At 37.6% G+C, this 144179-nt stretch overlaps 1 protein-coding gene across 2 annotated transcripts; it reads left to right on the top strand.

Annotated features, from left to right (window-relative positions):
• Positions 1-59644: 59644 nt before the first annotated feature.
• ADAMTS16 (ADAM metallopeptidase with thrombospondin type 1 motif 16) lies at positions 59645-138858 on the top strand. Of its 2 annotated transcripts, XM_081952967.1 has the most exons (23): positions 59645-60103; positions 60402-60489; positions 68986-69311; positions 77173-77446; positions 78846-79045; positions 80671-80754; positions 85500-85659; positions 86158-86263; positions 87342-87479; positions 88530-88683; positions 90665-90760; positions 100222-100370; positions 102623-102795; positions 103801-103931; positions 106697-106820; positions 108774-109018; positions 112880-113018; positions 120680-120806; positions 129598-129799; positions 130537-130731; positions 132103-132321; positions 136411-136558; positions 137168-138858. In XM_081952967.1, exons 1-23 carry the CDS (start codon positions 60044-60046, stop codon positions 137281-137283), a joined length of 3654 nt encoding a protein of 1217 aa, XP_081809093.1. In that variant the 5' UTR covers positions 59645-60043; the 3' UTR covers positions 137284-138858. The 2 variants fall into 2 exon arrangements, with proteins under 2 accessions (XP_081809093.1, XP_081809094.1); XM_081952968.1 differs by lacking the exons at positions 59645-60103; positions 68986-69311 and adding an exon at positions 75746-75815 and having other exon boundaries at positions 60474-60489.
• The last annotated feature ends 5321 nt before the right edge of the window (positions 138859-144179 follow it).

Below are 144179 nucleotides of genomic sequence, written 5' to 3'. Positions count from 1 at the left end.
GCAGGGCAGAGGAATTTGGGAAATATCTGCAGGATAAAATCGCTCAAATCTGGAGGGAATGGGTCCCTTTCAGTGGTCTAGTGGAGACATCCGAGGCGAGTCTTGAGAGACCACTCTGGGAGGAGTTTGACTCGGTTGCCATCGAGGATTTGGACAGGTTACGTGGACGTCTGTGACCTACCACATGTTTATTGGACCCGTGTCCCTCCTGGCTTGTACTGGCATCCTGGGAGGTTACACGCGACTGGCTCCTGGGCCTAGTGAATGCTTCGTTGGGCGAGGGGTCTCTGCCGGCCGCCTTGAAAGAGGCGGTGGTGAGACCCTTACTCAAAAAGCCTTCCCTGGACACAACAGAGCTAGCCAATTATCGTCCTGTCTCCAACCTTCCCTTTTTAGCGAAGGTTGTAGAGAGTGTGGTGGCCTATCAGTTTCCACGACACCTGGAGGAAAATGATTATCTAGACCCGCGCCAGTCCGGCTTCCGACCCGGGCACAGCACGGAGACGGCCTTGGTCGCGTTGGTTGATGATCTCTGGAGGGCCAGAGATAGGGGTTGTTCCTCTGTCCTGGTCCTGTTAGACCTCTCGGCGGCTTTTGATACCATCGACCATGGTATCCTGTTGCACCGGCTGGAGGGGTTGGGGGTTCGGGGCACCGTTTTACGGTGGTTCGGCTCCTACCTCTCCGGCCAGACGCAACGTGTGTTGGCAGGGGAGCAGAGATCGACCCTGAGCCCCCTCACCTGTGGGGTGCCACAGGGGTCGGTCCTCTCGCCACTCCTGTTCAACACATATATGAAGCCACTGGGCGAGATCATTCGTGGTTTCGGGGTGGGATATCATCTGTACGCTGATGATACTCAGCTGTACATCTCCACCCCGAACCACCCCAACGAGGCCGTCGAAATGATGTCCCGGTGCTTGGAAGCCATATGGGTCTGGATGGATGACAACCGACTCAAACTCAACCCCTCCAAGACGGAGTGGCTGTGGCTTCCGGCCCCCCGGTTCAACCAATTGCTTCCATCTCTGGCCATCGGGGCGTGCAACTGGCCCCCATGGAGCGGGCGCGCAATTTGGGCATCCTCCTGGATGCCCGGCTGTCCATGGACGACCATGTGACAGCCGTGGCAAGGGGGGCGTTCCACCAGGTCCGCCTGGTGCGCCAATTGCGCCCCCTATTGGACCGGGATGCCTTACGCACAGTCACTCATGCGCTGGTGACATCTCGCCTAGATTACTGCAATGCTCTCTACATGGGGCTTCCCTTGAGATGCACTCGGAGACTGCAGTTGGTCCAGAATGCGGCCGCGCGGGTGATTATGGGGAGTACCAGATACTCCCATGTAACACCTCTCCTGCGCGAGCTGCACTGGCTTCCTGTGGTCTATCGAGTGCCTTTCAAGGTTCTGATTATGATCTTTAAAGCACTCCATGGCACAGGACCTAGTTACCTGCGGGATCGCATCCTGCCTCATACATCCCTGCGACCAATCCGCTCGCACAGAGAGGGACTTCTCCAGGTGCCGTCCACTAAACAGTGTCGGGGGGCGACGCCTAGGAGCAGGGCCTTCTCTGTGATGGGCCCAGCCCTGTGGAATGACCTCCCCCTTGACATCAGGATTACCTCCGATCTCCGCTCCTTCCGTGTAAAGCTCAAGCCCACCTTTTTCAATTAGCTGGCCTGGCTCAACCATAGTTTTATCCCATTCCTCCTGACAGTCTTTTTAAATTTGTAATTTTAACTGAGGGTATTTTAATTGTTAATTTTAATTCTATTACTACTATTGTATGCATTTAACGATTGTTACCTCCTCCGTGTATGTGTATGTGTTTGTATGTATGTGTATATGTATTTGTATGTATATGTATATATATATATAGGTTTTTATTGTACGCCGCCCCGAGTCCTTTTGGAGAGGGAGCGGCTAACAAATTAAATTTATTCTATTCTATTTATTTCATCAGCAGGGTGTGAACTGATGCCAGGCCTGCTCTGGAGAGGACTTCTGTGTCTGGCACCTTGTCCTGCCACCAGATCCTCAGAGGTCTGTGGAGGCAGGTCATGTGGAAGTGATTCAATTGCCTAGCGTGCCTTCTGAATACAGTCCAAGTGTCACTGACATACATCAGGGTAATTAGCACTACTGCTCGGTAAACTTTGAGCTTTGTAGCAAGGCTTAGTCCACAGCGGTCCCACACATTGATCAGTAGTCTGCTATATGCTATATGATTATGAGCAACTTGCCTTGGCGATTCTGCAGTTGACTTCAATGTCAATTGTCACTGCATGGGAAAGGGTACTGCAAAGGTATCTAAATTGGTGCACTGCTTGCAACTTTTGTCCCTTCACTCTGGTGGTGGACTCTTAATGTTGGGCTTTTGCAGCTGGTCGGTGCATCACTATGGTTTTCTTTGTGTTAATGAAGAGGCTAAAGTTGTTGCATGCTGCTGCGAATTTGTCCACGCTAGCTTGCATTTCCTCTCTGATCCAGCATTCAGGGCACGGTTGTCAGCAAAAAGGAGGGCTCATAGTACAGTCTTCTTTATCTTGGTGACAGCCTGGAGTTTTTGCAGGTTGAACAATTTCCCATCGGTCCTGTATCTCAGGCTAACTTCCAAGGAACTGTTCTGGAAGACGTCTGACAGCATGGCTGAAAACATTATGCTGAACAGGATCGGTGCCAATACACACCTTTGCTTGATGCCATTTGTAATGGGAAAGGCCTCTGAAGCTTCTCCGTCATCCAGAACACAAGCCATCATGCCATCATGGAACTGACGTACCATTAGGATGAATCTGTCAGGGCACCCAAACTTTGACATAATGCGCCACAGACCTTCGCAACTGACAGTATCAAAAGCCTTGGTGAGAACCACAATTCACGATTCATGATTCTGCTCTGGACACATCTCTTGGAGCTGTCGGGATGTGAAGATCATGTCCACACTCTTTGCGCAAACCACACTGTGTCTCGGGTAATAAACCCTGTTCCAGGTGGTCAATCAGGCGATTCAGCAACACTTGTGCAAGGATCTTGCCTGCCATGGAAATTATATATAAAAATGTGAATAGCTGAAGGCCTTCACAGCAAGTAAGATAGAAGCTACTGAGGCAATTCCCAACAAATCAGCACTGAATATGAAATATTAAGTCTGCCACGGCATAAAATGTATAAACATTGGTTGATTATGAGCAATCAATTTGCATTAGACTCATAAATATATTTTCTCCATGACGATCTATCCCTAACTCAGTCTTTCATGGCTTTCAATGGTGCATTTGTCACCATTGTAACTCATTCACTTTGCTGCTGGTCATCCACTTTTCTTTTTCTTCTACCTTTCCTAGAATTCAAGCCTACTCCAGAGAGCTAGGTTTTTATATACTGTATTTATCGGCATATAACACGCACAGGCGTATAACACGCACCTTCATTTTAAGAGGGAAATTTCAGGAAAAAAATTTAAATTTCAAATAAAGAACTTTGAAGCAAAATAAGGGTAGCTCAGAACTTTTTTTTATTAACTTTTAGTCGGGAGTCCGGGGAGAGGAGAGACGGCTCATCCATTCTCTCCTCTTCTCACCCACACCCCGCTGTCTAAAGTGCTTCCTTTCGCCCGCCCGAGCTCTTCCGCAGGCGAAAGAAAGCGTTTTAGTCGGGTGTCGGGGAGAGGAGAGACGGCTCATCCATTCTCTCCTCCTCTCGCCCACACCCCACTGAGTAAAGCGCTTCCTTTCGCCCGCATGAGCTCTTCCACAGGCGAAAGAAAGCGTTTTAGTCGGGTGTCGGGGAGAGGAGAGACGGCTCATCCATTCTCTCCTCCTCTCGCCCACACCCCGCTGAGTAAAGCGCTTCCTTTCACCCGCATGAGCTCTTCCACGGGTGAAAGAAAGCGTTTTAGTCGGGTGTCCGGGGAGAGGAGAGAATATTCAGCCAGTCTCTCCTCCTCTCGCCCACACCCCGCTGAGTAGCACTCCGCGATCCTTTTCTGTGCATCTGGCGTTTAGATAGATAGCCGGTAGATAGCCGGATGTTTTAAACGCCAGGCGCACAGAAAAGCAGCTGCTGTTGGGGCGAAGCGCTCCGCGATCCTTTTCTGTGTGCCTGGCGTTTAGATAGATAGCCGGATGTTTTAAACGCCAGGCGCACAGAAAAGCAGCTGCTGTTGGGGCGAAGCGCTCCGTGATCCTTTTCTGTGCGCCTGGCGTTTAGATAGATAGATATATCGGTGTATAACACGCATACATCATTTGCCCCCTATTTTTCGGGGGGGGGGGGAGTGCGTGTTATACGCCGATAAATACGGTAATGTGTCCAAAGTAGGATGATATGAGCCTGGGCATTTGTATCAATGAGAACTTTGGATTGATATGTTTGTTTTCTTGGCTGCCCACTATATTCTCAGGAGTCTTCTCCAATACCAAAGTCCAAAAGTATCAATACTCTTCCTTTCCTGTTTCTTCAAAGTCCACTTTTCACTTACAGGGAATGTCATGGCTTTCCCAGTTCTGATCTTTGTGATCTTTGTCTAAACTTAGCATAGCATAATAGCATTTGAATATCTTTTCAGAATAACAGAGTTGGAAGGGACCTTGGAGGTCTTCTAGTCCAACCCCCTGCTCAAGCAGAAAACCCTATACCATTTCAGACAAATGGTTGTTCAATCTCTTCCTAAAAGCACCCACAACTTCTGGAGGAATGTTGTTCTAACAAGCTATTGTTCTGTTAAGAAATTTCGCTATTGTTCTGTTAAGAAATTTCTCTTTTGTTCTAGGTTTCTTCTCTCCTTGATTAGTTTACATCCATTGTTTTTTTTTAACAAAATTTTATTAGTTTTTTAAAAAATTATCAAGGAAAGGGGTAATGGGTAAAATTACAAATTTTGACAGTTACATTATGCAGGAAATGGCCCTCCCCCCCCATTCTCATAACTTTCATTTCTTAATACATTAGATTATTGCTACTTAATAGTATTTTGTCAGCATAAACTTTTATCTTCAAACAATTTCAATCATTTTATATCAAACAGATTTTCTAGTTCATTTTTGTGATCTGAGTTTTCTCAATGTTGCCTCTTCTCCCCCCTCCAGCAGAGCTCCGGCACCTCCCGTGTCCTGTATGTCCCATATAGTATCATCAGGTTTATCTAGGAGGACTTTATTTTTTTCCATGAAGGCCTCAGCCTCCATAGTTGTGTTGATTCTAACTCTCGTGTCCTCCCAGAATATTAGCATACCTTCTGGAATAAGCCATCTAAACCACACCCCTTTCTGGTATAATTTCTTCGCTAAAAGTGAATAGTTTTTTCTTTTATCTCTAACTTTCTTTGGGATTTGTTTCAGAATGGCTATTTCTCTATCCTTGTATTTTAGTGCTTGCCCCCTTTGTGCACTCAGAATCTCATCTCTTGTGGTCTTTCTGAGAAATTTAATGTGTACCTCCCTTGGAACATTGTGTGTTCTGGCATATGCTGAGTTTACTCTATAGACCAGGTCCATGTCCCACCCCATCTGTTGTCTGTCTTTTTTAATATATTCAGCCAATAAGTTTGTCATAATATCCCTTAGATCGTCATCATCAGCCTCAATTACATTTTGAAATCTAAGAAAAAAAGACATTCTTTCAAATTCCACTTTTATCTGGTGGTTCTCAAGTTCTTGGTTTCCTTTCTGCACCCCCGTCACCTCCCTCCTCATCTCAGCCGTCCTCCAAAAGTTCCAATCTCCGTGAATTTTGGATCGCTCGGTCTTGGTTCTATCTGAGCTGCTCGTTCATTTCTTTCAATTGGTTTTTTAAGTCCTCCTGCCCCTTTAAGAGTTGTTGAAACATCTGTTGAAAGTCCACCTCAGGAGGCTTAGGCTGGAACAAAGAAGTTGGTGTCTGTTGTCCGCTGGGGCTGGACGTTGAAGATGCTGGGGCGGAGCCAGCAAAACCCGGTTTCCCCGGTGGTGGTCTTTTAGGTGGCATTGCAGTAAGCGAAGCTCAGAGATGACAATGTCAATACAGAGAGGAAACAATTGGGAAGGTGGATAGCCAAGAGAGATCGTGAGGCAGGAAGTCCAGACAGATAAGGACCTTTTCTCAATTCTAGTTCCAGGCAATAAAGCAATAAAATCCTTTGTTCCAAGTCCAGGGTAAAATGTAACAAGAGATTTCTCTGAGTATCACGGAGACAAAGACAAATGCCAGCAGTTTCTGTGGGTGGAGTCAAATTTCAAAGTACATGATGACGACGGAAGTGTGCCATCTTGCCCTGCCAGCTCCGGGATCAGAGAGCAACAAACCAAAAGTTTTCAAAGTTTTCAGAAAGAAACAGATCATCCCCTCATTTTCACAATTACAATTAAAAAAAATCTGTATTTGCTATGAGCATGATTTCATTCCAGGCTCCCCCCCCTCCTCCTCTGGGGGCAGAGAGCAGAACAGTTTAAAGCCGCTTGTCCAAGAGGGGGGGGAAATCCCCCTCCCTCCAATCACACTTCCCAGGAACAGGTTGAAAGTTTTTTCAAAAGGCTGACAGTATTTTTATTTTCCTTCACTCATGAAAGGGAATGGGGGGAATCTCCATCTCACCGCATTGCAACTGCGTCCTTAAAATCTTCAGTTTGTCCAGCTGCCTCTACGCAAAGACACCGCAGCACCTCCCCTCTTGCCTCCTGATGCCTAGGGCGACGCGGGGAGCCCCCCTGGACACCGCCGACACAGGGGGTCCCCCGCTATGCCGCCCCCTCGGCAGGAGCCCCTCCAAGGCATCCTGTGCCCCCCCAATCAAAGGGGAGCCCACCAGGAGTGCGCGGGGCGAGCAAAGCTTGCCCGTCGTGAACCGCAGCCGGAACCGGAGTTTACATCCATTGTTTCTTGTCCTCGTTTCAGATGCTTTGGAGAATAGTTTGACTCTTCTTTGTGGCAGCACCTGAGATATTGGAACACTGCTATCATGTCACCCCTAGTCCTTCTTTTCATTAAACTAGACATATCCAGTTCCTGCAACCGTTCCTCATATGTTTTAGCCTCCAGTCCCCTAATCATCTTTCTTGCTCTTCTCTGTATTCTTTCTTGAGTCTCCACATCTTTTTTATATCATGGCAACCAAAACTTGATGCATTCCATGGTCTTCAAGGGGGTTCTACCAAGAGCCATTCTGCAGCATGTTTCTTGACTGCTTGTTCCTTTACTGTGGATCTTTTGATTCTAAAAGGCAGATGCTATTTTCTATTTTGATATCTCTATTACCAATTCTACCACTGGTTGTTCTACCTGTTGTCATGAGTTTGCTTTTCTTTATGTTTTAGTTGTATTTTTTCACTGTGTTCTTTGACTTTGCATTTTCAGCTATCAGAATAGTGCCATCGGCATATCACGAGGTATTGATGTTTTTTCCTCCAGTTTTAAAACCACATTCATCCTCTTCCAATCCAATATATATAGATAAACAGAGAAATGCATTACTTCACAAAAATTGTGTCATAGGAGTACCTTATAAACTTTATAAAGGATATCTAAATTTGATTGTAGTAATATTTTTGACCTATGCCTATAGTTTTTAATAATCCCATGTAAACAAATCAATATTTGACCAATTTTGACAAAACATTTTTGTGGTACTTAAACAATATAATGAAGAAGAAAAACAATGGGTAGGACTTTAGTTTTCCTAAAAGTGACTCTTAGAATTTAAAGAGTAGCCATCGCATCAAAACCTGCTTAATTTTATAAATTTGTGTGCATAATTTACTAGACTAGGTAAATTTTCTGAAATTATTATTAACAAGTATTTAAAATCCCTTGTTTTGATTTTTCAACCTTACAGTTTCAACTTAAGTTTGTGTGTCCTGGATTGATTTGTAAGATAAGACTGTACTAAATGTAACTTTACTGTTCTTGGGATATATTATGGCTACTATGAAATCTTGTAATCCAAGCATTCTGATTTTTAAAATATTACTTTCTTTCACCATCCTTAAAGGGATCTAAGTAGTTTTATATGTGTCTTCTGCAGATGTACAACCTCATACTTTCCACAACCAGCAGGAGAAAAAGAGATGTTCTTGCCTGAAAAGGAATTGTTATTTAGTTCCCTTGCCCTGTTCCAGCCTAACCAGAAGAAAAATACCCTTTCTTACAGTGTATTGCTAAACAATGAACACAAGGCTCATTTGTTTGGGTGACCCTTTCCAAAGTTCCCTTTCTGTGCTCACTGCTGACTTCACAAGCCTAATGTCACAACATCTTCACCTTTTCCCTAATGCCAAGCGACAATCCAATCCCCCCCCCCCCACTGGAGATGCTTTTTTTCCCTCCACTTGCAGCCTGTGTGGCAGCCTCACTAAGTGCCCACACAAAAAGGCAACTTTTTTCATAGGCAGCAGAGTCAGATTCAAAGGCCTGCCGGCCCTGTGGTCTGATCCTCCGAGTTTCAGATCACAGCCCTTTGAATGAAGGCTTTGGGAAAGGAAGGAGGGGCGGCGTCCCTCTCCAGCCCAACAACCAGCTCTTTCCCTGTTGCCCCTTTTATTCCTTTGCTTGGAAAGTGAACTAATACCATAAGGGGTGAGGATGGGGGGGGGGGGAGGTTTGAGGCTCAATGGCTTGTTTTTGTGACTTGCTATTGCCCTACAAATGAAGGGAGGGGAATGAGAGGTGAGATATATTCATAAACTCAGTGTTTGTTGCAAACACGATTATTTTCTTATGGGATCTTTAAAAAAAAACTTAGTAAATACCGAGTCAACTATTATGTTAAAAAGTGGATATGGCCAATAAGGATCCTTATAACTTTTTAAAAGCCAGATATATTTTCACAATATCTTTCAAGGATGCTTTAAGCTTTTAATTAGTGAAATCAAGAGATTGGTCACTGTATTCTGAAGCAGCTGAGCAATTTTCAATTGGTTGGACTGCAGATGAGGGGAGAGTGTTCTGTTTTGGGGTTCTCGCTTTCCTCACAAAGGCATGAGGAAAAAGATTGACAGTCTGAGTTGAGGAATGGAAGATCTTAAGTATCATTTCACTCCTTCTGCCAACACACCCCCTCAGTTTCAAAGATTCCTCTCCCCCACCTATTTACTCTCAGCAAAGGAAATTTCCCCCTTTTTAAAAAGAAAAAGAAATCCTCCATGTGGGGGAAACTGAAGAAAAGCAACTCTGTCTGTGGAAAATAGAATTATTTCAAAAATATTTCTCCCATAGTATTCTGTGAGAAAATACAATCTCTCAGAGATGATGATGATGATGATGAAGAAGATGATGATGATGATATTTTTAAAATGTAAGGAGGGTATATCTATGGAGCTGCTTATCATAGCTAGTGTTATCTGAAAGACAGGTTTGTTTTTAACCAACTACCCAACTATGCTTGTTTCTCCCTCTTTAGTCTATTTTATTTAAAGTGTTTAGTCTTGCAAAAGCCTTAAAATATGTCATTATCTAATGTTTTCCACGTGAAAACTAGGGCTCAGCAGAGACCTCCCATTCTGCATCAAAGGTCCAATCCAATGCCCTTGTAATAGCATGTCTCATCATGCTTTGCCCAGGAAATGGCTCATCCTGTCATAGATCAGTCAGGGAGGAGAAGGGACAGCTCCAGAGGATGATTCAAGAAAAATACAACTCTGTCTTTCCAATATTATACAGCACAGAAAAACATTAATCCCTAATTACACCTATAACTTTTTTATTGAAATTTGCAGGAAAATTAAATTGTAATGCATTGTGGTATACCAAATTTTATAGAAAATTTTGCAAGGATTTTCAAATTGCATTCCATTAAACATCTCTTTAAATTTCCATGCAAAATGTTTGTTTTGAAATTAAATGCAATAAAACTGCCTATGAGTGGTTCACAAAGTGAGGGAGACATTTTGAGCCAAAAAGTTCAATAGTGTCGTTAATCAATAACTATGCCCCTTCTTAAATACAGCGGAGCTGATTTTCATGAGCTCAGAATTAATCTCACTAATTTTCTCTCTCTAAAAGAATACTCATTAAGCTACTTAGCTAAATAAAGTTCCACAAAATATCACTAAGCATCTGCTATGGATTATAATGAGCTAGAACAAATGGTAAAATTAAGGACCCTGTTCTCAAAGTCTCTCTGTTCCTTCAAAAATTCCATAAGATGGTTTATTCATGGTGGCCTGGTTTTTGCCTGATTTGAAGAGAAACTTTCCATTTCTGAATCTAATACGGATGTTTGTAATTTTAATAATTTTCTGGATATAAATCTATTTTTATATATAGATGATGAGGAGAACTTACTTCTAAAGTATATGACCTAGAAATACTCTCAGTTTTTCCTCTCTTTTTTATGGCAAAAGCACATAAAAGTAGTTCTTAAATTAATGCCGGACTTTTAGAGATTCCTCCTTAGCAGCCCTTCTTGGACTGACCCTGTGACTATACATGTTCCCAATTACATGGTTGTCCAATAAGTGACACAAAGAAGAATCAGCCTTTAGAGAACCTCCCTCGGGTTGTCAGGCATGCCTCCCTCAATAACCAAGAAAGAAAACTCCTAACTCCGTTGTTCGTGGAATTAAAATACTTTTACTGGCTATGAAAAGATAGCAACAAAAGTAAAGCAAGATCTGAGCCAGGAAGGCACGAACCAATACATATCAAATGATAACCCAGCCCCCTCCCTCACCCTAGTGTTCAATCTGCAACTCCCTTAGGTGTCATGTCGGGTGCATTTACTCCTGTACCATTTCCATTTACTCCTGTACCATTTACTCCCATCCCAAACACCATGCCCCCACCCTCCCCATTTCTTATGGCAGCCGATAGTAAGGAAACGAAGCAGAGGCTGCCACTCATGAGCTACTTTGAGCATGCAGGCCATGGTTGGTTTAAAAATCAGCTGCAGTATACTTTGTTTTATATGTATTTCAAAAATGAGATGAAATTTTCCCCCTTCTTGAAAGGAAAAAAAAGGCCATGTTAAACATATTCTTGATAATGTTTGTTCTGCCAGAGATCCAAAAGAAGTGAAAAAGTGGTAAGGTCTATGGTGAGATTATTTTTACCCCAAATTCATCTTGTATATTGCACCATTACTTTGACCTTCTGACAGCCACTCATGTTTTCATCACCACATTTGTAAAACAAATGTGCTCTGTAAGAGGAAGATCTTGAAAATCACCTGGAAACGGCAACTGGTCCAGAATGCAGTAGCACAGGCAATTATGGCTGGACCATATCAGCCCCATTGTTTTATATGTGACTCTGATTATCAGTACACTTCTGGGTGTAATTCAAAGTGCTGGTTATGATCTATCAAGTCATCATGGCATAGACCCTGACTATATGTTTTTTGGTAGTTTCTTTCTATCTGTACAATTGGGCAAAGCTGGCTTGTTAATGTACCATCCATTAAGCAGTGCCATCTGATGAGACCTAGGACATGTTTCTTCTCTATTGCTATGCCTACACCTGTGGAACAATATTTCCCCTGAGAGCCATCTGGCCCACATTCTGACCATGTTCAAAAGAGCCCTTAAAGCCTGGCTTTGCCCCTAGGCTTGGGGGTGGATTGAATGCCAAGTTCTTCACATTCATCAAAGTAATTTCTTACCTTGTATTATGGGGCAGTACATATGTAGAATTGAATTTTCTGCTGATCTCTCATATTCACTCCTCCCTTCTCTCAAAAAGAAATAAATCTATAAAAAATCTACAAGGTACTTTTTCTTCTGACCTATTAATTTTCTGTATGCATGAACATTCAATTGAGAGGACCATTGAAATTCAACCATATCGGAAGTCTCAATACTATCCTTGCTCTTGAATTCTTCTGGCTGCCTCATTCTACATCCACCGTTTTGTGGGCATGAGCCCTTGATACTACCGTAGAAATGTAATGTAATACATCATTATCATAGCATTTAAGTTATATTATAACTTTGTATCTTTAGAGCAGCCTCCAACCAGGGACCGGCTCCGTGGAGAGAGGTTTGTCCGCAGACTGGAGGGGACATGGTTTCATGTAGTGCCTGCATCTTGTGGATGGGGCTTCATTTCTTTCTGTGTCCCAGTTTCTGGCATGCCATGAACAGGGTATTGGTCACCCCATTCTAAGCATAGCATAAAAATATTCAAGTAGCAAATAGCTGATGGATGGGGGATGGAGTGGAGAAAAAGAAAAGGAGGCTATCAGAAACCCCCTTTTATTTTATTTTATTTTGTCTTTCTTTTAATTTTTAAAAGTATTTTTATAACCATCATTTATGTACGCATTGTTTTCCTTTCTCCCTTAGTATTTTTTTTAAAAAAAGATGTTCAAAATGCCAAAAACCTCAATGGATTGCTGATTACATCTTTTTTCAACATGAAATTCTATTGCAGAAATGACTTCATTGCATTTATATAGAAAAAGCCTGAATAGATGATTATGTAGCTGAATATGCAGTGAAATCAATAGTTTATTTAAATATATGTTTCTACAATGCCCAACAAATGTTCCATTTGGGAAAGAAGTTATTAAATGCATTGGCTTGGTTTTGAGATATAAGATGTTCATATTCTTTTGAAGTGTATTCCTATCACATCGGCGTTGACATCTGAACAAAGAAACTAGATTTTCTGTACCTTTCTTACTGTCAAAAGACTTATTGTTTAGCATTAGAAAGATAAACATGTGGCTCTAACTTTTAGTAAGCTGCAGAAAAGATGTTACCAGCAATTTACTAATAAGTTATCAAAATCAATAAGTTATGGGTGATTAAACAAATTATCGCTTCATACAATGATTTTTTTTTGGTATCCTACAATTTCATGAAGGTGTCCATGTGTGTATCTGAATATATGTCCTACATGTGTTTGTTTCCTTTTTGGCATTTCTTTCTTTCTTTTATAATGTTATTTTCATTAGAAGTTAATTATAATTCACTAAAAAATAAATCTATCCAAAAACAAAGATAAGGAAAAAGAGAATCCCGCAAAACTGAAGGAGGCATTGTGCTTTTTTACATACCTGTCATTGTTGTTGTTGTTTTTAATTAAGAACCACAACCCTCACCTGTTTTTGCATTCCGGAACCTCTCATATGGACAAAATGATCACACCCTGAATATTTCCATCTGTTCATTATGTAGCTTCTTCCAAAGTCTTGAAAGAGGTAGAAAATTATTTCATTAGTCTCCAAATGTTCTGCATATCAAAAACCCCAATTATGCCTTTGCTAATATAGCACTAACTATACAATGACTACCTTTTCTTGCAGTAGTCAGCCCCTCCTTCCCAGCTATCAGAGAGATGAATGGAATGGTTCATGTATTAGAAACATGAAGAGAATTACTTGTGCTTTTCATCAGAAACTCATGCAGGGCTATTCAATGTGATGACACCATATTATAAAGGGAAAACTATCATGGCAAAGAAAAGCCCTTTTGGTAAGAAGTATCATTCTAGCAGGAGGTAAGCATGCACATGATTCAGAGGTGTGAAAGAAATTTACTGAACCACATATGCTTTTAAATTAATTCTTAGGTCAGAAAGCTTCATTTTGATACAGAAAATCATCCTTCCAGAGATAAGCTGAGCAAGCAATGTTTTATGTTTTCTTTGACACATTCTCTACTGCTAAATGATATCTGAAGGAGAATACTTTTCTAAAATGGACAGACATCTACATTTGCAAATTAAACATGGTGGAAAGAGAAATAGCATTTCCTGGCCAACATAACCAGTGAAAAACTAATTCCAGCAATTGATGGAAAAGAACAATCAATCAAGTGAATTCCATTAAGCTGTCACTGCTATAAAGACGCCCACATTTTCTACTTACACTGATTTTACTAGAGCCAAATCTCTTCCATAATTGGTGTGTGTAGAAGAACATAAAGGAAAAAAGCAACATATCTAGTACACGAACCTGAAGCTTTCCAGCATTTCAAAGTCTAATGCCACCATGACGTTTCTACAAATATAAAGGTAGACCCAATAACACATACAGTAGCCCTTAATTTCAATTCCAATCAATTTCCTCAGCATCTGTCTTAACTAGTTGAAGCTCATCAAAGCTTTCAGCAGATTTCTTCTAAACCTGCTACCACAGAAAGGGATGCAGAACTTTCCCTGCGCAAAATATGTGTTGCTATACCACTGAACTAAATTGCAGATGTTTTTGATGTACAGATAGCTCTTGTAGAGAAATAAGTTACTAGTGAAGAATTATGTATGGTAGGTTGTAGCTTAGCACCTTTGGATGGCAGCACCATCATTGCACACACAAAAGTTCCAAAAAAGTCCTGGATCTCTGGCCATAGTTTGAAAACATCCAGCATGTGAATGCAAAATGTATGAATAATCTAAAGTAATATTAATGTGAATGAAATGAAGAGAGTAATACTTTTACTTTGTTTTAAAAGAGAGGTTTATGTTCTGAAGTTATTTTCTTTTTTAAAAATGACTTTTTTTCTCTGAGTGAAGACATTTAATTTCAGCTGTGGATTTTAATTACTTGCAACATTATCATCCTTGAATGCTCAAAAAGGGATGGCCAGGCTGACTTTTATTACCCAAATAAGAAATGAAGAAGCTGAACTCATTTATATGCTACTGGTGTGCAATGAAGCAATTGCTTTCTGCCAAGGTTTTTATGGAGAGGTGGAGGGCGAACTGCCTTTCTGCCTGAGCACCCAACGGAGAAGAAATCTTTTGTGCTGCCTCTCTCAGTGCCGGCCTGCAGAAAGAGATTCAGGATGAAGGTTCAACTTCAGCATGATGTCATCTTGCAATATATTCTCTTGCATGAAACACAGAGGGTTTCTTCTAAAGCAGTTTACGCTTTCAGAATGTCCACGGAGTTCAAGGGTTCAAGGGCTTTTTCATCCCCTTTTCTTTTTTATTACTGTCATGTCATTAAGTTTCTATCCATCCAATCTTTCCCTTCACCAAATGGACTGGGCTTTTAAAAACAGAGATTATAACAAACCATTAATTAAACACTATGTAAATCCACAATCTTTCCTGAGATGAATGGGCAGAGTGGAGCAAGGGAAACCTTTCTTCCTAACTCATAATAGCTACTAAAACATACAGAGTGGCCCAAAGGAGCTTCTGGACAGTAGTCTTAGTACTCAAAGAAAAGAAAGTGCAATGCAGCGCACAACTGACTTCAAGAATGCACTTCCACAAAGAGGTGGGTGATGGCCATTAATTTAGGTACATTCTAAAAGGAATCAATCGATGCATGAAAAACATGTATAATAGTACAATTTCTACATATTATAGAAAGCTAAGAGTTTGGAACTTGGATCCATTTCTGTACGAGAATTGCTTCATAATCTTTGACTATTCCATTTGTCCATTAAACTTTGCTTCAAAAGTCTGCATGTGTATGTGAGAGAGAGAGGGAGAGAGAATGTGTATGTGAGTGTACATATTTCCCCCCCCCAAAAAAATAGTATTTACATTTCTAGCACTCTTTTGAGCCTAATTCTGTTGTTCGATTTGGTATGTTCAACATATTTTTGCTTTATTAATTACTGAGAGCTGCACCACCAAATTTAGAGAAGTCAGAAATGCAAAAGAAAATTGTCATCTGAACTGCATCAGGATGTAGAGATCAAATCAATTTTCTTTGAAATGTATCTCAAAATGTTTTAAAACCTGCATTTGCAGTATATTACTTCAGTGAACATAGTGATGCTTACAGCAGACTTATGATTAACTAGTCACATTGATTTCCAGAAATTTACTTTAAGCATAATCAGGTCTGAATCCAAACCTATGAATATACCGATGTTATTTTTTCATGGATTCAAAGCGGTGGATCGGTCCAGCAATCCACCATGTGAAAATGAAATGTTTATATTATGAATCTTCAACATCAGAAGTGGGAACCAACAGTTGTGGAAGATCAACCCCTACTTGCTTTGTGACTAGTCGATCAGTCTTCTTCGAATTGGTACTTACAAAATATGTGGTCTATGGCTTATGATAGTGAAAGTCTAATCTATGGACTAGGTAATGTCAGGAAAATGGTGGATGAACTCCTACTATAGGGAAAGGGAGGGAAAAATAGTTACAAGAAGGTCATTCGCTTTCAAAGATATTGTTATAGGCCTAGTCATTTCTTAGTCACCGCCCATTTGGATTTTGGGTATATATGAGGTAGCCCTTGAAGAGCAGTCAGATGCTGCAGCGAGAATGTGGAAGCACAGGGAGTGTTAGGTCTACCACAGTGTCCCCACGTAACATCATTGCTCTGTGAGTTTCACTCACTCCCAGTAAGTTTCTGGGCACAATTCAAAATGCTGGCTGTCATTCATAAAGCACCACAAGGCAAAGGACCAGATGATTGGAGGGACCACCTATCCCCTTGTATTGCATTTTCTTGTGTCGAGTGAACATGGTCTGAGTTCCTTCTGTAACGTAGTGCCATTTAATGGGAGTCCGGAGACATGCTTCCTCTGTCACAGTCCTTCCTCTCTGGAAGAGCTTCTCTACTCTGAGATTTGAATGACCCTGACCCTGTCAGCCATTAAAAACACCATTAAAAAAAACCCTGATTCTTCCCCCAGGCACTGGGACCAGGTGTGGTTAGATGAGCCGGACCTGCATGGTTTCAATGAGAAATATTTTAGTTGGCATTGGCATAATGTATATTACATATTGTTTTGATTTTTTTTGTTATTATATTTCTTTATTTTTGTTGTTGGGTTTACAGTGCTTTGTAGTTTTTAATGTACAGGTAGTCCTCAACTTACGACAGTCATTCATTGACCATTCAAAGTTACAATGGCACTGAAAAAAGTGACTGATGACCACTTTTCACACTTATGACCATTGCAGCATCCCCATGGTCACATGATCAAAATTCAAGAGCTTGGCAACTGACTCATATTTATGACGATGGCAGTGTCCTGGGCTCATGTGATCCCCTTTTGTGACCTTCTGACATGCAAAGTCAATGGGGAAGCCAGATTTACTTCACAACCCTGTGACTAATTTAACTGGAGTGATTCACTTAACAAATGTGGCAAGAAAAATGGGGCAAAACGTACTTAACAAATGCCACATTTAACCACATAAATATGGGGCTCAACTGTAATTGTAAGTTGAGGACTACCTATATTGTTAACCACCTAGAGTTATGGGAACAAGATGTGTAGCCATATAAATTATTTAAATAACAGAATATAGAATAACAACTTCTGAGGGCAAGACATTGTTGTCCCTGTTAGGAAATTTCTGCTTAGTTCTAGGGTGCTTCTCTCCTTGATTAGTTTCAATCCATTGTTTCTTGTCTTGTCTTCTGGTGCTTTGAAAAATAACCTCCCTCTTCTTTGCTCCTCAAATATTGGAACACTGCTATCATGTCACCCCTTTTCTCTAGACTAGCTATACCTGATTCCTGCAACTTGCTCATAGAATTAGACTAGAATTGGAAAGACATTGATACAAATCTTTGCTTCTCTATCAAAGTTCTTTATGTAATTACAACTCAATTGTTGTATCTCAGACTAAGCCAGCAACTGATTTGGAGAAAATACTATAAAATAAGGTGGATTCTTGTTCATTATTGTACCGAAATAGTGGAATAAAAATGCATCAATAATGCAAATGTGGGAGGCGGGGCTGACATCGTGATGGTACGATGTGCAATCTTGAAGCTCCAGGATAGCCCTCGATATCTCTGCCATTGGACAATCCTTTTGAACCTAAACTGTTCCGTAGAGACGATGATAGAGAAGGGCACATCCTGCTGATCCCAGGAACATCGCAAAGTCCCTGGTAGAACCAGGAGAAGCCGTTTTTTTCAGCCACAGAAAAGCAGCCATTGAAGCTGCTGAAAGTTGGGACAACTCCAGAATGGAAGGAAAGCGGGAGAGAAAGTGTGTCAAATTGATGAGATAAATTTTATTACTAGAGAAGAGAACACCCAAAAAGATCAAAAGTAAAGTTAAAATTGAAGACGAAGAGGTTAAACAGCGAGATTAAGCCTGTGTCAAACTTAGCTGTGTTATTTTTAAAAAATCTTTTTATTGATGGAATTTTTTACAAAAGCTTCTTATTTTTTAAACTGGACTGATTTTTTCCCCTTTCTTCTAATTTCTTTTTTTAATACTTATTGATTAAGACTTTCTTTCTTTTTTTCCAAGACTCTATTGCATTTTCTTTTTAAGAATTTTTCTTTTTTCCCTCAAGTTTGGAATATAAAGAGGAAAGTTAAAGTAGAGGAAAAGAAGTAGCACTGCCACTTAGAGGCTTGGAAACATTCTTTTTCAAGGTCTCTGAGCTTGTTTATTAAAAATGATAGTGGGATGAGCACAGATTGTTTATACACGTGCTCCTCTGGGGTACTATCATAGCTGGATTGGAGTGAAAAGAAAGCTTTGATTTGAAAGAGAGAAGACTGCAGTGAATTTGTTTGGAACTTAATAAAAAAGCCTTGGATTATATATAGCAGCGATGGCAAATCTTTTTTGGCTCGCGTGCCACAAGTGGGGGAAGCGCAGGGGGGTCATGTGCGGGCGTGCCGCACCCATAATGCAATGCGTGACCCCCCAGTGTGCATGCGTGCACAACGCGCAACCCCCCCCCCATTTTTACGTGCTTTTTTCGCCCTCCCTAGGCTCCAGAGGCTTTATAGGAGTCTGGGGAGGGCGAAAAGAGCCTCCCCCGCCCCCCCCGGAGGCCCTCTGGAGGCTTCAGGGACCGTCCGGAGGCTTCCCTGAAGCCTTCGGAACCCTTAAAACCACCCTCCAAGCAAACCGGAAGTGACTTCCAGGTTGCTCAGAGGGTCGTTTTAAGCATTCCGAAGGCTTCAGGGACTGTCTGGATGGCTTCCAGTTTGCTTGGAGGGTGGTTTTAAGCATTCCGAAGGCTTCAGGGAAGCCTCCGGACGGTCCCTAAAGCCTCCGGAGGGCCTCCGGGGGGCGGGGGAGGCTCTTTTCACCCTCCCCAGGCTCCTATAAAGCCTCTGGAGCCTGGGGAGGGCGAAAAATGGCTTTTAAAAAGGTGAACTCAGCTGGCCAGCATGCGCATGGATGGATACAGGATGATGTAATGAAATGCTATAATAAAAATTAATTTAAATATAGTTAAACTTAGAATATTTCACATAAAAGGAAGTAATAATAGTTATAGTCAAATAAATGTTTAATAATGATAATAATTGTATACATATACTGTATATTAGATTGATAATATGAGATTCTATATAAATTATAAGTGAAGACTATGGTGAGGAAGTATAAAAGTTTTGTAACCAATCGACACACTGTATGTAACTGGAGGATGGTTTTTATGTTTTATGTTTGTTTGTTTAAGAAATAAAAAAAATTGCAAATCATTTTGGAGGAAAAAAGCCACTTCTGAGAATGGTAAGTGGGAGTGCAGTTTCTCCCTTCCAAAACAAGTTATCTCAATAGCAAAGGATATTTTGCTAAAACTATCATCCCAAAATATGGCTTTCAGGCTATTTCTACTCAAATGTAATTATCGGGCTATCAGTTCTTCTAAGGATGCTAAGTTTCTTCAATCACTGTTTTTCACAGGGATGGGAGTTTAATTGTATAAAGTCCAAAACATTTCAGAGTCTCTTCAGCATGCATATTAAACCTTCAGTGAACATTATTTTTACTGGCCTAGTAAAAGACTCCAGCTGACCTAGCCCTGAGAAATACTCAGCCCCCAAATCCTTTCTTGCAGTGAGTAATCAAATGCAACAGTATTAAATTAAAAGGTGTGCCGAGCCTCCCTCCAGAGTTTAGCTCTGTTAATAGAAGAGGGTCAGTCAGACTGCATTCTGGATGTGTGCCAAGATCACATATGTTTCTCCTTTGTGGCCATGTTGTCATTATGCACTGATATCTATCAACCTGAAAGCCAGACAACATAAAATGAAAATGTGTTTCAAACACAGATGTAACAGTTATTTTCAGAGGGAAGAAAGGAAAAGAGTCTCAGATTAGTTTCTGAATTATATAGAATTGTTCTAAGTATTTCTTTGGCGTTTTAGACTTTGGTCTAGGGTGGGAAGATCTTTTCCCAAACTGTCAGCTTTTAGATATGTTTAAGAAAATTGTACAGTTAATGCCTCCCCGCATACAGAAATCTGTTCAATGCAGCAGAAATCCTGTTAGTAAAATAGGATGGAAGACAATTCTTTTGTTAATTCCTCCTTCCCACCATGTATCTCTTTCCTTTGCTCCAACCTCTTTTGGTCTACAAAATGCTGTCTATCTGTAGAAAGACAATACCTATTCTACTCCTACCTAAAAAGACAATACAATGCAAATAAAAATGAATAAGCAAAAGAACAGTAAGGAAATCAGTACAAACCAATAAAACAATGAAAACCATGAAACTTTGCCTGCTGGAGAGTGCAGTCTATTAGCTTACCAACAATACAATTATTTCACAGGCTCCATACCTCCACCAGATTCCCAGATCCAGTAGCAAAGCTATGTCTTCATGGCCTTCCAAAATGCCCAAGGGCTGGGGGGCAGGATCTAACCTCGGGGGGAGGGGTGATGTTCCAAAGAATGTGTTCCATGGTTGTCCCTCAAATAATTCAGCGTCAATGCATGAAAGGCTTTATAACTCATTAAGCAACACTTCGAATTGAACCCAAAAAGCAAAACTGGCAACCAATGCAGATCACAGAGCAGAGATGTAGAATGTGCTAATCTAGGAATGCACATAACTGCTCACACCACCATATTTTGCACCAGTTGCACTTTCCAGGTGCTTTTCAAGAGAAGCCCAAGTAGACTGCATTGCAGAATGTGGCCAGGGGCTTTCTTATCAAGGAACAGGTGCAACTAGCACAAAACTCATCAACATAGGAATATTTTTTTTATTTTTATGTGCCCTAGTGAATTTAATAATGCAATGGTTCCCCCCCCCCCCAGGGAAATAGAATTTTCAACCCTTGAAGGACAACATTTTTAAATTATTGGGAGATATTGCACAATTTATTTTTTTAATCTACTGTCTATGTCAATAATTTTCTCAATTTTATTCATGTAAGGGCAGTCATGTTTCTTTATTTTTGCTTACTGCCTTGCTAGATGCCTGTGAGTTCCACTCATGGCATGATTACCATAGTAGATTGACAATGGCTAGCTGTTTTATTCTCTCTGAATCAGTGGTGGGATTCAAAAAAAATATATACTACTGGTTCTGTGGGTGTGGCTTGGTGGGAGTGGCATGGCTTGGTGGGCGTGAATTGGTGGGCGTAGCAGTGGAAGGTTACTGCAAAATCCCCATTTCCTCCTGATCAGCTGGGACTCGGGAGGCAGAGTCTAGATGGGGGCAGGGCCAGTCAGAGGTGGTATTTACTAGTTCTCTGAACTACTCAAAATTTCTGCTACTGGTTCTCCAGAACTGATCAGAACCTGCTGAATACCACCTCTGCTCTGAATGGAACCTTTTGCTAACTACCAATTGAGTTGATAGTTTTCCTCCTTAATCTGATTTTGAACTTCAAAGTTTATGGCTGAAATAAGTTTTTGAGGTTGGTTTTTTTCCCCTCACTCTCTGATTGTTATAATATATTGGTAGAGAAATAATTCTATAGAATTCAACCTTACATATTTTTCTATATCTGTGCAATATTGTTTAAGTTAATTTTCATATAAAAACTCTTGTCAAATAGTGAGGGAGGCAAAACACAAGAATAAATATTGCTCTGCTCTTAAATTCCATTATGGGAAACAAAGTAGAGTTGTAGAATGTCAAATCATAGCTCAGATCAGAATATACCTGGAGGGGGAGCAGAAAATGACATTTTCAGGTATTCTGCCTCTGATTCGTTTATTTCAACTTTCTGAGCTTCTGTGTAACCCAACCAGTTTTTGTTCCACTTTTTATTTTGCAAGCTGTTTTAAGAGCATGTGAGATTCTCTCTTGCAGCTGCATGTTACATTTAAAGATAAGGCCATTGAGATCAAACAGCCATGGGTCAGGGCAATGGGTAATAATAGCCCTAGACATTTTAAGAAAGCTACTCTCTCATCCGCATAAGATTTGAGCTATGGTAATGCAAACAACCCAATGCTTTAGCTGCTCTCCGATGTAATATATTTTCTTGATGGCTTGATAAAATCTCCTAAGAAGCGTGGGAGACTGCAGCATTCTCAAGAGAGTCATCCTTGTGGATTAGCACAAAGAAAACATCTTCAGTAAGAAGATACTATTAGAGAGAGAGAGAGAAAAAACCCTCTCCCCTTGATCGTAGATGTAGAACATTCAGGAGTTCATTTGGTTTGCTATAAACGGCAGCTTCCCAATATTGACTTCCATACTTATTACTCTTAACACAGTTTCCTTATCCTCCCATGATCAGATCAGCACAGATTAATTCATCTTTTATACTTCATATATCAGGAAACTAAGGCTGTAGTCCTATATCCATTGTGTTGGGTCTGGACACTGCCCACACTGAAAACTGCTTGATTAGTGTCATAAAACAAAAACCTTTATTATTTGAAAAAATGATACATGTGGTTTAACATGATGTGCAAATCCATGCTACACCAGAACAACTAGACACAATGACTAGTTTTTCCCTGAATGCCATCACTCTGCTGAACAACTAATTTCCACAACCCTGTCAAACTATTTACTAAGACTATATTACTATTATTCTTCTCATCCTTCCTATTACCTATCTCTTCCCACTTATGACTATAATCATGTTGCTTGTGTTTTTTATGATTTATATTGTTCTGTTTGTTTCCTAGTATGATTTGATTGCTTATTATTAACCTATGACTATCACTAAGTGTTGTATCTTATGATTCTTGATTAATGTATTTTTTTATTTTTTTCCTTTTATGTACACTGAGAGCATATGCACCAAAGACAAATTCCTTGTGTGTCCAATCACACTTGGCCAATAAAGAATTCTATTCTGTTCTATTCTAGCTTATTTAATCAATCATATTTAAACCAAGTATGGTTTGCATATCATATTAGAAATACTAACTGTGGTGCCTAAGACTGCCAGTTAATCTTAGGGCACCAGTTAATACAAGCAAAGGAGGATATAGACAATTAAAATAGGAGGAATTAGATAATTGGAAAGGAGGGTGGGAAAGGGAAAGGAAGATACACTAACTTTTCAACTTTCTTGGCATCCATGACAAAAATTACAAAGAAAAACTGCAAAAAATGTACTTAGGCAAATATGTACACAAAATTTCTTTTTCTAGCATTGAAAAGACTGTTTTTTTAAAAAAAAAGCACAATATTTTACCCTGCAAATCTTTACTTTAAAGAGCATGTGGTAGTAACAACAATTGACGATGATGAATTTTCTAAATTTTACCCCAGAAATGTATGACGAGTCCTGTGATCTTCAGATTAGTGACCATAGATTTGGAGGGACTATATTGAAGCCAATTGCTGGAATCAGGGAATAAATTAAATAACAGCTAGGCTCTTGTGTCTGTTGACAGACAAGAGAAAGAAAGAAGCAGACAATTTATAAGGTCACTATATACAAACATTTGAATGATGACTGTTGTGAAAACACTCCAAAACAAAAACAAAAAGAGGTTTTATGCTTTAGGTGGGCATTTGTCTGCAATAAATGGAGCTGCGTTAAAAGGATGTTGCTGGGTCTCATTGTAATGCACTAGTTTATTCTGAACAGCCATAACTCCTTCCAAAGGGGTGAAGTGCCTGCTCGTCTTTCAGCATAGTCTTTGAATGGGTGGGGGTGAGCAGAAAGCCTGGGCTAGACTTCTTGCTAGCTATTCATCAACCTTGTGCCCAATTTGTGCCCAATTTGTAAACCTTCCTATTGCCTGCCCACCCTCTCCCTGAACCTATCAGATTGAAATTTAGTGGAATTTCTTCACACAGTAGGAGCAGTCTTCTCTGTTATTGGTACTTTAAAAAAAGAAAATTTAAAGATGCCTAAAATTAGAAATTAAAATCATGTTTTTTCGGATATTTGGCAGCATTGACTCCTTCTGTAATTCTTAATGTCCTTGCCAAATGGATGAGATGGGTGGGATGGGATGAGATGGGACACCCACTATTTGTATGAAAATAAAATAAAAGCTGGTTCTGATTTTTTCCCCCTCTTAATCAATTGCAGGTATGACTTCTGCTTCAGATTGGTGCCTCAAGTCAAACTAGATCACCTCTGACTTTGTTTATGTTGAAGCATGCTCTGTTCTGACATATACATTTGAGTCCCAGGTTTTTTGGTTGGGCACACCTAGAGTTACCAGATGTCTGGCAAAAGGAGGACAAGTTCCTTCTTATGCTCATATCCTCTATCTGATAGGCAGAGCCTTAAAGTCCAATAAAGTCCAGTCTGGCTTTTTGAATGCCTCGGGGTTGTTGTTTTGTTGTTGTTGTTGTTCTGTTTTCACTGTTGAAGTCACCTTGGGATTGCAGATGTGAAGGAAATTTTGACACAAGTAACGTAAGGACAAGTTTCTTGCTCTCTTCTTGGTACCCTCCTTTATTCATCCCAACCCTAGAAGAGGATTTTAATGGGAGATCAAGTAATACTGACAAAGTAACCTAGAGTTGATTACTGCTACCTGTCTTTTCAATGCCACACTATTAATGTCCTAGAAGTTTCCTGACCCTTCTTCTCTTTTTCTTTCCTTTGAGCTATTTTTAAATTTTTCCTTGGCATCATTAACTATTGATTCCTTATCTAATTTTGACTTGGTAATACAATGATTAGCAGCAACACTGATTGAAGAAGATTTTTCTTGTGATGGAAATGCTGGAGGGTGACCTTTGCTGTTGTGTCTGAGCTGGGAAGGTTTCCCTTTGTTTATCCAGTGTCTCCAAAGCTCAGTGAAAGGCATGGGGAAATTTTTATAAGTGCACAAGGGTCAGTGATTCTCGAAAAGGACCTTAGCAGAGCCTCGGGGGATTGTATGTGTGTGTTTGTGTGTGTATGCGTGCCCGCGCACTCATATACACATACACAGAGGCAACAATAAACAATTTTATAAAAGTATATATTTTGGTATCTTTAAATAAACAAACTAATTTCAATCAGTGATTGGTCAGTTCATATGAAACCTTTTAAAGGGAATGCTAGCAGAGATATCTGCCCCAGATAAGAAATTAAAGAATGCCAATGCTTTATGGCTCCATTAGGAACAGAAGCTACTGTGAATTAGAAAAAAAAATGATTTAGAATGTCACTGACTGGATTCCTTGTTTTGCAGTCCAGTGTTGGCTGACTGCATGATGTTTCCAGCAGCTCAAAGGTGAGAGTTCTGATTTGTCCTCTTCAAAACATTTGGCAAGGTTTGAGAATGAAAATTAAGGAATGTGGAATACATATTATTTTCTGAATATCTGAGTAGTCTTTTAGGCCATCGATGGCAACAACTGCTTAATGCTAAGTAGCAGACCTTGCATATGCCTTTATAATTTCTTGTCTTCAGAACTATTATATGCTCTACTTGGGACTGCTCGTAAATATTACTCTGGAAGACTGTAATGCAGTCTTGCCAGGAATTATGGGTGTGCTTCAGTATGCTCATGTAACACTGTTATGCAAATGACAATGGTTATTGGTAGTCTTCCGGGTACACTCAAAGTGTTGGTATCATCTATATAGTTCTCATTATTTATGGGATTGCTTTTCTGCAAAAGGGTGTTGTTGTGGCTCAGCAGTTAGGATGATAGGCATGTTGTGAAAAGCTGGCAGCCCAGGTTTGAGATTTAAGTGCCATATGATGGAGTGAGCGCCAATCCTCACCCTAGTTTCTGTCAACCTAGCAGATCAAAATAATGCAAATGCAAGTAGATAAACAGGTTTCATTTCAATGGGAAGATTGCAGTGCTCCGTAATGTCATGCTGGCCACATGATCACAGAAATGTCTTTGGACAGCACTGGCTCAATGGCCTTGAAACAGAGATGAACACCACCTCCTTGAGTCAGCAAGGACTAGTAAATAGAATAAAAACCACAGGGACTCCTTTCCGCAATTATCTCTGCCCATCTTTTCAAGATAAGGCAGTCCCAAGATCCTTTCCACATATTTTGTTATCTTTTTATTATTTTTACCCCTGTTGTCCTTACTGTGAAGATCATTCTTAAAAATCTGTCAATTGTCTTCCAAAGTGCTAGTCTCTTCCACTTTTATGTGAGCCACACATTTGAAAATAATCCCTATTGCCTTGTGCCTGAATCACAGATAAAAAAAAAATCTTAAACATATCTACACCAAAATTAATATTGCCACTACTACAGATTCTTCCAGCTTGAGGAGGCATCATTTATAAGCATTCTTGGTCATAACTAAGAATGCTTAGTTATGCATTATGTAATGAATCTATTCTAAAAAAACAGAGACATCACCCTGCCAACAAAAGTGTGCATAGTATGGCTGTGAAAGTTGGACCTTAAGGAAGGCTGAGCGACAAAGAATTGAGGCCTTTGAACCATGGTGCTGGAGAAGACTCCTGCGAGTCCCTTGGACTGCAAGGTGATCAAACGGGTCAGTCCTAGAGGAGATCAACCCTGACTGCTCTTTAGAAGGCCAGATCTTGAAGAGGAAGCTCAAAGACTTTGGCCACCAAATGAGAAGGAAGGACTCACTGGAGAAGAGCCTAATGCTAGGAAAGATTGAGGGCAAAAGAAGAATGGGGCGACACAGAATGAGGTGGCTGGAACTTAAATGGACTCCAGGGGATGGTAGAGAACAGGAAGGCGTGGAGGAACATTGTCCATGGTTTCATGACTGTGTGACTAACAACAACAATAATGAATCTATCTGACATTATTATCTAGCATGTAGTTAACTCTAGCTTTTAAGAAATGAAATGAATCTAATATCATTTATCTAGATACTTGTATCTGTTTTACTGTAACCGTCAACTGGGCAAAACAGTGCATGATAGGGCAACAATTTTTGAATCAATGTACCATCAACTGCCAAGAAAATCAAGAGATTCGGGCAGTTCAAATGGATATAAAGATTTTTTGCAAGCTTAAGCTCTCAACAAGAATCTGAACTACTAATGGCCAAAGAAAATTGGTGGAAGGAATTCAAGGTAGGCTAGACTTAGATCTCTTGTGAGCACAAAGGAAAACTCATGATTGATGATGCATTTTATCCCTTCCCTTGGTCTCAACCTGGTCATCTCCTACATGTACCTCAGTTATGCTAAGTTAAAGAATGTGTCCAAAATCCGGGATCCATGACTCCTGTGGAATTGAAATTTGTGAAAGTTGTAGCAGCTTCAATGCTACCATACTGTCAAAATTGGCACAGTCAGACACAGCCAGACATTTCCAGTGCTCCCTGACATCTTCCCTCAATGAAACTCAATGGGAAAGCCAACCAGAAGTCAGAAGGCTTTCCTGCTCGAACTGCTTTTTTACCCACACATGGTCATTCTGTTTCTCTATTTAGGTAAGGAAATATCTCTAAAATGAAGACTCAATGGGTTGTGTTTTATGTAGTTTTTAATAAAACCATCTAGGATTCCTTAATTAAAGTCTGTTTAATGAGTATATATTAGTAACCAGTTATTTCTAAATTACTTATTATAAATTAGTTAATATAGGGGAAATATATTTATAATACATTCCTGCCTAAGTTTCAGGATCTCCTTTCTTTTCCAATTTGACAATGGGAGCACTTCTTTTTCAGTCTTTCCGCATCCTATTTTTTTAAGTTCTTCCTGCAGAAAACACAGAATAATCAGTCCAAAGCTTTTTTGTGACAGAAACAAGCATATGCACACACATACTTTAGACACATCGCATATGTTAATATGACAGATTGAATATATTAGGCAATGATTACTTCTATGATTAACTAACACTGAATTTAGCTGGCTTATAAACTCTCATTTTATTTCCACAGGGAACTCTGAAAATTAGAGACTTTAAGAAGAGGATGGGCAGCAAGGAATTGCTAACTGAATTCTCAGCACCTACTCCATACTCTTAATTCCCAGGGCTTTTTAGATGTAGCCATGATAATTAAGCTATATTTGACACGTACTCACGTGTTTTGCATTGATATTTTTTGCATGTTGTAGTTTAATTCAAAGCTATATTTCTGTAAACTCAAAATTAGTCAAGATGCAGTGGGAGAGAAACTGCTGGATGATACTGCAGTAATGGGAATTACAATGAGTCATTCATTTGATTTACATCTGGCTTTATCATCTAATACCAAGTAGCTTGCATACTTTAAATATCTAATAATAAAAGAACCTCATACAAAATAATACAAACTAACAATTATGCACTCAGAAAAAATGCAGTTAGATTCGCAGGAGTCAGTTTTGACTCCTAGTAAATGCCTGGATAAGTCCTTGCAGTTTTGTTGGCAAGTTTTCAGAAATGATTTAGCCATTGCCTCCTTGCTAGGGTTAAGAGGGAGTGACTGGCCCACTAAACCACACTAAGATTGTCAAATCCACTCCAAAAAAGAAATAGTTTCAGTTATGAATCAGTCACAGACCTTAAGAATGACAGTAATTTATGAAGCACATATTTGCAATACTCTTAAAGTCTGGATTTTAGGACAGGATTACTATCACATTTAATTTTTTAACTTTTCCACCCCAGAATGCTTAGGAAAGGAGTGAATGAAAGGACTAACATACAAGCAAGCAAACTCCCTCACTTACACTGGTAAATTCATTAACCATGGAAGTAATCATAGAAATTAATCATAGAAATAATCATTGCCTAATTTGTATTTACATTTTTCTGTTTTGCCTGAAGATTTCATCAGATGCAGAACTCGGGTTCAGTTTACTTGTGGGTTTATATCACTGCCAGTTTTTCATCAGTGTTGCTGTAATTTTGCTCTTTCCAGCCAGGCCATTCATAGCCAATTCAGTCTTAATGTTTAGAAGAGAAATCCCTCTGCTCAAAACTGCCTACATAAGACCAAAGATCCAAGTTTTAAATTAAATTCTGGTTTTGTCTGCTCCCCAGAGGGATACATTCTGCATCATTAAGAGTCTCTAAAATAAATTAAAAAAATATTTTTATCAGCAAATAAAAAATTGATAATGCCGCAAAACAAAATTAAACAATGGACAGATTTATTAGATTCACATTTTCTTTTCTGCTCCAGAAGCAGCACCTGGCCAATCTTGGTTGATAATTGAAAACTTATCAGGATCAGATCTGGCTCCTTTCATGATTAGAGACCACCTGAAAAATTCAGGACTACATTAGACCTATTGGAAACAACCTGGAAAAAGGTAATATCAAAACCTTCCCATGTTGCTACCAAAAAATGTTCTACCTTGAAAGAGGTGGGTTCATTTTTACCATTAGACATTGAGGAATTCAAAAGCATATCCTGTAGGCAATTTCTGCTGTTAAGATAAATTATAGCCTACAGTACATATGGTCTGCCCAGTTCTGCCTACTTTGCTTGCAATTGTAACACAATACAATGGTAATTTTTAATTACTTCCATTTTATGTATTCAGTTGGGATCCCAACTGACTTCCATCAATTCTGGACAGGTCCCCAAAGTTTGTTTATATATATGTTGTATTTGTACTGATAAATAAATAAAGGGAGACTAGTATAGATCTATTTCGAGCTAATTAGCTCTCATCAGCTAGCCATACCCTTACTGGGATTCGAACCTGGGCTGTATTATATCTTAGGCAGGAGTCTTAGCCACTAAGCCACAGGCTGTCCTCCTTATCAGTTGAGCCAGGGAAATAGGTATGTATTTGTGTTACAACCCCTGGTATGCCTAAATATGGGAGGAAGGTCACTACTCCCTCTTTCTGTCCTTCGGCTTATCACAGAAGACCATGCAGGCAGAAAACCATATTTTTTATTTTTAATGTTGCCTTTTTATATTTGTGTTGCATTTGTACTGATAAATAAATAAAGGGAGACTAGTATAGATCTATTTCGAGCTAATTAGCTCTCATCAGCTAGCCATACCCTTACTGGGATTCGAACCTGGGCTGTATTAGGCAGGAGTCTTAGCCACTAAGCCACAGGCTGTCCTCCTTATCAGTTGAGCCAGGGAAATAGGTTTGTATTTGTGTTACAACCTTTAACCTGCCTGCATGGTCTTCTATGATAAGCCGAAGGACAGAAAGAGGGAATAGTGACCTTCCTCCCATATTTAGGCATACCAGGGGTTGTAACACAAATATATATAAAAAAATGGACACTTGATTGGATTATAGACATAAAGAATGCTGTTTTTCTTTCATTAATACAGTAGAGCTACACTGTCTAGGTTATACAAATCTGGACAACTACTAGTGAATGCGTAACCCACAAAGCAATACTTATATTTAAAAATATAAATATATTAAAATATAAATATTTGGGAGTGAGGCACAGCTAAAAGTGCCTTGGAAACAAAAGAAGCTCCAGGTGTTGATCCTTCCTAAGTAACTCACATATCAAAAACATTTTATTAGAGTGAGCAAGGGTGAAAAGCGTATATGCCTGAGGTTGCATATTTGTTCTTTGAAGCTTTACATTCTTTCTGTCTGAGATAGATTTTGAAGAAAGTAGGAATACTAACTTGGAAGCATTAATATCATTCCAAAATATTCCTTAGTGTCCTAGAAAATGAGAATTGTTCAGAACAATGTATCATTTTCTTGAGCTGGCTTTAGTATAACAAGGTATTAGGATGACATCATAACCTTCCACAGGAGCTTGATCAAATCTAGGGTACACAGATAGAAATAAAAGCTTGTCCTGGGACTGCTTGGATTATGTTTGATGCAATGGTGGGTTGCAGGTGGTACGCACTGGTACGGGCGTACCAGATCCTGCCTGGAGCACTGGGTACCGTTCCAGTATGGTGCTCCGGAGGGCTCACCCACCAGCCCGCACTCCTTATCTGTGCTTTAAGCTTTTGACGCTTCCATGCATGGCACATACAGTGCCTGCGCGATGCTCCGCCGAGCAGCTGGAGCATTGCAGAGGCTTGCAGGAGCATCATTTGATGCTACAATGCATGCATGCATCACACGCGTGCATGTGGGGGACTCCAGGGCCGTTCCAACCATACTGGTTGGAACAGAATCCGGAACCCACCACTAGTTTGATGTAGTGGTTAGGGCACTAAGTTGGAAACTGGGAGGCCACGAATTATAGTACTGCCTGAGGCATAAAGCCACCTGGGTCAGTCACTCTCTCTCCCTTGGAAGTAGGCAACCATAAACCATTTCCAAATATCTTGCTAAGAAAACTGCAGGGGCTTGTTCAATCAATTGCAGTGATCAGTTAATGACACAAAGTCATTATGCATATTCATACTCTGGAATAGATTTCTTAATATTACAATCTGTTCACCATTTTTTATCATTCGGGATGGAAATTTCAGTAAATATTCCAGTGATAAGGTTAGCAGACAGGGTCTCCAAAACCAATCAGCTTGTGCTTTTGTGAAGAAAGATTGAGTTCCTACATCCAGTTGAATATATGTAGACTTGAGAAGGCAGAAATTGATAGACACAAGTCCTATCTCAACATCCCTCTGTGATCCAGTTTTACATCCACCCTTAAGATTTTCTTTATGAAAAGCTGAAGGAGAAATACAATTTAAAAGTTTCTCAGTCTGAAACACTCAGGATTCCCAAGCTAAGAATATTTTTTATAAGATGAGCTAGGTTAATATTTCATTTCTCATAGTTCATGGAAGACAAAACTAATGAATATCTGGATGTTAGGAAAGAGGTTTATTTGCATATTTTTAATTTCCTCCTCGTGTTAATTCCAGACATTTCACCTAAACATATCAATAGGATTGCTTACCTGAATAATAACACAAGTCAAACTAATATCATTATTGCATGGAAGTGACAATGGTTATTGCCTAAGTAGAGTCATCATTGCTAAATAACCTTAAGATACAGGGTTGGAGGAATAACACAAGTTGGAAAAAAAGAATTTCAGATTATCAAGTAGCCAAAGTAGAGAGGAAAGACTACTAAATGAGTTTGCAACTGTGTCCCTATTTGTTTGATTCCTGTTCCAAGATTTTTCTCTTTTAGAATTTAATATAGGCTATTCATCACCTAATTGCTCAAAATGGGAGGTAAGGTTAGCATGACTCACTAATTCTTCAACTCAGAAAGTCAAAAGCCTGCTAGGATATCCCGAAAGCAACAAAGACACCATAGCCCAGTATGAAAAGTTTAGGATAAGAATTACAAAAACTTCAAACAGAGCTTGAGGATGGAGGCAAAGAGTGGAGGGGCATATCAAATCGAAAGACTTGACCTCTGTGGTTTTCCTTCAGACTCGTGTAACTAAAAGACCTGGGAACAGCATTGAATCAAAAGGCTTTGCAAAGCTCCAGGGGTGAAATTCTGAGACAATGAAAGAGTTCTCTCTCCCCCCCACCCCTCTCTCTCTCACACACTCACACACACAAAATCTATTACAATGTCTAGGGCATAAACTAGTATTTTCCAGCTGTTGGATTTTCCAGAAGTTGGACTTCAGAACAGACCCTTCAACACACAAGGAAGTTACTGGAAAGAGGGAGTTTAGTTTTAGTTCTTGCTTCATTTTATGGTTAACCTTTTGTAGGTACTGTAAACGTATTTCTTGAACCTTGCAAAGCAGGTGCAAATCATAGGAAAATATTGTACTTCAGTTTATTGAATATATCAAAATGTACTAAATCCATACAATATGGTTAGTCAAAGTGAAGCAAACCATATTCCAGTATAGTCTTGCTTTTCATTATTAGTAAGCTGACACTGCTGTTATATATGTATTTACTCAGATGTAAAATACACTCATTGTTCTTAACACCAGGTGATTTTTCCACAGGTAAGTAATCTTTCTCTCACCAAAACAAAATCTATCTACATCTATTGTGAGGGAGGGGGGAGAGAGAGAGAGACAGAGAGAAAGATTGCTCTTATGTGCACAGCTACAAATATAATGGCTTGTTGACAAGCTGAGTGATTAATAATCCAAGTTTTGTCTAGTAGATATCAATAGGATTCTAATTGCCTCAGTCCCAAATATGTTATTGGGTTCAAGTCCAAATATGTTTGAAGTGGGAGAAGGCTGAAGCTAAGAGCCCTTATGTCTTTCTCAAATCAGTGTGTGAATCAGCTTTCCTGGGAAATCTTTAGCAGGCAGCAGGAGCCAGTGAGAAGAGGCTGCAATTGGCATGCTTAAAATTTCCCCAGGAAACCAAGAGATGCTAGCACTGCCCATTCTCTTCAGGCCTGGGTCCTGGGAAAGACTGCCCTTTCCCACTCGTTCCCCTTGTTCCAAAACGTTCAGTGGCATTAGGGATTCTTAATCTAAACCCCTGTGGATTACATTCATATTAAATTGTTTCCAGTCCTGTTCATCACTGCAGAGATATTCATAAAAATGAAGCTTTGTTTTGTTTTAAGTTTATTACAAAACATGAATATCTGTTTTCACCTGAGAAGGAAATATAGTTTTAAAAAACAGAGGGTGAATCCTTTACTGCATTCCTACAACAATGAGGATAGGTACTAATCTTTATAATAGCCAATAAATAGCAGCTCCATAACAGAATAACAGAGTTGGAAGGGACCTTGGAGGTCTTCTAGTCCAATCCCCAGCTTAGGCAGGGGATTCTATTCCATTTTTTAAAAAAGACTGTGCACTCTCTTCTTAAAACCTTTAGTGGTGGAGCACCCACACCTTCTGGAGGCAATCCATTCTCAAGGAATCGCCCTTAACTTGAAAGAGACTTTTAAAATCTTCCAATCAGCAGAAAATTACAACCACCAGTTTTAAAGCATGCAGCACCAGTGGACTTAAATTTGGGGAGGAAAGGAACATGCAGCAACCATTGTAATGCTTCAATCTAGTTGCTTCTCTGCTTCTACACTGTGAAGGAAACCAAGCAGCCTTACTTGCTCTCAGTCTCTCCTTTGACCTGTCCTCAACTCAAATGGCTAGGCCAAATGAGATCCCTCAATCCTTTCCTGTCCTGCTTAATAGCTGACAGAAAATAGAAGGTATCCTTTGTTCCCATGAAAATCCCCAGGTAAGACCATGCTATCCTCTATTAAGGAAAACAAATAAGCAATGAAATACAATAAGACTTGTTCTCTAATTGACATCCAACTGGAACACACTCCTAGGTGAAGGATAACAGGATGCCACCTTGGTGAGGACTAAGGTATTTCACACAGTCCTTATTTAACATTGAATCCATGCTATCACCCTAGTTCAAGAGGAATCATATGAGCAAAATAATAAGCTTAAAGGGTTGTATCCATATATGCATTTGTCTAGTAAATATGTATAAATGGCAGCTGCCATGCATACCAGGTTGCAACATCTATTTTAAATGAACTTTTAACAATTGTCTTGTCATTGCCCTACTCTCCCTACCTCATCCCTTCCTCCTCTCCTTCTTCTCCTTCACCGTTTTTAATGTAAGATTTAATTTGAGATGTTCTGCAGTTGTAATGTACATGCAAAAAAAGTTTAAACTGGGAAAGCAATTCTGGTGTTCTAGTTTGTCTGGGCTTGGAAAGAGAGGCTGGGAAAACTGATTTAGGTTCTTGAATTAAAATATTCTAACTCGGGATGAAAAACTGAATTGTTTCATTCCTGCAATGAAAGAAAATGGTAGAGTACTTTTGGGAGAGAACTTTTTCATTGTTTTCATTGCTTTTTAACCATCTCAGAGGTTACTGAATAAATCAGAATTTAGATGTGATTTGTTAAATGAAATACTATAATGTTAAGGATTCAGTTTTAGATTTTGGTTTTCCGTATAGGTTCAAATCATTAATATATAATTGGTGAGATATTTTCCCATTTTCCTTCAACAATTTACATCTAAGTTTTGTTTTATTCAGGATATAAGTAGAGGTTCTCACTGAGATGGTTTAAAAGCAATGAAAACAATGATTTTCTTCACTTAGAGGTTTTTTTTATCAATCAGTAACCCATTTTTTTGTTCCTTGTGAATTTCAGCTGTTGCTTTTTTGTTCAAGTGGTACAATGAATTTTTAAATTTCAATATACTAATTAGAAATTTGAACACAGTTGCCAAGGATGTAATTGACATGTAATTGCTTGTTCTACTAATTCTGTCATCCATTTTTCAGCATTTCCACTTTATATTTCATTAAATTGATTAGCCATTCTTTTGTGGGGAGTGATAACACGGTTAAGTTAAAATTTATATACATCATCTTTTCATGGTGCATTCTTTGAATTCTCTGCTTGTTTTAAAATCATTTTCAATGTTATGGCTGTATCATCCATTTTTGACCAAGTCACCGTTTCTCCCAATTTTTTGTATCTATGTTGCATCTTTATGTTCTTTTGGATCATTTTAGATGACCAAAATTTTAATGTTTCATCTTTAGCAGGATAAGCATCTGTTTATGTACTATTTCTCAGTAATGCTTTAGAAAACAAATGTTGATCTGTTCAAAACTGTTGATTTTCTCTACTGTTCATTCATATTACACTCATATCTTTAATTTTCTTTGAAATAGTCATGAAGCATTTTAATTCTGAAATTTCTTTAATAGTCTTAGTACCAAGATTGTATTTTCTGTAAATTTACCTTAATCTTTTACTGAGGTAAATCTTTTATTATCTTTATTTATTTATATCCCACCTTTTTTATTTTTGCATATAATTCAAGGTAATGAACATTTCTAACACATGTTCTCCTCTGATTTTCTCCAAAACAGCAACCCTGTGAGGTGACTTGGGCGGAGAGTGAGTGATCAGTCCAAGGTCACCCAGCTGACTTTCATGGCTAAAATGAGACTAGAACTTATGGTCTTCTGCTTTGTTGATCTTTCTTTTCAATCAAATTTTCCATTTTGGTGACTGCTTTTTTGCTTCTATATTATGGGGCATGATATTCCAACTCTGATGTTATCAGTATGACTGTGCAATAAATTATCATATTAATTACATTCAATATGTTCATTTTGATATTTTATGCCACCAAATTTGCATTGTTCAGAATTTTTAATTGCTTTTTTCTACTGGTCTGTTTCAAAAGCTTTTTCCTATGATCTGAATTTTTCATTTGTTCAGTAATTTTTCCTTTCAATGCTAGATGCCAGTGAGCTGATGTTCACCATTCTTTTGCTCAATGTTTTCATGTCTTTCATCATCATCATTTGTTCCCAAAGTTGATATAATTTGGTATTGTTATTCAGCAATTACATTTGTTTAATAATCTTCTGTTTCATTTCTGCTATTAACAATACTGTTAGAATTCTAAGCTAGCTTTTCCAGTTCTTGAAGTTTGATATTCATAAATGCTTTAGTTCTAGGAAAAAGTCTTTGTTAATCTAACAATTGATGTCCATCAGTTTCTAAGTCCAAGTCCATTGAACCTGGACATAGAAAGTCCATTGAACTGGCATAGTATGCATACTTGCTTGATTTATTCAAATAAACCAGTTATATAAGATCTTCCAATGGAACAAGTACCCATAAAATTTTGGTGGTGGTGGTGGTGGTGGTGGTGGTGGTGGGGAATCTGATCACATACTCACTGCAACACAACCCTTACAATTCATGGAAAGGATAATGCTTATGAACAACAAAAATATTTCCAAGATAACCAACAGATACCTAGACATCTAGAATCCCTCCAAAGCATTTTAGGCAAAATAAAAATAAAAATATAATGTAAGGACAACAACAGCTACTATGTAGGACAGAGTGGCAATTTGCTATCCACAAATTGCATCCATAAATTCTAAGTGGCCTTTTGTCAAAATGCATGACAAAATCCTTAATTTTGCAAAAATGCAAATCCAACCACAGTTTCCATTGGGAAATAGTGAACCTTTTAGATCAAGACAAATCCAAAAATGCTAGTAAATTCTTGGACGTTGGTATTCAGACAAATCAACTGTTAATAGACATATGCATTAAACTGCATTTAAACAACAGGGCCCAGGCCACATCACCTCCAGCAGCCCATACCCAAACAGGCAGGAAACAGCATCAGACAAACAATAAGGGAAGAAATTAAACTCTAACCAAGGAGAATTTTTCACCCCACCAAGCCACTACTACATGCCATTACTATAGCAAATTCCACTCTCCTTTGCAATGATGATGCCACCTAGCCTGGTAATTAAATGTCTGCAAACAACAATTAAATTCAAAAATCACCATGAACCCAGAATGTAAACACTGAGTTATTCACTTCTATTGGAACATGTATCCTTGCTGCAAAAAACACACATACATCTCTTTCAAAAGAGTGATTAAATTTGTTTTTATAAGAATACTTGATAAAGATTGGTATGTGTTCTGAAAACAAACAATCATTGCATAGATAGAAAATGAAAAATATAATGGAGAGATGCTGCTATGGAAGCCATGTGTCTGATTTATTCTGGGTTCCAAGAAGGAATAACCTTAAAAGGCAAGTCCCAGCATCAGGGGGAAGAGGCTTACTTACATTACAGGAGATGGATAGAGCCAATCCCTGACCAGATCATCAAGCATATAGCTAGGTCAGATTCAGCAATTTGTGTATGTGTGTGTGTGTGTGTATACATACATACATACATACATACATACATACATACATACATACATACATACATACCAGAAGTTGAAGGAAAACAATAGTTTAAAAATGATGTACATGACTTTCAACTGCTTCCATTGTGGTCTAGCTATGAAGCTCATGGCCTAAAAATGTTACATCACTTCATGTTGGAGTAAAAGGAACATGAGAAGGAAATGGTGACTGCCAAGGCTCCAACACACAGAGAAATGTTATATCTCCAGAAGAATCCTCAAAATAAAGAGGAGCCTTATTTTGCCTCTTGCTCTTCCCCATCATAATTTTTTACATGTTGATTTCAAAATATATTCAGTGAGAGAAATATAACTATCGGGCACATCCACAAACAAGCATAAAAAACCAAGTCAAAACAGCACTCTGTGGGTAAAACCTGAAACTGAAAAGAAAAAATAATTAGTAAGCTGACAAGAGGAAAAGCCAAGACTGTGTGCAAAACACACCAGTGCAAAATGTCACCTATGATAAAAGTTCTTTCTGTAACAAGACTTCGTCATACAGAGGATGAAAACCTAGCTGCATTGCTACAAATGGGGTTTTCAGTCTCCTCTGCTCCTCTCTTCAACACAGCATTTTATATAACACAGTGAAGGGCCAAGTTGGGGTTAAATCTGACCGACCAGAATGATGCAATGAACAATTGAGCTTCTGTCCTGAGCCAACCAGCTCCTACTAAGTGGTCCTTTTTAATTAGCTGCCCAAGATTTCCAGAACCTGATAATTTCTGATGGCATTCAGCCAATATCAGAAAGCCACATGGTCTGTTTCGCTCTGGCATTTGCTCAGTCTCATTGCAGGAGGATTGTGCTTAGGTAGCAACCTAGAACAACATTCAGTCTTAGGGGTGGAAAAGCACAAACACATCTTCCTATATCTCCCCCATTAGTCCACCCGTTATTCATTCCTCCTTGCAAGTGTTAACAACAAGCTTCTTGATAAGTGTTGATAAAGAAGGATTAGTGGGTTAGTTCTTTACTAGCACTCTTGTGTTCACATACCAAATATCTCCAGGAGTAATAGAATGGACACTTTGCCTAGAGAGCTCTGGCACAGGACAGGCATACAGCAAACTTCCCATGAGCAAAATCTGAAGAAATTTGAACTCCCAAAATCTGTCTGAAACTATAAACGCCCACAGTGGTTTGAAGATGTTTTTCCGACGGGTAGTAGAATCTAATTTCAGCCAAGTTCAAACATCATGAGGCATTTCCATCCTCTGAGAACACACGGTTAACTTATTTTAGTTCTCTTAATCTGGGCAGTTCGATATGTACATTATGCAAATTAGTAATTATGTAAATCAGATTAGGCTTGGGAAAGTATTTGCCAATCCATACACACATACACACACTCCCATATGAGTATGTACATGCACACACACACACATCTGGCTCCAAATCATTCCTTTCAAAGAGATTTCTTTGTGAAGAAAAAAAAAGTTTGTATTTGTGTTCAAAGTCAGTTTGGGACAACACCAAGCTGCACAAAGCGTGCAGATACAGTCTGAGGGCCATTTTCCTTTCATTATCCCTGCTGAACTCAGTGGGCTTCACTTCTAAATAAGTATCTATAGAACGTCAGTGTTTGTTTGATAACTTTATGCTTAATTTAATTCCAAAGACTGCAGTAATTCTTTAAAATCTGCACCTCCTATTTTATGCAAAAAAATTCCTTACTGTATTTCTCTCTGATGACATTTTTTGGTATTGTCTTTTAGATGCCTGGTTTATCTTCAATAATGACACTGTTGTACAAAACAATTCTGTTATTTGACTACATGCAAACATTTCCCTAGCATTTTCAGAAAATCTTTTGTTATTGTTCAGTGCCCTTTTGGATATTGAGAAGAAACAGCTGACATCAGGTATTAGCAAATGGGAAAAACAGTGAGATTATATGCTAGATCTCTGGCAAGTTGGATAGGATCTGTTGGGATGTGTAAAGCTGATAATGGTTGACTTATCTCATGCATCTGAAGAACCAAGCTAATTTGAGGATTCATAAAAATGATTTTACACTGGCCTTCTTTCACTAGATGGAAAGGAGGTTAAGTTCTTTGCTCTCTAACTAAAGAGCTTTAGCAAAAGATAAGACTGCGTATTTATAGGATTTTTGTTATGAAACTGACAGTGATGTGAATGCTTGAAAATATGAGCAGGGATAACCCAAGGAAGATCAGTGATAAGCACAATGAACTTTTACCCCAGGAAGGCAAGATGGCTACCTGCATGAAAAAACTGCTAAATAGAGCAGATTGTCATCATACATAGAAAATGATTTTTTTCCCTCAAGTAACACAAGTAGTAGAGTAGTGAGAAATCTTGGAAATAAATACCACCCCTAGCAATCTTCTGAAAACCACCTTCAACTCCCATACAAATAGAAATATTTCCAATGAAAGAATTTGCATAAGAAATGATAGCAATGATATTATTTTTTCTCACCTGGTCATTTTGAATGCTTTCATAAACAATCCCAAACTGCACTGAGTAATAATGGTTTATTTTTAATCAAATACCAAGTTGGATCATTATGAATGAGAGACAATAAACTCTGAGAGCTGGGAAATTACGAAGGTATTGTTTGTTTAAAAGAGGCTTTAAAAATCACATCCTTCAGCCAAAAGTGTTGCAAGAACAGCTTTCAGAAGACCCTTGTCTGAAGGATTACAATTCAAGACATAGCAAAACAAAAAAGTTGCCAGACTTTGCAGGGCAGAATGCAAAAATCAGGCAAAGGAAAAGAGCAACTGAACCTGGAGAGTCAGAAATGGCCAAGTCTTATCCATTTATTCTTGGATACTTATTGGCCCATTGAAGGTTTCATCTGTTGGGGTATACCTGCCATCTCAGTTACTCTATTCTTCTCAGGTTGTACAGGGAATTATAAGTGAAGTTTAGAATCCTCAAATGCTATCTGCATGCTTTCATTGCTTTATTTGTCAAATTTTATGGTACCATTTTCTAATTTGCTAATCTTGATTGCTAACAATCCCTTATCTCTTTTGCAGCATATTAGAGCACTCTGTTTTTAATGTTGTTTTAAGTCAAAATTCTTTGTGTGCAGTTGTCCTATTCTGAAATTGTTGATTCAGCTTTGGATATTTGCATTTTGTTTTTCTTTCTGATGTTTAAGGTACCATAAACAAGTCTTTGTGCGGGGGGGAAAAAGAGAGGGTAGGAGGAAACAGGGAGGAAAAAAGAAAAAAACAAACAAATTCAGCATTCAAAAATTACTGAGAGAAGGCGATGGATGGGACTTCCTCCTTGAAAAGCTAATTAAGTAGAATCCACATTTGAGCTTGTTCTCTGCTACACCCAGCTAATATTTGTGAACTTCACTATGGATTTTCAGTGGCTCTGATGCAAAAATTTCCATTGGCTTTTCAACACAATGTTATCTTCTTCAACACAAATAATAACACACATGAGGAAAGAGTCCACCCCAACACATGATTACAAAAGCCAAATTTGCATAGTCCCTTTTTCTAAGGGAGAAGACCCTTACAATCTGTGGTTCAGTATGTATCACCCCCTTTTACAGGGGCTGTTCTTCCCTTGCACTACAACATAGAAAAAACAGAGTTTTAAATTGTATTCTTTTTCTCTATCACACACTCAAATGAGATAATGGGATAATTGACTCTTGGTAAATGCCAGAAATTGACTGTTGTTTGCAAACCTAGCCTGATAAAACTGCCTCAAATAGCAAACAATGTTGATTTGGGGGATACCAATATTGTCAGTTTTCAGAGCTGGTTTTTAAGGATGCCTAACAGTACAGTTCCTAATAGTGACGTATTTTTGGACACTTCAGTGGATAGCCTTTTTCAGAGTGCCACACACTGTGTTTTGAAAGGCTCTGTCTTGTAAAGACTTATTTTCATGTATTAATGTAAAGTCATGATTTTGGTACACTTGGCAAATCTCACAGTGTCAGCCATCAAGTAGTCTTAGTGTTAAAACTGGAGGTCAGCCAAGAATCCTTCAGTTGTTTGGAAGTGCACTCCTACCAATTTACAGAGACTTTATTCCCAAGCTACCACAAAATGGGGATCAAAATCTAGCTCATAACTTCCCTGGGTTGGCACAGCAACAATACCAGCAATAATATGGAATGGTTCCGAATATCACTGTGTGTTCTTTACGTAGAGAAGCATTTCATGGGGAGCCAAAGAGGTTTAATTTCATTGGATGCCCCCTTTGTTGGAACTAATGACTTTTACAATATTTGGTCACTGCCTAGACACTTTAAGAGCTAAAGGAATAAATAGAATAGTAATGTCTGTAACTTACATAGGCTACACTAGAAAGATGGATAATAACTGTCTATTTTTTTCTTGCCTCTTTATCATATAGTTAACAATCTGGCATCTATTTTGGAACTACATCAAAATCATGAGACAAAGAATATTTGTGTCCAACTTTCCAAACTAACACTCTGCCTACTGACTACTAGGTAACCAGAGGGTAAACTTATCATGCAGCATTAACACAATATTTAAGTATACATTTTCCTCTAAGGAGAACAGTGCAGTCACACATTTTATTATCTCAACGAACTTGATAATGATTGTTCAAAGATAGCCAAGAAACTTCTGAACTGGTCCAGACAACTTTATTTCAGGAAAAAAATAATCCTATCCTCTTACCTTACACTAGCTCTAGAACAACGGAATAGTAATAGCAAACATTGATCTAGACAAAAATGACTGATCTAGGAGGGGGAAAATCCTAAATAATTAAAACTGGGCAAGATTTGTACTGAGTATATATTTCAATGTCATAAATGCTGTTCATGATTTTCCTTTGATAATCAAATAAATATTTTAAGAAAATTGAGGTTAAGATAAGTTTGTCAATTCTCTAACACCCAAAAACATTTTATACATGAGATATCATTTCCATCTTTGTGTTTCTGTAGGAAAACTACATGAGGCAATTCCTTGGCAGCAAGCAAATGTCTTAAAGTTTAGTTCCAGTTTACTAGCAGGAGGCAGTCTTTCTATATGTCTTTCTAACGAAAACACAATATGAACCATTGCTTACTTTTTCTCTGATCTTTGTATGTTATCTAAATCTCTAAAACAGACTCCCTAGAGTGAAAGTGACCAAAAATGTTTATTTCATGAGGAACACTGGCAGATTCCATTGTAGAAGGCACCTGACTAAGACTTAGTTTTAGGTCCCTCTTGAATAGCTGGAGACTTATACTATAATAGAGGACAGTGGCTTCAGGAATTCAAAGCAAAGGCATAGGTCAACCAAAGAATGTTCCCACATTTTGCTACTTATTTTATATGTTCCAGGGCATCCAGTGATGTGAGAAATATATTCTAGATCATTCATCTGAAATAGGAGAGGAAGTGTTTGTCTGGTAACCCTATCTAATTGGGGTATAATATTGTTTGCTTTAGCCCTATTCAAACATTCATCCTCATCATTTAAATGATCACATTTCCCAAATCTAGACCCTCAATTGCATTCATACTGATTGGACCTACTGCCTTTCAGTTCCAGTGTAGAGTAGGAAATTGCAAATGTTCACCATCATGTGGAAACAACAAGGCCATCCCTTCTACCATATGCTATCATTAGGGCTGACGTGCTACCATTTAGGGACTACTCATTCCAAGTCTCTGCCATGTTATGTTAAAAGTAGATATATAGAACAGGGGTGGGTTTCAGCCGGTTTTCACCGGTACGCTAGAACCCATTCGTGAAATTTAGTGTACCTTTTGGAACCCGTTCGTCTGGTGGCACAGTATCGGAATGCTCCCTCCTGCCTGCCCCCACCCTCACTCGCTCCCAGTGCCCATCCAGTCACCATTTGCTTGCTCCCCCTGCTCATTTGCACCATGCTTTCCCCGCCTGCCGCTCACTGATTGGCTGGATCACCAATCACCCTGCATCTGAGTGGGAGGGGGGGGCTTTCTCACACACCTTCTTTCTTTCTCCGAAGGCATGCCAGAAAGCCCCCCCCCCCATTGCCCAAATGTGTGAAGGAAGGACATGAAAACAGTCGCAACTCGGGCCTCCTGCGTGCTTCCAGCGGGAATGGGAAGCACAGGGATCTTAATGTAGTAGGGCGGGGGAGGCTGGAGTGGGAGGTTCCCTAGTGCTTGCCGCCGCGGCCACTGCTTGGGAGAAAACCAGCTGGAAACTCGAGTGAGACGCAAGCAACAAAATGGGTCACCGCAGGCATAAAAAGCGCCGTCAGATCACCTCCCACAATCTGGGAACCAACCAACCAAATAAATAAAGTTGGCTTCGCTTCCTTGTGCAGCAAGAGAGAAAGTTGCCTGAGACACTGCTGGGAGAATGTCCCCTTCGGGTTGCCAGAACAGCAAATTTCAAGGCAAAATGCAGCTTCCTTGCATGGCAAGAGAGAAAGTTGCCTGAGACACAGCTGCGTTTTGCCTTGAAACTTGCTGTTCCGGCAACCCGAAGGGGACATTCTCCCAGTGGCATCTCAGGCAACTTTCTCTCTTGCCACGCAAGGAAACAAAGCCAAATTTGTTTATTTAACCTTCTGCTCCAGTATCCCCCACCCTACTACATTAAGATCCCCATGCTTCCCATTCCTGTTGGAAGCACACAGACCATGCGAGTGAAAAGGCGTGTGAGGCCCCTCGATGATCTGAGGGGAGCCAGGAGGCACCCAACTGCTCCCAGCCATCCTCACTCCCTCCTGGCTAAGGGTGGGAGTGCCTGAGACACTGCTTGGAGAATGTCCCCTTCGGGTTGCCAGAACAGCAAATTTCTAGGCAAAATGCAGCTGCTGGAATCAGAGTGCCACTGTTCCTGCAACTTAATGCTCTCCAAGAAGCCTGCATTACTGGGAGCAGCAGAAGGAGAAGCAGCAGGCACCACCCCACCACCCGTGGTGTCCAGTGTCCTCCTCAGGAGCCTCGAGTTGCGGCTGTTTGGGCATCTCTCCCGAGCTTCTCTTGGGAGATGAAATGGCAGGTGCCCCACTGGCAGAGCCTCCAGGTGAAAGGCGAGTGAAAGGTGCAGTGACGAGAGAGGCTGGCCATCTCCGAAGTCAGCTCTCAAGAAGGAGGCAGAGATGAGGTCCAGGGCTCGCTTCCCTACCTCCTTCCTCCGAGAGCTGCAGGCGGCAGGGAAAGCGAGGCTTCTTTGCCAGCTTTTCAGATGGCAAAACATAAATTTTCACCAACTGGAAGGTGTGTGTGAGAGAGAGAAGGGGGGTGAGAGAGAGAGAGAGAGAAAGAAAGAAAGAAAGAAAGAAAGAAAGAAAGAAAGAAAGAAAGAAAGAAAGAAAGAAAGAAAGAAAGAAAGAAAGAAAGAAAGAAAGAAAGAAAGAAAAAGTAAGATAAAATAAAAGGAAGGAAGAGGAGAGAGAGAGAGAAAGAGAGAGAGAAAGAGAGAGAGAGAAAGAAAGAAAGAGAAAGAAGGAAAGAAAGAGAAAGAAAGTGGGGGAGAGAGACAAGAAAGAAAGAATGGAAGGAAGGAAGAAAAAGGAAGGAAGAAAAAGGAAGGAAGGAAAGGAAGGAAGGAAGAAAGACAGAGGGAGAAAGATATATAAGAAAGAAAGAAGGAAGGAAGGAAGGAAGGAAGGAAGGAAGGAAGAAAGAAAGAAAGAAAGAAAGAAAGAAAGAAAGAAAGAAAGAAAGAAAGAAAGAAAGAAAGAAAAAGAAAGAGAACTTATTATCACAATTGAGACCAAAATTTTGGTTGCTAAGAAAGAGCGTTGTTAAATGAGTTTCACCACATTTTACAAATTGGCCACACCCACCTGGTCACATGACCACCAAGCCATGCCCACAAAATAGGCCACACCCACAAAATGGGTTCTAAAAAAATTTGAAACCCACCACTGATATAGGTAGAGAGAAGGGGAGAGGGAGAGAGAGAAAAAGAGGGAGAGGGGGAGAGAGGGAATATAAAGAGACAGGGGGAGATTTTGTTGCTAAATGATATATTAGTTTGTTTCCTCTTTTTATTTCCCTCTTAAAAGCAATTTAATGAGATTATAAATATGAAAGTAATTAGAATAAACCTATACTGAAAATATATGTCTTCATGATATAATTATATTATTATTGTCAAGTTCAAACATTTATATATCCTAAATGTAAAAAAGGATACAATTATGAAGTCAAACTGATTTAACTATGATCTCAACCATGTGCCAAACCCTTTAATTTAAATCAGCTAAGCCTAATCATATTCTAATTTTTATGAGATTGAATCCTTAAAAATGAATGTATACATTTATTGTTTAAATCATTTCCTTCTTCTATTTCTTGCAAAGAAGTAAGCATTGGAAGTATGCTAAAAAGAGGTTCTGAGCAAGTAGGAAAACAAAAAAACAGAAAAATTTGTATGGCACAGCATAGTTGCATAGATTCCTTTTTAAATTCATTATTTTATTTTGAGGAAAAAAAAGTTTAAAATAGCATGTTCAGTAGATCTGAAAATGTTGTAAACTGAAGCCTGGGAAACAAGTCCCTAAGGAAATGCTGTGGTTTTTAATAATCATCCTTGTCAATGAAAAACTGTAGATTACTTGATTCAATTTAAAATTTAAAATATTTATAATGCAATTTATAGATTTTTTTTAAAAAAAAATCAGAGTAGCCCCATAGATATAATGAAAATGAAGAAGAGGGGAAGGGAAAGGAGGATAGGGGATGAGAGGAGAGGAGGAGGAGAGAAGGAGAGGATTATATTATATTGGAAAGGAAAGGAAAGGAAAGGAAAGGTCAAGGGATCCTCTAAACCTTTACAAGTTTCCAGGTGAAGAGGGATAAAACAGATTGTTCACTTTTTCTTCTAAAGGAAAAGGATCAGGCAGAGATATGTAGATGTCAGATAGCTGTGTGTGTGTTTCTGGATTACCAGTTGCAATACATCTGGTGCCAGGTGTGGATTCATTCAGGTATTCCCCGAAGCAGGCAGGTGTGATGCAACTGTGTGGTATAACTTTTGGTTCAGATTGCCTCGGAAGTAATGGATCAGGAGCCACTCCAGCCAGTATCTCAGTTTCCCTGCTAGACTCTGGAATTCATAAATGTATTCAGCCACCAGTCTATTCCAGGAGAAAAAGATGAATCACTGAGATTTTGCGCGGAATTTAGAGGAATAAATGGTATATGTGTAGAGAATATGTACCCATTCCCCCAGGTTGTCAAGGGCCAGCGAGAACTCACCAGACACCGCTGGAACCACGACACTTTCCAAGGCATAGGCCCCTCTTTTGGGGTGAATCCATTCCAGGGTGCCCTGCCCTTCATATATCCTTCTGGATATTCCACCCCTCCATTTTTCCCTCTGTCAATCCTTACTATTATTTTTCCTTCTCTCCCCTACTGCTCATTCTGCTTTTCCCTCTTTCCTCCCATCCTACACAAGCTTATTTCTTCCTCTTTTTTACAACTTTCTAAAAAGTGGAAATGGTAGTAGGATAGTGCTACACAGAACCTTTATTTCTTCAAAGTGTGTCTAGGGGAAGGAATAAGCATGGATATTTGTTTGGTGCAAGGTGGGGAAATGATGCAACTTGTGTACATGTGTCCACTGTTATGGTGTAACTATAAAATTGTGCCATTTGCAAGATAATGTCATGACATCTGTGTTTTTCTTTGAAATGATAATGCCTTGTTATAAATGCCAATGAGTACAACACAGGGCTTTTGTTACTGTTATTATAAGTTTGGCCATGAACCTGGGGGAACTGGACTGATGCCCGATGGCCAAAATCTAGCATCACTACTCCACATAGGCAAATATTTTACCTGCTCAAATTCCCAGGAATCAAAAGGAGTGACTTGGAATGAAGTAATAGAGAGAAGGTCAATCCTTAGAGGATAGCAGAGAAGCTTACTTTAAACTCTGTAGACCAAGCCAATAATCCAATACTTATAGCAGCATCAGAACAGGACAATATAGGAGACCACCATAACATATCAGAATGATAAATTGGGAAGAAGTTGAAAAAAAGGCATTAATGGCAAGCCAAGATAACTACAAGAACATATTCATCTAGTCACCAGAATTTGAACTGAAAGGAGAACTTTCCACATAGATGGAATTCCAACCTTTTTTTAAAAAAAAAAACTAATCTTTTGAAAATAATCCAGAAATGACCTGCCTTTTGAAAATTCCAATATCTTTGCCATTTCCAACCCTCTATGGTTTGCTTCTCGGGGTTTGTTATGGTAAATTGTTTTATATGGTAAGTGAAAAATAGGAAGAACCACCATTTAGTATTCTTTTCATTCTGTTTTGGCTTATTTAAAAACTCAGCTGCATACTTCATGAGACATTTTTTTAAAAAAAAGTGATAAGAGAACTCTCATTAGAAAAAGGTCTGTTGTGAACAATAAATTTCTTTGAAATATAGCCATCATCCAGCATTACTTTTTCTGCTACACAGGATAGTTACAAAGATATGTGGATCAAGGATCCCATTTTATTCATGGTCCGATAGAACAACATTTTGTGCAAAACATTAAGCAACAAACTATTAAGAGAAAATGCAACTAACTGTATTTTGACATGGAATAATCAGAACTTAACTATAGCCCAAATTTCATTAGAAGCAATTGTGCCTGAGTAGTATTGAACTTTGGAGATGAATTCAAATGTTAGCATTGCAGAGGTTTTCTTTGAATGCTATGGGCAAAGAATAAAGAGTTGGCTCATCAAACAAATGAATTCAGAGATCTCACTGGGCTATAAATGACCAGGCTCAAATTATCCTACTTTAGATACATAATGTGAAGATCCAGCTCCCTAAAGAAGGCTTTAATGTTGAGAAAGGTAGAAGGAAAGAGAGAAGATAACCAGCAGCAAAGTGAATGGGTTCAGGTACAGTAGTAATAAGTATATCATTGGAGACCTGAAAGACAACATTAGGGGTAAATGTATTCACTTTCATGGTACAGTTGGAGGAACTGATAATGATATTAGTTCAGAGTACTGTGAATAGTATAATGGGCAGTTTAGCAGAATATACAGTGCTGATTCAGTCCCACATTTTACCCAAGAACAGATTTGTCAGGGAATGTTGCTATATCTTTCTTACAAGTATCACCATTCCTAATGCCTCTTCTGTTAGGAATGGAGATAATGTTATATAATACTTAAGAATACATAAGGGCCTGTTTCAAAAGTCCAAATTACAGTGATCAAAAATTCTGTTCTTGTTTTTCTAGAAGTCTAGATTGAAGATACATTGCTTACTCAAATACTCTAGTGTTCCCAGTCATTGAACTGAAAATCTACACTAGATCAAGGATAAAGCAGTGGTTTTTCCCATGAGTCTAATTCACACAGGATTAACTGCAATAGAGATCGATATGAAATAAATAAATTTACTTAATACTTCAATTGGAAAATCCCCATGCCAGTTTCTATTGATATCTAACATAGCTCTAGCCTTAAGCTTAGATTTGACATTCAGCAAGGAACATGCAACATTGCTCTTAGAACTTGAATTGAATTACTTCCAATTTTTTACAAGTTTATAGGCACAAATTTATGTGACATAAACATTAGGCTTAGTACTTTGGCCCTGAAAAGTATGGTTGCAATGGGAATATAATTATTCCCATGACAGTGGACAAATTAAGTTTTATTTTGAATAAATTGTGTTACAAAGTGGAAAACATGCGGACCCATCAATTACTGTTATTTTAAATTTGATTTGTTTTTCAAAAAGCAGCTAAAAACAGTAAAGGAAAGCTCCTTAAAACTGTTTAGAGAAGTTCAGTGAAAAGGTCAGGTGTGGACAATCATGTCCTTGATATATAGCCTGCTCACTACCAACATTTTTTTCTCTGCATAGGTTGTAGGATGGATAGAGTGGAGTGTACATATACTCAGAATGTGTTCACACAATGTGCTTGATCAGCACATGTACAGACATGCTAAATTTAATGACCGTTATCCATTCGTTAGTGTGTGTGTGTGTGTGTGTGTGTGTGTGTGTGTGTGTGTGTATGCTGGTTTTGTTGTATTTGGGTCCCGTGTAAGATTGAGATTGTCTTGGCAACATTTCGGCAAGATCTCACCTTCAGGCTGCTGTCGGCTAGGCTTAAAAGCCACTAAGTCACAGGTTCTCCTCCTTATCAGCTGAGCCAGGGAAATAGGTATGTATTTGTGTTACAACCCCTGGTATGCCCAAATATGGGAGGGAGCTCACTACTCCCTTAGTCTAGAGAGCTTAGACTTAGTGGCTAATACATCTGCCTAATATGTAATACAGCCCAGGTTCTAATCCCAGTAAGGGTATGGCTAGCTGATGAGAGCTAAATAGCTTGAAATAGATCTATACTAGTCTTCCTTTATTTATTTATCAGCACAAATACAACACAAACATAGCAAAGGCAACATTAAAAATAAAAAAATATGGTTTTCTGCCTGGATGGTTTTTTGTAATGAGCCGAAGGACAGAAAGGGGGAGTAGTGAGCTCCCTCCCATATTTGGGCATACCAGGGGTTGTAACACAAATACATACATACATATATACATACATACATACATACATACATACATACATACATACATACACGTACGTACGTACATACGTACGTACGTATGTATGTATGTATGTATGTACATAGTATATCTAGATACATACATAAGGGACGCGGTGGCTCAGTGGCTAAGATGCTGAGCTTGTCAATCGAAAGGTCAGCAGTTCAGTAATTCGAATCTCTAGTGCCACGTAACAGAGTGAGCTCCCATTACTTGTCCCAGATTTTGCCAACCTAGCAGTTTGAAAGCATGCAAAAATGCAAGCAGAAAAATAGGGACCACCTTTGGTGGGAAGGTAACAGCGTTCCGTGCACCTTCGGCATTTAGTCATGCCGGCCATATGACTACGGAGACATCTTCAGACAGCGCTGGCTCTTCGGCTTTGAAATGGAAATGAGCACTGCCCCCTAGAATAGGGAACGAGTAGCACATATATGCGAGGGGAATCTATACATACATACATACATAAATGTATATGCCTAGTAGTACATATACATTGGTAGTAGTTTATACATACTGTATACATATGGTTTGGTTATGTTTCTGCAAACCAAAACTGTGAATTCATTAGCCATCTGTGTGAACACAATCTTCATCTATTGTGGGGGTAAATATGTGTGTCCTAGATCCTTTTCTTAGAATTCTCTGTAGAGTTCAGGAATTTAGTATCAGATAAGCAGGCATTCCACTGGCATTTCCTACCAAAAATTACTGCCTGTAATTTTTGTCTTTGCCTCAAGCATGCTAATAAAACAAAATAAAAGGTACACTGAAGTGAGAAAAAAAAATAACCTGATAGAAATTTTAATAGAGAAAATAAGTCAGAAGAGGATCATAAACCTTACTCCTACAAACCACAGCTCTAATCAGTTTTGCGGTCTTAAGCCACAGTTAATTTCTCCAAGAGAAATAAGCCTGGAAAAGACTGTACAGTAAATACTGACAGAAATATTCATTCTCCTGAGGAATAATCACAATAGTACCTTATGCCTCCAGTCCATATGTAAATTGCTAAGATAAAAAAATAAGGCAATAATCGTTATGCTGATTAATAAAGAGTTTTTAAAAAAGAGGAACCCTAACATGTAACTTGTAAATTGACTTGTTACCAATGGGGAAAGGTTTTTTTTATATATTATTGTCAACAACTAGATATGGTTACTCGATACAAAACAGGGTGTTTTTCAGCATGTCCTACCTTGAGCAGAGGCAAGATGGGGCTGGGTGTTTTCTTTCAAACAATGCATCTTTGTTAGATGGCTTTAACTGCTTTGTCACCTTTGACAAAGTAGCAAAAACTAAACATTCATCAGATTTCTTTTAATGGGAGGAGGAATGTGAGTACTTTGTTTAAAGATCCAAATATATTTGTTGTTGTTATTGTTGCTAGTTGTGAAGTCATGTCCGACCCATTGCGACCCCATGGACAATGTTCCTCCAGGCCTTCCTGTCCTCTACCATCCTTTGGAGTCCATTTAAGCTCACACCTACTGCTTCGGTGACTCCATCCAGCCACCTCATACTCTGTCGTCCCCTTCTTCTTTTGCCTTCAATCTTTCCCAAGATTAGGCTCTTCTCTAGTGAGTCTATCCTTCTCATTTGGTGGCCAAAATACTTGAGTTTCATCTTCACGATCTGGCCTTCTAAAGAGCAGTCAGAGTTGATCTCCTCTAGGACTGACCAGTTGGATCGCCTTGCAGTCCAAAGGACTCGCAGGAGTCTTCTCCAGCACCATAGTTCAAAGGCCTCAATTCTTTGGCACCCAGCCTTTCTTATGGTCCAACTTTCACAGCCATACATTGCAACTGGGAAAACCAAATATATAGCACTAATTTATTTATTGGTATTTAAATGATTCATATAGCTCCTTATCTCACAAAAGTGATTCAGTATTTACTATGTTGTTCATGGAAAAATGCAGAAATATCTAACTTCCTTCTCATTGGCTGCTCACAAACCAGCTACTCTGGGTTGCTTATAGGGGGTTAAACAATTTGTTGGAAACCTACATTAAAAGCAGCCATGCTGGGAACAAATCAGATGCATTGCAGCATTGTTGGTGCATAGTGGGAACCCACAGGAATCTCACTTGAAGCCTGCAGGATTGGCCAAGATTGGGCAAGAAAAGACACCTAGCATCCTCTCAAAACATGTGATCAATTTGTAAGGGTACATGGCCATAAAATTATCTTAGCTGGAAACCTGTTTATTTCACTCAGTTTAGGCATAGCTATCTTTATATAAAGCTGGCCTATAATGTACCTAACCATGTGAGTAGGGAAGCATTACTGAAGTCAAGCTTTTCATGGCTATGCATACTCCCACTGACATACTGCTGGGTTTCCAAATGTAACCTCAGGAATTACCATAACACAATACATAACACAAGTGCTATCACACCATCAGTCAAGCCAAAAGTTCCACATCAATAAAGTTTCCCTCTGACACTGGAACACTGTGGCTTTACATGTTATTTTAGACTTGCTGGGAAGGACAAAAGCAACCATACCCACATGCCACAAAAGCAGGATAGTCGAAGGGAATTTGTAGAGTTATAACACATCTGGACAACATCAAGTTGGGGGACTTGCATTACATTGTAACATGGCAGGGGGTACAAGTCTAGTCTCCTTCTAGCAATAAAACTAACTCCAGGAAAAATGGTTGTAGCTTTTCTTTCCATGGGGAAAAGGAAATAAAAGAAAACGAATTATCTTCTTTTGAATTCAGTTTACCAATACTGAACAATTCCCTCCACAGAACAAGCTGTCTGAGGAATCATATATCAGTTGCAGATATTACCTAATGTACAGACTTTCCATAAAGATAAATGGGAAACTCCCTGTCTTCAGCCCCTGATTTAAGTGTAAGACCACACAGAGAGTTGGGAGTGGTGGGATTAGTTTCACATAATGATAAGCTTCTAAAGTTCCCATGGCTATCACAACCAGTTTGTTACACCTGGCCTTTGCAGAAATCCTGGGAGATAGTGATCTGTTTTGCTGATGTTGGCTGATATTGGTGTAGCTTGTTTCTTATCTAATGAATAGAATAATTTGTCCACTCACAAGGAATTGTGTGTGTGTGTGGTGGGGGGTGGGGGTGTTTCCACATCTGAAAATGAAGCAGCTGCAAGATGAGTTCAGTGGAGCAAATGGGTAACTGAGATCGGAAATTGGCAAATCGGTTCTACACATTTGTGCATAGCTGTGTGATTTTAAATAATGGTGACTGTTCATCTTCAAATTGTTTTTTTCTAAACAACCCTCTTCAGGCACTGAAGTCAGAAAAAGGTGAATATGCTTTACTGAATAACTGAGAGGTGCTATGCTTGCATGAAGTGTGAAACCCTTTTTTTAAAAAAATCAGAATAGCTTTATTTCAAAATATAGTCAAGATTATTAACTATAAAAGACAAATCTGTGGAGGAAATAGTCTTATGAAAGATTACTACCCATGATACCTCTAGCCACAAGTAACTTACACTTTCCCAAGCCCACATTCTGAGCCATTTATGCATCTGGAAATCTCACACTTCTCTAACCAGCATGTAATAACAAATGCTATACGTCTTCTCTGTCTCTGGGTATTTTCCAGGTAACTAATATAATAATGTTAGAGGATTAAGAACAGCAATATGCAATGAGAGAAATGAAGCTACTGGTTTATAAGATGCAGTTTTATTTCTTAGCAGTTTTTGAGAAAGAAAAATTCTCACCCAGTTTTGCAATTCAATCAGTAGGATTAATTTTTATACAGAATGCACTTGTAATGAAGAACCTTTATGATATTAAGAGATTACTTTTTTCCCCTTGTGTTCAATTGTGTCCAATTATCAGACACTGAGTCTTCTTCCTAAGAAAAAGTGACAGGTCCAAGGTCATTCTGCTGGCTTTGTGTTTAAGGCAGGACTAGAACTCATAGCCATCGGTTTTTTAGCCTGATGCCTTAATGACTACACCAAATTGGCTTTCTAAGAGAAACCACTAGATGGCAGCAAAGAAAACTAGAACCCTTGTCTTTCATGTAAGGGGTCTAAATTTTTTGGGGTCCAAAGATGGTAAGTCAGGCAAGCTCTTCCCTATCACAGCCATTCTGTCAGAGAAGATCTCAACATTCCAAGTGTTCTTTCTGATTCCCCTCAAAATTGTGTAATGCTTTTTTATTATAATTATTGCTACATTTCTTCAACAATACAAATAATAACAAATAATACAAAAAGGGTACATTTCATTTTAACCATACAAAACTCAATTAAAAGAAAAAAGGAAAGGAAATGAAAAAGCCAAACAGTAAAAACTTTTAAATGAGAATAAAATTGAGGAACAGACACAAAAAAAGAAGAAACAATAAAAAAACAGATAATACTGGAGAGCGGGAGATGGATAAATGGAGGGAGGGAGGGAAGGAAGGAATTCTCTATAATAGAGAAAAGTCAACCATCTTTCAAAATCTGGGAGAACAGCCAAGTTCTCAACAATTATCTGAACATCACCAGGACAAGAACTACATCCTTGAAGAGGATGTTGTTCTACAGAGCAGCCGCTGTAATAGAAAAGGCACATTTTCTTCATCCCCACAATAACAGTGTTTAATCTAAAGAACATGATTAAACCTGAAGGGATCCATTGATATATCCAAAGTGTTTTATTGACATTCAGGTTTGAGGAACTTAATTTAACCCTACATTAATATTTTTAATTTTGCATTCCTCCCAAGAATACTGCTGTAATAATAACTAACCATAAAAGAATTGCCAATAGAAGTAACTAAAGATATACATTAACTTTCCTTCAGATTTGTTACAACTCGAGCATACTGTAGGAAAGATTCAGCCATTTTTAAATATCTGCAATATACTCAAACAAGTTTTTGTTTATTTGATTAACCTAATTTTTAAATCCTCAAAAATGTATTTAATGTTCCTTAAAATTTGAGAACATTGTCATTGTTATATAGATTATAACAATTCACTAGTCTAAATTGCTTACATATTATCCAGACAGAGAGATAGATAGTACTGAACTGTAAATTTAGCTCCTACAAAAACCTTTTGTAATATATTCAAAGGTACCAGAGTTTCACACTCTGCAATAGTATCTGGGCCAAACAAATATTTCATCTGATATATAGCTATTCAGCTATTTGGGGGAAATTATATTCTTTTTAATATTTTTCACAGATTTTCATTCGCAGTACTTATTAATTAGGAGTAATCATCTCATTTTCATTTCATGTTTAATTTTTGTTTGTTTTTCAACAAACAAAATAGAAGTAAAATAGAAGTAAAGTAAGTTATTTACTTATATTTTTAAATTATTCCAGTGTGCCATTTTCTCATAATAATTAATATCAAATTTTAATTTGTTTTCCAATAATGCTCAAATATGTCAAACTGCCTTAAGGATTGGAAGATCTCTAGAGTTCTTATTAACATTGGAACCAAACACTTGCCAGCATTTCAAGAATGTCAAATGTAATTCTTAAGTTAGTCCCACAGTAGTATATATTTAATATCATTTTTATTCTAATATGTTATTGAAGTTAATAGCCTTGTACAATGATATACTTTAATATCAAGAAACTAACATCTCATCAATAGTTTATCAATTTACTTAAATATTTAAGGGAAACCAACATAGGAACAGTTCTCAAAATAATGTATCAATTTTGAAGCCTTATTCATTTTCATTATATTTATTCTTCCTCATAATCTCATGGTTCTTTCATCCATCATGTAGACCACTTTTATCAGTCTGAAATATTAATTTTCACTGAACATTTATTTTCTGAATATCACGAGATATCATTAAATAGTCTTATTAAACTTGCCAAACTCTCAAACCTTAAATTAAGTATTAAAGATCCTCCTTGGTGCAAATTTCAGTAGAAGAGAATATAACCCAGGGAAGGATAATGTTTTCCTGGTCTTTATTTGGTTTCTAGCCTTATAGTTTATTTATTTAGTTAGTTAAAACATTTATATAACTGCCCATCATCTAACCAACTCTGGGGGCTCCCAATCAGTTAGATGTTATATGACAATTTGGATTACTTTTGTTTGCTTCTTCCCTCCACTGAAGGCATAGAGAATATAAATTGTTCTGTAGCTGTAATAATAAATAGGAGTTATGCTCCATCTTAAATGCTTTTAGTGTGAGTTTGGGGAAGAGAGACTACTGAAGAGCAATTCTAATGCTGACTCAACTATATGGTCTGTACAGTTCCCAGCTCCCTCTTCTGGGTGAGCTCTTGCTCCTACAAGCAGCCAAATACCATGTAATTTGTCACAGTACTGAAAACTATGTCATGCATTACAGCATGCCAATATTTTTTATTCTCATGCTTTTGGTTTAGTCAGCTAGCAAATAGGGAGTTTCATAGTACATAGCAAGTTAGCATCAATGCTTATCTTATAGCTAAACATTTTTTTACTATTGTCTAGAGAAGTAATAGGTGGATGAACAAGGAATTTTTTAAAATCCTCGAAAACTTTTTTTTAAAGAAAAATAAAACAGGAGGCAAAAAAGGCCCAAAGAGATACTGCCATTCACTGCAACAAATGTTGTACATGAGTGTTACACTGATTCTTTAATGTGCATTTGGAAATAAGCCTCACTAAAGGCTTTGAAGTGGGATAGGACAATTGGAATAGCTAGACACAATCCATTTCCAGCTGCCTTCATAATAAATTCTTAAATCTAGCTCATACTAAATCAGATTGACCCCCAAATCCCATTGCAAAGCATTGGAGCATTCCTTTCCAATTAGTTTAATGCACTTTATTGTATAATTTCTCCTTCTTGTCCCAATGCACTGCAAGCACTAGTGTATGGGAAAGGTACTGTCCAAATCTGGAGACTTCAGATTTACAGGAGATCCTGCATGGCCATTTATAGAGACCTCTTCATGAATAAACTGGGACAAAGGCAGAAATATTGTAGTCAATAATTCCCAGTGTCTGGTTATAGGAAGAAAGATAAACTTGCAGAAAGATTATCTTCTGTTATTTTGCTATATTAGTCCACAGGTCTACAACTTCTAGTTGCAGAGCCACAGTCTGCATGCAGACAAGGATCTCTACATTCTCTGTTGAAGAAACAATGATTATTTCAACATAAGTGTGTCTTGAAATAGTTTTGATGCCTGTAACTTCGGGCCATTTTTAGAACTGTCTTTTCAAATAACTAAGTACAAACGGCCAGAGAGAATGGCAACTCATAACAAATCTTTGCTGATCTTGAAAATGGCTTGTCCACATGTGCCCTCACTGTGGCACAAATGTGTGCTGCTAACCATTCTTTAAGGATATGTGTTCATGATGTAGTCCTTGCCTCATATCCAGCCCACAGATGAGCCTCTTGCCTAATTCTATATGAAGCTGATTGAATGTCAAAGTGGCATTTTCTATCCAGACACATGCTTTGCTGTATGTTCACTTTTCAGTGCTTTGGTGATGTCCATGGTGATGATCTAGTCATGGACTGGGATCTGCCCAGCTTCTATGGCTACTTTCAACTGCAGCACAGACACTGACACTTTTCAGACCCAGTCTGTGTGGTTTATTCTTTATTTGGAATAAACTGCGCAAAATCATCTCTTCACATTTGTTAAATGCTTCTGTGAAACAGCTTACTGGTCATAGAATAATACAAGAATAATAGAATAATACAAATAGTCCAGTGGTAGGTTTCAAAACTTTTTAGAACCTCTTCTGTAGGTGTGGCCTGCTTTGTGGGAGTGGCTTGCCGGCCATGTGACTGGGTGGGAGTGGCTTTCCAGCCATGTGACCTGGTGGGAGTGGCTTGCCAGTCATGTGACTGGGTGGGCGTGGCCAACTTGTGAAATGCGGTGAAAATCACTTAACAACGTTCTTGCTTAGCAACCAAAATGTTGGCTTAGAAACTCTGGCATTTGAAGCACGCAAGTCTTAAAGCTGTCAAGTTACAAAACCCTTGCACCCCTAACCCTTTAGAAAAAAAACCCAGGGGTGTTCAAACTTGACAGCTTTAAGACTTGTGGACTTCAACTCCCAAAATTCTTCCCCTCGCTCTTCATCTTGATGATGTGCGGACGGGCGGGGGAGGGAGCTGGAACCGGTTCTAAACGGCACTGTAGATTTGTGGAACCTCTTCTATAGAAGAGGATAGAACTGGCAGGAACCCACCCCTAAAACAGTCCTACTTTTCAAAATCCTTTTTTTAAAGTGAGTGTTGCTGCTGAATGCTATTCTGGCAGCAGAAGTGATGGAAAAGACAAATTACAATGATAGAGCTAGGGATATGGCTGAAGTAGCAGGGAGTCTACCTTCCAGTGCCTATTAAGAATCTACCCGTCAGCCATATTTAAAAGAATGAGCAAGAACAAGCCAATGAGAAGTGTGCAAGAGAACAATCAAGACAGTCCAAGTAAGAAACCAAGATCAAGAGAGACCAAGATCAAATGGCAAGCAAGAGGGGTAATCTGCAGCTAATCTAGACTAGAGGATGAAAGTTTGCTGTAGCTCTTGATCTGTGGATGAATGAAGGCTTCCTGGCAAAGCAGGAGATAGCCATGAGTCTAGACTTATGGAAAAACTCATATTTTACACCAACATCTCTACATTTGAGTGACAGATCTTTTCCCTACTGGTGGGAAAACAAGCAGATGATTGTCTTAATGGTCCACATGGATGTTGCAGCACTGTACTGCCTTGTTTCTGAGGAAGCAGTGGCTTTTGGCATGTGGAGTCCCTTTGTGATGTCCCTTTGAACATGCATGCAACACCGGTACATGTACAGAAAGGTTGGGGCCTGCATCATGATGCCACTTCTGCCATCTTACTCATTTTCACACATACAATGGATGTCACTGTCAAGCAAATTAGTATTTAGCTATCAGGACAGAGCAAATTATACTGGCATATTTTACTGATCCTTTAAAGATGGGAAGGAAGCACATTAAAATGGCTGCCAGTACGAGGCCCTACCTGAATTCACCAGGAAGAAACTGAGCTCAATTATTGACAATAAATTAAACTTTTGTGCTATCAATGACTGGGTCTTTATCTTATCAACAATCAGGATGAGATTTTGAAAAGCTTCAAGAGATTCTCAGTTAAAACAAAGTACAAGGACCTCCCTTCAAAAAAAAGAGAGAATTACTTCACCTTGATTTGCTTTCTTCTGCGCTAGTTTTATTAATATTTTTAAACAGGGTAATTTTTAAAAAGCGCATTTCCTCCCAGCACTCCATACCCCGTACACATTTACATCCAGGAATGGCACATCTGAAATCTATGAATCTGCCACCTTTTGGGGATGGGGGTTTCCAGGTGTATATATTTGTCCTTTCTAAAGGATAGAAGACATTTGCCCTCTGCACCTGCTCGAAAGCTCTTGCAGGGCTTTCGAGCAGTCCTCCTCGAAAGCAAGGGCTGGAGAGTGTTAGCGAGCCCCGGGGTCCCGAAACTCCTCTCTCGTCCGCCTTTTCCCATACCTGCCTCTTTGGCTCAGCAGGACAAAGGCGAGTTAGCCGGACGGCTGGAGCAAAGCTCCGCCCACTTCCCACCTCTCCATCCGAGCGCGCCGCTTCTCCGCGGCAGCTGCAGGTGCGGGAGGGGCGGGGCCGAAGTGACTGTCATTCAGCGGGAGCCGGCTGGTTACCCTCACCCGTGCGGCAAGCAGGAGGTCCTCGCAGAGGCTCGCATGGGGCGACGGGCTGGAGAGATACACCTGTTGCGCCAAGGAGCCTCCAACCCTTCCACGCCCGCTGCCGTCACCGTCAACACCACCAGCCCCACCATCAGCCCCGCCGCTTTTGGTCAGGCACTTTTTAACAGCCGCTGGGCGTTCTCCTCGCCGCGGAACCTCCGCCGGGAGAGAGATCTGTTCGCTCCTGTCATAAAGTCGCTTTAGGCTGCCTCTCTGCACAGCTCCCCCTCGCAGATGCAGGTCTTTGCCACCCTGGAAGAGGGCTCCACTTCCCTTTCCAAGCCAGGAGTCAGCCTCCCTCCGTCCGATTCACCCCACAGCTTCCAATTCATCACTTCTCCGGAGGATGCCTTCAAAGGGCTTAGCGGGGCTGTGGTTTTGGCTTTTCTTTGAAATACAGGTTAAGGTACGTTGGCCCAGGGATCAACTGGGCTGAAGCCTTTGCCTCCCGCATTTTTCTCACCCTACCCGACTCGGTTCCCTTACCGCCGCATTAATGACGTCAGCGCGAATGGCTCGGGGATTTTCTCTGAAACAATGTTAAAAGTTTTTTTTTTTCTTGTCTGTAAAATGTGACTGCATTCCCTGAGCCTTTGCAAAATATTGAGGGTGGGGAAAAGATTGCCTCTCTTTCAAATTTGCTTGCTTTCTTGTATTCTGGTGTTGGTGTTGGTGTTGGTGTTATTGTTATTATTATTTCATAGGGATGTGTGGGTCAAACAGCTGAAGGAAGCCAACATCTCCCGTTTTCCTCTTTGCATTCAGAGTTGCTGCACTTCACAGATAATAATGGTAAGTAAACAGAACTTGGAATGTTTGTCAGGGCACCTGAATTTTACTAATTTCCTAACTGCTCAAGTTATGTAAAAAAAGAATAGCATTACTGTATGTAAAGTGAACCATACCCGAAAACAACCTTTTGAGTTCCTTTTTCAATCTTTTGCAAATGCACCATCTTTTCACTGATAGCATCCATCTCCAGAGTGTAAAAGCAGTGCATGTTTGCTTGGAAGTGAATGCCATAGTATTCAGTAGTGTGGTTATAAAGACTGCAAATTTAATGTGCTGTACTATTTTGTATGAACTTTCAGAGAAGTTAACTGAGATTTTGTACATTAATGTGATCCTATGAGCAGTCCAAAAGCTCCTGTTTCAGAGCTAGGAGAACTGTAAAACTGAGGTTGTTTACATTGTTTAATCTTAAGCATGTTTGGAAATATATTCCACTGAAATCACAGAGGGAAGTACACTTTCTTGGAATTTAGCCCCACCAAAATAATGGGACTAGCTGTCAATTAAACTTGCATAATGTTGGCTGTATCATTCTGTGGGGATTCAGATAAGAATAAGCTAAACATTTAAATCATAAACAATTAACCTGTTAAATCTAATTTATCCAGCTGTAAACCCACATGGGAGTAAATGATATTGAATTTTGAGAGACTAATTAAATGCTTACAAGTAGACTATTAAGAAATCTTGCTGCTTTTTATAGGTGCCAAGTTCTGTGTTTTATTAGTAAGACTGAATTATTGAATTTATCTGCTGATATTTGGCATGGTAATAATTGTGAAATGTGGGCTATATTTGATGTGTTTCATTACTCTGTGTCAAAGGATTGAACATGACTTTCTTAAATTAAACTGATATATTTGTTACTGGCTTTCTTCCAGTCTAGAATTGCTGCCCTGCAACTTAAAACCTAACAATAATAACTTAATGGATGAGGAAATAACACCCACACACATTCAAGCTAATGAATAACTGTTGCTCTCAGTGAGGTCTTATCACATAGCAATAGGAACCTAATAAAGATCAGAGCCAATCAGTGACTCGCGCTGTTTGCCTTGCAAATATTTCAGAATAAGTGAGCAACTGTCCTGTGTAAGAACACAAACATATCTACCCTTTTCTCACAACCAGGTTAACAGGTAGTCCAGCTTTTATTAAAATCATAAAACAACCAAGCAAGTAAAATCCAACAATAAAATTATCCCAATAATAACTGTAAATAACAAATATAGTAAACAACACATATTAATATTTTGAATGCTTAGTTAATATTAATAGTAATGAATAGTAATATTTTGATTACTCATCTAGCCACTTTTAAGTGCCAAGGAGTATTAATCCAGTGAGTGAACATACTTCCAAAGGGGAGAGTGATTCTTGGCCCCTCTTCTACTGAATATGCAAGAGAAGATCTGTGTCTTCCTTCTCTGGTGTAAAAAGTGTTGGGATATTCTGTCCTCCTCTAGCAAGTCATTTTTAGATTAGACAGAGAAGAGTGGAATCTCCTTCTTCCCTGACTGGCCTAAATACCTAAAGCATTTATCTGTTGATGGCACATAATATCTATAATGTTATCTGACTGTATTTTTATAGTGACCTGCTCAGTTAAAGTCCTGGCAACACATAGTATAAGTATGCATTACATCTGACAATGAAACAATGCTTTAAAAAAAGTTCACCCAATCTGTGAACTATGTTTGCCAATTTGTGGAAGGTCAATAAAGAAGGAGCAAGCAAGTCTCCAGAGCAAGGAGTTCAAGAGTGTGAGGCTAACCACAGAGAGGATTACTTTGGGGGCCATGTGTCTTACCCTTCTTGAACTCTATTCACACAGGGGTGGAAGCCACAGCAGCCCCTCCCTGCTTCAAGGATGATCTCATCCAGACCTAATTGTTGTGAACTGGGGTGCCTCTGGATCAATAGCTACAACATCTTTTGAGATTTGTTCTGAGCTTATTTCTCCCTATCCAGATCCTTACAATTCTAGACAGAGTTAAGCTGTCACAATTACTAGAGGAGGAGATGATGCACAAATGAGGATTATCAGCAAATCAATAATTCCTCAACCAGAGCTGGTGGAAGAGCTTCCCTTACAGTTCCATGTGGATATTAAAATGTAGTAGGAAGCATACCAAGCCTGTAGTATCCACATTAGAGCACTCACTAGTTCAGTTGCTTTCCCCTTCAAATGGAACCACCACAGGCTAGCATCTCCAACACCAGTAGGCAAGGTAACATGGTCAATGATAACAAAAACCACTGAGAGATCTAATAGCACAAATGGGTCATATTCACATCATCGAGATCCTGGTATACTTTATTGATTTGGTTTGGTTTGGTTTTTGGACTGCCTTTATTATTGTTTATCAACAAGTCAAGGCAACAAACATACCTAATATTCTTTCCTCCGAATGCTTTTCCCACAACAACAATCCTGTGTGGTGGATTGGGCTGAGAGAGTGTGATTGTCCAAAATCACCCAGCTGGTATCCACAAGTGTAATCAATACTGTTTCTGTCCTCATCTAAAACCTGGCAAAAGCCCAAATGAATCATTTTCATTTAGATTCTTCTATAATTAAGGCACTGCAACTTTTTCATCAACATTCACCAAGGGGATTTTTGGAAACCACATATATTGAGATATGGCTTCTTTGAAAACAAACTTTTTTCAAGGCTGTTGACATGACATCTCCCCACCCTGCAAAAAAAGCATCAAATATCTCTTGAATTCAAGCATGCATGCCTTTCCAGATGCCTGAAGAGCCAGGAGGATGTGGGTCTAAAGACATGTTGATTCATGCTGCAGATGACCCTATCCACTTCTCAGCCTCCACAAACTCAAATGAGTCCTATGAGACAGTGGAAGACATTGCCCCATGATTCATATTAGATTCTGTCCATATATCATTTAATTGCCAATGAATATGAGTGATCCTGTCTTCAGAAAACTTTGTCTTCATTCATTTCATTCCATTTCATTCATTTCATTCATTTCATTCATTTCATTCATTTCATTCATTTCACTCATTTCACTCATTTCACTCATTTCATTCATTTCATTTCATTTCAATTCATTTCAATTCATTTCATTTATTGCCTTCAAGACAGTTACCAATGCCTTCACCAAACGCAAAGCACCCAATTGGCTTAATCTCAGACACTCTTGTCCTTCTGTTTTGGGAACCACCAAACATCTGATCCTTCTTTATTAAGCTACCTCAGTGCTTATTAGTGTTATGATACATATAAATTCCCCTACCTGGGGAGAGTACATCTATCTGTGTAGACAGTACATCAATACATCTTGAGGACATCAGTCTTAAAAATATAGGACAAGAGGGAAGATCAGAACCATGAATCATGGCATTAGTATGTTATATCAACATAGCAAGAATTGGGGTTCAGCTAAGGATCCCTAATGTGAAAAGTCTCCAAGAGGGAAATGTCTCTTTTTCTTGGCTACCTATCTGTTCTGCATTTGTGTTAAATATAACAACTTTAGCAACAACTTTAATAGGTGGGACTTTAACTCCCAGAATTACCCAGCCTGGGTTGGGAATATAAATGCACTCATCTTAAAGTTGCTGAGGTTGAGAAACACTAATAAAAACGTCTTTCATAACTGATGATAAAAGGATAATATCTTCTGCATCTTTACTCTTCCTGTGTGCTTGGCATGAAAAGCAAAAAAGTTGGAAAGAGCAGGAATACTTGATTTCTTGCCTGAAAAAAGAATGTTAATCTGACACTGCTTTATAAGAGTTTCTGGAAAATAGGATGAAGTCCCTGATAAAAGGAAAAGGCAGTGAAAAAAGTGTGCAGTCCTTTGGGTGATAATTTACTAGGGTGTATTAAAGGAATATATATACAAATGGAGAAGAAATGAACACTAGAGGGTGCTAAGTGTGAATTTGGGTTAATAAAAGGAAAAAGGGAATGACATTGCCACAGGTGTCACTGTCATACTACAGACCACTCTACCAAACAGAGGAAATAGAAGAACCTTTTGCTAATCAATTAGCTGAGGTGTGCAAGATGCACCCTATAATAGCAATAGGGGACTTTAACAATTCTGACATCAACTGGGAGAAAAACTTTACACGCAGTTGGAGATCAAACTGATTCCTGATTCAGTTACTAGAGAACTTTGTCTACGAAAAAGTAAAGAATGGAAGTAGAGGATTGGTTGTACTGGACTTAATTCTCACTAAAAGAAATAAAATGAAGGAAGGGGTTGAAGTTATGGGAACTTTGGGAGAGAGTGACCATGTGATATTGGAATTCAACAAAATGCAGGCACAAGCAATAGAACAAAATCAAACTCATATCTTAAGTTTTAAGAGAGTAGATTTCAACAAACTTAGTGAGAGCTTGGACAGGATTCCATGAATGGAAATATTTAAGGGGAAAGCAACTCAAGAGGCTTGGGAAACTCTGAAAAATGAGATTATAAAATCCCTGTCTAGCACAATACCACTGAAAAAAAAAAATTGATCCCAGAAGAAACCAGCATGGTTACATAACAAACTCTCTGATAAACTAAAAAACAAAAAAGACAGGTATAGGACTTCCGGTTCCGGCGGCTACGGCGACAGGCAGATCGCTGCCTGCTCCAGCTCTCCCGGTGGGCTTCCCCCGCTTCTGGGGGGGCACAAGACGCCTTGGAGGGGCGTCTTGCCGAAGGAACGGCTCGCGGAGGGTCCTGGCGTCGGCGGCGGCTGGCGGGGGCTCCTCCGCTTCGTTCTAGGCATCGGGGAGCAGTTTTGGAGGACGTGCGTGCGCACGCGTCTCGCCCCATGCCGATCGGAGAACACACTTCCGAACGAAGCAGCGGCAGTATGGTGAGAGGCTTCCTTTCTGCATTCCTTCGCTTTTGAATTGATGAACTTTTCAGCACTTTTAAAAAGTTAAACTTTCGGATCCCTGCTAGAGGTGCGGCTAGAGGGAGGGGGATTTCCCCCCCTCCCTTGGACAAGCGGCTTGAAAAGACTTTCCTTCCATCCCCAGAGAGGAGGAGGGGGGAGAGCCAACTAATGATGCCTCACCCCTATAAAAGTGATTTTCATTCGACCTAGCTCCAGAACTAATGGATGAACTGAGAACTTTTTGAACTTTTAAAAATTTTACTATGCCTCTGAGCCCAAAGCTGGCAGGGCAAGATGGCACACTTCCGTTGTCTTCATGAACTGTGAAACCTGACTCCACCTTTAAAATTCAGGCTTCCGGTCTTTGTCTCCGAGTCACCCAGAGGAATTTCTTGTGGATTGCTACTTTCTGAACTCTTTGGAGAAAAAAACTTTCATCTACTGCTAGAGTGACTAAAGAAATCCCCATCTGTTTGGATCCTCTGCCTTCTGAATTCGCCTGCCTGCTCTACCTCTCCAGCTGCCCAGTCTCTACTTTGACTGATCTCCTTGCTTCATAAACCATGTCTCCAAAAAGACCACCTCCTGGAAAGCCTGGCTTTGCTACTTCTGCTCCAACGTCTGCAACGTCTAGTCCAGCTACACAGTCAAAGATATCAGAACTGATGCAACCCAAGACTACAGAGATAGACTTCCAACAAATGCTTCAACAAATTTTACAAGGCCAGGAGGAAATTAAGAAACAGTTAAGGGAAATGAAAGATGAAATTAAACAGAATCAAGCCCAAATCTTTAAGAACTCACAGAGACTGGACCTTGTGGAGGGTGGGGTGGCGGAGGCGAGGGGGGGGGTAGAGGCCTTACAGAAGGGGAACAAAGAACTTGACATCCAACAAATGAAAGCAGAGTTTGAAAGAATGTCCTTTTATCTTAGATTTCAAAATGTAATAGAAGCAGATGGGGAAAATATAAGGGACATTATGACTAACATTTTAGCTGAATACATACACAAAGATAAACAGCAGATGGAATGGGAGATAGATCTAGCTTATAGAGTGAATTCAGCATATGCCAGAACACATAATGTACCCAGGGAGGTTCATATTAAATTTCTTAGGAAAACCACAAGAGATGAAATTCTGGGTGTACAAAGGGGGCAAACACTGACATACCACGATAGGGAGATAACCATTCTAAAGCAGATTCCCAAAAAAATTAGGGAAAAAAGGAAAAGCTATTCGCAATTGGCGAATAAACTATACCAGAAGGGGGTGTGGTTTAGATGGTTGATGCCTGAAGGTATGCTGATATTCTGGGAGGAGACAAGAATCAGAATCAACACACCCATAGAGGCACAGGCCTTTATGGAAAAAAACAAAGCGAACCTAGAAAAAACAGATGACACTACAACGGTTATACAGGACACGGGAGGGGCCGGAGCTCTGCCAGCGGGGGGTGAAGGGGCAACACCAAGAAAGCTCAGATCACAAAAATAAATAAGAAAACCACAATGTTATAAACAGACCGAAAGTATTAATGAATTTACAACTAGACTATATATTATAATTATATAAACTGATTGAAAAGTATTTTTTCTAGAATTAATATGCTGATTTTTTTTATGACTATGTAATAAGGTTTGATATTTTGATGTAACCTAGGAGTCTGGAGGGAGGGGGCGTCTGCCATACTTGCAACTGCCAAAATTTGTAACTATTCCACTTACCCTTTTCCGCATAAATGTTTTTAAAAAAACCAATAAAACTTCTTGAAAAAAAAAAAAAAAAAAAGACAGGTATAAAAAGGAAGAAGAGACACATGTAATTAAGACAGAATATCAGCATATAGTTCAAATCTACAAAGAAGAAGTCAGAAAAGCTAAGGCTCAGAATGAATTAGATTTGCCTCAATTATCAAAAATATTTTTAAAAAAAGTTTCTTTCAATGTAAAAAACAAGAAAAAAGTCAGAAAAATGATTAGTCCAATAATGGGAGAAGATGGCAAAGAGTGACAGGTAGCAGGGAGAAAAAAGAACTGCTTAATTTATTCTTTGCAGGGAGAATGGATATGTTCTTGATCCCCTGTCTGCACTGATGCCTACTTCTCCTGCCTCAGTACACCCCAAAACATTGGCACAAGCAAATTGTTTCATGGGCTGGATCTTATCCACACATTTCTTTGGGACACTTAATAACAGTCAAGTGCACCCTCCTGAACTATTTTGAAAAGGGACATAGAAATGATTGAATTAGCAACAACATACATGTGTACTGAGATGTAAGCCATGTGGAATTTATTGGGACATCCGCTAACATAACACTACCTAAAACTATGGCCTAAATATAAATGTCATACTATTTCTTCTATTATTTATGTTGTTTGGAGTGAGATCTTGGCCTCTTTTGTCTTACATTTTTTGGGTTAGAGCATTGTACTGATTGGTCAAATTGTTCAATAAATGGAAGCTAAAATTACTTCAAATACTAAAATAACCTGTCAGGAGTAGCATTGTCTATTTGGTAAAAGATCACCTGGGAAACCTATTTGTACTCACTTTGTTCATTTCGATCTTTGGATCAAGAGGCATTTGACTAGTCAATAAATTGCTTTCAATTTTTAAGTCATGATTAAACAGGGCACAAGTTTGGACTTACATTCTCTTCCACCCTTCCACCATCTGTGATTCTGTGATTTTTGTTGAACCATACTTTTTCATATTCTTTCATATAACATGCTATATACAATCAGTATAACATACGGTAGAAAATGTTTCATCCATTATGCAGGATTTTTTCCCCAATTTTTCATCCAAAATGTTCATCCGGTTCTGTTGAAAACGGCTCAACTGCAGGTAATTGCCTATTTTCTAGATTATAACCTCTGGTTGCACATCTAAGTGAATCTCAACAAAAGTTTAATGAAATCTTTTTGCCTTTGAATTTTGAACCTTGAATATTAGCAAGATAGCACATTTCTATTAACTTCAAACAGCTTCTTTAGGAAAACAGAATATAATTATGGGAGTTCTGAATTAGAATTATCTCTTTATGAAATGGAATGAATAAGTAGTGAACCTGAAGATACCGTAATGCACCTAGTGAAAAATAGTTTTTAATATATCACACATAGTTCTTTTGAAACCCAAGTTAGTATATGAATGATTTTTAGTATCTCCTACTTTGGGATGGATGTTTTTCAATATAAATAATATAACACAAGAGCTTATTGCCTTTAAATATTTACACTAATGGTATATATTAACTAATATATAACATTATTTAAACCAATTTGTTGTGGGTTAATACTTTTGTCCTCTATATTTCAATATAGGGTACATTCCAAATGAAAATTTTCTTGAAGATCTGCATTGCTGATTGCAGCTGAATAATAGAGCTGCATGAAGCAGTCAGTTGGCCTCACAGCCTTAACCAAGTCACTTTTTTCATCTTTAGCCCTTACATCTCATTATCACCGTCTTCTCATGGATATTTCAATGATAGTTATCTGGAGTTTTAATTTAGTTGAGGAGCTAAGTTGCAAATTGAATTATATTTGTAGATGGTTGGAACTGTACCTGAATTTTGGGCCTGCCATTTGCAATCTGATTCTATGCCTTGACTGATTACAGAATATGACATTGTGACAGCATATGAAGTAGACCAAAATGGAGATTATATAACCCATGCAATTGCACACCATGAAAGAAGGAAGCGATCAACTTCAGGGAGCTCAACTGATTCATTACATCTCCATCTCCAAGGATTTGGCCATGACTTTCAACTTGATCTTAAGACCTCCAATTTTCTTGTGGCACCTGGATTTACAGTACAAACTCTGGGCAAGGGGGGAACCAAGACAGTACAGACATTCCCATCTGAAGACTTTTGTTTTTATCAAGGCATTTTGCGATTGCACAAAAACTCAACTGTAGCACTTTCAACATGTGGAGGCTTGGTAAGTAGAGATGTGACAAATGTTACAATTTAAGTTATGTGGAAGTCAAATTGGAAAGAAAATGTTCTATATAGGTAAAATATTTGTGAGCATTTCAGTAGCAAATCATGCATATAATCATTTGTGATAAATTAAGAACTCTGCTGTCTTGTGTATGCATCCAACTAGACAAAGAAGGATTTGGATCATGAAATGGAATAGAGTAATATTGAATAGATCTTCATTTACAAAACATAGTAACGAATCCTCTGTGAAACTCTGCATTTCAGAGTTGGAAACAAGACTGCATCCACTTAGATAAGCTCATCATCATCCTACCAAAAAAGTTTTTTTAAAAGCAAGAATTGAAATTTAAAATTAACCCTGTTTTAAAGCCTTCATTTAGGTAGGGTTTTTTAATATCCTTGTCCACTCATTATCACTGTCTTCTCATGGATATTTCAATGATAGTTATCTGGAGTTTTAATTTAGTCGAGGAGCTAAATTGCAAATTGATTGGTGCCCTCTTGTAAGCAAGCTGGCTCATTTCCATTTTATCTATGTTTAGACAATAATCAGATTTGTTCATTCCTTGCTTTTTACTGACAGTGTGAGGACTAGCTCACAACAGCTCTGTCTTTCTGTGAAGAATGATCCTGTGATAACCATGCCAATACATTGGGGGGCAGGAAGATTTGATTAGGTATAATACCATACTAGGAAGTAGAAGAAGGAAACATATTGAATTTGTTGCTCAGTGATGACTCAAATCAGGGCATACTTTGTGTATCAGACCTCATTCATTCATTCATTCATTCACCTTATGTGGGTGAATGAAAGAAATATCAGTCATTCCATCTTATTATTACCATGCTGAGCCCTTTTGTGTTGCAAGCCATCTGATCTGATTTGTTTTATGGAAAAGACAAGTGAGTTAAGTTCCTATTCCAGCTTTACTAGGGAACCACGAATTTCAGATAATTTCTCATAAAAAATATTTGACCACCCAGAAAACTTATAAATAAACAGAAATGTTCTGTAAACAGTCTAGCTTTCATAATTTCTGATTTAGGGTTATTAACTCCCACTGAGACCAGTCCTGGAGATTTTATTCCTCCAATTAAAGTGTGCATGTGACATACTTGCATTGAGCTATGCATATACACCCTTACACTTGCCAGAATCCATGCTCCCAAAAAAGACAGGGCCAGTACAAAAATATTAAATTACTATGAATTGTACTAATCACTGTCAGTTAAGATTAATTGCTTGTAAAATATAGCATTCCATTTATAAAATTAATTTAGCCCCATTTTCATATCTACAACCATTCATTCACAGGAAAGCTATCCTCTCAACCACAAGTATAAATATTCTCAGAGGGACTGTAGAATTAGAGTTCAGGAAAGCAAACAAATCTACATATGCTTACTCTTTGTTAAGTCATATTGATCTCAGCAGTTCTTATTCTCATTTAAGTATGGAAAGGGTTCTGCTATATTGGCTGCCAATCTCTTTAAACTAGTGAAAATTGGGAAAGAAATCAGGAGGTTTTTTTTGGTACAGTTCCCCATCCCCCCCCCCCCCCCCGTCCCAAAATAAGTAAGGTCAAAAGAGGCATTAAGTGGGCTTTCCCAATGCTGGATTATGAGCAATCTTAATTTTTAATTTTTACCAGTTCCCACTCTGTATAATGTGTTGAGTTAGAGGGGAATATCTCTAGCATAACCCGGCCCAAATATGGCCCACCATTTAGATTTGGTTACTCATAGCAATTATTTAGACAAAGTTCTATATTGACTAGTTAAGAGGCTCTTATACACCATGAATGCATAACTCCTTATTTTGCTTTTTTACCCATAGCATGTGATATATTCTATCTACAATACTGATTGAAGAACAATGCATTCTGGTGGAAGATTATGGCTGTATTCTTGATCCGAGTAGATTGATCCTAAATGGAGCTAATTCTTGAAGTTTCTTTAAGGCAATTTCCATCACAGGAAATTGAGTATCTTAGATACAGATTAACAGAGTTGGAAGGGACCTTGAAGGTCATCTAGTCCAACCCCCCTGCCCAAGAAGACCCTACACCATTTTTGACAGATGGCAGTCCAGTCTCTTGAAAGCATCCAGTGACAAAGCTCTTACAACTTCTGAATGCAAGCTGTTCCATTAGTTGATTGCTCTCACTGTTGGAAAATTTATCCTTATTTCCAGGTTGAATCTCTCCTTGATCAGTTTCCATCCATTATTCCTTGTCTGGCCTTCAGGTGCCTTGGAAAATAGCTTGACCCCTTCCTCTTTCTGGCAGCCCCTCAAATATTGGAACACTCCCATCATGTCTCCCCTGGTCCTTCTCTTCACTAGACTAGCACCATTCATCTTGTTTTAGCCTCCAGTCCAGTTCCCTAATCATTTTGGTTGTGCTTCACTGCACTTTTTCTAGAGTGTCAACATCTTTTTTTATAGTGTGATGACCAAAATTGGATGCAGTATTCTAGGTGGGTGCATTTTCATTATTTGATGACCAGAGACATCCAAGAACCAAACTGTGGTTATAACTATGCAATTTAAGGCCTTGATTGATTGCCTGGCACTTTTTAACATGACATGAATATAAAAAGGGGATTATGTTTTTGAAGATGCAATCGTGACCACCATCCTGACTTGTAGATGATGACTAGAGCATCAAACAAATATGATGTAATTTTACAAGCTAAGTAAATAGTGCATCCTAGTGGGGACTCAGCTGATACATTTGACTAGCGAGTAATAACAAATTAATTGAATAATATAATGTTTTGAATATTGTGTTCATATTTTATTTGATACTTTGATATATGGTTATTGAAGATGTTGGCTAAAGTATTTGTGCACATCCATTTTTCACTCTATGGGCCAGCATTGTGCTACTTAGTAATCTTCTGTTAATGTGTTTTCAACCTAATTGAAATCTAATTGAAATTCTCCATTTCATAAAAATAATATTCTCATTCTTCTGCGGAGATGGGGAATTTCAGAAAAATATGTTGAGTGGGGAAAATTATTATAATATAATAATTATATCATGATAATTATGAATTCATTTTAAAACCAAAAATGTTGTCCCCTTTCAGTCTCCTTGCACTGCATGTGTTTCCTGTAATTCTGGTGGAAAATATAATATCAATTGACCCCCATGGCAGCCAAGGAAAGAAGTTGGTGCTCTGAAAGTTACTTCTATTTTAAGTTCAAATTTTTTTAAAAAAAATACATTAAACTTTTTTTCTTTGCTAATTCATCTTACTTTTAGAATGCCCAAGGAATGGCATTATAAAATGGGCAGTGCAAAAAGCATAGATGAGAAGAGATTCTGAAATTATCCACATTATGTAAAAAAAACTAACCCTTGATATTAATACATGTCATTTTTCAGCGTATTTATGAACTGCAGTAAGCATCTGTATATTAATATTAAAAACTTGTGAATTGGATTTAATGTTCTATAGGGAGATGACTTCACTTAATTACAGATATATTTTGTAATGAGATAACATGATGTCTCTTTATTAGAATGCCAGGATTATGCTATTTATTTTTACCAAAATCCCACCCATAGGTTCCACCCAGGAAAGAAAGTCTAATTTATATTCAGAAGTGCTTAAGTTTTAGCTTATTATTTATTGAAACATAAATATTCAAGATGATTAGAGACTTTTTCCACTTTCAAAGTATAAAAACAATGATACGCAATAAAGGTGAAATCAATTAATTAGCCACCCCTTCATACTCTTGGAGATTTGTTTAACAAGTTTTTCCTCTTCTTTGGTGACTATAAAATAGCAAAATAATTTCATGCTCCCAGGATTTATATTCTCAGTTTGACTACTTATACATCTCAAGTTGTATTAATTACAAGACTAACACCAGGAACTGACTTATACATGTTTAGTTGTACATGTTTCATAGCTTAGTAAATGAGTGCCTTCATTTTGGATAGAAAAAAAAATCTGTCTGGGAATCTGTGATGAGACATCCTCATAATGTAGTAATCAGTATTTTAGTAGTAATAAGGATTTTGTAGCATATCAAAAATTTAGGTAGTGAAGTAAATCTTTTACAACCATATTTGGGGATGGAAAAAATCATCATTAAGCAGTGTGGTCATTAAGTGAGACATCATGTGACCGCACCTGATTTTACAGCCTTTTTTGCCCCAGTCATTAAGCAAATTACCCTGCTCTTTAAGGAAGATAGCACATAACCACAATTTTCAACCTTCCCTGATGACTTTCCAGTGAATAAAGGCAAACATACAGGTACCAGGATAATGTTGCAAGATCCAGCCTGGGTAAGTCATCGGGAATAGAGGTTTTGTCTTCTGAGTTTTCAGACTCAGGCTGGAGCCCATCCTCAGGGAACTTCTCTCTACCAGAATATACCGGACAGTTCAGAAGACTAAACCTCTGATCCCAGTGTCAGGGTGTGAATTAAGCCCTGTAAATTAACGAGGTATGAAATCGTGGCATTTCCTTGAAGCATACTTTTTAAATAAGCAAAATAAACCCAAGATATATTCTAAGAAACACATTTTATTGTAAAGAAAGTAAAAATACAAACTTACTAAGTTAAATAATTACATCTTGGTAAAATTCCTGTCTGCCTTGGCAGACGGATAAAAGAAAGGCAAAGTGAAGGTGTGAAAGAATGTGTACATGCGCAGTGAAGCTGAGATAAGAGTCAATTCATTCTACCGTATAACTCAGAATGTAAGCACGGCTGGGAAACCAAATAAACGCAGTTACACCCAGTGACTGACCCAGATTGGATCTTACTTCTGACTTATCTGACTTATCAGAAACCAACTGGAAAGGTTACAGATGACCCTCAGGGCATGGCACGGCATGGCACTGCAATTGTCACAAATGCAGAGCCCAAATTGTGTTCTTGTGGCTGCAGTGGTCTGGTTATGTCACTTTTTCAGCACCAATTTAATTTTGAACAGTCAGTAAATGAATAGTCATAAATGGAGGACTATCTGTATGGGGAGAAAAACCTAAACAATGAGCATAACATGGCTCTATAAGGACCAAATGAAACATATAGAGCAGAAAAAGCTTCTGAGTTCCATAGAAGTCGTCTTCCTTAAGATGAACAAAATGAACCAAAACAGGAGGAAGAAGAGAAAAGGACAGAAAGGAGTTTCAAGACTAACAATTTGGGTTTTCAGCAAAAAAAAAAAAAACATAGAAAGAAGCAATGAATTTGAAATTATTTGGATCATCTCTAGCACTACCAGAAAGTAAATTCCTTTGTACATCTAGCACCTTATGTTCTAAAATGTCCTTTACAAATTTGACAAACTATTTTTATTATTTACATCAAATCAACCACTCCTGTGTCCAGATAATCTTATTCTTGGTCTATTTGTACACCAATCACATCTTGTCATTATTATTTTTGTTAAAAGTGAATTCCTCAAATTTTGGACAAATATTTATGTATATGACATATAAGCCTAGAAATATCTGAGCTATCTTAATATCTTGTCACAAGAACTAATCCAGTACTTCCTGAAATCAAATGGTCTTTGGTTCCATTTGAAGCATATTTTGTCAATCTGGATTTTAGGTTCAATTTTCTTTTTCTCCCTAGTCATATTCTCCCTGAATATGGAACTGTCACTTAGGGTTCCCACATCATCATCAGGTGTATATAATAATGCAGCATATTGAGGTCCATGATGTTTTGTAAGTTGTTATGGCAACACAATAACAAGTAGGAGTCTTTCCTGATAAACAAAGCTTGAAAACTCCAAAAACTACTACAGGTTTGACCCAGAAGACAAAAGAATACTTGACCTTATTATTATGAAATATAAAGTCATAGTGGTCAGTGGTGCAAAAGACCTATTAGCCGATTCAGTCTTCCATTATCATATTTTCCTTTGATAGGATTTTAAAAGTGTCATTTTGGAATTTCCTAATGAATAAATTTCTACACTTTTCTCACTGTTTAAATAGCCCTGTGCAGTGCTTCATATTTAATTCCTTAAATAATCCTTTGCATCATACAGGGACACAAGAAGAGTGTTTATCTGCTATACTTCAAAGCAATTGTATTTTTTTCCTGGACCATATGGCAGTGCATAGCTGCTTTTAAGAGATATAGACAGGTGGTACATTTGGGCCCCCACTCATTCTGGAAGGCCTCTTGGCAATCAAATCTCAATGATTGCATAACCCCAACATTACAGAGGTGGGTGCCTTTATAATATGAGGAATTATTGCCACTACAATTTTGGGAAACGATTAAATAACATTTTACAGTAAATCTTACCTGCTCCTGTACATTAAAGTGAGAATAGATCTGCCATCAAAATTATGTTGCTCTGCAGAGCTTGTTAATGTAAGTATGACCTACAAGCCTGAAAATGATGTTAGATAGTGTTCCTTTTTCCTCACTATCAACAGGCATTGATATGGAATGAAGACAGAGAAAATTTATAATTCTGGAGAAAATATTATAGTCAGTGTGTAACTGGTGAGTTCTACACAATGAGCTTTATTCTTAAACTGTTCTGATTGCAGGTTAAACCCAAGAAATACTACTCTGAAATGTTCTCATATTTTTGTGACATTTGCCGAAATCAGGGCACTATAAGAACAGACATGATTACACTTAAGGCAGCCTTCGCTTTGGTTTTTCCTACTGACAAATTTATTTAAAAAAACCATCATTGTGGCCTTTCCTGTATACACTATGGGGAAGTTTTCTCCTCCTCCTCTACCATTTCTGAAGCTGCATTTCAGTTCCTTTGCAATCTGGTGTTCAGTTACATTGCAATCTGGAATATAATTGCTGGGAGGTAGTCGAGGGCCTTACCTGAGGATGGGGGTAGGGTTACCTAACATCATCATCATCATTACCAAAGAACATCTTCATCATTACCAAAGAACAACTTCATGATTACTAAAGAACATCACCCAGCAACTTGTATTTTGGAACACTGTAAGAAGCTAAAAGCTTACAAGAACAAACTTGCCAAACTTTGTTTTCTCCATTACACAGCTAAGAATCAATGGGCAAATGTTTGATACATATGCTGTAAATCCACTTAGTTCTTCAGATAGAACATATTAGAAAGAGGCTAATATCACTTTAGAAATCATCCCAGTATCTCCCAGTATCTGAAAAAGGCTTTACCAATGTTCATATGCAAGCCATGCCTTCAGCATGACTTGGAGAGAGATTTGTAAGTGTCCTGTTGAACAATGTTTCTATCCCTGTGGTGCCAGTCAAGTGGAATATATTATTCACTACATCCTCCACTCTCCTATTTACAATAAGATTAGGCACCAAATTATTCATGGTAGGTGAATGCTTCACTTATTCAAAGAAATGGCCCAATGAGAGCTTACACTTGTTTGGCACAAGCAAGACTTCCTGTCCCATGGAAACCTATAAATGCATTCAGGTGAATGCAGATAGTCTTCTCTCAGACCTTTATCCTGAAAGTGCAAAGATTAATGACTGAACCCGAATTTTGGTCTTAAATGATGCTCCAGATATCTTACTATACACCTTGTTCAATCTAATCCTTGTACAGAGCTACTGAAACCTGTGTTGATATAAATTGTGGTTAGCACTGGAATAAAGATACTCGGTCCTTGTTACAAGTGACAAGATAGTGAGAAAAAAGTAGCTTAGAGAGGAGGCAATATTCATCTCTAGTCTTTCTGCTTTGAAAATATTGGTTTGCATATAATCACCATGAGATGTAGGCAAATTGTAAAAGGGGCAGCTGAAAGCCCAGCATGGGAAAATAATTGAAGGGACCTTTCTGTAGGATTGTTAGCAGCCATTGCTCTTGTTCCTAACTGTTCTTCTCTTTTTCTAGTCAGGCTTGATCAGGACGCAGGAAGCGGATTACTTTTTGAAACCACTACCTCCAAATATTGCACTTAAACATAACATTTCTGTTCCTGGTGGTCACCATTCCCATGTACTGTATAAGAGATCGACTGAACCTAAACTAGTGATGGATAATAATGAGGTAATTGGGACTGATGAGAGCCAGCAAGAGCCTCACAATTATGTCTTTCAAGATAGCCAAGCATCTCACAATTCTGAGTGGCGTCAAAAGCAGCACTTTTGTGGAAGGCGTAAAAAATGTATGTAAAGATGTCTCTTCCTCTGTTTATTACTTAGTGTATTTTAAGACTGCCAATTTAACATTCAGATCTGCTTTTTCCAGCAAATAAATGTTTTCACACATAAGATGTGATCAAGAAATGATGTTCAATTGAACATTTGTTACTGCTTTGTATAATGTAATGTGTGAGAGGTTGCTTTAATGTAATTCCATATCAAATGTACAAGCAAATTGACATCACAGTGTTTGTAGTGTAAATGTATTATCCTGTTAGGCTTCACTGTTCAAAATTCTCTTTTCCCAATGCTTTAACTCCTTAACTTGGAACAATCAATCAATGATGTGTTGTATTTAATGCTTTCTTCTATTTTTTTCCCATTATTATTATTAGGATGCTGAAATGTATGTTGGCTTTTGACTACATCTGCATATTTCCCCTTTTTTAATCTTAGAAGGAAATAACCTGATATGAAAGATGTTTTGGGTCCAAATCCCATCAGTCCCCCGCCAATGGGCAGAAGATATAGTTTAAATCACCTAAAAAATTTCAGACTATCAAATTATACTCAATCTAAGCATCATTGGCCCAACCCAGACAAATGAAGAACTCTTAAGCTCATTGATTTAACTAGGGAAAATTAATGCACAATTTAAATCAATAATCCCCAGGTTACGAGCACTCCCTTAATGAATGTTTGAAGTTATGCAACAAGCAACCCCTAGCGTTTACAAACAAGTCCCAAAATTACAAATGTTGCAGCACCACAGCAATTGTTCGCCCTAAACAACTGCAGAGGCTCTGCAACTTTCCTCCTGCACGTTACAGGTCAAAATGGAGCTTCTGAGAGGCGGATCCACCCCTCAGAAGCTCGTTCAGGCCTCCAAGGGCTTCCCCCGGCACATTGCAGGCCAAAATGGAGCTTCCAAGGGGTGGAATTAAATACATGACAAACAGTATGTATTTAACAACCGTTGTAGCATCCCCAGGTCATGTGATTGTCAGTTGCAACCTTCCCAGCCAGCTTCCAACAAGCAAAGTCAATAGGGGAGACTGGATTTGCTTAATAACTGTATGATTCATTTAAGAACTGCAGTAATTTACTTAACAACCATGGATAAAAAGGTTGTAAAAATTGGTATGACTTAAGAATGCTTAGCAATGAAAATTCAGGACCGAATTATAGTCATATGTTGAGGAGAACCTATAATAGGAGGGAGTATCATGTTAAAAATTGTAAGTTAGTGCAGCCTCAAACTTGGGAGTACACGTAGATCTCCATATTATGACACTGGAAATTATAATATCCTTGACTTTAATTCTTGCTTATTTTCAGTTTGTTGGTTTGGTTTGATTTTGTCATTCACGTGAACCTATATAACTGAGTGTTATTTGAACATCTTTTCTCTTGTTGTTGCAGATATGCCTCAGCCTCCAGGTGGAGACACCTATATCTTGCCAGATGAATATAACCCTCTGCTGAGAAACAAGCGGTCGCTTCTGAAAGCCCATAAGACCAAAGAGTTCAATGTTGAGACTTTGGTGGTGGTTGACAAAAAGATGATGCAAAACCACGGCTATGAGAATATCACTACTTATGTTCTAACTGTACTTAATATGGTACGGATGTTCCTTTAAGCTGATTACTGAACATTTATACAGAATCCATAATATAATTGTCTAAGACTCCTCCAACGAGAATGTATCTCCCCTTGTTCCCAGACAAAAGTTTCTTCTTCTTGGGTTACTGAAAACATTTGATTTCTATGCTGTCTTAAATAGAGTCCAACATAACAGAGATGAAACAACATTCACGTCTTGGATATGAGTGACATTTAGCAAGTATGTTAACAAACCACATCTTTGCTTGAATACATAGCCCCACACCAGAGGTGGGTTGCTTCTGGTTCAGATGAACCAGTAGTGGAATTCAGGCCTGCCACACCCCCGAACCGGTTCCCTCACTGCCGCTGGGCTGCCACCATTTTGTTTCTAGTGACTGTGCATGTGCAGTTCACTGTAAATTGTTCTGCGCATGTGTGCAGAACAATTTACATTGAATAGTGCGTGCTTAGGTTGCAAACTGGCAGTAAAACTGGCAGCAACCCACCCCTGCCCCACACTGATGCCTCACCTGTTCCTCACTCATTCCTCAGTAGATTCTTGCAATGACTCTTCTTAAACCTCAGCTCCCCTCCTATTTTTCCCTTTGACAAATTTTTTTCCCATGAGCATAGCCACTTCAAACCATTAGAAATCTTCAAAGCAGAACCTGCAGGGTCACCTTGACCAAAAGAAGGCGTCATGTCCCTAGGACCTTCATAACATTTATGGGTAGAAATGAGTATCAGAAAAAAGGAGGGACTTAGGTTTTTCATCTGTAGCTATCATTCAGCTGGAAAGATACATCTTGTTTCCCGTTGCTGACCTCAGTGCAAATGTGCTTCTCTGTATACCTGTATGGGCAGGTGGATGGACACAAGCACATGCAGGCATATTCTCAAATGTCTTTCAATGCATAGAAACATCGAGATTATGTATGAATAATTACCATGAAATATGAACCTTTTTCACTGAAACTGCTGTGTAAAACTTTACAAATACACATGTTTAAGAAACAAATAACAGACAATATATACTATCACACACACACACACACACACACCTTGCATGACTTTTTTTTCTTTTTCTGTGCTATTTAAATAAAGACAAAAATAGGAGACTGCATTATAGCTATGGATGAAAATCAAACCTTGCACAAGTAGTTCTCAACATATGGCCACAATTGAGTCCAAAATTTATGTTCTTAAATGAAACATTTGTTAAATGAGTTTTTCCCCATTTTACAATCTATTATGGTCTTTCTAGCCACAATTATTAAGTGAATCCCTGCAGCTGTTAAGTTAGTAACATGGTTGTTAAGTAAATCTGGCTTCCCCATTGACTTTGCTTGCCAAAAGGTCGCAAAAGATGCTCACATGACCCCAGGACTCTGCAACCATCATAAATATGTACCAGTTGCCAATCCAGATTTTGATCATGTGGCCATGGGAATATTGTAACGGTCATATAAGTGTGAAAAATGGTGGGTCATGAGGCACTTTTTCCAATGCCATTGTAACTTTCAATGATTAGAAAATGAATGGTTGTAAGTCGAGAACTACCTATATTTTCATCTTAGTTTACTGATGGCACTCATTTAACAAGGTCTAATTGCTCCATGATTTCTTTAAAATATGTTTCAGGTTTCTGCTTTGTTCAGAGATGGAACAATTGGAGGTAATATCAACATTGCAGTTGTTGGCTTGATACTTTTGGAAGAAGAACAGGTAGAGTATATTCAATATTTTAAAGTAGAATAATTAATCTTGATTTTTAATCTTGCTCCTGGATTCAATTCTTGACATCTCAGTGCAGAAGTATCTTAGTAGCATTATGAGAATAAACCAATCTTTCCTTAGCTTGGTGCCTGCCAGATGTGTCAAATCACAATTTCTTGAAATGCATGCTGTAAGACAGCTTCAGAGAAACTACCGTTTATCATTGTAGTATTTGTACACTGTTGTAGTTATCTTTATGCAAATGTAAATTTAAAGAGAATAAACATATGAAACAGAATGTTCAGGATTGAGCTTGTTGATTTAATGCCCCAATTATGTTGCGTGATTAATATCTATGTTTCAAACTACTCATTCTCAACATAAGAACTTGTCTTCTTTTTTATAAATGTACATCCTGAATATTTGGTATTGAAACTTGGCCCTAGTTCTCAGAGAAGCTGCAAGCTCAATGCCTCATCCTCTGTCCCAATTTGGGCTAAATGTAATCTTCTCAGATCAGAGGCAGAGTTTCAGGTATGGTATGGACATAACTTCTAACTGCTTGGCTACATTAGATCATTCCTCTGAGCAATGGACAATTGCAAAGGAAGAGGACTGTAGCCTGGAGCACCAGGTTTGTCACTTAAAAAAATATTTTTAAGTGCTTTCAAGGTAAAGGAGTTCCATTATAACAGATCAAATTAAGCTGCTTGGCTCTTCTCTCAAAGAAGTCTGGAACTATAAGCAAAATTGCTTAATGATGTTCAAAGGATCTGGGCCAGACAACAGCATCACACATTGGCTGCTTCACAGAAGTGTTTAGCCAGAATATTTTTAACCACAGGTCAACAAATAATTAAGGGCTGATTCACACCTCTGGCTAAACTACAATGTGTGATATTTGCACATCCAATCAAGCCAAGAACAAACAAACCTCAGTATGGCTTTGTGTCTTGTATGAAGAGCCATTCTCTCAAGGGTTCACCCAGGTCAGATTCTATGTAGCCAAAGTTCAGAGAGAACTAGATCTCAATCCAGTGAGGCCAGAGGTGAATAGGGCAGCCCATAGCAAAAATAAGAGTTAATTTGTGTAAGTAATAACTGGCAAGCAAGGTATCAAGTGTCCAAAGCTGCAGCTGAAATTCAGCATAGCTAGAGGGAAACAGAGAATGCCAAGACAGGGGTCAAGTTCCAAAGGGAGTGATAATTTGGAGAAAGGGAATGTGCATTTCACCAGGTAACACTGTTTCTTTGAGAAGACAAGAAAATGCACATTAAGGTTGGAATATCGTAGAGTTGATAGAATCATGTTATGATTTAGAATTGGTTGACTGAATGGTTCAGACTGATAGGCCTCTCTGGCAGAAACTCTGCATGATTCAAGACTTCTAGCTCAATTCCCTCATAGTTCCTCCTCATTTCAAGGACCATTCTGGCCTCTTTCATTCTCGGTTATGAGAGATTGTCATTTCTGGACTGGTTTGAACCAAAATTGTTAACTATGTTCCATAGTTGTCATGAATCATGATGAGCCACAGTAGCATCACAAGCATGAAGGAATTTCAAATTTATTGCAACCCTGAAGCTAGGTACAAACTTGAAGGAAAAATCTGCATATTAATGAGGAAATAATAGGTTTATGTCTACCACTCAAGGATCATAGCCCCATATATGCATAGCCCCTTCAGGAGATGTGTTTTACAGTAAAAGAAAAGCCAGATCTTTTTATCTTCTTCCATTGACTTCAATGAATATTTTTATTCTGAGTTCATTTCTGGAGTATTTAATGAAATACTTGAAGGCACTTAAACATGTTAGCTTGAGGTATCATTCTTTCTTTCTTAAACCATGAAATAAAAACTCCAGATTATCATCTCTCCAGTTGTTACAACTATGTTGATGGTATATTTTCTACTTTCCCATCAATTATTTCCCTCCTTCCTTTTTTTTTTTAAGCTTTTGAATTGATTCCAAACTCCTGTGTAGTAGAAAACTCTACTAGCAATGTAATGCTTCATTTTATGTGCTGAGCGATCAGGGCTCCTAACGTGACAGCTTAATTACACTGAATGTTTAGATTTTCATGCTTGGACTATGTCCAACCTGAAAGAGTAGGAAGAATAATCTTTTGATCTTACACCTGTGACATAATTTTCCTTTATATCTCTGGCTTGGAAGTGCTACTCCTCTAAATGAGACTACCCATAACCATATATGTGTGTTATTGATCATATAAACAGAGCAAAAGGGGCTAAAAATTAGCTAGTGAATGGGGGGAAAGTAACAGTTCAAAACTAACTATATTTTACAGTTTACAGTTTAGTTTTGGATTAATTAATCACTTGGAATTGTACATAAGAAAATGCCTTTGGCAGATCTTTCCCATTGTTTTCCCCTAATTTTTGTCCCTACGCATTATTCTAAGAGAAAGTAATACTATTAGACAGACATAATACGATAATCTCTTCAGAGATTTTTCTATCTCCCTCGCTGTAAAGACATTAAAGATTTTTTTGACATTCTTTGTTAAAGTGAGGTGTGTTTTCTGGATTAATTTATTATCCAGTGTCCATGCTTAAGTTTAATGTTGAGAAACCATACATTTTGGACTTGATGCTTTGGTAGTTGACACATTTGGGAAGCAACTGATTTTGCTGTATAAATTACATTCTGGAAATATTGTGGACAAGATCCAGCAGTAGCTATGGCCAACTTTTAGGCACTGATAGCAACTGAAATAGACATATATCGTCATGTTCCACAAAAGCTTATTTCATATGTATCAAAGTCTTGAATGGCTACAAAAATATCAATAAAGTGTCCATTCATGTCAATCTATCTTATTGGAATTCTAGCCTTTAAAGTTAATTAACTGTTCATAAAGTCTTTTCTTTCTTACAAAGTATTCATAAGTGCAGACATTAACCCCATTTATGCAATAATGCTTTCCAAGATATTTGAACAAAATTCCTAGATAAAACCAAGTTCACTTCACCTCTTCTCCAATTAGTCAGTCATCTTGCTTCAGTATTAGAGAAGAAGATGAAAATGGCTTCATATATCCTCTCTGTGTTCAACACTCTTCTCTCCTGATAACAGATATTTTAGGTATTTAGATACACAGAACAGCAGCAAAGGTAAAAGAGAAGAGATAATATTAAACCTAGTATGTTTTCCTTCCAGAGTTTTTTGAGTGAAACGTGAATGGCTTTAGTTACCATAGTCAGCCATCAGGCAAGCATAGAGGAATTAGCACCAACCTTTCTAGCAGTCCTAATCTCAACATTTCTATGCCACCCAGCCATATCCAGGATACTGAGATACTCCATTTTTCAGAATATGGTCCCTTCTCCACTACTATAAAAATTATGGGTGACTATTAGAAATTCCTTATTGATCAAAAATGTATTACTTAGACTTTCAAGGACAAGGCAAATAATACATTGCAATCCAGGTAAATTGTACATATCACAAACCTCACTATTCATGTACAATTAACTAATGAAGAATTAGAATCTGTTGGAGGCTGGTAATTCCAAGGAGGAAATTGGAAAGTCAGAAAATATTTTGGAGGAAGTTTCTAAAAAATATCAGAAAATGGTAAAAAAAAAATTAATTAAGAAAAATGAAGATTTGCCACTAATCTTGTAAAAATAATAAATTTCATATCTCTTGTAATCATACTTTTCATAATCTTTATTTGCACTGGGTGACACAAAGGCTCAGTGGTTAATACGCTGGTCTTGTTGGCTAGAAAGTTGACAGCCCAGGTTCGAGACCCAAGAGTTGTGCAATGGAGTGAGTGCTCGTCTTTGCCTAGCTCCTGCTCACCTACCAGTTTGAAAGCATGCAAAAGCGAGTAGCTAAATAGGTACCACTTTGATGGAGAGGAAACTGCACTTCGTATCATTCTGACGACATGACCACAGAAATGTCTTCGGTCAGCACTGGCTCAACAGCCTTGAAAAGGAGATGATTGGAACCGCCTAGAGTCAGCAATAATCAGTGGAGTAAAATCTGCAAGAACTCCTTTCCTTTTCCCTTTCCATTCCTTATTAGCACTGCATCATTTGGTGAAGTAAATAACTGAGATTTAAAAACAGTACTCTATACTTTTGTTTCTCTATTTCTAGTGGGAAATACTGTTGCTAACTTGCAATTTCAGAAATTATTTTGTGTTCCAAGGTGCCATATCGACCCATTGGATGTGCCATAAAAGAATCAGTTGAAGAGAGTTTGTGCAATAATAATCAATGCTCATTATTTACTGATCAATTGACAGGATGCAAACCAGGTGTCTAACAACCAGGCCTACCAATCTAGGTACATCCAAGCCAAATATTTTTGCTAGGCAAGCCTGGTACTTTGCTGAAGGCTTGATAAATATATTGGTTTTCCAGTCCTAGAAAGAACTCCTGTATGAAGGTTCTGATGGATTACCTGGCCTTGGCTGGTGAGTTGCATTAGGCAATACAACCCTTTCTAATGAGTTTATATTAACAATGGGTCTTTGAAGTTCTTAAAAATGTCAAGTTGATTTTGCAAAGTAGACCAAAACATCAATTTATTTTGTCTAAGCTGCTTTCATAGAAGAAAAATATTGGTGTTCTGTTGTTTCTCAAATCTTGCCCCGAAGTGCTGGTCTGTTTTTATTCAGTTACAAACTGCATTTTTTAAAACATCCCTGCTCATTTTTACTTTCCAATTTTTTAAAAAACTGAGCGGAGGTGTTCCTTTGTTTGACTTGTCTGCAGCCAGGCCTTGTGATTAATCACCATGCTGACCATACCCTGAGTAGCTTTTGTCAGTGGCAGTCTGGACTGATGGGAAAGGATGGCAGCCGCCACGACCATGCAATTTTACTAACTGGCTTTGACATCTGTTCCTGGAAAAATGAGCCTTGTGATACTTTAGGTAAGTCTTTGCATGTACTGGGCCACAAATGCACCAAGGAGCCTTTGGCAAGACTGATATCTTCAAATGCAGGTACTGAATACCTGCTTAGATGATGAGAAAAGCAGCATTCCCATTATTTAAAATATCCAGTGATTGCAGATCCAAACAGAGACTAAATAATAACAAGTACATAGAGATTTATTCATGTTCTCCTTGTAATGTTACTTGGAGTAGGAAAATAGGAGTAGGAAAGTTCACCAATCTTATTAATGAATGAGAATATTCTATGCCAGCATCTTTCTTTATGCATCCACGGGACTTGTAATGCATCTCACTGAAGCTTCTAGGGATTACAGGAAATAAATATGTGACTCAAGCACAACAGCTGTATGCTATCAACTTTTACACTTTTTTGTAATTAAAATACATCTCTTCCTATCTTATTTTAATTGTCTAATCCCATTTTTCCCTGGAAGGCATGCTCTTTATCTTCCTTTTTTCACTTAAACACTCCAGGATTTGCACCAATAAGTGGCATGTGCAGTAAATACCGCAGCTGCACTATTAATGAAGATACTGGACTTGGACTTGCTTTTACTATTGCTCATGAATCGGGACATAAGTAAGTTTGTCAACCAAAAGAATGACCAATAGATGATTCTTTTAGATATCCAACCATGCTGTGTGATTTCCATTAAGTAGGGTTACTGCTTACGTTTTAATCACCGTTTGATATTTAAGTATAAAAGGAAACATATTGGAACTGCAGTGACATCTGTTATAAACACCTCAGTAACGTATCATAAAATGTTATACTGAATATATATATATATATATATATATATATATATATATATATATATATATATATATATATATATATATATTCAGTGCGTGCATGCGCATTTCAATAAACATTGTTCAGAACTAATAATCAAGATGGCAGCGGCGGCAGTGGCAATTAGGGAACCAGTTCAGTGGCATGGCAGGCTGCCATACACTACTGGTTCGACCAAACTGGGCCGAACTGGTAGCAACCCACCACTGAGATATATATATTCAGTTGTTATACTTTGTCAATATGTAAAATCTCTCTCTCTTACACCCACAGATTTATTGCAGAACAAACCAAAAAAAACTATGATAATTTGTAGTTGTATGCACAATTCATGTGCCATTGTATTTGTGCTAATATAAAGAAAGTGTTTAAAGCCATAATCTGGTCTGTTAATGTATTTTGCAATCACCAGCAGTGATCATCCTCACTGAATACACCATTGGATATCAGTGGCTAGGATCCAGTGCATATTATTAAACAAATTAGGCCAGCCCAGTTTAATGCAGGTTACAGTTGTATAGGGGCAAATAAATCAACTTGCTTTTATCAATCTGCTTATCTACCTAAATTCTTTTCTGCCTAAAATTATTTATAGCCTGTAAAAAATGCAAACATTGATAAGCATATGTGAAGCTATGTAGTCTAAGCTCTATGTTTATGCTGAATAAAATTATTTACATAGAATGTTTAAAGGGGCCCTTGAAATGTGTTGGAAAATCATTGTGTTTCAGAAGTATAACCAGATTAAGATTGTGCACAATACTGAAAACAGTAGTTGAGATTCCTCTTCTGCTCAATTTAAATTCTGGCATTATGAGACAGTATTTATAAAGGTATAAAGTTAACATTTTGCCTCTTACAGCTTTGGCATGGTCCATGATGGAGAAGGAAATATTTGCAAAAAGTCTGAAGGTAATATTATGTCACCCACACTAGCAGGACACAATGGAGTCTTCTCCTGGTCAGCTTGTAGTCGTCAATATCTCTACACATTTCTAAGGTACATGTGCTAAGTGAGTGATTTCAGTGAGGAAAAAACATAAGCTCTGAGAAAGTTGCTTTTGTCCCTTAAAATGGGAAAGTTTCGTTGCAGAAACCTGTAGGTACCAATATACATGCAGTAAGATCTGGTGAGTTTCAGACTCAGCGTTTCAGATTACACATGGTGATAAATCTAGTATGATCTATAGGGTTCATAAAATAGCTGTTGATAGATTTCATTTCCTCTGTTTATTTTTTGGGAGAAAAGAACATACTGCAGGAATTTGGTTAATGCATTCAAGGACATATGAGGGAGGAGACTGCATGCTTCCTATCTTTCCTGGGAACTCTCCAAATGAGTTGAAATACAAGTGTAAATGTCCTCAGCCACCCAACATGGGACTTTAGTCCCTGCAGATGGAGAAGACTCGTGTACATAAGACTCATGTCTTACTGTATATATTTTAGCACCAAGTTAATGGCAGCTGTGGGTGTGAGTTTTATAATAATTGCAAAACAACTAAGAAGTTTAAATCGAAGTTCTAGCTTCTCTTTCTCATATTTGGAAAATTCCATCATTGATCTGAGTCATTTAGCAGAAAAAACATACATCTTCTACATGTGCCTCATGATCCCAAGCTTGGCTGCCTCATATTCCTGCTTCCATCCATTTAATGGACATATGTAGAAAGCAGAAGAAATGTCCTTTAAGGACAAGAGAAAGGCAATGGTTAGATAAAAGTGGATTGAGCTTGAACCAAGAAGGTAACATGAGTAATGTCTCAGACAAGCCCCTCCCTAGTTTTCACAAGATAAAAAATTAAAGGGGAAAGCACACTCAGACTTGCAAGATTCTCTTACTAAAGCTTTACAGTAAAATTAGTTCTGATCCAAATGTCATTGGTTTCCTGGACTAGTCTATCTTGGAAAGCTGATATCATGTTATACAGAATTTCTATGAGGTCTGTGATCTAAAACTGTCCTCTTTCAGAAATGAATAGCTATTACAAATGTCACTTTTAAATCTGAATTCGATATAACCAAAGATGTCTTGTTTGGATTTCTTTAGCTCTCCTCAATCCTTGTGTCTTGCTGATCAACCTAAGCCTGTGCAGGAATACAAGTATCCAGAGAAGCTTCCAGGCGAGCTTTATGATGCAACTATTCAGTGCAAATGGCAGTTTGGAGAAAAAGCTAAGCTATGCATGATGGACTTCAAAAAGGTTTTAAAAATATTTTATTTAATCTAGTTTTAATCTAGATTAAATTTAATAAATTATTTAATCTAGGGGCTCTAGATTAATGTATGTGTATTATTATATCTTCTTCCTCATTTTATTCCCACAGGAAAGTGTGAGATGCATTAATTTGAAAATAGTGAATCTCCTAATTCTCATGAATTTAGATTAAAATTCCACCTAGATTAAAATTAATAAACTGATTTTAATTTAAATAACTACATACATACATACATACATACATACATACATACATATATACATACACACATGCATACTATCATATTTCATATGACTTCCCCATTTGAACTAGTTTTCAGAACAGTTTAGAATAGTGCAATAAAAGAGCTGCTAGAGAAAATAAAAACTAGCTAACTGTCAGCATTTCAGATAGCATCCAAAATTAAATTAGAGTCCAAGGCAACATGCTCCTCAAAGTTCCAATTTATTAAGAGAGCCATGATGGCACATCTGTGGGAAAACCCGAATCTGAAGCTTCTTCCATTTTCCCCCCAAGTTAAAGTTCATGATCTTGCCCCCACACCCACAGGTCCATCACATGGTCCAATCTTCCACTGCCATGCTGGCAGTTCCACCCATCCAGTTCTGATCAAGTGCAGAGGTGCCATGACAAAGGATGACCTTAGCAATCTAGAAAGGAATTTTATTACATCACATTCTGCTCCTTACTATTCCCCCTCCCATTTCCCTACTATAGAAACAGCATAGTAGATAGAAGTGTGGCAGGCCAAAGATCCAAAAGGAACATGGCTGCAAGCCTGACACTAACAGCATGAAAATTTCAAAATATTCATTGGGATACTGGAAAAGACCTTTGAATGAGAAGTGTCCTGGGAAAGAGCAATCCAAAGTTGGATTGACATCCCTGAAGAAACCTCTTTCCTAATAGCTTTGAGGATAGAAATCCAGAAAAGAATCTCTTGGTTTGATGTGAAACATTTGTATTGATCCCATATACAATATTTCGATAGAAAACTCAGTTACAGGTAATTCTCACTTTGCAACCACAATTGAACCCAAAATTAATAAGCAAGACAATTGTTAAATGAGTTTTGCCCCATTTTATGACCTTTCTTGCCACCATTATTAAGTGAACACTGCAGTTGTTAAGTTACTAACATGGTTATTAAATGAATCTGGCTTCTCCATTGACTTTGCTTGTCAGAAGGTGATCACATGGCCCCAGGACATTATAACTGCCATAAATATGAGACAGTTGTCAAGCATCTACATTTTGTCCAGGTCAGTAGTGGGTTGCCTGTGCCTGCCCAGAGCACCAGATACCATTCCGGTACCGTGCTCCAGAGGACCCACCTACCCGCCCGTCTTCCTTACCTGTCTTTAAACTCTTCAGCGCTTCTGCGCACGCACACAGTGCACACAGCACCTTGCGATGCTCCGCTGAGCAGCTATAGCGTCGTGGAGGCTCGCGGAGGTGTCGCTGGAGAGTAAGATGCAAGCGCATGCTGGGCGCGTTCATGTGGAGGACACCGGGCCCCTTTGCAACTGTACCGATTGCAACAGAATTCAGAACCCTCCACTGGCCCATGTGATCATGGAGATGCTTCAATGGTCATAAGTGAGAAAAGCAGTCAAAAGTCACTTTTTCCAGTGCTGTTGTTACTTCAAATGGTCACCAAATGAATTGTTATAATTCAAGGACCACCTGTATTTGAGTAACATTTCTTGTCATTCCATGGAATTCTATGGATGTTATACATGTAGAAGTTCTGTCATTGTCATTGTTGCCCCTCCATGTAGTTCTTGTCCTGTTCTAAGATAGGCAAAAAACCCAACTCTGTATGTAGATGTTGTATGATATGTAGCTACTAAGAGCACCACTTTGCTTTCCTCCTATAAGCTATTTTTTGTTCTAACTATGGATATATTTGGAAATAAATCATTCTTAATGCAGTACTTCCCTTATTGCTATTTTTCCATCCAGGATATCTGTAAAGCATTGTGGTGCCATCGAGTTGGCAGAAAATGTGAAACCAAATTTATGCCAGCTGCAGAAGGTTCAATCTGTGGTTATGATATGGTAGGAAAATATTTGATAGATATTACTTATATAAATGTGCATACAAGTGGGAGCTATAAAGAAAGTGAATTGAAATGGAAAATAAAATGTATTGCATCACTATTTGAATTGAACTGAACTGAATTGAATTGAATACTTTATTTTGCCAAGAGTACTTAGATATGCAGACATTCAGTATCTGTTAATCACTTTTAGTACATCTGAATCATTTCCATTTAGATATGTATTTGTTCCTTTCCTTACTGAGGGTTTTTTTTCATATTATCCTATGCATAATAAGTATTCTTTTGATTATTTAATGTATTGAAGAGTCAGACTTGCATCCTCTTTCCTCAGTGATGCCAGTATTAAAACTTAAGAAGCTGATCAGGCTTTCCCACAGCTGATAGAAACTTTGGTCATCCCCAAAGGTTGCCTGGGAAATCATTTTATTAGAATCGCTGCACCCTTGGGATCAGGTTATGGTCCTGAGTGTCCTCATGTGATCTTGGAAGTCACATAAGAAGAAAGTTTAAATATCCTCTTAACTCCATAAGCTCTAGTTGGTTTCCGGTCATTTTTGGTGATGGCTGTACCAGGAAAGACACATCTATGAATATCATATCACTGATTAATCCTAGACCTTGTGGAACAAATAATAGTATTTGAAAGAGAAACTTCATGAGAAGAAGTCTGGAATAATCAAGTAATCAAGTTTTTGTTTTTATTTAAACCTCTGATATTCTGGTCAATCCATGAGCAGTTCATCCAGAAATGTACATGGATTTCCATGCTGATTGCAAGGGTGGGCAGATGGTGAAGCTTCATAGGGTTTTATAGGTCAGTACTTTGAGTTGCACTTGCTAGGAACCAGCATAACACCTGCAATGAAAATGTAATGCTGGTGAAAAAGCTTTAATCTCTCTGTATAAGATCTATACGTGAAAGCAGAAATTGCTCACACTTTTTTATTTTATGTTGGACTCATTTTCTTTACTTCCTTGCTATGTCCTGCTTCTGCTCTCCTGTTTCTTCTGCCTAGTTTTCTCTCTATTCCCACATTTGTTTAAGAAAAATGTCTTCAGATCACTGAAGATTCTTTTTTATATATTGTTTATTCAAGAGGGCTATGTCACAATAATATCAGTGAGAAGCCTTGTCTCTTTCTTCCATTTAACAATACTTTACCTCTCTTTAATCCATTCAGTATTAGTAGTTGGTCTTCCAACTTCTTCTCCCCATAAATACCTTTCCCTCTACAGGCACATTTTGTCTTCTTTTGGCACCATTACAGATCTCTCTGAAGTTATTTAGCCATTAATTCACTCTTCCTTTCCCTAACCTATCTGCATCTAATTTTGTACCCTATGTCCTCCTTTTTTTCCACAGAACCTTATATCCCACAAACTCCATATCCTCCTCCTCTTGCTTTAGCATAGGGCAGTGATGGCGAACCTTTTTTGGCTCGCGTGCCACAAGTGGGGGGAGCGCAGGGGGGTCGAGTGCAGGCATGCCGCACCCATAATGCAATGCGCGACACCCCCCAGTGCACATGCGCGCACAACGCGCCCCCCCCCCCATTTTTACAATTTTTTTGCCCTCCCCAGGCTCCAGGGGCTTTATAGGAGCCTGGGGTGGGCGAAAAGCGCTCCGAAGGCATCGGGGGAAGCCTCGGACAGTCCCTGAAGCCTTCGGAGCGCTTAAAACCACCCTCCGAGCAACCCGGAAGTCACTTCCGGTTTGCTCGGAGGGTGGTTTTAAGCGCTCCGAAGGCATCGGGGGAAGCCTTGGACGGTCCCTGAAGCCTTCGGAACACTTAAAACCACCCTCCGAGCAACCCGGAAGTCACTTCCGGTTTGCTCGGAGGGTGGTTTTAAGCGCTCCGAAGGCTTCAGGGATGGTCCCTGAAGCCTCCGGGGGGGGGGAGGCTCTTGTCGCCCTCCCCAGGCTCCTATAAAGCCTCTGGAGCCTGGGGAAGGCGAAAAATAGCTTTTAAAAAGGTGAACTCAGCTGGCCAGCGTGCGCATGCGCGCTGGCCAGCTGACAGGGCAGCACCTCGCTTGCCCTGACAAATGGCTCCGCGTGCCACTTGTGGCACGCGTGCCATAGGTTCGCCAGCACGGGCATAGGGACCTCTTTGCAATACCATCTCTCAGCTTTTCCTTCCTCTTGCCTGTCTGTGTTCCTTCTCTGTGTCTCAAATGGCTTCTTCTAATCCTAGTTAAATGTAGCGGTATTCTCCCAGTAGTTCTCAGTAATTTAGCATCAAATCTCAGATGTAAGTAGTTCAACCCAGATTTGATCCAGATAAGTAAGGGGAATTGGCAGAGACTTGGGGGAGTCTTTCACCTGTAATTTATTCCAAAAGACATTTCTGTTTACACGTGTGGAAGTTTTCATCCTAATACGTGGGAAGCTGATTTGTACCAAGATTACAGCAGAGAACAAAAATTAGAAAGTCTTTCCCCACATGACATTACAAAAATCATTGCAGAATTATTATTTATATAAATTAAATAATATTGAGTGAGCCTCAAACAAGGCAGAATCATGCTGTATAACTGCAACAAGCTGCAGACATTGCCTCTCTGAACACACAAATGAAAAAAAAATTGTGAGGTGTAAGCATTATTACAAATAGTGGGATAGGAGGGTTTTTTTGCCCTTCAGATGTTGCTGGACACAAATTACTCATTGTCTGCAACCAGCATGGTTAATGAGCAGCAGTGATGCAAGCTGTAGTTCATTATCACACAAAGAGTAACAGGTTGCCTATCTCAAAGCAGCCAATCATATTCATTACGATTATTTTTAGCTTCAGTTCTTAGAAGAAGAAATATCATATCAGGCTCTTTTTCCAAACAAAACTATTGAGTCATTTGACTCCAGACAAGATTTCAAGGATATGTCATAAACAAGGCACATGTCAAGTTGAATGCAGACAGACTCAGTTTAAACTTTCACATCAAAGCCAGTGTGTACTTTTAGGTTAAATGGGGTGTAATCCTGACTGACAGTCCCAAGAGAAGTGCTGTGTGTGAGAGTGTGTGTATTTGTCCAAGAATAACAGACAGGAACAATCAATTTCAAACAAATGACTTCATTTATAAATCAGATAGCATGCACAATTTCTTTGCTTTCTTTACTAGGTGCACATTTACTATTTTTAACATGTCACTTGCCATAAATCATTCTCATAAATATAAGGGGATACAATCTAGAACAATAACATCAAATCTGACAAGATGACTGTAGATAGTCTCTTTGAAATATAAGATTCTAAACACAGTCCCCTGGTCCAAATGGGGGAGAAAAGCCATGAATCTAATATGGAAGCAGGCTGCTGTATTCACCTAAATGCACACCCAAATACAGAAATTGCCTCTCAGAACTATACTCTTTTCAGAAGGCATCCTTTTGAATATGCAACAAAACAAACATTGAACATAACAAATAGCACCCATTCAGGTATGCATCATATTCAAATTCAATCTGATACACGTGCAAAATCCTGCTTCTCTGCATGGTTTATTATCTTTATTCAGGATCAGAAATATTCCCAAAATACAGAATATATTAAATGACTTATTTTTGTGAATGAAAAGTGTCTTTTCCAGCAAGGTGAATAAAACAGACTCATAGTCTACAACCAGTTCCTTCTGTTGTTCAATTATCTCACATGTATATATTGCCTGATACCTAAACATATAAGATTAAATAGATCTTCCTAGTTTAGCTGATGTGTGTTGATAGTATCCACTTTATCTGATGCATGGAAAAATCTCCGACTTGTACTGTGAAGCTTATGGGATAGAACTTGAGATATGGAGCTGCTACAGACCTAAGTGTTTGACAGCCAGCTTCAAACAGTCAAATGAAACTCACTCTCAGCAAATAAACCATTAATTTCTAGTGCAACTTTAACACTTTACCTTCTAAAACTATCAAGATGTACAACACAAAAGGCGTACTTGTCCATATTCACTCTTTCCTTTTGTAACTTTTAAGGGAGAGCCTTTTTTTTCGCATTTCACATATAAACTGATTCATTTCAAGGATAAAAGGCAGAATGCATTCAGTCTACATTCACTGTATATCTGGAAATAAAAAATTCTTATTCTTTCAATGCCTAGGAATTATTATTACAAGTAATGGATGAAGATAGGAACATATTGGTTGGTCCAAATCTGATTGAGGCAGTTATATCAATATAATTTATCAATGTCAATGTGGGTTATATGTCAAGAAACAGAACATTCAGCAATTATTATTATATAGAAATGTTTCCATAATGTATATATTTTATGTTCCAAATGTACATATTTTTGCAACTATACGCAATTTTATATACACTGTATACACTGTTCCTAAGTGTATGCTCTTTTCCATATACAGACAGTTTTTAAAATGCACTCTATATTTGATTCAATTCTTGAGGGAATATTTCTTCATGTTCTGTTTTTCAAAACAAAAACAAAATTATAATCATTATATAATTTTATTTTTTAAAAAAAATCTTAAATTTTAACTCTTAACTTTTTAATTTCGAGGGAGATGGGCCATTTAGAAATATGAAATATAAATCAATAAATAAAATAAAAAGGTCTTTTTACATTTGTTGAATTATATTTACAGTATAGCTATGATTGTTCCAGTAATAAATCCAGGTTCTTCTCTCACATAATTAATTGGATTACATATCTATGCATATTGCAGTGTTTGCCCACCTAGTATGTTACAAAAATTTAGATAAGTAGAAGCTGCAAGAAATAGCATGAGAGAAGCACAAGAGGATAGGAACCATATTGTTCAAATTAACATATTAATGAACCAAACATGCATTCATTAATATGACAAAATAGCAGGTGGCAAGGCAAACTTAAACAGAAAGTAGTGGGCTAGTATAAGGTGACCAACTTTTTTACAATGAAAAGGAGGACAAAACATGTTCTATTGTCCAAAATGCTAAGGTGACCAACTTTTTTACAATGAAAAGGAGGACAAATAAATTGGAAAAAATATATCGTAAATAAAAGAAATATTTTATTCATTGCAACAATAATACACTAAAATATGATATATGCATAATAAAAACATTTGCAACATTTTATATTGTAATTATGCTTACATGCCTGTTAATTATTATTTAAATGAGTACTTTTCCATTGAATTAATATTTTTGTCAATGTATCATCTTCTAACAATATATTGGAAATATCTGAACAAGAAACATCCTTCATATTGAATTTTACGGCAAGTGCTGCAGCTAGAGTATCAACATTCAATCTCGATTTCTCACTTGTCGAAAAATCATTGGCAATTGAAAAAAACTCTTTCAACTGCTGCATTAGTTCCAGGGCAGCACAATGTAAATTGAATAAGTATAAATAAATGTTCACATGGAATATGTTCATTTTTGAAATGGCAGAAAATATCCACCCATCTTTTATCAATTTCAACATGTTGATTTTCCCATTGTATTAATTTTTCAGAATTTAAATATACATTCAGTCTTCTAATTTCTTCAAAGAGACAATTGTCATCTATTTTAATGTCGAGCATTTCTTTAGATAAAAATTCAACACAAGATTCAATATCTGTTCAATATACTTGCGATGAAGTAAAAAAAAAAAACACCATTAAAAACTGTTTAATAAAATACGTCACATAACGCGCAACAGATTAGCCTTCAAATATCAAAAAGGAGGACATATAGGAGGACACTTTTCGAGGGAGGACAGAACTTACAAAAGGACGACTGTCCTCCCTAAAGGAGGACGGTTGGTCACCTTAGCTAGTAGCAATCAACTCTAGTCAACATCTGACTGGAATGAACGATTTCAGCCTTTTCTGGTAATCTACAGATGTTTTGAGACTTCAACTCCCCAAATTCTCAACCAACTGTATGAGACATAGACATTTTCTAAGATTTACCTCTTTTATCATTGCCTACTAAGCTTTCTTTCTAAAAGGAAAGTGAAATATAGATATTGACATTAATACCAAGACCCTTTTTAGACTGTGATTTAAAGCCTGAAATACTTGAACTGAAATAACTCTTCAAATACTTAACACTGACTAGTCAAAGACCATTAAAAATGAATGTACGTTTGAAGTGTTTTCCCATTTGTTGTTGTTTTCCTTCTTTTGATGCACTTATTTCTATTTTTAAAAATGTTTATTTTTTACATTTGTAGTAAAAGTTAGATATTATGTTAGAAGTTAGATAATATACAATAAGTTAGATAATATACAGTAAGATAAAGCTGGATAATATACATTAAAACATTTATGTGTTTCTGCATATCAAATATTTGTCTTCAAGAAAAATAATGTGGAACAACAATGATTGCATTTTACTAGTAGTGATATATACAGATGTACTACTTGTCAATTCTCACTTTCCAGAATTGACATTCTGGGCATTAAGTTTAGGAATAACAATAAAGCATACAGAAGTTAAAATCAACATTGACCGCTGTGGTCATCTTCTATTTTTACACCAAACATGACTGAAGTTGAGACAATGGCAGTAACATCTCAAATGAAGGTGTGGATATAGTGAAAAGAAATGAAGTTTTTATTATTTTGTCCCCTGGACAAGTTATGTGACCTTGGACATGCTGTAGTTTATCACAAAGACCAGGTGTCTGAGAGGAAAACATAAATCTTGTTGCAAAAATGAACTCAACTAAACCCCAAGCATCTCATGTTTTAGTTATAGCTCAGCTGAAGCAGGAATTCTGAATTGTAATAAATCAGTTTAAATGAACTCTAGTTTTTCAAAGCCTTTTAAATTAGAAATTGGGTATAGAGCTTTTAAATTTTTTGAATGTTGATTAGAAGTACTTTCTCAACATAGACATATCACCAAACATGATGCATATATTAGGACTATATTTAGCAGCAATATTTGTATTAATATTTGCTGTTTCTCATGTTTACATGTAAACCCATCCTTGAGAGAGATGGGCAGTCTAGAAACATGACATATAAAATAAATAAATACCATGTTTCCCCCAAAATAAGACAGGTTCTTATTTTCTTTTGACCCCGAAATAAGCACTTGGCCTTATTCTTGGGGAGGTCTTATTATTTTTGAGGTGCAGGAGGCCCCTTAACCTCGGCCCATGGCCCACAGATCAGCTGATCCAGAACTGGAAGTTCTGTCTCTGTTTCTGACAGCTCGGGTTTGCAGGAGCGGCCTCTGTGAGGCTGTTCTGCATTGATGGCAGGTGCATGTGGGGCACATGGGGCATGTTCCCTCCCTTCCCCCCAGGAAATGGCAGGGACCGGCTGCGCATGCATTTAAATATTTTAGGGGAGGGCTTATTTGGGGGGAGGGCTTATTTTAGCACATGCACTCAAAAGTCTGATTGGTCTTATTATCTGGGGAGTCTTATTTTTGGGGAAACAGAGTAACAAAATTAATAAATAATAAAATAAAATAAATAAATAAGCCTTTTTCATGTTCTGTCACAAATGCATGAAGAGGAGAAAAGTGGTAGAGCTTTCATTCTACTCTACTTATCTTTTGTCTTCAACAGGTCTTCAGGCCTGTTTGTGGACAACTAGGAAGAGACTGGCACGAGTTGCTCTAAAGCTTTCAGCTCCTTCCTCACCCTAAAAATGCCTAGTTGAGAAGCCATTTTGAAATGTTATTCTAGAAGCAATTTCCAAAAGTAAAATGTTGCCTGAAAATTAACAAAACAGTTATATAAAATATGTCCTATAACTGACTGAGGGCTTTGTTCTGCTTAGGAAACTGACTAAGAATAAAGCAGTTCCCCCTTTGCAAACATGTATGAAAACTACTTCATAGCAAGAAGTGAATAATCTGTATTAGAAACAGGTTTAGAAACTGGTATCTTTTTAATAATTGCATGGACAGAGGACTTTTTTGTATGTGATGTATTTTTTTATATACTTAAAATGAAAGTTACCATATATGAGAAACTATTATTTTTTGAAAGGAAAATTCAGTGTTTTCACTTAGTCCCCTTCCTACTACTCCATCATGGCATCAAGCATATGAAGGGGTATTAAAGGGCATTGAAACAATGTGCGTTAGGTCTTCCAGGAGACTTATGGTGTTTCACAACAATGGCTGGACTTCTATAAACCACCCAAATGTAATTTATTTGGTTCCTGACTTCTCTAATAATAAGTACATTGTTATTTATTCCCACTAATTGTACACAGAAGGAGCAGTGTAGAAATTTGTCTTTGATAGACAGGCTTATGGAAAAATTAAATTATATTTGATTTGGTTTGTTGCAGATTTATTATTAAGATCACTGCTGGATTTAGGCAAAACTTGGACTTAAGTCAAGTAGAGAGCCTTAGATTGTGATATGCAGAGGAATAGAACTGATACTCTATTCATTAAAATTAGTCATGCATCTGCCTCTTAATACCCTCAAATTGTTTTACAACAGTTGTATGCCTTCAAATAAAGAGTGTTTACACTGCATATATTAATGCTTCGCCCTCAGGGGGAAGTGGGGAGTTTTATTTAACATCCTCTGCCAAATTCTTTATATATATATTCAGTCACTGAAATTGAATCAGTAATACATTTCCTTTTGAATTGCTACATATTCTCGGTGATCATAGTTAATATCCCCTCTAACTGTATTATCTCCATAAACTAATTTATCAGTACTTCAAAATGTGTATAAAAATTGTCAAATTTTGTACTATAGTAATTGCTGGGATCCAAGCAAAATGAAGTCATTATATGCTTAATGTTTAGTTTTTGCTATGAACTATTGCTGTTTTTAATGTTAGATATTTAATATTGGAGAGTTTTGCTTACAATTGTACACAGATAACATTAACTATTGAAATGCTGTAAAACCAACCTAGATTAGATTGCAGGCTTTCCAAATAAGATAGTTTTACTTTTAAGACCCTTGTTCTTTGAAAAGTCCACCTTATTGCAGAAATCCAATGAGTGGAGGAAAGGTATGTGAAAATAATTGCATCCTACCTGGATGTTTATTAGAGATGTGGAATTACCCTATTTGCATGTTGATTGTAGCTTAAAAATAAACTCTTCTTTAAATTAATCTTAACTCCTGATTTCAGGAACAGTGTTCATTAATATTCTTGGTAACCATCTGAAAGTTATTTGCCAATCTAGTCTTACCGCTGACAAAATTCACCAGACCCAACTTTGCCTAGCTTCTGAGCTCAAATAAAGTTGGCGGGTTGCTTCATAGATGTATTACATAGCCAAAACTACTTAATGCACTTTAAGTTGGGCCATCTCAAAAACTTCCAAAATCTGCAATTACTCCTGAATGTAGTAACTAGTCTGCTTATAGCTGGTGTGGTATTATTCTATGACTGTTCAGTGTCAGAGGCCACCATTTTGTTAACAAGATAATGCAAAGTACTGCCAAGCCCTATATTATTTGAATTCACAATCTATTAGTAATTGCTTACTCTCACACAAACAAACTTGTTGTACATTATAGTGGTGCCGTGGTGGCCAATGTGTGAAATATGGTGATGAAGGACCAAAGCCAATCCACGGACATTGGTCTGGGTGGTCCAGCTGGTCATCCTGTTCTAGAACCTGTGGAGGAGGTATATCTCATCGAGAACGAAACTGTTCTAATCCAAGGTAACTGTTTCCTTGTTTCAGGTCTAAGCGCTTTGAGATGCAATCGAAATTGTTAAAGCTAATCATAACTATTTATGGTATGAACAATTGTTTTAAAAGTAGCCCAGGATTAGGACAAAATGTTGGACTTCCAAAAGATGCCCTGGTTCTATTTCTTTGTTGAACTAATAGTTTATTCATCTGGCCATGGATCCTCTCCTGCAGAAGAAAGTGTTTTACTTGAAGGCTTGTAAAGGTAGAATCTTTAAGATGAAGTAATCCTATTTTGTTCAAAAATAAAAAGCAGAAGGGAATTTGAGGGACTTGAAGCTAATATCTGAGAAGGTGGCTAAGCAGGCATACAAATCTTTGCTGCACAGGATTACAAATTTATTGTTGGTGCTTGATTCTAAATTCTAAATTCTTGTCTTGAAAATCCACTCAAATGCATCCCTGTTATATCACCCTATAATTTTAAATATACATTTCTGTCCTTAGTTAAGTGCCCAGCACTGTCCATTGCTCTGCACATGCATTGTTACTTGTGAACAAGAATTAGATTCAGAGGTGCAAGTAGAATAAAGAGGCACTCATGCACATTCAGAATTAAGAAGCTAAGAGATAGGCTCCAAACAGAAATGAACAGTCTTCAAATGGCAGAGGAGGTTCCATGAACAGTTATTTAAAAGCTATTTGCATTTGCAAGTGAAGCATTCTGATCAGTGGTGGGTTTCCATTTCTTTTACTACTGGTTTGCTCATCTGTGCGCGCAGCACTTCTTTGCATGTGCAGAAGCGTCCAGGTGGGTGGGCAGAGCCTTCCACCGCCGCCACTAGCGGTTTGCCCAATCCGGGCCAAACCAGGAGCAACCCACCTCTGATTCTGATCCATCATTTCAGGAATCTGCTTTGTTTAAATGTTGTGCTATGCATCATTTTAAAATATGACCAGGCCATATTGCTTTTATTTATTTAAGCATTCCTCACATAGAAGTGCTCTGCCACCTCAGTCTCCTTTCTCCACCTTCTCAGATCAGATTAGTAAGTTTTGAAATGTATGTATGTATGTATGTATGTATGTATGTATGTATGTATGTATGTATGTATGAATGTATGTATTTAAATTGGCATGGTTTTGACTGTCTGACTTATAAGTAGAGGTGGGTTGCTCCTGGTTCGGCCCAGATCAGGCAAACTGGTAGTAGCAGCTGTGGGAGGCTCCGCCCACTTGCCCGGGTGCTTCTGCACATGCGCAGTAAAAAAAATTGGCAATCCACCACTGGTTATAAGTGAATGGAAAGGATACTTTCTCAACATCTTTTGACCAGTTTCACCATATTGATAATGCTAAGGACACAACTGACAATAGGGAGGAGAAAATGCTTGCACTTTGGTTGAAAGTGGTACACTTAGGATATGATACACAATCCACTTTACTAAGTTTCGTATTTGGCTTTCCTTGGCCCAAGGAGCAATAGTTGAAGAATATTTAGCACCTTCTGCCCCACATCCTGATACATACTTAACTGGAGACTATACATAGTCTTAATTTCAAAAATAATGTTTCTGGGCTTTTCAGGTTTCCAAAATAGCATTACATATTTCAGGGAAAGTGCAGCAAGCATAGTAAAGCTAGCTGGAGTGGAAATAGATGAATTAATGTCACAACCAATGCTCAGGAATACAATTTTGCATGTAATTTTTCCATGAATTGTATGGCTTTCCATTTCATAGAAGAAGAATTAATTCAGGATGGAAAGAGATATTTTCGATGTAGTGAAACATCAACATCCTCTCTCAAAAAAAAATGAAAATCATGGACTTTTTTAAAAAAAATTGTATTCTAGTCCTTCTCAGAGGTTTTCTGGCAAGGATAAATGACTGTAGCAAGTATTCTGTCATTGCACCACTTGAAGGTGTTAATTTCCCAACTGTCAGCAGCCTGTGAATTGGGTGACAAATTAGGGGCAATCGTTTTGGCCTATTTCTAGATTAAGCATGCTCATATGGAAAACAGTGAGCAGAATGTGAGTAAATGGAGAACTGTCCTGTGTCTCATACTGAACCTTGTAGCTTTTATGCAGACAGCAACTACTTTGTAAAACTGATTTTTTTCATCATAATTATATGCATACTAGGCTGATGGGATAAGAACTTTTCAGTCACAAGCTTCTGTATGAATCTCTCGTGTATGTTCTACGGTTTGCTGGGTTATTTAAATTTATGTTATTAATTAATAAGTGATTTGAGGTAGTTTTTCCATTAATATTGTAGACCTTCGCATCGAGGGAAATTCTGTGAAGGTTCCTCTCGGATGTTGAAGCTTTGCAACATTCAGAAGTGCCCCCTAAACAGCATTAGCTTTAGAGCTGCTCAGTGTGCCGAATTCAACAGCAAGAAGTTCAGAGGATGGCACTACAAGTGGAAACCATACACTCAAGTAGAAGGTGAATTTAAATATGTTTGACAGTATCAGAAGAATGAAATTGCACATGTGATAGGACCAGCCCCACCCCTCATCTCAAGAAATCAGACCAACTGCATTCAGCCACAGGCTTTCAGATTATACACATGTCTGTTTTAAATTGTGAAATGGTCCATTTTGCAAATGTAATTGTTAAACATCAAAAGAATGTATTCTATAAAGGTGGCCTCTAATATCAGACATTCTATTTAGAGAGAGTTTGGGATGTCTTGGAATGCACTACCCTCCCTCCCCCTCTCCTCCCTTCCTCCTGCTTTATTTATTTAATAAAAGAGAATAAAATGTAAAAGAATAGAATATCCTATGAGGAAAAGAAGAAGAATTAAAGAAAGCAATGCAACAGCACAAGCTTTATTAATGTATATATAAGAAACATATGTTTTAATTCTTCCCCCAAAAGAACATGGTATGAATTTGCATAATTTTCTTGGTTAATGCCATTGTAATGGTTTGCCCTTTTCCCAATAGCTTTAAAATTACAAATGCATTTTAAAATCAACACTTCAATGTATCCTTATTTAGATGTATTTATTTAAATATTCCATTTAAATAGCACTGAAAGCAAGATAAAAACACTTATTCATTCATTTAGGATGAATGAATTCAGAGTAATATAAGCATTTCTTTAGCAAACCTATTTCATTTGGAGAATATGCATGATGTGAAATCGCTCATCTTTTAAGTTAATAAAGATTCAGTTTTTAATTGCATTGGGACTTTGATTTATACATTTTCCTTCTTCTGTTTAGAGTTATGTTGATTTTTAAAAATCACAAATGTAAATGATCAATAAAGTAGAAAGATACAATTTCAGTTGCCAGGTTTACAATTTCTAATAAATGAAAGACTTGTGAAAATTGCCCCATTGGATCCCTTGCAGTCTTTAGGTGACCTTAGATTTATTCATGTTTTACTTCCAGCTCTAGTGAAGGCTAAAAGAAGGCTTCTTGTTCTCTTTCCATTTCAGAACAGTATTTGTGCAAACTATACTGTATTGCGGAAGGCTTTGATTTCTTCTTTTCCTTATCAAACAAAGTAAAAGATGGGACACCCTGTTCGGAGGATAGCCGCAATGTTTGTATTGATGGTATTTGTGAGGTAATGATGAACTCAGGTACTTTTCTTCACTGATAATATGCATTTCATATCTCTAATTAGTATATACAGAGCCAGTTTGGTGTAGTGGTTTAGGCACAAGGGTAGAAACTTAGAAACTGAAAGTTTTAGTCCTGCCTTTAGGCTTAAAGCAAATCTTTGGCCAATCATTTTCTCTCAGCCTAAAAGGTCTGGCCCAAAGTCTCTCTCTGGTTCTAAAAATAACATTGATGATGATGTTATCTGTTATGTCCTCATAGTTATGACCGCGAGGAATCAGCTGGAGCCAGGCAGTCTCCTATTGGTCAAGACACACCGGAGTTCAGGCAGGAGAATGGCTGACTGCTGATTGGTTGCCTGTTTGACAGCTATCATAGAAATAGCTGTCAAATGGGTGCTGTTCTGTTCTGTTGTTTCTGGTTGATGTTAATAAACACAAGAGTTGGTTTGCATATATTGCCTCAATATTATTTCCCTCATGCAAATTCATAACATTATCCATTCAGTTATGTCCAGTGGTGGTATTTAGCCGATTTGGACCAGTTCAAGTGAACTGGTTGTTAAATTGCTGGCTAGATGGATGGATAGAAATATGGTTAGGCAATATCTTTTTACTTTGAAAGAGCTCAAATCTCCATGGTCAGATGAAGCTTTTCAGTTAAAACAAATGTAAAGGGAATACCAGGAAAAAGTTCTTGGAATATTAATTTGACTCAAACTGAGAATATGAGTCAGTAGTGCAAAAGGTGTAACAAAGGCAAATGTAATTTTAGGTTGTATCAACAGAATTATAATTTCCAATTCTTGGGAACTAATCATTCACTTTACAGGTAGTCCTTGGCTTCTGACCAGTCATTTAGTGATGGTTCAAAGTTAGGACACATCCTCCAAAAGATACAGCCCAGTTTCAATGGCGGCACACACTCTGCAGTCACATGACCACATTTCAGGCACATGGCAATTGGATCACCTTTACAATCAGTAGCTGTGTTCAGCAGTCACATGACTGCAAATTACTATGGTTTGTGCCAGTTTCTGGCCTTTTCAGCTGGTTTCTAGCAAAAAAACAACCACCTATAGGAATGCATTGATTTGCTTAAAAATTGTCGCATTTGCTTAACAACTGCTGGATTCCCTTAATAGCTGTAGCATTTACTTAGTAACCACCACAATCAAAGTTATGAAATCAGGTCCAGTCACGTAAGTACCTCAACTTATGACCTTGTGGTTTATGACAGAAATTCCAGGCTCCATTGTGGTCATAAGTCAAGAACTACCTGTAAAATGCTTTGGGTTTTAAGCATCACAAATAAAGAACAATTCTAAGAAATTTCAACATGCTCAGAGAAGGACAACAATGATATTGAGGGGGTCTATAAACCAAGTCTTGTAAAGAAAGATTGAAGGAGCAGGGAACTGAGGGCATGTAGTTTCATTTGTCACGTACCTGAAAGATGTCATAGAACAGGGGTGTCCAAACTTGGGAACTTTAAGACTTGTGGACTTCAACTCCCAGAATTCCCCAGACAGCATGGCTGGCTGGGGAATTCTGGGAATTGAAGTCCACAAGTCTTAAAGTTCCCAAGTTTGGACACCCCTGTCATAGAAGGTCAAGACCTATTCTCTCTCATTCAGAGTGCAGGACTCCAAATAATGGATTTAAGGTAAAATGATGGATTCTTCTTCATTAGATATGTTCAAGGAAAATCTGTATAACTGCCTGCCTGGAATGCTTTAATTTGGATTTACTTTCCAAGATTTTTAATTTATCTACATTTTAATTTTAAATTAATGGCTTTGTTCAACAGTTTTGAAATTGTGTTGATTCCTTAATGTTATTATATGCATTTGGAGTTTTGTTGTTCTTAATTGTTATAACATAAATTTAAAACAATTAAAAATGGATTCCTGTAATGGCAGGGAATAGAACTTAAGTGGCCTTTACCAGCACAAAGGACTCTCTGGATATGTAGAGGGCCACTTTGTAGTTCTAGGAACAGAGAATTCACCCTTCAAATTAATGGTTATTCCCATTTATTTCACAAAAATTGCTGCTTTTATAACTAATTCAAAGTTCAATTCAATTTCAAAGAATTTCAGAACACCTACCATAAAGTATTATATAGAAACAGTTTCCCAGTGAAACTACTATATTTTAATAGTAGGGGCTATTTAGGAAACAGCTAAGCTCTTTCCTAAATGTCCAAAATGCTGCTCCAAATTTTTACATAGAAGAGGATAAAAATAAAAAATGCAAGTGTGAAGCCTCCATTCTATCAATAGCATTTCTGCAAACCCTTTTCTTCAAATATTTTTCTCCAATTTAGCTATGAATTACTAAGAATATTCAAGAGAAATACTCACGTAGTGTGAAGTCCTTTGGGATGAGCAGGGAATGGTAAAAGTATTACCTATTTCTCTATTAAATGGTAAATAAAATGCTCAGCACTGTGTTATACTTGTTATTTTTCTGTCACGTTTGGATAGCCTAAAATGGCAAGAAGGGCCAGGTAAACACTTTGAAAAGAATCACAATATATGCAAGCGGGAGAAGCCATGTTTTAGATTTATGAAGATAATTTTGTATTAATAAAATATAAACAAATAATACATTCACATAATGCAAAAAGATGTAAACAAAAGATGCAGGCTTTTTCTCTATAAGGCTACACCAAAATGTCCAGCAAAATGAAATATTTTGATTCTTATTTGTAAACCTTTAGATTAAACTACTGTATGTTATATAAGTTTGCATGCATCTTTTGCAGGTGGTTGGCTGTGATCATGTCTTAGGCTCCAATGCTGTAGAAGATTCTTGTGGAGTATGCAAAGGAGATGATTCAAGTTGCAGTATTTATAAAGGGCAGTACACAAAACAACACTCTACAAATCGTAAGAATTTAAGAATATTTTCATTATAATACGCCATTAAAATTATCTACAGGAAATTATTAGAGGAAAAGTACTTCTGTGTTTATTTACAGAAAAAGGCATGCATGTCTATATAAATAAGGATGATAAAAACAAATTAAATGAACATTTTTATGACATCTCATCACATATTATTTACTTCCATACAACTGGCAATAAAGCTGCTTTCTAGACATTTTTGGCTTTTCTTCTCTGAAGGCTAGAAAACTACATTTAATGTATGTCTGTGATTAAAGATAATGGCTTGTAAAAGATCTCAGCAGATACCCACCACCCAACTGGATAAAGACATTAATAAGCCTACTGAGGAATGGAGAGGTGGATGGGGTTCGGCATTTTCAGTTTACTTTAGTGTAAGCTCGTGTTACTCATCATATCCTTGTAGCAGCCAATTATACAAGCCAAATAGGGCAATACTTTTTGCAGAAATCCCAGAATGCTTTCAAAAGCATCAGATGAATCTGCTACCCTATGAGGTTGTAGACCCCATGTCATACTGTAGTCTCCCTACTGTATTTCGTATCTTGAGTCCAAATTTCTTTTATCTGCAGATAACTCATGTTCAAATGACATGATGCTTAGTGCTCCTGGAAGTCAGTCCTTTATCATGTTCTTCCCTACAGAATAAGAGACAAGAACATGGTTAGTGTAACATTGTGCTCAAGGCCTAACATCATCACTTGGTGTTATATCTACTTCTTAAGTGAAAGTAGGCTGCGAGCTTATCTGTTGGTATCAGTCTTTAAGATAGTAGAAAGACTTCCTATTATTTTTCAAGTATCTCCAAGACCCAGCATCCTTTTGAGAAAAGGCCGTATCCTTCAGGTATAGAAACAGTATGGGAATTCTTCCCAAATGTTTCATCTACAGTTTATGTGCCTAGCAAGATGCTGACTCCATAGTACTGCTATTTGAAACTTCAGGAGTAGATAGCATGTTATCCTGTTCAGAACAGCACAGTTTCAAAACACAGAAAAATCTAGGTCAGGTTGGACTCAACTGAAACACTATGTTTCAGTGTTGAATAAACAAAGGACAGGCTTTTATCTCACTGCAACACAATTGGTGTTGCTTATAACCCATTGTTAGTGCTTATCTACTTGAGATAACAGCCTATTTTCAAGGAGGCTTATTTTTCCCAAGAAATATGGCACTTCCTTCTAGTTTCTGCTTTCCGATGTTTAATTCAGAAAAAAATATGATTTGATGTGCATGTCTATTTCCTTATTTCAGAGCCTGAATTTAGGATGGCAGGATCAGGGGTGAGAAGAAATTTGGCCAATATTTCTCAGGATTTAATTTATTAGGTTCTTTATCCTCATGTAGGCTCTGCATCTCTTTGGAAAAGAATTTATCTGGAGGACTGTCTATAACCATTTTTCACAAGAATCAATATCATTGTCCTATGCTTAAAGATGCCTGAATTCATACAGTAGAAATAGCTCCCTGTAGAATGCTAAAGAAATGACTCTGGGGAAGCTATGTAGCAACAGTTACAAAAACCTACTTTAAGCCTGGGAAATGCAGAAAGCATTGTGAAGAAATTTAAACTAGCTCTGTCCTAAGTCCTTGGGATATAACCAATTTCGTTGTATTTAAGTACAATGACAATAAAGATTATACTTATAAGAGGGAGGGAATGGAAAACATTTTTCTAGGGTCAACAGTTTTGGCCCACTGCATGCCTAAAGCTGCAATTCTGAGTATATCGCTCAGTGAACTCTCTACCACATACAGGATTTAATATAAATAATAATAATTACATCATGATGTCTTCATTGTAAGTCTCCAAATTCCTAGCAGAAACCTACATTGAAGTTAATAGATGTTTATTAACTTATTTTTTTATAGTCCACAATTTCATCTGGATCTGGCTATGGCATTATGAAGTGTCTCTTTTCTTCCTTTATCTAGAGTACTACACATTAGTCACAATCCCTGCTGGAGCAAGAAGCATTAATGTGTATGAGATGAATGTATCCAACTCCTATATTGCTGTTCGCACTTCCAGTAAAAAGTACCACCTCAATGGTTATTGGACTGTTGACTGGCCTGGGAAATACAAATTTGCTGGCACTCTGTTTGTCTATCAAAGACCATATAACCACCCAGAGACATTAAGTGCTTCTGGACCTATAAATGAGAGTATTACAATAGAGGTAAGTGATATTGTCTTGGAATGTTGTTCACTGTATAAAAGTAATTAGAACTCCTAAAAGACTCATATTATTTTATCATGTTGACTGAGAAGTCCAATACATGGATAATGCAGGTTAACAAAACCTGATCTCTGTTTATAGCCTCTCCATGGTGATTCACCCTGGAACAGTCATAATACAATGCTGGAAAATAACATGTTGAATAGGGAACATAATTTTATTAGGCTTCATAGCTCTGTTCCTCCTTCCTGAAATGAGGACCTACTGCAGTTTAACCTATACTCTAGCAAGTCATGGATATTTATAACTGACATTATGACTTTGCAGTGTAATCAAAATACAAGCTTCAGCAACTCCTAATGTTCTTTTATAAATATTACATAGACTTTATACAGATCTAGAGAAAAACTTAACTGCTTTCCTCCTTTCCAGCTGCTGCTAGACTGAATGAGAGGAGACAATAAGGTCACAAAGAATAGAGAAGGAATCTGATTATTTTGTACACCTTTACATATTATTAGAGTGCAATTACTGAATAATAATCTTGGAATAATCTAAATTGTCCCCTATTTTTGGAATTCATTTTTAATTTCAAGTAGTCATATAGAGTATACTTACAGTATGTGTTTGATACGAAAAGACTGAGGATATCTATTGGCAAAATCTCAAAACAAACAAAAGGCAAATTAAAAGTAGAGCATTCAAATAAGAAGGGAGGAAGGGAGGAAGGGAGGAAGGAAGGAAGGAAGGAAGGAAGGAAGGAAGGAAGGAAGGAAGGAAGGAAGGAAGTGTTGGAAAAATATCCATCTGGGTTCAGCTCCAAGTGGGGAAAGAGACACTGGAAACATGGAGGCTGCTTGGAAAGATGATTCAATGGTGGACAGGATCACATGGCTTGAGTGCCTGAACAGAAAAGGGGGATCATATGCTTCCAGATGTTGGGTGAAAAAGAAAAAGAGAGTGAGATGCTGGAAGTCCCTGGTTTTATGCCCTCTCTGGGCTTTGATCTTGGATTTGAATTCTGATTGGTTGTCAGACTCCCATGGAGCCATGCAGGGGCAACTCTCTAGGCTGCGTTTTGAGTCCAAGTTTGGTTGAGCATTGCTTCTTCCCAGGTGCCCCATGGTGAGATGGGTAAAGGGCTAATACTATCATGCCTTAATCCCATCACCCTGGAGCTAAAGGGGGGATCTTTTTTATGTAGACTAGACTGGTTCAGGCATTTTAATGGCCCATTGACAAAGGTGGGGGGCTATTAACAGTGAGTCTGTTTCCTGCCTAAAAAAATGTTTCTCTATTTCTTATCCAGGGAAATATAATATTCTGCCTTTTCAATGTTTCCCAGGATATTTCATTTTTCTAGGAGAGAGGTGGGTTTTAACTTCCTACAGAAAGAAATTAGTTCCTACTCTAAAATTCCCAGAAGCATGGGACAACTTAGATTATTCCAAGGAAACAGAACATTGAAGCTGAAATATTGAACCAGAGCAGGGATGCTATTTTCCAAAACACATTTCTGAATTGTTTCCCAGAAGCTTATATAGAAAAATGCAAAGTAAAATGTGCCCCACAAAAATGACAGAATACATTTGATTAACAAGTTGATATAGTAGCAGCTATATTGTAAGATATGCAGTGATTGCAGTAATTAATGAAATAGTTGATTAAAATTCTGTGTCATGAATGTTCAGGAGTGATTAGGTCCTTCTTATGAACAATTTGGATTTGAGGAAGGGGATATACTTCTCCATTCCTACTGTATCTGCCATCAACTGCTCTACAATTCAGAGATTATCATTATCACTAGGGACAAAGTAGAGAAATGACATTAGAAGCAGTTACCTTAATAGTTCAGCAAAGTATCAAGCATTGGTTCAGAGTAGCAAAAAGTGCAGCCTAGGGGCAAGGCCTGTTTAATAAGCTTAAGAATTCAATTCAATAGCAGTCTTGCAAAGATTCCCTCTCCTCCCTCCCCCCCTCTCTCTCCCTCCCTCCCTCCCTCCCCCCTCCTTCTTCTTCTCTCTCTCTCTCTCTCTCTCTCTCTCTCTCTCTCTCTCTCTCTCTCTCTGCAAACAACAGTATTGCTTCTATTAAAACGTGTTTATGTTATAATATAGTTGCTGCTAACTTTCCCAACAAGTTAATTAAGGATTGTAGTTAAAACTTAGCTGGAAAAATCTAGATCTTCTTTTTGTTTTGTTTTATCCTGTTTTCTTTCTTTAGTTATCTGTGCAAGGTACACAAATTACATCTCATGCTGTCCTCATGCCATAGCAACCCCTATGCCAATTCCTTTTAAATGGTCCTAAGTCTCCTTGGAATATGCATTTCTTCAACAGTCCACATGAATCTAATTCCCATGTAGCATGCCATCATCAAAAGAATACAAATATTTGGGAGGTTGTTGCTGTCAATTTATTTATTTTTGTTCTGCATACTACTTTAAATACCAAAATCAAATTGCCACAGCTTTTATTGGAATGGCAGACTATAAATAAATTTACCTTATCAGAAGAGATATCCTAAATCAATGCCTCTAAAATTAGGAAGGGACCACAGTTCCATCCATTTCTTCAATGCTAAACAGCTGGAAAATTAGTCAAACTTGCACTTAGATATTCAACACATTCCCATGAACAGTAATAGAAGAAAAGAATTCATTAGTCATATCTAAAATTGTGAACAGACAAGACAGATTCCAATGACATAAGATTTTATTTGTAAAAAAGAAAGTAGTTAAGATGATGATGACGATAGATAGATAGATAGATAGATAGATAGATAGATAGATAGATAGATAGATAGATAGATAGATAGACAGACAGACAGACAGACAGACAGACAGACAGACAGACAGACAGACAGACAGACAGACAGACAGACAGACCTACCTTAACTCTGGCTGTTTCATGACTGTGTGTTTGTGTGTTCTGATATTTAAATCTGTTTTAACGTGTCTAATCACTTTGTAAGGAATTTAATGGGAATACCCAAATAGCCAGCAATTGGAGCAATTGTGCTAATGCAGCAGCTCAAGTCATTCTCCATATCATGAAATGATCGAAGGCAAGACTTGCTACCAGAGAAATAAACATGTCAGGGTCAGGTGGTGTGGAGCCCAGATTTCTGCCCAATATCATTTAGATCACTTGATGGTCTCAAGCTCTAACAAGCAGTTATTGGCTAGTAAGATGAACTTTCTCATCCTGAGGTGTTAAGGCTTTCATCCACTGGCCACACCATAATCAGTACCTCTTCCCCAGAATGCTGCTGCCAATTTGAATTATTCCATTCTCCCAAGAGCAGTGAAAATAGCATTTATGGATCACCCACAATATTTCTGATTAGCCACAGGATGATCAAATAGTTTAATTTTATATACTCATACCTAAGTATAAAATTTGTAGATAGGATATTTGCTAGTTTGTGCTGATGGACCAGGTCTAGTCACACTTGTCCTACTTTGCTAAGCAAATTCATCTTTCTTGAAGTAAGAGAGACAAAATCAGGTCCTTACTTCTATTCCAGAGATTTATGCATTTTGTACTTAGACAAATATTATAACTCTCTAGATCAGTGTTTCTCAAACTTGGCGACTTTAAGTCCTGTGGACTTCAACTCCCAGAATCCCCCAGCCAGCATAGCTGGCTGGGGAATTCTGGGAGTTGAAGTCCACAGGACTTAAAGTCGCCAAGTTTGAGAAACACTGCTCTAGATTCATCTCAGTTCAACCTGAGTCATTCTAGATATTTTCAAATGCTGTATTTATTAATCTGGTCAGGAATTCCTAATTATGGAAGCGTTTATAATTTAGCACACGCTAAGCATGAACTGATAGCTTCCTTTCTTTCCTTTTGTCAGCTTCTCTCACAAGGTAAAAATCTAGGAGTTGCATGGGAATATTCTCTTCCTAAAGTGGAAACCAAAAGAACACATGTATTAAAACATAACTATACGTGGGCCATCATCCGTCCTAAATGCTCAGTCTCATGTGGAGCAGGTAAGGTATTTCTAAAATGTTTTAAAATATCGTTTTATTGCAGACTACAAATTGTTCCATTTTTAGAAATCAAACCTACCTAGGCACATTCAGTGGATTCTGAAGTATAGTTCGCTTGGATAATAATCTCCTTAATGAGCAATTTATCTAAGCTACCTCTGAAGTTTTATCTTAAATATTAGAGGCAAAGAGGAAAGACACCTTATGCTGATCATTTTTATTAACAAACTAACAAGATAACACCAATGCACCATACTTTTAGAAACTTACAATATTTTCACATGTCACCTTAATACTACCTTTTGAATTGGAAATTATGACAAAAATTAAAGAGCGTATGAATGTCTGTATAATAATTTTAATAAAGATTATAACAGTAAAAATGAATACAAGCTAAGAAGATAGAAAAATAAAAAGGGAGTAGAATTGCCAAAAAGAAAAGAGACAAGGAAGAAAGAGAAATACAGAAGTGAGTTCTTATCTTCATCAACAGAAGTATAAATAATTTTAGTAACTTATCACATCTTAAAGTATAACAATTGGTTTCTTGTTTCCATATCCCATCTCTGATCTACAAACAAATCCATAACACATTGTCATTTCAGTCCTGGTGTCAATGAAAATCCATTAAGGTTTATCAGAGATAACAACATATATATTCCTTTCTTTACCAAATTGTAATCTTTAGTCCATTCAAATAATTTCTTAGCACTTGGTTTCTTTTCATTTTTCTTTGTTCTGTCTCATGAGGTTCTTCAAAATTTTAATGTCTGTTTTGTAAATCCAATCTTGGAAATTAATCCATTTTTTTGGTTTATTATTTGTATATCACTTTTAATTATTAATACCAGCCAGTTTCTTTTGCATGTCAAGTACAGTATACAGCATTTTTTCCATGTCATTCTCGTAGCTTGACCTTTGTAATTTAGTCTCAATCTTGTTAAGTAAAACTTGTTCTTCTTCCATAACATCTTTTATACACAGTCCTTCCTCTGAGACAGATGTCTCTGTCAACACTATAAAATTAATTTCTGAGTCCATTTTTCAAAAATATCCTTCAATGTGTCATATGTTAGATTATTTTCTTTTCTTCCATAACTATAATTCAGATTTCTGAATTCTTCTCCTTTAAGTATAATTGTCTAATTGTAATTTTACACTTAGGCAAAAAAAAAAAAAAAAAAAACACCAATGTGCAGGTGTAGAATACATGGTAACTGGTTCAACAGCAGTAACTTTGGGAAGAATCTATGAGTCCTAGTGGACAATTATTTAAGTACTGTATGAGCCAGTGGTATGCTGCAATTGCCAAAAAAGCCAATTCTGAAATACATTCTGTAATAACTTCTGCCTCTATTGCCTAATTTTTAAATCTTATTTTTTTAAAAAAAATCAGAGCAAAAATACCCCATGGGAGTATTTTTTAGAATTAACCCCAAAATTTTGTTTCAAATGTATTTGGACCCTTTTGTGAATTATTCCAATTTAAGTTCTAAAAATTTTAATTAAAACTTTATTTCTCTGAGGATTGAAGGAAACTCACCCAGTGCTGTAAAACATGTCCATTCAAAGATTTCTAATAGCTAAAAGCAGTTAATGGGCAATTTCCATATATATTGTGGAGATTGAAAAACTAAAATAGAAAAAAATAGAAAAGAAAGAAAAAAAGATATGAGAAGCAGCTTCTGATCTTCTTTACAGCAGTAATAAGTACAATTATAAATTTTCCTCTTTATCTAAAGTTACATCATGACTATATTCCTTCTATAATCTAACCTATGGAGTGGTCTTCAGTCTGCTATTTCTTATCTGGAAGTCCAAAATTAAACAGCACCTCTCAAAAATACTTTTACAAGTAGTTATTCTTTCTTCAACATAATGATAACTTTGACTGAGTCTGAAGTGACAATAATCTGAAATATTTCATATGTGTATCTATTTATAGTGTATGTATTTATCAACAATGTATCTAAGGTGTATCTTTTTATCTACAAATCTATTTAACTGGATCAAAATTTTGAGTTTTGATTAGGTTGAAGCTAGGCTTTTATTAAAAGACAGTAATTTTCTTTTTTGGCATTCTTTTATGTTACTGAAGAAGGTAATTAAAGGACTCTGTTTTCTTTAAGGTATAATAATGCAAATGTTAAGGAGCTTGGACAGGTTGAGAACTAGATGCTAAAATCAGAGGCTCAAAATGACCCCTGAAATAGTTAGCTGCTTTCCTCTGTTCCAGAGTAATATCCCGCAAACTATTGCCTTTCAGGTGTATTAGTTTACCACTCCTGTCATTGCTTTGTGGACTGAGATGAAGGGAGCTAAAATTCGATCTAATCTGAAAACAGGGTGGGAAAATCCCCATGAAGATACGTGCTTATGTTATCCTTCTGAGATCCTGTCACCTAGACTAGTCTGGGTAGCTGTCAAGGATTGATAAAATGAACATTACATTGTTAGAGGGCAGCATCTGCTTCTGAGCTGTCTATTTATGGAGTGATAATCTGCTACTGCTTGTTCTGTGTAAACATCTGCCACCTGGAGAATGAAGAGCTGATGTCATGTAAAAGATAAAGGTCAAAATGACTGTGATCCTTAAAAACTGAAGCTGATCTTTGTCTCAGCACCTTCAATACAGATGCTACAGCCCTTGACCTAAGAGGGCTATGCTTGTCAAACTGTAGCAGGATTTTAAAGTGATCATTTGCCCTTATTCAATCAATCTTTTAATCTCATTTTAGATTTTTTTATTTATATGTATGTGTTAATGTCACCTCGATGGATTTATTAGTTCATCACTACTAAATTACATATTGCTAAGGCTTGAATTAAATGCTTAGTAGATAGCGTTCTTGCAGAAAATTTCTGCTGCAAGTATAAAAAGAAAAAAGAATGGCAAAAAGCAAACAAGAAAGGGTTTCCTTCACCCTGAGCCCAATTTGTTTTGGGTTCTAATAAAAACTCCCTCCCCTCCCTCAAAGCCAAATAGGAAGTTGCAGTGGACAAACAATGGAATGCGATGAGTTAAGTGCGCACATGCTTCTTCAGTGAAGAAGCACAGCTGGACACACTGGCAGCTGGATATTTATTGTTCCAAGTATTTTATCAGTTGTTGTTTTTTTCTTTGTCAATTTTAGCTTGCAGAGATCTATTCATTTCAATAAAATGTAGGTCCACTTATGCAATTCTGACCTTTGTAAATTGTAGCACTGTGCATAACTCAGTGCTAATCATTTTTAGATTGTTTGTTCATTCATCTCAATAATTGTATGGTGTTATAGTCAGCAGTTGAGACAGAATAGAGATAGATAACCTTTTGTTGTCTGAGAGTTACACTTAATACTGCTTTCCTGGCCAAGCATTATCTGATATTGTTTTCCCACCTTCAATGATACATTGGGTGGAGAATGTGACAATTACATGAAAGCAGTACCCAAACAAGCATTGCATGTAATTTTAACAAGGAAAAGTTACAGGTCACACAATGGCCTTGATAATTACTCCACTAGATTTAAAACTAGTCATGGAAACAACCCTAGAGTCCAGATGCACTAAGGAGTTACAACTTATGAGATGGAGCTTCATTTGAACATAGTCTCATCCTATATCACATTTTTTAAATGATGATCCATATTTTATGATTTCAGGAGCCCTTTCTTCCCCTGAATGTTTGTACATACTTTGAAGGGGGTGGGTGGATAAATCTTCAAATCAGCCAGAGAAAGGAATTCCCTTTTCTTTTAATGGTTTGGAGAGTTAGGGTGAATGAGAAAGCACTGAATGAGAAAAGTAGGTATAATTAAAATAATAATTGACAGAGATGGAACAAGAAAGTAAGAAGCAGAAACTCCAATGATTTCTCATAATTTTATTTCCCTCCTTTTTCTCCATTCCTGTATGATTTGAACCACTATGGAAATTGCCACTTAAATGTGATCTTATATGTAATTTGTGACTAGCCTGGCAGTGTCATCCCAGACTAATTTCAAATATCTTGAGAGTTACCTTGAAGTAAGATGGGAAGTCTATACATTTCATAAATAATAAATAAATAAATAAATAAATAAATAAATAAATAAATAAATAAATAAATAATAAATAAATAAATAAATAAATAAATAATAAATAAATAAATAAATAAATAAATAAATAAAATAATTAGTTAATTAATGAATAAAAAGTAAGGTTTTTTAAAATTGCAAAATACACCTTACTACCTTCCAAAACTTACTCTAAATATTAGGACGATTCCTTACAGCTATGAGAAAGCAAAATTGTGGTTTCAACATACTAGCCATATTTTAAATAATGTATCCATTGCAGCTGAAAATCAGACAGCTGAGAAGACAATAAATCAAATGTTTTATTACAATTATAAATCATATAAATTGGGTCAGCGACTCCCACTCCCAAGACATAGGAGCCTCTTGTTTAACCAATTTTTTAAAGATTCTCTTTATACCCTAATGCCAAAGAATTAAAAATGTGTGTACCTTTAATAGATATGCAGAATTCATCCTTGCTGAAATTCTTTTGCTGTAACTGCCAAAAAAGCCAATGTGGCCCTAGACTGCATCAAGAGAGGGATAGTATCAAGATCACATGAACTGTCAGTAATACTTTATACTGCTTTGGAAGACCCCACTTGGAATATAGTATTCAGTTTTGGACACTGTGATACAAAAAATAAGTTGATGCTCTAGAAAGAGTGCACAGAAGAGCAATAAAAATGATTACGGGACTAGAGACTAAAACATGTGATGAATAATTGCAGGAAAGTCTAGTTTCTAGCAAAGAGAAGCACTGGGCTTCTGAGAGCAGACTTCTAATATCTAAGGGGCTACCACAAAGAAGAGCTATTCTCCAAAGCACTTGACAGTGGGACAAAAATTAATGGATGGAAGTTTATTAAAGAGAGATCCAGTACTAAGAAGAAATGTCTTGACAGTGAGAACAATTAATCAGTGGAAAGGCTTGCCTCCAGAAGTTGTAGTTGTTTCATCCCTAGAGGGTTTTAAGAAGAGATTGGACAGCCATTTGTCTGGACTCGAAGGCTTCCAAGGCTCCATCCAACTCTATTATTCTGTTTCTGGTCAACTTCAGTAACATTTGAATAGTTACTTTATGTAGTAATTAGCAGCATAACTAAAAAAAAAGCATGTCTATCTGCAATAAACCTAACATGCTTGGGCTCTGTATTCAGTGTTGTTATTACTCGTGAGGAACTATCAGTTGTGAAGCAATAAAGTACAGATACACTGATAAAGCATTAGGCTATTATTAGGTTTCACAGAGCTTTTATGAGGATAAATAAAAACTAATTTGAAACTTTTTGAATAGCAGCAATTATTTATATTAGTCTTAAATACTGTTATTTGCCTTCTCAGTCCAGAAGACTAATGAGCAGAGACACTGTGAGCTTGGAGTCTGATTTATTTGACAAACTAAATGGTTCCTGTTGCCTTCTTCCCAAATGCTTGCTTCTCAGAGCAATTCAAAGTCACTCACCTTGCTGGGAAGATGACATGCTGCCAGCTATTTTCCGAGCTTCTTGTTAGTCATTACACAGACAGCATGTGATGGGCAGGTCCATAAAATGGATGACTAAGTCGTCTGGATGTCTGGCAAGCCATATATTATGTAACTATCAAAAATAGCAGAGTCTGCATAGGGAGACTACATTGGGAAAGAGGCTGATAATAGAACTAAAATAAATTGTAGAATAGTGTCCTTTCATCTCTGAATGATAAATAGCCACCATTGCCTCACTCACTACTCTGCATTAGTAGATTGATATAAATTTATATCAGTCATGCAAAATGTTATGAAATAAAAAAGTACATACACAAAGAAATCTATAAAGAAGAGGATAAACTTACACTAAGAGAAATGTGCATAGAAGGAATGAAGGAATGGGGAAAACCCCACGATAGGAGAAAAGTGGACGATAAAAGCTGAAGAGAGTAAGTGTAACCCTGCCACATGGATCGCCATACCCACCTTAGTGGTCTGAGGTGGTTCCCTTCAGGCAGTCTCCCTAGTAACTATTTTCTAAAGGACCTCTTACTATTGAAACAGGTTTGGAGGATAAAAAAACGAGGGGATTATGAGTGTTCATGTTTAGAGAGGATTTGAACTCAGTGAAGAAGGCACCAAATAATGACAATTGAGTTTCTTCCAGCTGAAGTTGACATAAGTTGAGAGCTGCTCCATCCCATCCTTTCTTTCTTCTTCACAGAGCATCAGTGGATTCTGTAACTATAATATGGTCATTCCCTGCAGTGGGAATCCTTGAAAGACTAAAGACAAGTTTGAGCTGTAGAAGCTGAGTAAGATGGGGAAGTGGAATGGTAATAATTCTGGCCACCAGCCCACCATCTATCTCATCCTGAGGTTGTTTACATAAACTTTGTCAAACTATATATAGTGGAATGTAAGTTTAAACAGGTTAATGAAATGGGTCAAACATTCTTTCAGACTAGCAGTGTGTGTCAGACCAAACTGCATTGTGCTTTTACAAATTTTACGAGGGTTGATCACTATGTAACCTCTCCATATATTCTAAGGCATAAAAAATGTACACAGATTTGCAAAGAAAAAAACTCTAAATTGGAGTCACAGCTTCACAGAACAATAAAGCAGTTGCCTGCACTGTGCTAAATGTACAAGCTGAAAAATTTGGTCTAGACAGATAGATAATCCCTATTTGCAAACTTTCAAATCAGATACTCTAAACTTTTATCTAATTCAAATGTAGTCAACAAAACTCTTCTCATAATATAAGATCTATACTGTTGTACTTGAATTCTGTATACTACATTTTGATAGTTTTTCCCCCCATTTTATTGTGCTTTGTGAGTTTGTTGTCTTTTCATCCTTTGGCATTACTTTCCGATATACTTGAGAATTGGTATATGCTCAGATTATCAGTTTTCAATTCATTGTTTCCTTTAAAATTATCAGAATCACTGATAAGATATCAGTCATTATCAGATCACAAAATCTATTTTGTGCTGTAATTTAATTAGTGCTTGTACGTAGACCTATGTATTGATGATGTATAAGAATAGGGTGAGAAATGTAAACTCAGAGCTGTAAGAAATTGCACACATTGTCCGGAAATAAAATTTTAAAAGGGAGTAATGGATTAATAAAAAGAACAATCCAGAAATAAAATCAAAACATTTGAATTGGGATAACTGTCTAAATAATCCCCTTGTTTCCTTTCTCTAAAGACATTGGTCTGAATTATACCTCCCTGTGACTGAAAAAGGAAGCTGCATCCCTCTTCTGCTAATATAGAACTAACAACAAGCTAGCTTGTGTAGACACAACTGAGTTTACATTTTAGTCAAGAAACGGATGGGAACAAGAAAAGTCTGCAGAAAAGAAAGACAACTGTGGATCAGCAATTAGGAGCAAATGGTATATCATAGTCCCCAGAATTGTTTGTCAAATAGTATGAAATTAGTGAATTCTTAAGGCACAAAGCATGTCTTTGACCTGGGAAATAAAACCATGGGAAGTAGTCATATGTGTCCTTGTTGTTTGTGTAGGATTGTGTAAGATCAACACAGTGGCTTTAGATAATCAAGAGATGGAGTTTCAAATGTAAGTAGTTGTTCATGATTTTGTGTTTGCCATTTGTGCTGTGTTATATGCAGGTCAAATTGTGACAAAAGGAACCTGCTACAAAGATTTTCAAGTACAAGTTGATGCTTCTTTATGTGACCCTAAGAGCCGACCAGCTACTGGAGCCATCCCTTGCAAAATGCCAGCTTGTCTTCCCAGGTAATAAAATGCACAACAAAGTGTGCATTTCCTCAAAAGTATGTGGCATTGCATGTGTCTGTTAAATGAACTCTGTTTGGAATGTATTTATAATATGCACTGGCTTCCAGTTTGTTTCCAGTCATGGTTCAAGTCCTGTTCATTAATTATAAGGCTTTCACAAGTGAAGGAATATATGCAGTTCTTGGTGTGATAAGCTTTGGGAAGTCTAGGCTGGAATATATTATCATTAGCAAAACATTTTCTAAAACTTTGGACTGAACATTCATGCCAAAGCTGGCCATGAAGAGCCTAGTGGCACAGTATTGCAGGCAAACTCTGCCCACAGCCAGGAGTTTGATCCTGACCAGCTCAGGTTTGACTCAGTCTTCTGTCCTTCTGAGATTGGTTAGATGAGGACCCAGATTGTTGGGGGCAATGTGCAAAATAAGCTACCCAGAGAGTGCTGTAAAGTGCTATGGGGTGGTATTTCTATTTGCCTTCCTGGACCCTGAAAGGCTTCCTGCTTAGGCTGGAACCTTTTCTGAAGAACAAACTGTTCTTGACTCTGCTGTTGGTGCTGTGTGTCCTTTCTATCTTCTTCCTGCTTGTTCTGTAGTTTCATTTTCTATTATTTGGTTCTGACTGGTGTTTATTCCTTGAGTCTTAACAATTTATCCCTTGGCTCTGACTCCAAGTTCAGCTTTGAGTTCCCCATCTTTTTCTCAATCAGCTGATTCCCTGTATGTAGGATAGAACCTTTTCACTTAGGACACCTAAGCTGTGAGTGATAGCTTAGGTTGCCCCTTCTCCTGAAGGCCCATTTGCCCTACTGTTATCATTTAAATATGCTATGGATAACAAATGAGGTTCTGTCCTATCTTAAATTTTACTTAAAGTATTTCTTTAACTCCTCTATTGCTATAGTGTCTTATGGCTTTGCATTGCAATTTATGTTTATTTTATTGATTCTACTGATTAATGCATTTGTTTTCAATTAACACTCTCTACCTTCTTGCAGTCCCATATAAGAGTATAATGGTAAAAAATAATTTAGAAGTAAGCAGGGGTGGGTGGGTTGTTCTTTCCCGATAGTGACAGATTTTGTAACTCAACATTTTAATAAAGATTACTGATAATTAATACACTAATCATCCATTAACAACAATAAAGCTTTTCATTATAATCTGAATGGACTAAATGTAGGTCATCTAGTATAAATGACCCCAATCATATCATAAACTGGCTCTGGTGTACACTAGGATGGAGGAAGGTACTGGACCATTCAAGGACATACTATTTCTGATAAGGTGTATCTCAAAGAAGCTAATGTAGATGTTATGAGAGAATTTCAGTACCTGCTATGTATCGAATGAAATAGTGGTTTCAGTAAAATTAAAGATTAATTTCTTGTGCTTAATTCTCCTGCCCTGATAGATTTGACATCATTCTTTTTTTGGCAGAGGGGATGGTTTCCACCTCTCCTTTTCTTTGGTAATGAACTAGTCTGGATGTAGATTGTTTACCTGCATCCCCTTATTGGAATTGTCTCCCTCATTAACTCAATATAGATCAAGAAATGTCATAGAATTCAAGCCAATGAACTAACATCTGTGGAGTGCCAGTTCAAAACTCATGTTAATTTTGTCATTTTGTTGAGAATCTCTAAAGTTATTGTTCCTAAGTTTTATCCTTCTCTCCAAGGTACTATGTAAAATAAGGAAATAATACTTATAATTGTAATGAGGACTGGCACCAGTTTTGGTGCTTAACAGCCTCCCATTCTTAGGGTTAGGGTTAGAGGCAATCCAAGGGTGATAGTGGTAGTGGTAGGTAGTGGTGATGACTGAGAGAGAGACAGAGACAGAGACAGTGAGAGAATCCATGTACAGGCCTTTCTACCTTGCCTTGATACCGAGCATGCATCTTTCCATGGCCACGGCCTCAAACCGGTTCCCCAGTTGCCACTGCCGCCCCCATGGTTTTTTTTTTTTAGTTCTGCACACACAGAGAACAATTTCCTTTGAAATGTGCATGCATGAGCAGCGCACATCCACTGTGTACATGAGCAAACCAGCAGTAATGCCGGCTGAAATCCACCCCTGGTTAGTGTCCATGTTTCGCTGATGTATGTTAGAATTCCATTCATGTTTTTAAAGTCACATCATGTAGCAACACCTAACCAGTTTTCACTGATCACAAAAAATAAAATAAAAAAGTATTGTTGAACCTTGAATGGTGATTTTATCAAGAAATTCTAAGAATGTGGATAAGATTGGGAAATTGAAAGCAAAATAATCCAGAAAGAAAGTAAAGGCAAGCTATTTTAAAACTACTTGCAAAAAAGCAACACCCCTTTAAGGGGACTTTTCATTTATAAGAAATATGACAAGCTATAATTTGAACTCCTATAAAATAAACTGCATAGTCAGAATTAAGTGTTTTGCTGTAGCATTTTCTGAGGGATTCAATTTGGCTCCATCAATACTGGGATTAAAGAAAACTGTTAAAACCTGGCTAACCTTTGGGCTGATGTATCATAAATCTGTTTCCTCTGGTAGTTTAACAGTGTCTTTCTTCTTCTTGGTGCATAAGAAGACTTGCTATTTTATTTTTGCTTGTTATTGTTATTTTATTATATGTGTGTGTGTGTGTGTGTGTGTGTGTATAACAGCTCTGAGTAGGAATTTATGTGTCTGTGTGTGTGTATTACAAACAAATTTGTCTATATATATAACAAATAAACAATCCCTTTTCAGAGCTATTAACATTTCTGTTTAATGTTTTAATTTTTTGTTAATTTTTAGGCATTCAGACTAATTATGAAGACCTTTCTAATTTCATTCAGTCTGAATCATCATAGTAAAACAGCTATTTAGTTGCAACACATTCCAGAAATACACAAGCAGTTATTTTATGGTTCCTTATGCAGATATAGTGGGTTACCTCATTTATATGTCGTCTGTCAAGTTAAAAGAGACATTGCTATATCGTCTGGAACCTCCAGACATCATTTCTATGTTGTGCATAAGGTATTTTAGAATTCATGGCCACAAGTTCCAAAGTTGGCTGTTATCCCAGTTTTGAGCATTTAAACTAACTGAGCTAACACATTAAATTTATAAATATTAGATTTACACTAGCTAGGCTTAAGCCAGTTATTTAGTTGTTTAGCATGCCCCAAAAATGTCTCCCATAAACATTTATGTTATGTTCTCCTCATATAATATTACAAGCTGAAGATAGAGTTCCAATTAAATCCATTAGTGCTGCTGCTGCTGCATGATTGACAGCTCCCCAAACATGCATTCATTCCAGAGCTTTCTTGGGTCATTTCTGTGTTACCAAGGGTATATTTTGTAGCCTAATTTTAACTATGTTCGTTTAAAAAGTTCCACTTTCTCCTGCCCCGATTGAGGCATGATTTTATCACGTCTAATTCTTCCTGAGAACTCCTTTCTTTCTTACTGACAGTTATCACCATAGAGACCATCACAGGAAGAGGAACCAGAACATCACTCTATCCTAGCTGGACGTGGCTTCAGTGAGGAACTCCTCCATTTCTATTACATGAAGGATTGTAATAGAAAAGGATGAAAAAAACCTTGTTCTGAATGTGTGCATTCTAATATATTGCTAATTTTGTGGAAAGTATTTTAATATTGCTCTTCATCTCACAGCAGAAGGGAATTAAATTAATTTTAAAATGTGTAAAAATGAACTTAATAAATCCATATTAGGATGCAGCAGTAAAAGGCAAATATGAATACTGTAATAATTAAAACTTTTCAAATGGTTAAGCAAACAAAGTTGAACTCCCTCCCCCCCAAAAACAATAAAATGTCAGTGCTACCAGAGTTTGCAATCAAAGCTTCACTGAACTGGCATCACACCTTGTATCAAAGTGACAGGCCTTAATCATAATGTCACAACCACAATTTTTCTTCCTTTGCCTACCTGCCACCCTTGGTGGGTACTGTTGGGTGAGCTTAACTCCTCGTGCATTAAAAAAACATGCCTGTTCTGATTTCTTGATGGGGGTGGTTTGTCATTGTGCCTTCTAGTCTGTTTGGAATACCCAGTAGTCTAACCTACTGTCCTGACTATCTCTGATCTTTGGAGAAAAGCGTTCCCTGATCATTTTAAATCTGAGAAAGGCTGAAAGAGCTGAGCTCCTTCAGAAATGTGGAACTCAAGTTATTTAAGGCAATGACGGTATGTGACATGCATCAGCTTCTGTAATTAGAATGTTGTGAGAACATAAATAATTGGGGTCAAACTATATCACTTCTTTAGCAAACTAAGCTAGACCGATGGAAGTGATTCCCAGCCACCAAGGCTACTAAGGTCTCAAATGGCAAAACTAAGTCAAGGTATTCTGGGAAAGTGCATCTCCATCTGGAATAGGTTGAAGTCCAAATTTAGATATAAGAATCTTTCATTCAGACAACCCTTGTCAGGATTCAGCATTTGTTTATTGTCTGAATTTAGACCATTAAATCTAGTCACTGGTGGGGCACCAATGATCAACGTATCTGATTTAGAAAAAAAGATGAAAATAATTTTCTCAGCTTCTTTTCAATGTCATAATCCTTTAATTCTTTTATCATCTAGCAATTCAGCCAGTTTCTTCATTCTGCAATTTTGTTAATTAGGATTTTTTAAAAAAAATTCTGATCTTAAAATGGTATTAACCTATATATTTCAGAGTTCTTTTTCTGCATCCTTTATTGTAACTTTGCATTTCTTTTGTACAACTGTGGAGAAGCTTTTCTCTAATAAGTTCCTTGAAGCTTTTGATTCTCTTGGATATTTTTCTCATTGTATACTAGCTGAATATGTATTACTGTGTTTTTCAAAGCGCGCGCACACACACACACACACACACACAGAGAGAAATTTTCTAAAAATGTCTAATTTATCAGTTTGTTTGGCTCTAAGCCAAAATAAGCATAATGTTTTAACTTACTGATATTCCATAGATTTCATGGAAGGAAGGAATATCCAAGTATTCCATTGCATTCTCCAGGCCCAGATAGAGCATGGTGCATTTTTTCTGATTGCTCCATGTTTTTTCCACCACGTCAATCTATTTCAAGGCTAATCTTAGGATTTCATTAAAAACAAATAAAATCATGTAGATCCTATTAATTTCAATTCATTTTCTTTTTTAGTAAATATGCATATGGGTTTAGAATCACCATAAAGTCTAATAATCGGAAACTCTTATTAATATTGATCGTAAAAATCACTTAAATAGAGTACCCTTTTTCCTCTATGTTCAGCATACAGATGTCTCATAGCTTGAATAGCAATTTGTAAGTGAGCATTATTATAAAGCATTATTATAATGCTTCTGAAGATTGATGCCAACATTCTGATTGGATGTTAGTACATTCATATAGAGTTGATTTTAAAACATAGCATTGTGTTTGAATCTCCCTCTATTGAAGAATTTACTAGCGTTCCCAAATCATGTTTTTAAAAAGGATAAAGATGTTGAGATTAATGAAATGAAACAAACAGCCTAGACCTATGATTTGGATGAAAATACATACAGCCTTGACTTACCAATGAGCCCAAAATTTATGTTGCTAAGTTATTTGTTAAGTGACCTTTGCCCCATTTATGACCTTTCTTGCTGTAGTTGCTAAGTGAATCACTGCAGTGGTTAAGTTAGTAACACAGTTGTTAAATGAATCTGGCTTCCCTGTTGGCTTTGCTTGTCAGGTGACAAAAGGTGATCACATGACCCTGGAACACTGTAACTGTCATAAATATGAGTCAATTGTCAAGGATTTGAATTTTGATGCTGCAACGGTCGTAAATATGAAAAACAGTAATAAGTCATTTTTTTCAGTGCCATTGTAGCTTTGAATGGTCACTAAACAAACTGTTGTAATTCGAGATCTGGCTGTACTCTGTGAGGTTTTCTGTAGCCACATGAGTCCAATGACCTCTTTGATTTAGAGCCTGAGTGGAAAACTGTATAATCTGACGTCACAAGACTGTGTGGAGTCCTCAAAGCTGTGAATCCTCAGAGACCCCCAAAACATTTTTTTTAGCAAACTGTAACGTTTACTACTCTAGAAAAGGGGGAAAGAGTCAATGCATAATTAGTAAATAATCATGGCATAACATTTAGTTTTCATCCTGACATTAAGTCAAGTATAGGCCTTGAAAGAGAAGCACACTACTTTCTCTACTTAGATAATTTAATTGGTGACAAAGTTTGCATTATAAGAATTTCTTATGTTGTCCTCATAAATTGCATGATGGCTTTCTCTTGTGTATCTCAACATTTCCCAACATTTTCTAGCCACTATTAGAAGTTGGGGCGATGGGGGAAGGTGCAGAGATCCAGAATGAACAGCAGTCATATAAAGCTGTGCCTGTCAGTCCTCATTCTCATTTGAATGTCCCATCAAGAATCATTTTAAAAACATATTTAAAGTGTAATCAAAGATGGATGAGTGGAACAAAGGGAGGGAGCAATGAAGGCTAGCTTGTTTCTTCTGTCTGATATCCATAAATACTAACAGTTCCAATCCTAGGGTTTAATTTATTATTGTAGCCCACATTATACAATGTGTTGATAGGAACTAATAAAGCCTTCACATGCTTTATCAAGTGCACAAGCAGCTACCCATTATAGGGTACAAATGAAACAAGCTGTTAAAATTAAAAAGGAACTGTGAAGAATCCAAAATTTTGATGGGAATGTTTTAGATAACTAAAGCTTGGGTTACTGTTCCAGGAGTCTGTCTTTCCAAGCTCTTTGCCAATCACCTGTCATCAACCCCAGTCTTTTCCATGCCAAGGTTTGATATTGGGCAGTAACTTGGGAAAAGAGAAAAGAGCATTCTGGGGGATTCTGAAACCTGCCCCTAAGGTCAGTAAGTTAAACATCTGTTCAAACAGAAGAACTGGGGAAAATGTGACAGAAGTGTATCTTCTTCTTCTTTTTTTTTTTTTTTGCAATTGCATATTCATTCTTTTATACAGCAGCAAAAGCAGAATATGGGTTAGACTATTATAGTGAAATAAGTCTGAACCCTGGTAAATTTACTTACCAATATATGATGAAAGCCCTGTCAACACTGAATTATAAGGTAGTCCCCCACTTACAACAGTTCATTTAGTGACCATTCAAAGTTACAACAGCACTGAAAAAAGTGACTTATGACCGTTTTCCACACTTAACAACCATTGCAGCATCCCCATGGTCATGTGATCAAAATTTGGATGCTTGGCAACTGACTCATATTTATGATGGTTGCAGTGTCCCAGGGTCATGTGATCACCTTTTGCAACATTTTGATAAGCAAAGTAAGTGGGGAAGCCAGATTCACTTAACCGTTTTACTAATTTAACAACTTCAGTGAGTCACTTAATAACTGTGGCAAGAATGGTCATAAAATGGGACAAAACTCACTTAACAAATGTCTTCATTAGAAAAAAAATGTTGGGTTCAATTGTGGTCATAATGAGTATCTGTATTTCTCCTGTAGCAAGATTAGGATGAGGCATAAACAATATAATCTATATTTTGTTTCTATCATGTTGTATTTGAAATCACTAATAGAAAAGCAACAATATTTCATATTTTAAGAAATATTATGGGTGTGTGGAAGAGAAATACCTTGGGCTTTTTTCAGATAGGACAGGGGTGTCCAAAGTTGGGAACTTTAAGACTTGTGGACTTCAACTCCCATGCTGGCTGGGGAATTCTGGGAGTTGAAGTCCACAAGTCTTAAAGTTCCCAACTTTGGACACCCCTGAGCTAGGAGATACAATCTCCTTCAAGTCAAGCCCAGCTCTGGAGTGCTGCATGGACACGTTATTCTGGTTTTATTGAAAACAATACAGAAGGGTTTTTCCTATTGTCTTTTCTGGAATTGTATTTTCAAACTCCCAGTTTAAGCTATAAACTTTGCATTTTCTGGTAGTCTTCCACTCACATACTTGCCAGGTTCAACCCTGCTTAGCTTTCAGACTAGGCCAGGTTAGCCATTTGCTGCCACCTGCTGAGACATCCTTTCAGTTACTGCACTGCATATAATCATCCAGTGAGTTCATATATAAGAAGAAACTGGCTCAATGACGTGTGGCTCTCCGATCTTGCTCTTAATTGTGTACACATTGTCATTCATTGTGGTAAAGTTTCTGAACATATTGTGATTGCTATTATACTATAATTATTGTCAAAAATTTCCTGCTTGCCGAAAAAGTCTAAATTAAAAAATCAGTAGGGACAAAATGAATGATTTAAATCAAATTACATTGATTTCCCTTTGTAGAATCATTGCCATATATTAATTTACAACATGCATTTCAGAATGTCAGATTTATGTTTAGAAAAGTGACATATTTCCATCATTAAAGAGTAATAATCTTTATCCGCTGTATTCTTTTCTTCTTTTTCATTCTTCTTTTTCCACACTCTCCAAATTATATGATGTGACTGAGTATTGAAATTTAAACACAATCTGTAATAACATCTGAGGTTTCCGGTTTCATGAACTTATGGAATATACTTATGGAATATAACCTTCTGACCAGCAAAATCAATGGGAAAGCCAGATTCATTTAACAACTATATTACTAACTTAACAACTGTAGTGAGTCACTGTGGCAAGAAAGGTTCAAAACTCACTTAACAAGTCCCTTGCTTAGCAAGAGAAATTTTGGGCTCAATTGTGGTCATAAATCGAGCTCTTAAATGTTTGGAGAAAAGCTGTGGTTTAAGTGTGATCCTTACAAGCTATTCAGATCTGCAAGTGCAAACTGTGTTTTTTTAACCCTCTTCTAGCTGGTCTGTTGGGAACTGGAGTGGGTGCAGCTTGACTTGTGGAGGAGGAGAGAGGTTTCGGGATGTTCACTGCATGCAGAGAATTCAATACGAACCAGAAAGGGTATCAGACTCCCTTTGTCAAATCCCTGCCCCAGTCACCAGGGAGCTGTGTAACACTCAAAGATGTCCACCTATGTGGAGCACCGGGCCATGGTCTGAGGTACATTAAATTCACACTTCTATACTTCAGAATTACATCCAACAGATGAATAAATAACTACATGCATTTCAGGGCAACTTTGTTTTCTTGGATAGAATGTGTAACAGACCTCCTGAAACTCATTTTTACCAGTCACACTTTGGTAGAGTTGAATATCAGTCTACTGGAAGTGGGCAAAGAGGGGTCTTCCCCCCTCCCCACCAGTATAAGAGAGACAGTTCAGGGAAAATTATACGATAATTAATTACTGGAAATGTAGTTTGTCGTTAGATATTGCACACATCTAAGTCACCTGCAACTTTTAACACCAATTAAAAAGATAAAACTGCGCCTACACTCTGCTATGATCAGTAGGGTGGACTGAATTCCAGTAAGTTTTTAATTTTTTTTATTTAAAGTAAGCATTTTTCAGTTTAAAAGAAATCAGACTAAGAAATAAGCATTAGTATCATTTACATTTATATGCCATAATATAAATTTAGAAACAATGCAGAAAGGCTCATCGTCCCTATGCCATGCTTGCCCACTTTCCTTCCATATGATGCTGGACTAAATGGGCATTTGATTCTTCTTCAATTCTATTCTACATATGCTGAGAATGTAAGAGTATTCTGCTGGAAAAAGCGAAGTACATAAGACACCCTAAACTGCTACATATTTTATTTACTTCAAATTCTTTTCTCTTACTTTTGAGAAGCTTTTTGCTATCCTGTTCGTTGTCCATTCTACACTTCCAGTGCTCTCGAACCTGTGGGAAAGGCTGGAGGAAAAGAACCATTCTGTGCAAAAGCTTCTCTTCCTCTCGCTGGGATCAAATTCTATCCGATGTTGCTTGTGCCGCAGAACTGAAACCAAAGATGCAAGAAACCTGCCTCCTGAAACGATGCTATAAAAATAGGAAACTTCAGTGGTTTGTGTCCGCATGGACAGAGGTGAGACAACTTTTTTTTAAACAAATATGAATATACAATCTCTCCCATTCATGACAAGATAACTATGAAGTCCTTGGTAACAGTTCAATCCTGAAGTATGCATATTCTCTTCTATTAGAACAGGAATTTATTTTTTGTCTCATATTTGTTTAATTTTTACATCCTGAAAACCCTATCCAAGGGAGAGTTTTACCCATTAATACTAAGCAACACTCCTATTTCCATCTCACTATGTGTCAACGTTGCTTGAATCTTTTCACTAACTTTCAATGAAGCTTGCTTGTTATTGCAACATTTTGTAAATGCATGTAAATGCAATTGTGGGCTTGCATGAGCGGTGGGCCGTTCCCATCTCTCCCCCACCTCCATTGGGCCACCAAGCCATAAAGCTTGGGGACTGCTGGTCTATGGTATTTAAACATAGCATGTCCCCAGGTTAAGATTGCCCTGGTTCAGAATGACCAGTTAAGCCTATTGTAGCAAAATTGTTAAATACATAATGGTTCAAGTTGATTACACAATACTAACATAGTCTTGTGGTATAATACTGTTCCCTCTTATATACAAATTTGACTTATGGACAGACCTCGGGAATGGATCTTGTTCTTAAACTGGGGACTAGCTGTATTTAGGAATCTACTTTGCCTACTATAGGAAGATATTAAGCATATGCCATTTCAGTACAAACCCAGAAGTCTTCAAATACAACAATACATTTCATTAGATGTAATAATAGCAGTTTGCTTCCAGCTGCTGCCAAACCAGAGGTGGGTTGCTCCCAGTTCAGCCTAGATCGGGCAAACCGGTAGTAGCGGCGGCGGGAGGCACCCGAACTGGTAGTAAAAAAAATTGGCAACCCACCACTGTGTCAAATTGTTTAGAGCAAAGTGCTGAGCCTCCTATTATATGGAGCACAACTCTGTCTCTAGAAAGAGTTGAACTCTGGAAATGATACAATCCAAAGTTTTAAGAAACTTGCTCTGTAATCTTCCTTGTATGCCTATTATCCTTCTGTGTTTGGAACTTGGTTTTACCTCTACTGAGACTCACATGAGAAACAAAAAGTGCCAGATATTATGACCCATATATAATGGCTGTAGAATAGGAAAAAATGGATGAACAGCTGGAATGGAGTATATTAGAAGAGGATGTGTTGTTTGGAACACATAATTCCTGTTAAGTGAATTGAAATGTAACCTATTGAGTTTGGAATCACTCTGAGGTTGCCCATATGTCTGATCAAAGTCAAAATAAAATCAAGTTTATATTGACTTGAAAAGATAAAATGCTTCACATGGAATGAAACAAGGGACTACCTTCCTTTGCACTAATTGTTGTTATTAAATTGTTGTTATTAAATTCTCTTTTCAGTGCTCTGTGACATGTGGAAAGGGAATACAGAGGAGAACACTGAACTGTGCTGAAAAATATCTTACTGGAAAATATCGAGAACTTGCCCCTAAAAAATGTTCCTATCTTCAGAAACCAAACATAGAGATGCAAAAAGTTTGCATCCTACATCCTTGTTACAAGCACTCTGCATATTTATCAATAAATCAAGGCAGTTGGTTTTCCTCCTCTTGGTCTCAGGTAAAGGACATAGGTAACTCTGAAATATTTTAAGCTTCATGCTAAGTCTCACTTATCTAGTTGGACCTAAATGTATGAGTGGGGTAGTTTCCTGGGGTGATTTTGGTATTTCCAGAAGCCGAAACAGAAATGGCGCTGTGGGCAGATGGAAGGAGCAGTCCTCTCACAAACCAGTTGGGGTTGTGACCTGTCTGTGAATCCCAATGTTTGCATAGAGGACTGCATTGTTTTTTCTAACTTTCCTCTTGGATCCCTTCAATTTAGCTTCAGGCTGCCTGAGGGGCAGGCTAGCACTGAGAGGGAGGCATAGCTTGGTGATGGCTCTTATCCACTGGAGGGAGCTCATTCGAATCGTTCAGTTACAGATATTCAATGCTGGAGTGCAAATCAAAATCTAATATATATATCTCTTTTCCCCAGAACTGTCATCACTTTCATTCACCATTTCTTCCGGGTTTTTTTAAATGGAATAGAATAAGATGCAACAATAGCCCTTTCCTATCTGGTGTTGGCAAAACACTATTAAGGCTTCTGGAGAATCCTATGTCTTTAAGTGAAACATTTCCTCTTGGCAGTTCAACCAATTTTAGTAATTTTGCATGGATCTCATTTATGGGACTAGTGAATATTTTTTCTTTGAATAGTTTCTATAGCTAATGATCCAACTCATTTTTTTAACATTATAATGTATAGCATTTGTCTTTGTAAATTAAGGTAAATTTTATTTACTTTCAAGCTAGAATTGGCAGCTATTTAAACTATTGGGCTTCAAAAGTGCCAAGCATCAAGCAAAGAATCATTTCATTCATAGGAAGGCTATTCAAATGCTCAAACGACTATGGGATGCTCAAATTACATTTAAACTACTGTCAAATATAAGAGGGAGACAGCAACCTTGTCTTTCCCTCAGCAAGTCAAGTGTTTCATGGGGCTTGATTCTTGTTTGCAATAAAGGACCTAGTCATATTTGTAAGATATCTGCCAAGTATTAGAGAATATTGAGTCTTATTCCAGTATTCTTTTTTAAAAAAAATTAAGAACAATACATAGAAGATGTATTTGTTTTGTTATTCTTAGCTTTGCTTTTATGAGTAAGTTCTGATTCCAAGATTCAGTTTGAGATTCATTTGCCCTTTGGGGAAAAAAAAACAATTTAATTTAGGATTGAATCCAGGTCAACACATGAATAAAAGCAAACTGAGATCACCAGAAATTATTCTAATCTTTAGGGTTTTTTTGGGGGGGGATCAAAGTATAGGGTCTCCTTTATAGGAGCAATAGGCAATTCTGGAGGATAAAGAGTGTCCAGTATCAAGGCAACAGGTGCAGCAATATTCAAACCAGATTCTTTTAAATTCTGTTTTGGTTATACTATACTGTACAAGTAGTTCTTGATTTACAGCCACAATTGGAACCAAAATCTGGTACAATCATAAGTGTAGTCATCACATGACCAAACTTGATTTTATGATTATTTTCATGGCAGTCACAAAGCAAATCACCTCAGACGTTAAGCACTCATGTGGTCATAAAGCAAATCCAGCTTCCCAATGGATATTTTTCAAGGTTGCAAATTGTCATTGTATGATCACAGGATTCTGCAACCATTTGTAAATGCAATTTAATCGCCAAGCACTCAAATTACAATCATATTACCACAGGGTTGGTACAATGGTTGTAAGTGCAAGTGCAAACCATAAAATACTTTTGCTGTGGCCATGTAATTTTGAATCATCATTGAGCAAACAGTCATAAATTGAGGATTATCTGTAAGTTTTGTTTTATTATTTCCCTTTATGCTTGCAACATTGTTCACTCTGACCAGAATTATATACTATTTGGAGTTGGAGTTGCTCCAGTACTATTAAATCTTCTAACATTTTGAGCAAACAAATTGGGGAAACATTATGCAAAGGAAGATAGATTTCCAGATATAAGAATCTTCCCATTTCCTTACTTACTGTTAGTGGGCAATATTGATGGAATACAGAGAGGAGACATATTTCTCAGCCCGTGACAGGGACTATACCAATAATCTCTGGACTCTTCTATTGGAATGCTACTGGATGTAGAGGGGAAATGCTATTTTTCCTCAAGTCATCTTGCGTAGGATCACTGAAAGGATGGAGCAGAATTGCGGGGAGGTTAGTTTTATCTATGATGAACCTTTAGATTTAGACATGGTTCCTAAATCTTCCAACAGTTTTGTCCATTCATTATGAGATGTGAGGAGATGAGATACATTTAGTGTTCTTTTTAGCAATTTATTCATTTGAAGAACTCTAATTAGGAAGCCCCTGTTGAACATTTTTTCATTATTAAAAAAATCAGAACTGTTGGTCATTTGATTCTATCTTTCTCCCTTCCTTTACTTCTCAATCTTAAGACTTATTTTTCAAAAAAAAAATGTAGTTGGCTGTTTATCAACTCAACAGATGGCTCTCTAAAGAACTGAATCATCCCCCACCTCTTGACTTTGGGCTGATATGAGATTCAGCTTCACCTCTCACAGTGACAGGTTTGGCTCAAAGCTGCTGACTTTTATCTTGTTATTCAGGGCTCATAGGAATTGTTGCGCTCCATGCTTGTACTGCATGTTTTCTTGAAAGTTGTTGCTGTAGAATGAGCAGTGAAAATTAAATAATTCCCCTTCTCTGTGAAATAATAGGTTACTTGATCTAAAAATCACTGTTCCTCTAGATTGGATCAGTAAGAAACTGTAAATCTGTCTGAGGTTGCAAATGCTACCCTTTTATTGCCCAGGAGTAAATTTACACAAGTAAGCATTACAAAATAATCCTGCCATGGAGAAGATCATGCAGGTTAACTTAATATTAAATACCATGCAGATTCTCAATTTTCATTTCATTTCCATAAAAGAAAACCAATGCAATTAAGCAGTCCTGAAAGTTCAGGTGTGGCAATACTTAAGGCAGCTTGTATCTGTTTGGGAAGGGCAACATCTGTGTCTTGACTAATAATAATTTAATAACACTTCTGACTTCCTTCTTTCACTTTCCTTATCACCTTTATTCCCTTAATGGTGATTTTAGACTAGATGTATATTGTGCGATTCTCCTGTTTCATTTACAAAATTTTTCAAAATGCTTAGGCATTTTGTCTTTCCCGTTTTCCCATTGTGTCCCACATTTTGTGTTTGTGTGTGTGTATGTTTTGTAAAATAATACTGTGATACAGCAGAAGAGGGATATGGAATAGCTGGCTTGGTAGTACTAGAAGAAGAGGAAGCACCTGCGTGCAGCAGAGCACTCTGCTTGTGGTTATTGTCTAGGTGGAGAATGCATACAGGAAAACTGGATAAATGTTTCTCTCAATTCCAGCCACTCAGATTTCACAGGAGAAAGGAGATTCAATTGGGGGGGGGGGGGTTCCTGCAGTGTACGTTTTGAGGTTTCATGATTTATCTGTTTGGAAGGGCATGATAAGTAAGCATATGAAAAAAGTAGCATTATTTTAACTAAGTAATATCAAGAAAAACCAATTTAATCTAAGGAAGTTCTAGGTTTAGTCATATATTCCCAAATACACCAAGGCAACAGTTGTCAATAATTGACAAGTTAGAAATTCCAGAAAAGGCATCTCTTTTTTCTTTGAACACAACAAAAATATTTTTTTCTAAGGCAGATGGATGCATTTGCTTCAGTGAATATTTATTTTTCCTCAGAAGGATTCCTTTAGACATGTGCTAATTTGTAGAGATTTAATTCTTTTAAACCCATGTGATTAGTTGTTCTATATTTGTTTTATTAAGTGTTAGCTTGATAGGTTTGTAAATATTAATATCTGAAATTGAACCATGCAGGTACCTTTGAGGACAGCTGGCACTCCAAACAGTACTTGTGTACGCAGGACCTATCTGCCTATCTATGTGATAACATGCCTAAGATTGAACTTCTTATGAAAAGGTTTTATTGTGAATAAATAGTTGAATACTGTCCAGAACCTCTTGCTGAAAATGTATTGGTGAACTCAGCAGAGCTTTATGATCCCGTTCCATATGAAGATCTTCATAAGACTTTCTGTCCAGTTGTAGTTTGTCATAGTGATTAACTTTGTTTTACCCTGCAGTGCACAGTGACCTGTGGAGGTGGCATGCAAGTGAGATCTGTTCAGTGCCTAGCAAATGGGAGATCAGCTACCGGATGCCTCTTGCATCAGAAACCCATTGCATCACAAGCCTGTAATATAAATTTCTGTCCTCTTCCAGAAGCAAAAGGTAGAGTCAAACAGTTTTCTCTTCTAGACCTCAATTTTTGTCTTTATATCCTCATATGTTATCTTTTGAATACGACTTGGGAATCATGAGATGTGCAATCCCAACACACATGAAAAGGGTCAGATTGAGGAGGGCTGCTTAAAATTTGGTTCTAGAGAGCTTGCTGAACCAATATTAAAGGTATTGTGGGTATTCCAGTAGGACTGCTTGGCAAAGAGCATTTAGAGACTTCAAATACAATCATAATCTTCAAATTTCAAAATCCAAAACCAGAAAGAATCTCAGATAGGGAAAAAATGAAAAGAGTAGGTTATATACGTAATTAGTTGCAGAACTATTTAGTTTAAAACAAAGGGAATTAGAATATACTTAGGTAATGTTGTATTTGTACATATAGGCATATATACACCTTATTTTCTTACTTTCATAACCCATTTAAATAAAAACATTGGTCAGTAAATTAAAATGTCCTATCATCCAAGCTTCAAGTAAAGCAAGTCTTTTTTTTTTTAATGCTACATTTAATTTTTTTCAATATACTCAGAAAGCCAACTCTTCATTCAATGAATTTGACTACATTCACTATGTCTTTTCTGTTCATATTTCTAGATATCTTCTGCAAGGATTATTTTAACTGGTGCCACTTGGTTCCCCAACATGGCGTTTGTGGTCATAGTTTCTATGGGAAGCAATGCTGCAGGTCTTGTATCAATTCTAATTTGTGAGCATCGCCTCTAAAATATAAGGCATAGCTCTGAATGCAGAATGAGCTTCACTTCTTAACTGGCATCTGAGCTGAATGAACAAGAGAATCTCAAGAGCGACTGGGACCCTCTGAAGCATCCTTCTCGGCAAACAATATGACTCCAGATTTTAAAAAAAAATCCCACATAGCCAACAACTACATGCTGTGAGGTCACATTCCACATCCTTTTCAGTATTCCAATGTGACCCGAGTGGATACCTTGTTCTTAAAATAAATCAAATGAAGAGGCTTTTTAACATAAACAGGGCATGGTTTATTTCCTCCCAAGTCTGAATATTATAGGAAGGAAGCTGATCCTTTGAAAATATAACCATTTTTTTTTTTTAGCAGCCGATGAGAGAACATCTATGAACAATAATAGAACTATTGGTGGAGACTGAGGGTTGAGTTTTCTTTATACCTCAGTTTCTCCTGCTAAATAAATACTTTGGGAACCATCCACCAGCAGTTTTTTCTGACACGAGTCCCGTGGAAATTAGCAAGTGCTATTCCAAGTACATTGTTGTAGAGGAGCATATTAGTGGGGCTCTCACAAAAGTCCCCAATATTATTGGCCTTGTACCAGCCACTTTGTTGGAACCTTGTGAAGGAGATACTAGAGCTAGATTGCGTGATTCATCTGCAGGTTCCTGCTTACAAAGATCCTATAAGAATAAATACTGCAACAGATTGCAGCAATTGCAACGTGCTTGAGGCACTACTAATAAATAAAAATTAACTCAGGCTTTTCTTGAATATGCAGGATGCAGAGAAAAACAGGCAAAGCCTAAAGATTCAGTTTTTCAGTGTGTGTTGGATAATAAGATCTTTTACATTCATCACTGTTAAATGAGCAATCATATTTAAATGTCCTTATTTTATGCTTTACTCTTAAGTATAAAAAGAGTGTTCTGCTATCAGTGTTACAGAAATGGCTGATTATACCAAAAGTATGTTGTTTGTATTTAAACACAAGGTACTGTCATGTTACATTTCAGCGCCAAAATAGCATAATACACCCATTCATTCCCCCCCCTCTTCTTTTCTTGTTATAATGGCTGTTCAGCATCACCAGAAATTATTTGCAAATTTAGAAGTACACGGAACATCAATGTTAGAAAATAGATGTCTTGCAATTTGAAATAAAATGTGAACACATAGAACACTAGTTATAGCACTGCGTTGTTTAGTTTTCACTAAACAAAGCAAGTTTCTGGTCCTCATGACTGTAAAGTAATATTCAAATGCACATGTGCAATCCATTTGCACAATCTTAGACACCCAATGGTTGGTGAAATTGAATAAAATGTGTCTTTAATTTCCAACTCCATTACAGAAATCAATACAAGCTGAATACAATTGACAGACTTTTTAAAAATACAAATATGGACAACTTAGAATTACATAAGCAAAATCAACTTTTCTCTGTCCAGAATTATTGGTGCTTTTCTTTGTCCAGATTTATTGGTGCTGTTCTCAGTTTTTTTAAAAAAAAAAGACACTTTTTTTTCTTTTTGGTGCTGCCAATGAAAATGGGAATTTGAAAATGTATATTACCTGATATTTAATAAAAAATGTTTCTGTATTATCTCATTATTTATTTCATTGATCATATTGAAAGATTCATTTGGAAGTATATATTTTACCATTTTGTTTCTGATACTATGGTTGTATTATTGCACTCATTTTCTTGCCTCATTTATTATTTGTGAACATCAAATCCCATCAGATATTTACATAGCACAGTCCCACTTCTAGAACCCATGGCAGAATAATACAGACGTAGAGGCAAATTGAAACATGTTGCCCAGTAATTATCATGGGGCAAAATAAACTGAAGTCATAGGAAATGATTTATCCTTTACCTAATGGCAACTGTATATGTATGTAGATGTAAATTCATGTAGACTGATTTTATTTAATAAGTACATATGAATATATTTCTTCCTGAAATATTCAGTTTCTACTCACAATTCTCAAAGTTTGAGTTTTGAGTTCTGCCATAATCTTGCATTATATGCTGTGCATTGCATTCAAAGAAACATCACCCCACCCAAACTGATACATGTTAACAAATATCCCTTACCCTGAACCCCATACAAAAGGGAGCTAAAATAAATTGTAGCTTCCCATCCCATTCACATAATGACTTCACATTGTATTAATTTGTCTTGCTAAACCATAAATAAAATCCTAGTGGTTCCTGTGAGGGAGAGCTGAAAAGACCTCAGGCCCCCTCCCCACTTGAAAGTCCTGAAGTCCAGGACTGAAAGGATATGCTAGAAATTATAGCAAATGGAGAAACAGACCAAAACTAACTCTAGCTTTATTCTGGTTTCAAATATACTGCAACTGAGCTGGAAATAAATCAGCCCAGCTCTCAAATACACGGTCAAAATTGTGGGATTACCAAGGTGCTTATATATATATACACTTATATATGAGAAAGTTGGCCAAGTATTTAAAAAAGGTATGTGAAAATCTATATTAAAGCCCATCTATCTCCCGAGTCTTATTACATATTACATCAAATATGTGGCTTGGGTTTTGGACACAGACAGGAATGTATACTTTGCTTAGAATATATCATATAAAAGCCAGCAGAAGTGCAGACAAAACTGATGAATCTAACAAGAGACTGCATAATTCATATACTAGTCATAAGTAGAATTATAAATATTAAAGCCACATTCAGCTAAATATAACAACATTGGCTTTCCATAGCACATACATTGCAAAATGTGTCAGAAAATCTATTAAACAATGGAAGATACAGGAAGGATCCACCCATCCATCAAAACTTTATTTCAGACATTGATCAGAAATCCAGTATAATTAATAAAAATCTAATACATAATAAAACATTCAGTAATTTTCATATGCAAGCAAGGTTACCGCTGCAGATAGTTATTTGGTCTGATAGTATATCTGAATTGTTAAGTAACAATCATAGTGCCTTTCTTGCTTTATAGACTTCCAACCACAATTGAGCCTAAAATTACTGTTGCTAAATGAGACATTTGTTAAGTGAGTTTTGTCCCATTTTATGACTTTTACAACTTTTCTTACCACAGTTAAGCGAATCACTGCAGTTATTAAGTTAGTAACATAGTTGTTCAGGAAACTTGCTTTCCCATTGACTTAGTTCTCAGAAGGTTGCAAAAAAGTGATCATATGACAATGGTAATCGTCATAAATATGAACCATTTGCCGAACATCCTATTTATGATCACACAACCAAGGGGTTGCTGCAATGGACGTTAAGTATGGCACAAAATAAGACTGGGAAGCCTACTACATGGAAAACCGTAAGAGCAAATAGCTGCATGCAAGGATCAGTTTCTACCACTCGGAAACACTGAACATGTATAGCAGTAAAAATTAAGAACAATAAAGAGAAGTTAAGTATGAAAACAGGTCATAAGTCACTTTTTTCAGTGTAACATTGAATGGTCATTAAGCTGTTGTAAATTGTGGATTACCTATGTTGCTTCTTAGAATAAACAACAACCTACTACCAAAATTCAGCCAAGTTCTTCATCACCGATTCAGAGGCAATTCTTGTTTGATAGGGAGGCTAAAACAGAAGCAGTGAAGGAATAATGTTTTTTTAATCCATTTTTTTTATTGTAAAGATCCATAGCAGATGAGAACATTCATATAACTGGGCATTTGCCATAGGGGCTAAGAGATCCAGTCCATTTAATATTTTTATATAACAGTTTTATATGTGACCCAGGAAAGACAGCTTTATCTTTTTAAGATGCTAAGAACCAAGTTCCCATTTCCCATTGTTTAACAAATATATCTTCTCTTTATTGTTCTTAATTTTTACTGCTATACATGTTCAGTGTTCCTGAGTGGTAGAGACTGATCCTTGCATGCAGCTATTTGCTCTTATGGTTTTCCATGTAGGAGGCTTCCCAGTCTTCTTATTTTGTGCCATGAGAAATTTATAATCATATTTATAATCTCAACAAAAGATTATAGAGACCTTGTCAAGAGTCCCATATCCCCCCTCCAGTTTTTCCCTTTCTTTCCTCTGTCCTCCGTTCTAATTCCCTGTCTCAGTCCATTCTGTTCTGCCTAGCAACTGTCTCCTAGCATCATTCCCTGGAAGTTTTCTACTGCTCAATATTTCACACTTCTGAAGTTCTATTATGTAATATCCCTTATTCCTGCTCAGCTATCCTGCCATGAGAAGGGGTTTCATTTTTTTTTATTAAATAAACAATGCAGTGTGGGAAAGAACACTTAATTCTTTTCCAGTGATAGTGATTTTCCAAAACTATACCACATAGGCATGCACATGTACCCTGAAGTTACTGTTAAGTCACACTGGCATAAACATTGCAGACAGTATCCAGATTTCTTAATTTTTCCATACTATGAATCCAGTAGCATATTAGAAGAAGGTTACATGCATCTGGAAAAAGGGTTAAGACACTGTCGTAATGTTGCTAAATTGAAACTAAAGTATTCTTGCCTGTTTTATGCTCCTGTGGCTCATGGACTACATGTGATCTCAACCTCCTTTTTGCCATCTAAGAACATACACTGAATCTCTGGGCAAATTGTTAGCATTTCTCTCTCTTTCTCTCTCCCTCTCCCCCTCTCCCCCCTCTCTTAAAAAAATCCATCTTCTCTTTAAAATATAAGATATTCTGTAGGTATTTGTGTATGTGTGTCAATGCATATACACATACATATACACCACAGGCACTCATACGTATGCAGATACATACATACTAGCCTGTACACTAGTATTTTCTTTGCATTTATGCACTCTAGGTTCTGACACCTGGCTATAAGACCAGAACCGAATCCATCCCTGCTGGGGTGATTCTGGTAGGGAGATCACTTTGCCTCCGAAGATGCCAGCCACAGTTGCCAGCTAACTCTGATGCCCAACGATGCCCAATAGATAGTTAAGGGGAAAATTCCCTGTGACAACTGATGAGTGGAGACCACACAATCTGTTTGAGCCAACTTGATTGAACTGGACAATGGACACCCCACACAATATAGAGAAATAATGCTGAGTAATAATTACATTGATATGTCAATCATCCTAATTCTGATGGCATGTGTTACATTTTATGCTTACAATGAGACTATATAGTTAGTGAAGCAAAGCTCTGCAAGAGTCCACACCTGTGCTTAGTTACTTCCTGTTTCCCATCAAAAATTGATCCAGTACTATTTTGAAATAACTCATGAGCTAACCTCTGTAACTGTCTGAGCAAGGTATTAGAAAGGGTAATTTGAATTCAGAGGCCTTGCTGGCTTGCAGGTATTGGTTCAATATTTATATTACTCCTTCAGCAGTAGTACTATATGTTGTGTCTGAAGTTTTCCCGCTGGTCCGCTTTCCCTAGAGGGCGCTATGCTCGTTCCTGATTGGTCACCTGTTTAACAGCCAGTATAAAAGGAGTTGTCAAACAGGGCCTTAGCTGTTGCCATTAGTTGAGCGAGCACGTTGTTAACTGCTACATTTGGCAAACTTGTTAATAAACCTATTAGCCTTAAGCCCTGGCTCGCCTCAGTTCTTTACCCTCCTGTTCTGAGGATAGAACACTGGCGACGAAGGTGGGATGTTAGACTGAGGCACAAGAGCTGTATACAGATCACTAATACAAGGCTCCAGTCACTAAAAGAGCTGCACATCCACCCAAGGAAAGATTGACGATGAGAAGTCAAAACCTAAGCCTAATTCCTCAGACACATTTGCTAAGTCACTACAGTCTGACAGGAATGGCTTCGATGAATACCTTTGCGGCTTTTAATGGCACCACAGAAATATGGGATTCGTACATCACACGTTTTGAATGTTTTCTTGAGGCCAATGATTTTACGGAGCTCTCCAGTAGCCAAAAAAAGGGCCTGCTTTTTGAATTTGTGTGGGACAGAAATGTTCAACATTGCTCGGACCCTCCTCACACCTCAGCCGGTGCACGCGGTACCATGGGACACAACACTATATTTAACCCTTGATGATTTTGTCCTCCACCAAATTAATCCATTGGTTACTAGCCAGCACTTCATGAATATTAGTTCCTCATGGTGATCATGGATTTAAATTCATTATAGGGAAAATGGCAGTAGCTACAGAGAAATTACACGACTGCCAAATAACTGCCAAGAATGTATATTGCTAAAAGGAAATCATTTTTTCTTTTATAATTTCTATACCATCGTGTTCCCTGCTGTTGATTTTTGAGCAAACCATTTAAGCCAAATTTAACAGAATTTACATCCCCTCATGTCCTTTGGGAGACAAGGGACATTGCCTACTAAACATCTCAGACGCAATGACAGTTGCAGCAGCTGTAAATTCTTAGAGAGCATTTACCATGTTCAAGCTGAACAAAAAGTCAACTTAACCCCAGCTAGCTGAAATCCAGCTAGCTTGCATTTCTGAATCCATTTCTATGTAAACATCTGACTCATCCACCCCCAGGTTTCAGGACTTGGCAGACAATACCTTTCTGTAGTTGAGGAATTCTGCTGCTCTCATCATTTTGTGGTCATTTCAGGTCCTGTCCCTAGTTATTCTGTTGGAAATGTTGGAATCCTGCAATAGCTAAATGATGGCTAAGGTCAGGAGGGGAAAGTGGAAAGCATAGATTTACTCATCCCGTTCTCTGCTCTGAATAAATCTTTCCATTTTTCTCCAAACACAGATAATTATCTATTACTAACAATTTAAAACTTTGTTTTCATTCAAAAAGAAAGAAAGAAAAATATTTTGCAGTAGTCAGGACACACATAGGAACTATTCCTCAGTTAGAGAGGCAACTTTTAGCAACCTTTACAATTAGAGACAGCCCTTCCATGCAGACTTTCTTCAACCAACATCACTAGGGACAAAGTAGA

Source organism: Natrix helvetica (genome assembly GCF_964273705.1).
Source record: "Natrix helvetica genome assembly, chromosome: 4".
Lineage (NCBI taxonomy): Eukaryota > Metazoa > Chordata > Lepidosauria > Squamata > Natricidae > Natrix > Natrix helvetica.
Note: the sequence above shows the minus strand (reverse complement) of the source record. Positions and strands in the feature narration are given on the sequence as shown.

What these genes read in the sequence shown, in the direction of transcription:
- ADAMTS16 (XM_081952967.1), top strand. Translation starts at nt 60,044, where the DNA reads ATGCCTTCAAAGGGCTTAGCGGGGCTGTGGTTTTGGCTTTTCTTTGAA. An exon ending in TTTCAACATGTGGAGGCTTG is followed by an intron (nt 69,312 to 77,172) that starts GTAAGTAGAGAT and finishes CTCTTTTTCTAG; the next exon opens with TCAGGCTTGATCAGGACGCA. An exon ending in GCATGATGGACTTCAAAAAG is followed by an intron (nt 88,684 to 90,664) that starts GTTTTAAAAATA and finishes TTTTCCATCCAG; the next exon opens with GATATCTGTAAAGCATTGTG.